The 132,894-nt window shown below is 34.7% G+C and overlaps 1 protein-coding gene across 13 annotated transcripts; it reads right to left on the bottom strand.

The window, feature by feature from the left end:
* Window positions 1-11,529: 11,529 nt before the first annotated feature.
* On the bottom strand, window positions 11,530-111,177 carry Picalm (phosphatidylinositol binding clathrin assembly protein). Of its 13 annotated transcripts, none has more exons than XM_058577360.1 (22): window positions 110,725-111,175; window positions 79,035-79,177; window positions 75,166-75,241; window positions 72,184-72,286; window positions 62,838-62,931; window positions 57,732-57,843; window positions 56,064-56,170; window positions 53,929-53,970; window positions 48,900-48,985; window positions 47,071-47,194; window positions 46,662-46,798; window positions 46,022-46,125; window positions 39,607-39,756; window positions 33,221-33,328; window positions 31,044-31,175; window positions 30,918-30,948; window positions 30,640-30,739; window positions 27,992-28,015; window positions 26,504-26,563; window positions 24,195-24,299; window positions 14,099-14,201; window positions 11,530-12,868 (listed from the first exon to the last, which is right to left on the bottom strand). In XM_058577360.1, exons 1-21 carry the CDS (start codon window positions 110,852-110,854, stop codon window positions 14,109-14,111), a joined length of 2,061 nt encoding a protein of 686 aa, XP_058433343.1. In that variant the 5' UTR covers window positions 110,855-111,175; the 3' UTR covers window positions 11,530-12,868; window positions 14,099-14,108. The 13 variants fall into 13 exon arrangements, with proteins under 13 accessions (XP_058433343.1, XP_058433344.1, XP_058433345.1 ...); XM_058577361.1 differs by having other exon boundaries at window positions 31,044-31,160; XM_058577362.1 differs by having other exon boundaries at window positions 39,607-39,735.
* Window positions 111,178-132,894: the final 21,717 nt, after the last annotated feature.

The following is a 132,894-nucleotide window of genomic DNA, read 5'->3' as shown; positions in this document are numbered from 1 at the left end:
GATCAAGAGGTAGAGAAGAGGGACAGGAAAGCAGAGGAAATGTGGAATGAATTTAACAAAACCATGTTATATGCATATGTAAATATACCACAGGAAATTTCACCTGTGTGTTTGTGTGTGTGTAAAGCACCAATTAAGGATGGATAAATGGATGATCAAGGGGAGAATCAGTGGACTGGGCGTGGGTAAGAAGAAACATGGACTGAAATGGAGTGAGTCACATTCCAAGCAGGTATGATTTTGTCCAGATGAATCCAGCTACTATGTATAATTATAATGCCATAATAAAAAAAAATGGCACAAGGAAAATTTCAAACCCAGATGACTACACTTTTGATTTTTCTAACGTTCCAGAAAGAAATTAACACCAAACATATATAAACTTTTAGAGAACAAGGAAAAGTAAACAAATAATTTTATAAGGTCAAATTAATTATAATAACAAAACTGGGCAAAGGCATTACAAGAAAATAAAATTAATTACAGGTCAGTATCTCATGAACATAGATGCAAAATACTAATATATAATGACAGAAGTATAGTGGTCAGTTTTGTGGTGGGTAATAAATAGAATCAGACATAAATAAACTTCCTATAATCATGATCTGAGTGGCAGTTAACATGGGTGTGTTCTTTGTTTAACAGTCATTAAACAGGACAAGATTTGTGTACCCAGTGGATATATATTTTATACTTCAAAACAATCTCAAAAAATGGTCCCTTAAATACCCATATTCTAACCCATGCCATAAAGTGACAATATGCAAAGTCCATGTTTATGTCCTGCAGTATGAAGAGCAGCAAGGATATTTCCTTAGAAGAGGGCAAAATGTCTTATTAGGGCAAGATTTCAAAGATCAATAGAAAGGGTGATATGGAATATATTTGTCAATTTTAAGAAAGGTAAACACTTTTTTTTTTGGTACCAGGTATGGAACTCAGGGGCACTTTAACCAGCCCTTTAATTATTATTATTATTATTATTATTTTTTAATTTTTGAGACAAAAGTCTTACTAAATTGCTTAGGACCTCACTAGATTGCTGAGGTTGGCTTTGAACTTGTGATCCTCTTGCTTCAGCCTCCTGAGTTGCTGAGATTACAAGTGTGTACCACCACGCCCAGCAGGTAAATACTTTTTATAGTTAAGGTTTATCTGTATTTTCTTCAGATGGAAAACAATATAGGGCTAGGGATGTAGTTCAGTAGTAGCGAACTTGTCTAGCATAAGTGAGGCCCTCAGACCTCAGGTTGGATTCCCCAGCATTGTAAAAACAAAAAGCAAATGAAAAAACCTTATTCTTCCCACTGGTACAAACCAAAGAGCATCTAATACTAACAGAAAGCAAAGTCCACATGATAGCCCATTGATTTCAGTAGCTCAGCAGAAATTGACTTTTTTTTTTTTTCTCTCCCACTTGGAAAGTTTGGTCCATGAGATTGTTAAAACAAACCAGGCACATGTTAGTATTCTGGCATAATTTGTTAGTTGTAGTAGTTTGTTCTTTACAATGTGAATTTGCAGCAGAAGAAAATATCAAATGACTATAAAAGTCTTGCTTGCTGCCAAGATTTCATAGTTGAAAAAGTATCATTTGGAAAAGGGAGTGCCGTACCTCTAGAATAAATCTGCAGGGTTTTCTTAACCAATCTCTTTTTAGCTAGCTCTTTCATTGCTGTGACCAAAGAACCTAACAAGAACAACAGAGAAGAGAAAGAGTTTATTTTGGCTCACGTTTCAGGCCAAGGTTGGCTGGCTCCATAGTTCTGAGATCAAGATGGAAGTACATGGTTGGGGAAGGTAGCTCGGGATATGGCAACCAGGAAGCAGAGAGACCGGAGCTCTGTTCACCAGGGACGAAATATATACCCCCAAAACACACCCCTACTGCTTGAGATGGTGGCAGACCCTGCATAAACCACATGGTGCTGGTTCTGCAGGAATGCAGGATTCTGGAGTTATGTAGGCTTTCTACTGAGATTTTAAAGGAAGGCGTGGGAGGGCAGGCAAAGTGTAGCAAGGTTGGAGTTCCTGTGGGGTGCCTGGGGATGATGCATGAAGGAAGCCGGAGATCCCCAAGATTAAGAAATGCCAGTAACTAAGGAATTTGTGAAGGAAAGCTGCAAGAATAGAGCAGATAAGCCAAGAGAGAGGCTATGTGGGCTGCTACCAGTGAAACTGTAGGAGTATAGCTACATAGCTCTTTGGAGAAACCATCACCATAACATATGCCCTAAATGCTGGATGTGGAGCTACAGGACTCATTTACCCAGCTGAATTTTGATCTTGCTTTAGTCCATCCCTTCATTCTATGCCCCTATATCTTTCTTTTGGAATGGAAACATTTATTCTGTGCCATTACATATTGGATATATGTAACTTGCTTTTTATCTTTACTCTCACAGCTGTGTTTGCCTTGGATCTCAGATGAGATTTTAGACTCAGACTGTTGAGTAATGCTGAAATTAAAGACTATGGAGACTCTTGAAAATGGACTAAATGTATTTTGCATTGTGTGACAGGCATGAGCTTTTGGGGATCAGGGATGGGATACTATGGTTTAGATGAGGTGTTCCCCAAAAAACTATGTATAAGATAATGCAAAAATTTTCAGAGATGAAATGATTAGATGGAGAGTTGTGGTCTCCTCAGTGGATTAATCCACTAATTGTAACTGTATGACACTGGGGACATGACTTTAAGTTATTCTTTTCATCACAGAAAAGCAAAAACTGACCAGAACACAACCCAAACTCTAAAGAGCTCAACAGTTATAGCTTTGCTAGATGTCTACATTGCAAAGCATATCTCAATAAACTCATTCAACAAAGCATTTATGGAACAAGTCTTTCCAGCCTGGTACTGTGTGAGGCTTTAGGGATAAACTTTGCCCTTTTCCTCAAGGAGCTCATATCCCTGTAATAGAGCCTGAGCCACCATTGTTGCTTTTTGATCTTCAGCAATAGCAAGCAGAGGAAAGAGAGGACCACAGGACAAGCTGTTTCAGGTATGTTGGGTGAGGGATCTCATGTGGTTAACTCCAATTATTCTACTTTAAACACCTTTAGTAATTGGTCTGGAAATTTTTTATATAAAAATGAGTTTAGGTAGATTTTATGTGAGTTTCAGTTCTCAGAATAATAACCAAGCATGTGAGCTTTGGGGGAGCAGGGACTAGGTAGGAGTATAGCTACACAGCTATTTGGAGAAACCATCACCATAACATATGCCCTAAATGCTGGAAATTAGATAGGTTTTAAAAAATTAAAAAGATGTAGAGGCATAATATGGAAAACACATACCTTGGATTCAGGCTAGTTGTCTCTGAATCTTGGGCAGTCACTTAACCTCTTTAAAACTGTTTTCCTCATCTGTACTTTCTGGGACTAATTTCTTTTATTATTATTATTTTGTATTCTAATTTGTTATATATAATAGCAGAATGCATTACATTCATATTATTCATATTATACATATAGAGCACAATTTTTCATATCTCTAGTTGTACACAAAGTAGAGTCACACCATTCGTATCTTCATACATGTACTTGGGTAATGATGTCCACATCTTTCCTACCCTCATGTCCCCTCCCTTCCCTTTGCTCTATCTAGTTTGTCTAATCCTCCCATGCTCCCCTGCCAACCTCATTATGAATCAGCATCCTTATGTCAGAGATTTGGTTTTTGGGGACTGGCTAACTTCATTTAGCATTATTTTCTTCAACTCCATCCATTTACCTGCAAATGAATGGGCCTAATTTCTGTATTGCAGGATTATTTTTTAGATTAGAGTGTTTATAATCTGAACACAGCAGACATGCATTATATGGCTGCTGAAATAACTACTGACATTTAACAATAATCTCAAGACTTTGGGAACAAAGCCAAAGATATTTGGTTGCCTGCAGTGTGTTCCTGTGAAGGTGCACAGGGCAGTAACTGTGATCAAAGTATGCTAGGTGCTACCCAGTCTCTGGTGACAGATGAACTCTTTACACTCTTACTGAGGGGCCTGCCCCATGTACACCTTCTCAGCTGTCCCTTGGTTGAGGACCTGTGGGCCCTAAGAGGAGCCGTCAAAATAGCTCTAAAATGCTTGTATATAAGACAGGGAACCACATGGAGCATTTGTTTCTTTTTGAGCCCTGTAGTCAGGCACTGGGATGATTCAGGGAATCAGGAGGCTAGGGCATTTTTTGTGTGGCAATAAAGGGCTGTTTGTTAAAGGCCTGCTTGGTCTCACTAGATGTCAACACAACACTTCTCTTTCTTGGAAATCAACAGGCTTTTAAGCCAGGAAACATGCCCTCAGGCAACTTTGGCTTTCTAAATATTAGTGATTCTGATTGAATTAAGTTATTTCCATTTCCCATTCCTATGACTTTGAGGCTCAAATTCCCAGAAAGGCTGCTTATTTAGACCATGACTCTTTAGACTGGTTATGTTGTAGGCCATTCCATTCTTCAAATCTCAGTGATACTTTTAAAGATTCTTTAAATAGAAACATTTCAGATTTCCAGCATAGCAAATGAATTCTACAGTAACGGCAGACACAAATAGATTCTCTGGACAAGGTTTTGTCAATATTTCTTTCCTCAAGTCCTCAAGTTGACCTCTTGCCTGCTTGGGTTAGTGCCATCATCTCAGCTATAAAAAATATGCTAGCCCTAGCAATAATTTCCTCTTAAGAGGGATGAAAATTAGGGCTGGGGATGTGGCTCAAGCGGTAGCGTGATCGCCTGGCTTGCGTGCAGCCTGGGTTCGATCCTCAGCACCACATACCACCACATACCACCACATTGTGTCCGCCAAAAACTAAAAAATAAATATTAAAATTCTCTCTTTAAAAAAAAAAAAAGAGGGATAAAAATTAACTATGTTGGATTCTCTTCTGTAAGAACGCTCCAAATAAAGCCAGTGAGATATTTTTACCTTAAAGCCCTCAGACACCAAACCGAGAGATGGCATATTCCATCTCATTTGAGATTCTTGTGCAAATGGATAATTAACCTTGGATCTATGATGCTCTCTTTGGCTGTTTCACTTTATTACATTTATCCAGCAATAGCAATTTGGTTTGCTCACTTTTCATTTTTTAAGTTTTTGACATCTTGTTTTCACTGAAATATTTAAATTTTAAAACTGTAATTCTTTTTTTTCAGGACTTCCCAATCTCAACTTACAGTACCTGACATGGCAGGGCTTTGAAGTCATTAATGTGAAAAAAGTGTCATAAAATTGACAATTCTTTTAATAAAAATTATAAGGCTAATGGTAATGGTGGCTAATCTATTTTGCCCTTCTGTAAGAATGTTTTCATATAGTTGTTTTCAATGAATACATGGCCATCCAAACTAAAGATTCAATTTCCAGTTGTTTTTCTTCCATGTACAGTATATGAACACAAAATTGGAGTCATCTCTTCCCCTCCCCACTTTCTTCCATCCTGCTGTTGGGAATGTGGTTATGCTGCTCAGCCACACTGGAGTGTGCAAATGAGAGTAACACCTTTAAGGATAAGAAACTTAACACATAAATATGGTCACCCGGAAAATCTTACGAGTTGCCAGCTGACTTACATATGAAAGAAAATAAACATCTATTTTGTCTGAATCATTGTTAGTGTAGGTTTTCTGTTATATACAACCATAACAAACCCCAATAGAGTTAAAATCTTAAATGCAGGCAAAAATCCTGATGCAGAAGCAACTTAGCAAGAGAGACCCTGTCTCAAAATATAAAAGGGCTGGGGATATGGCTCAGCGGTAAAGTGCCGCTGGGTTCAATCCTCAGTACCCAAACAAAACAAAGTAAAAAAAAAAAACTCTTCAGTAATACTAACAACAAACACTTAAATGTATTCATTATATGTACTATCCATATATCATCCTGTCCTAATACTATGAGGTAGGGTCTACAGTTATCACCATTTTACAGATGAAGAAACAGGCAGAAAGTAAACTTAGTATTTTACCACAATTGCCCACCTAGTTAGGAACATAGCTGTTTGAACACATATGGTTTGCCTTCAGAATCCAGGCTCTTGACCATAAGCTATTCTGTATCCCATTTAAAAAAAAAAAAAAAAAAAAATTGTGGTTGAGCACTTGCTTAACATGTGTGGAGGTCCCAGGTTTAATCCCAAGCACTGCTCCCTCCCCACCAAAACCTCCAGTAATTATGTTAAACCTTTGCCAGTTGATTCTAAGTGGTTCCATTTATCAAGTAAATACAACCCTCCTACTGACTAGGCACTACTATCATACACATTGTATACAAGAAATTAAGGCACAGGAAAATTAATTAACCTTCCCAAACTGGCATTTAAACTCACAGCATGGCTACAAAGTCTGTACTTATCCTTCTGTGCTGTCTCACCAAGTAGGAACTGTTTCCCTCAGTAGAAAGACTCTCTGTGGGGAAAGAGATTGCACTTCAAGAGACAAGAATATCTGCAAATCGTCCTTCGTGTCCATATTTAGGCCCACCATTTGCTTCTTTTAATCTCCTGCTTTGTTTCTAGTCCTCAGCATTCCCATCTCTGTTGATTCTGCAGCCTGTCTTGACCATCTACCTTTGGCCAGCTCCTTTAGCTATGGCTCTCAGAGTCTTGATTTGTTCATGCCTAGGACTTTTATAATAGTCTCCTGATTCGCTTGCCTGTTTGTTCTTTCTCCCTATTGTCCATTTCTGGTATAGCAGTCAGTCTTTTAACTTAGTTTTTAAAACAATACTCTGCTCAACATATCTAGTGTCTTTCCAGTTCAGGAAGAAATCCAAGCCTCAGTATGACCTAGAAAGCCCTGGACCCCTGCCATCCAAACCTCAGCTTCCACCAAGCTTCCTCTGTATCACATCACTTAGGTCTCATTGGCAACCTTGAGGCTGCTCAATCACAATCCCCTTTAGACCTTTGCCCATTGTTCTGCTTGTGTCTGCAGGAGCCACTCTCCACATCTTACCACATTGCTTCCTCATTTCATTCAGGCTTCTATTCAAAGGTCTTCCTTTCATACCCTATTCAAACCATACCGTGCTCACAACTCTCTCTAACCTGTTTTTCGTATAGTACTATCATCACTTGTCATAAAGTATTTGTACATTGCCTACTTTCCCCCCAAAAAATAAGCTCCATGAAAAGAAAAATTATGTTTTGTTTCTTGATTCTCACACCCAGAACTGCTGGGCATCTAGTTTGAGTGGGTGAGCAAAGAAAATCCACTTTCATTTTCAACTCTTCTTGTTCCAGCCCATATGACCTTTGAAGATTGTCCTTTACCTCTTCTAGTTCACAACCAAGCTTCTTTCATCTGCGTTTTCTCATCTTTTCTTGCCCTTGTAACCTTCTGCCCTTATCTATCCTGCAGTTTAGCTAAAGTTAAGGTTCAAGTTGAAAACCAATGGATCCAATGAAATTTTTCATATTTATTTCACTTGTGCCAATCATTCTCTACTTTCAATTATATCTTTGAAATCCCTTCTCTGGTTCTCCTCTTCCAGCTCTCATTGTTCTTTTCTGGTCTCCACCAATCCTTTAAAATCTTTTAATAATGGAGGTGTTCTTTGACACTCATCTTTGGCCTTATCTAGCAGTTGTTCCTTTAGAAATCTCAATCACTTGTGATGGGTATTATTCTGCATTGTCTTTTCCATACTTTAGATTTCCAGAGACAGATTTACAAGGCATAAGATCCAACATTTTAAATGGCTTTCCGAAAAGACTGTCCAGTTTACCGTGCTGCTAAAAATGATCAAAGCTACCGTATTTCTCTCACTGGAAAGACAGGAGTTGAACAAGCAAATTAGAGAGGTGCAAACAAAGGGGCAGAAAATCCCAGAATTCTATTAATAGATAGTGAAAGGTTGGCCTGAGTAGAAGAATCAAGAATGGAAGTCTGAGAATGATTTGAACTGTTGAGGCTTTTGATAATATCAAATATTTGATAAGCAATGAGGTACAGATACACTTAAGTATTCCAGCATTTAAGGCCCAGGAAAGGCTTGGAAACAAGAAGACAATTCATCATGCAATAGATTATTCCTTCCCTTCTCAGAAAGTTATATTTGGGCAGAAACTTATCAAGTAAGGAAACTTTGTGAAACATGTATACAAATCTTGCAACCAAGAAACTATGCCTGAAAAGTTCATTGATGAAGTTTAAACATGCTTTTTTTTTTATTTTCCCACATCAGTCAAGAGACCTGGAAAGTTCCACTTAGCTCTTGAGTCTTCTCTAAGACAGTAAAATAATGCTGGTGAGTAGAAGACCCTTTTCTGTTGGGTGACTAATAGCCTTCCTCAGAGAGATAAACCCATTCTCCCTTTGGTTGGCCTGGGAATAAAAAGAACCTGGTAGAACATACTGCTTCTGATCGCAAACTGTAGCAAATAAAGACCTAAAATAAAGCCTGTCTGTTGATGCAAACAGACCCAAGACCAAGGCTATTTTGTACTGCAGGAGTGTTCTTGAGGGGTGGCCTTAGGCAGCATGATTTATCCCATGAATTTGATTTCCTATCCCTTAACATAAATTCTTTTAACTTTTCTTCCATGCAACACAAATTCTCATCCCTAGATTATTTATCTAAGTAAATTCTCTGAAAGTGAAAATTACTGGATTAAGGGCACGAACTCTCATACCCTACATATACCAGTATGCAGAGTAGTTATGAAGAAGGCCAGATACAAGCCATACAGATTCAGCCACTGAGTTGTTAAAGATGACACAGTAAGTGACTCTCTTTCTAGGCCTCAATTTCCTTAACCATAAACAGATACATACTAAAACACTCAGACCAGCTTTACACTTGGAAAATGCCACTTTGTTCTCAGTTGAATTTTTAATTACTATTAAAGATGAACTTTTTTCATTGTTACTGTTTCTTGGTAAACTGTCATATTCTCTTCCTTTTCCTATTTGACTACAGATAAACTACCTTTATTTTCTTAATCTTAATAATCCTTACATTTTCACTGTGTGGAATTTATTTTATGTATACTGGAAGGAATTCACCCTTCCCCACAACAGGTATTTGGTACTGGTAAAACTATCTTGTTCAATAGGCTTACTTTACATATATTTTAGTGCAGGACCTGTTCATCATTGAACTATACTCCCAGTTTATTTGTTTGTTTATTTGCACTGGGGATTGAACTCAGGGGCACATGGCCACTGAGTCACATCGCCAACCCTATTTTGTATTTTTTTAGAAAGGGTCTCACTAAGTTGCTTAGCATTTCACTTCTGCTGAGGTTGGCTTTGAACTCTTGATCTTCCTGCCTAACTCCCCAGATGCTGGGATTACAGGTGTCAGCCATAGCGCCTGGCTATTTTGCTCTTTTGAAATGCTACTCTTATGGCATATTTTAGCACCCATTATTAGTCTTCCTTTCCTAGTCCTGTTTCTTTTAGGCCAGTATCACAATCGTTTAATTTACTTTATCGTTATATGACCAAGTGAACCCTCAGTTCCTCATTTTTTTTTTTAAACTAACACATGGTATCCCATGATGAACTGTAAGTTCCTTAAAATATTAGCTTCTGGTGATAATTGTTATGAGTACCAAGCAATGAGTGAAACAATCCTTGTACCCACCTTAGACCAAATTGCTGGGTTTCTTGGGATCTCCCAGCGAGTCTTTTCCTTTCAACTGCAGTGCTTCTTCCTCTGTTCAGACCTTCAAGCTGCCCTTCAATAAATAATAAGGAAGTGAAATGCTTTTAACTTCCTACCTTACTTCGAGGCAAAAATGACCAGAGATGCAGACTTTATTTTGTGCTTTCTAGGATAGCAACTATGCTAGCTGGCAGTACTAGTGTGGTGTGCTTGATACTTCCAGATAAACGGTTCTTCAAATAAGGAAACCAACTTCCTAAACAGCTTGGAGTCCAGATGAATGGTGGGGAGTAGGCAGCTATTTACTTCTTATATTTCTTTCTCTTTGCTTCTAGGTAAGTGTATGATAATTCAGTGCTTGTTTATCAGGAGCACAGGAAGACAACAAGCATCCCAGGTTCAGAGGCAGTATGTAGGGTGCCTGACTGGGAAAGGCTCAAAAGGACCATTGCTTTGTTCCCAAGGTAAGTCTCACAAAATTTTTACTTCAAAACCGTCTTTAAAATTAGCTTTTGTAGGCTGGGGTTAAAGCTCAGTGTTAATATCCTTAGCATGCACAAGGCCCTGAGTTAGATCCCCAGCACAAAAAAAAAAAAGAAGGGGGGAGGGGAATTTCCTTTTCTAGCAGGTAGAAGAAAAGCTTATTAAGCATAAGTTCCCATAAAACTTTTTCTACCCTCACTTTTCTCTGTCTGCCTATAATTGGTATGTCATACTCTGCCTCAAGAAAGTCACATCTGTTTCAAAAGAAATATTCTAGAAAAAAAATTTACACAACTTTTGACAATGTGGGCAGTTCCATACAACATAAAAAACTACAGGGCTGAGGTTGTGGCTCGCCTAGCACGTGCAAGGACCTGAGTTTGATCCTTAGCACCACATAAAAATAAATAAATAAAATAAAGGTATTGTATCCAACTACTACTAAAAAATAAATATATATAAAAAAAAACTACATCTGCATACTACGTTGACAATTAATGGACATTTACTAAGTGGTTTTGCTAACAGTAGGCTAGAAATTCCAGCTAGAGGGACTTAGAAAACATTTCTCATTTCCAAAAAGAACATCATTTCTTAATACTACCATAGAATGACTTTAAGGCTTTCTGAGAGAAGCTGCAGGGAGGAAAATACAGAAGTCTTTATTCTCAGAGGTTACTCAGAGCAGTTTTACAAAAGGACGAGTGTGGCAAAACAAAGATCTAGACTGGTTGTAGAGACTGCTGAGGTGGCTTCTTTCTTGGAAGGCAAGAGGAAGCTATCTGGCTGAGTGCTTTGGCAGGTCCACATATTCTGTGACTCAGTCATTACTAGCATACAGGAGCCACATTTTTTCTGAATGAATAAATTTTGTTTTATAGAAGTTTGAGCAGTAATTTGCGAATATGTTTGTGGATAATGACAAACAAGAGAAGAACCTTGATATTATCTTAAATTTTCAGCTGAAGCAGAAATGCCAGTAAAATTAACAAAGCACACTGGCTAAAGCTATATTTTTCCAACCATGGCAAATACTATGTAGCCATTATCAATGCTTTTAATCCATCATATACTCTGAATTCTATTTACTATTCCATATGCAACATGATACAAAGGTTTCTTTGGAAGACATAATCATATACACCAATATGTAACTCAAAAGCATTTCTCCCTTAAACTTACCTGATTACAGGCAAAAATGAATAATTTTAATAAATATTTGTTTATATTGGAAAGAGCCTAGAAGTTACAAAACTGCAAAGATTAATCTTTTTAGAAATTGAAATAGAACAAATTCTATATTTTATTAAATCGGCAAATATAATCACCTGGTACACATTTATTAGCAAACAAATGATGATACTGATGATAAAAGAAAATAGAAGAAAAAAAGAAAATGCACTTCAGATCAGAATATCATAAACCAAGTTTTGTGGAAGCTGCATTTTTTTATTTGAAAATCCACCCATTTTGCTAACATACATTTTAATATTGTAAACAAAAATAGAATCTGCAGAGACAATGCAACAAGTATGCTTAAACTCATGTACAGAATTGCTTTCCTACAACAAACTGTCCTTCTTAAGGCCCCTCTCAACCCAAGCGTTAAGATGTATTTACACAAAGCACCGATCAACAGTGCAGTTTAATTCTTCATTAACTAAACTCTTGGCTAGACATTAACTTTAAAGATACTATTTCCCCTTATTTAAAAGGTACATGATCATAACATGGCACAAGCCAAATAAAAAGTTCAAGGATTTTCCCCCCTCCCCTCCCCCAATAACACCTCCTAGAGTTTTACTGAAAAGAAGGAAAGTCTTGAAGTGAAAGCAATTCCTCACATTCATTTTGGAAAGGCCCTAATGTCAAATGGAAAATAATGACATGCCAAGCACAAAGCAGTGAAGATCCTTCCCAATGCACTAATGCTGAATTTAAAATGTAGTGCTTTTCCTAGTCAGTGAACTGTTCCCTTGCAAAATCCTAGGCACAGAATTGACTATAAGGATTAATGCATTTGTAATGCTTCCCTAAAACCCACAGAGACTGAGATTCAGACCTGCGGGCTTGCCTTAATATATTTAGTGCTCTTTATGTCAGCTGAAAAGCATTCTGAATCAGATTCATTCTTGTGGATAAAAATCAAACATACTGTGTACATTCATACTCATTTTCATAAGGAGGTTTGATATAATATTAATGTTATGTAAAATTGATAATCATAAATAAATACAAATACTTAAGGAATGTCTACTGCAAACTGAATATAAATTTTTTAAAAAAGAAAAATTAATTTCAATTAAGGTTCTGTAACTTTGAGGACTGGAGAAAAGAAAAATAATGCATAATTAAGAACTGTGATTTTGATCCCCCAATGAGTCCTGTTGAATTACAATAAAGGACACAGCTCTTCTTTCCAGGCAGCATTTCCAAATACAAATTTCACACTTTCCAAATAAGGGCTTTTCTTGGTAGGTTATTGATTATGGGTATTAATAAGAATTGAAAGAACTGAAGGGTTAGTCACCAAAAAGAGCTTAGTCTTAAATCATGGCAATTCTTGGCTTTATAAAGTGTATTGGTATGTTCTATAAACTAGTCCCAATTTCCTTCGTGGGCCTTCACTGGGTTACCGTAGCATTCTAATGGAAGAAGAGTTTAAGAGACAGCAGTTTGGATTTTGCTGGAAGTAAGGATTCGCCACTTGAGCACTTGTCTTTTTGGAATAATTCCATTCTCTCTTATCTAGTTACATAAACTGTATCTGGAAAAGAAAAAGAAAAAGACATGTGTAAGTTAATTCATTGCATTATGAAATGTCTTGTCACAAATAAAAATTCTTTGTGGACTTTGTTATTAAACGGGCCAGAAGAGTTTACAACATACTTATCACAAAACGTAATTATAAAACAAAGTCAGTCTTACTGACTTTTGTGCCTGAACTCAATATTTGAAGTATAATTACAGGAACAGACTTCCAAATATCTAAGTACTAAAACTAAGGTACGCTTGGGGGAAAGAAAAGAAAGAAGACCAATGAGCTATTTTTCTATGACAGATTCAAACCATCTACATAAGCACAAATATTCCATGTAAAATATCATTTGGGAAATCAAAATGTAATTTCCAAATGATATAAAATTATAGACAATAAAAGGAAGAATGCTATGCTGACTAAACCATATCTTTACTAATATAAATAAAGATCTGTAAGATCTATAAAGAAATACTTTTCAATAGGGAATCAATCAATGTTCACTCAAAGGTAACTTCCCTCATGATTTCTCTAAAACTGCCTATCCAAAGATATTAATAAGGTAGATGTTTATTAACTTGCCAAATAAGAAGAGTACAAACTCATAAAGATCTAGCAGGTAAATGTAAACTGAGGGCCAGAGCACCAAGAAGATCAAAATATACTGTCTTCCAGGAAACAAAGGCACTGTAAATCATATGCAGAATCCTTCTAGTTGAAAGGGCCTAAATATTCCTTTGCTCTTAATTTAAAACCAAGCTGTTTACAAAATAAATAAGTACATGACTGTTTTTAAATGAAAAGGCACACATAAAAAAAATCACTGAAATGAATCCTTCACAATTAATCCTGGTTAAAACTAAAGATGCTCCCAGTTAATCTCTAATACAATGTTTAAAATTATGGTGTTCTCTACAAGTCTTTGAAGATTTGCTAAAATATCTAATTTTTAAGGGTGATATTTGATCGTATCCATTTGCTGTGAGCAGTGGATGCTTCAATATGTAAGATGGTCCTTTGATTTCATAACTTCTAATTATGTTGAAGATATTTTTTCAAGTTGTTTCTCTTTATGTCCTATTTTGACCTATTTTTATTCTTCATCTAAAGAATAGAGGAGTTGGCAGAGAAGAAAAGTCCTTTAAAGAAACAGAGGAGGAGAAGAGCGAATTGTTGTAAATGTTTGGTAAATTTTTAAAAAGTATTTAAGTCCCCATCTCCCCCAACAAGCAGCAATACCTAAAGTGATTTATAAGAAATCCTCCAAAGAGAGCTCTGCAAAAGGGTCCTTTCCTGAAGCTCTGTGAGGACTGTGACTGGAGGGGCTGGATGCTGCCGACAGCTGGGGGAAAGAAGACAGAGAGAGGGAAAGAAAAAAAGATCTCAGAATGACAGAACATGAAAGCAGAAAATGTAATGAAAGAAGAAGTGGTTTTTGTTTTGTCACCTTTAATAAATATAAAGGTAGCCTTTGTAGAAAATGGAATTAAAACAAAAGTTTTAGTCACATGTCAAGTTAAAGGGTATCCAATGGCATGTGTTTTCCAGAAAACAAATTCATGTTTCTGAAACTTCAAAGAAATAGTCTTTTACTCAAAAAGGTCAATATAAGCTGACCTGTGATTAAGACTTTAGTGTGTGGGAGGGTGGGGAGGTACAGGAGACAGGATACATAAACGCATGCATATGCATGTGTTTAAACTGAGTAAAGATAGCTTCCTTTGCCCAGGCTATCTATCCAATGTTGTATGAACTCTGACTTTAGTTCAGACCCAACATATCTAACAATACCCTCTCCTTCCTTTCTTATAAAGGGTAGAAGTTAACATGGAGTTGTCTTCTGCCTATTTATCTAGACAATCTGCAGCTGACATGCACTCTGTCGGAGGTGAAAGAGATCTTGGAGTTCACCTAGTCTGAAAGTCCAGATACTGCACCTGAATAAGGGGAACACTTCAGATTATTGATTCTTAGAATCTAACCATCCTTTAATATATTACAAGGTAGTGAAACCAATGAATTTAGTAACATATCTTTAGTGATCTCCCAAAGAAAAGATACTTCTGAAGAACCAAGATGTTAATTTTCATATATGTATCTCTTTCACCAAATTGACTTATGAGTATTTTAAAGCCAACATGAGGAACTTTAGTTTGGAGCAAATTGTTCATTCTTTTTCTCCCTTTATACAGGATTGCACAGGATGCAAGCATAGGACTCTTCTGAAATGAGCTATTTCAACTAAGCATTAAATCAAAGTTCACAATGGAAACAGTTTCACTTCATACTTCCAACATTCAAATCCTATAAAGAATTTAAAGCCATAAAAAACCTCTTTGGTGGTCTAAAATTATCTCCTTTCTACATTTTTACTTAAAAAATAAACAAAAGCAAAAGAAAAGCACTATAAAGAATGAGTAGATAATGAGTTTTCACAAATATTACATCACCAGTATAAGCAATCTTTGTTTCAGAAATAAATGTTCAAAGACAATAAAGAAGATGACAGAATCATGCAGGGAGCTACAGATGGGAGACAGGGCAGCATATGGGCTTGAAGTTTCAAACATCATCCATGTAGGGACAGACTAAAGTATAACTTTATTGGAGAGATATCCCGATCTTCCCTCTGCAGCCTACATATGAAAGCCCATTCAGAAGTGGGATAACTCCAAGTAGTCATTAATTATTCAACTAGAAGACAACATTCACACGTATCTCCATTATTAACTGGGTTTCTCTCCAAAATAAATTTTCTTTCATTTAAAGTTAAAACAATAAACCCTGCTCATTATAGACTGCGCCCCAAATCACAAATTTCCTATGAGAGCTTCACACTAAAACGTCTTCTTAAATCACTCATTTCCTTAGGGCAGCAATCTGAAGACCTGACAGCCCCACAAGCAGATGCCCCTGAAGAATGCAGACCAAACAGACAAGATTATTCTTTGATATATTTTACATGAGCGAGCTGCTAGAGAGAAGTCCAAGAAGAACAAGATCAAATTTCCTTGGGAAAAAGTACTGGTTTTTAATTTCTACTAAACTCTAAATAGTCTCTTAAATTGGTAAGACAGACCGACCAACACACACACACACACACACACACACACACACATACACACTATAAGCATTCAGCAAATTAAAACAAGATTGATGCCGCCAATGAGAAAACTACACTTAATATACCTGCAATAAGTTTCTTTTCATAAATATCCATCTGAAACAGATAAATCCGTAGACCAGACTGCTGTGGCTACTGTACAGTTCTAAGGACAGGGACATGAGATACTACCTGGTCTTATCCTGCTTTTCCAGCACTAATACCAAAGCACAGACTACATGCACTGGTGAGAAAGTAGTCAGCAAGAAAATAAAAGAGAAGGAAAGGAAGAGGCTGCTTATATTACTCATCAAGTAAAATAAAAGACCCTAAAGGGACAGTGGGATTCCAATGGGTCAGAAACAGCAGGAGTTTAAAAGTTTGATTGAAAGTCACCTGAAACTTTGAAAGCTAAACTTCTTTTACTTAAAAATCTTCTTTTTCCTTTCTAAGACAGGGTCTCATGAAGTCGCTGAGGCTGGCCTCAAATTTACAATCCTCCTGCCTCAGCCGCCCAATCACTGGCATTACAGGAGGGTGCCACCATATAGGGCAACTGACATTCCTTTATTTATCATTCTTTTGAATAAATTAAAGAACATGATTATAAGGTTGCTAAGGAACATAAAAATGGCATAAACAAACCCCAAACACCACCTGTTACACATTAATTTCAAATAATATTCTCTATCCCCAAATTCACAGATTAAAAAATTAGTACAACTATCAATCTGTTCAAATCAAAGTGGTTTATATCACAACTAACGATATTCAAATAAAAGCTGTTAAATCTTACTGCTCCTATATTGTTCAAATCAAAGTGGTTTATATCACAACTAACGATATTCAAACAAAAGCTGTTAAATCTTACTGCTCCTATATTGAGAAACAAGAGCAGAATACAAATAAAGATACAAAAATTGACACTGAAGATGGAAACTTTTGAAATTTCTCCACCACACTAATCAGTCTTTTAAAATTATATACATACTATATATGTTTATATATTTATACATGAAAAAATATATATATTGTTACCCAAAATCTTTGATTTTACCTTCAGAGTAAAGATTTTTATTTAATATAGTAAAAATAGTACAGAAATCACATATTAATAAAGATAAACATACTTAAGGAAATTTTAAAAATATATAATTCTATTTACAGACTATACCACATAAATAGAAATATTGTTTTATGAGGTTTAATTTCATTATAGTTCTACTTCACACACACACACACACACACACACACACATATCTAAGAATGAAGGGGGAAGAGAAAATTTCAGGTTAAAACAAGAAAATAACAGTAGTCTCATAAAGCAAGACTGGTACAATCAAAGGCTTGGGAGAGGATAAAAAAGACTATATTTAGGACAAATTTTTAGAGAAGCCACTTTGCTACATCTTTACATTTAAATTCTTCAGTCACCCAAAAGCCTAAGTAGAAAATCCAGTGCTGTAGAGACTCATTTTATGTCTTCATTGAAGAAACAAAAACATCATCTCAAGAGAAAAATGGATACAGTTCATTTGCCTGGCATGACTGAAGAGCATGTTGCAAAAAGACAGAACTAAATTTTTAAATCTCCCTTTATGGCTGTTTTGAGTATTAAATGGTAAATACTCAGCATACTGCCTGGCATAAATTAGTAATTCAAATATTAATTCAATCATCCCTAGCATTTACCATCAAATCTATGAACATAAGAGGTCCAGCTCAAATGTTATTGAGTCTGCATTGCTCTTGCTCTTCCTCGGTGTTCTCAACACTTGTGGTTTCTCTTAAGGGGCCTTTATCCAACAGTTTCTTGTGTTTCCAAATTACACTCACCTTTAGACTCCTTAGGTACAGGCAACATCTCTTACCTGTTTCATATAAGTATTCTAAAATTTGTTAAAATTATTGGGGGTGGGCTAGTGCTAGGGATTGAACCCAGACTTAACTACTGAACCACATCCTCAGTCCTTTTTATATTTTTTAATTTGGGACAGGATCTCATTAAGTTGCTTAGAGACTCACTAAGCTGCTACAGCTGGCTTTATAACTTGCAATCCTCCTGCTTCAGCCTCCCCAACCCACTGGGATTTATAGGTATACACCTCTGTGCCCAGCTAAAAAGAGTTAAATTTTGAAAATGACCTCCAAAGCGGAATATGAGAAGAAATTAGAACTTTTCTGTTTTAAAACGTAACCATTGGGCTGGGGATATGGCTCAAGTGGTACCGCGCTCGCCTGGCATGCGCAGGGCGCTGGGTTCGATCCTCACCACCACATAAAAATAAAATAAAGATGTTGTGTCCACCAAAAAATAATAATAAAAAAAATATTTAAAAAAATTCTCTCGGGGCTGGGGATGTGGCTCAAGCAGTAGCGCGCTTGCCTGGCATGCGTGCGGCATGGGTTCGATCCTCAGCACCACATACAGACAAAGATGTGTCCGCCAAATACTAAAAAATAAATATTAAAATTAAAAAAAAAATTCTCTCTCTCTCTTTAAAAAAACAAAAGTAACCATTTAAAAACAGGGCCTGGGCCACACAGCAAGACCTTGTCTCAAAAGAAAAACTAAAAACAGCTGGGGAGGGAGCTTAGTGGTATAGTGCCCCTGGGTTCAATCTCCAGTACCTCCCCAAGTAACAAATAAATAAAAATATGTAGCTCAGTAGTAGAGTACCCCTGGGTTCAACACCTGGTATCACAAAAAAGTTCATATTTAACATGTTTTTTAATGTATGTAAATATACAATTGCCATAGAAATATATTAATCTATAAATACACATATACTGAGGGTACAGAGTTGCTGTAGGTTGAATGCCTGTCCCCTTTAAATTCATGTTGAAATTTAATTGCCATGGTAACAGTATTAAGAGGTAGAATCTTTAAGAGGTGTTTAGGTCAGCACTGGCTAAATGCTGTTATGTGGGGGTGGGGAGAGAATTAAATTTTCTTTTCTGTTTTTTAAGATTTTAACCTTTTTACTGATTGATTTTTTTTTCAATTTTTACCACTGAGTCACAACCCTAACCCCCAGAATTTATATTTTTAATAGTTAATTTTTAGAGTAATGCAGGGAATTAAACCAAGAGCCTCAGGAGAACTAGGCAAGTGCTCTACCACTAAGCTACATTTCCAGCCCCCAAACAATATTTTTAAAAGAAATTTTTCTGGTAAATGTTAGATGGTCAGTCCATTTCCATGCTTTCTATATACACAATGCTATATATACACGGTCACTGGTGTTCATCATGAAGATTTTGTAGAACTTCAGTCACTGAAGATTTTAAGATGATAAGAAATTAAATTTTTGCCTTTAAAACAATGTCCTGAGCAAAAATGTAATAAATACATTTGTCTTATTAATAATAGAGATCAGCAGATGGGACTCCTAACATTTTAGTTATGACTCATTCAGGTATACACTGGGGGCTACTGAATCAGTTTTTCATCAATGGTACTAAATTTTAATTTCCAACATAAATTCTCTCATGTTATGGGAAAGTATAAATAAGCACAATATATAGCTGACAAGGCAAAAAAACCTTTATAATCTGGACAGATCAGCTGATAGCAGAGGTACTACCAATATCCACAATTAACTTATCAAGAAAGTTAAACACCACCACTACCACCCTCAAACAAATCCTAAAATGCCCTATTTTGCAAGACTTGAATTATTCCAATATCTAAAGCCAACAGTGTCCGTATTTATACGGGTAAAAAAGACTCACAATAAGCCATAGTTTCCTTTCAGACACTTAACTGAAGTAAGACTTACTTAAAGTTAGCCACTGCAAACAAAGACATTTTGCATCTTCAGCCCTATGTTCCCTGAACAAGATTGGTAGTCCTCCATACAAAATGCCTAATACCAAGAAACCAACAAAACTTTTAATACTAGTTTAAAATTAAATAAATGCCTGCCAGGTATGGGGGACATATACCTCTCAGTGTCTTGGCAGGCTAAGGCAGGAGAATCTCAAATTTGAGGCCAGCCTCAGCAACTCAATGAGACTCTGCTTCAAAATAAACAATAAAAAATGGACGGAGGACATAGCTCAGTGGTTAAGCACACCTGGGATTAATCCTCAGTCCAAAATAAATAAATTTAACACTCTATACTTTGGAGAAATAAAAAGATTGTAACTAGTTAACTGCCTTCATTTAATAGCATAACAGGTACACACTGCAAATGTGGAGTTTACAAACTACTGGTCAGCAATGAACATCCCAATTTATATAAAACACCAGTAAAAATTATATAAAGCATTATGTAAAGCACCAATAAGAGAAGGCATAAGAATCTCCATTCTTTCCAACTTAACAAAGAAAAAGTAAAAACTACGGGGATCTGGGGCTGGTAGAGTGCTTGCCTAGCATGTGTGAGGCACTAGGTTCAATTCTCAGCACCACATACAAATAAACTAAAGGTTCATTGGACAACTAAAAAATATTGGGGGCAGAGGGGAGAAGAAGAAGCTACAGGGACCTTTAACACTCTATGCTTTTGGAGAAATAAAAATATTGATATGGGATCGTTGAGTTTTCCATGCAGTAAAACATCTAGGAAGATGCACTTAAAGCATATTTTTAAAAACAGCTATAATGTTAGGACATAGGAGAGAGGGGTACTTGATACTGAACCCCATGGTGCTCTACCACTTAACTACATCCCAACTTTTATACTGAGACAGGGTCTTCCTAAATTGCCAAAGGCTGGCCTTGAATCTGTGATCCTTCTGACTCTGCCCCTGGTCTCTGGGATTACTGTAGCCATGTGCCACCACACCCAGCTGTAAAGAAGGATATTTGGCAATAGTATAGAACTGGGATTTGATAGACTTCATTTTTCATTTAAACTACCATTTATTTTACAATGTACAAAAAGCAATTGTGTTTTCCCTCAAAGACTTTGAGTCCAACTGAAAGGAAAACAAAAAAATGAAAGAACAATTAAAAGGTACTTTGTTTAAAAAATTATTTTGGTTACAGCTAGTACTGAATAGATAACATCAATCCAAGGGATTACCTAAGAATCATTAAACACAAAATTGTAAAGAAAAATAATGTAGAATAAGGAAAAAGAATTCCAAATCTCATAAGGACACTAAAGGAACAAGAAATGACTAAAGAACAGCTAAAGGGCAAACCTGCTTTATTGCAGATGAAGACTTTTTGGAAAAGACAAATAGCAATAGAACAATAGATACTTACTGAAAACTGTAAAGGAATGGGAATGAAGCAGCTGAATATTCTATTCACTCAACATTACTCTTAAAAATAGGAAGATCTCATAAGGTAGTTTTAAGATGAAAGAAAAGTTTAGGGATGTTTTAAACATTCAATTATATTTAGACTCACCTCTTTAGATTTTAAGTATAGAGATAAGATGCTACAAAATACTGCCTATAGAAAATTATATCTGTAGCTATATAAAAGATTAAATCAGACATGAAAGGAACATAGGAGAGTGTTGTAAAACAAGCATGAACTGGTTAAGGCTGTAGAATGCAAGAAGGGTGGATCCATAATAACAGAGGAATAACTGGTGGGGACTTTGAGATTAAATACACAGAAAACAATGAGGGGGAAGGAATTAAGAATAACATGAAAAAATTTAAGATTCTGACTTTCAAATGATGCAAATGATCTCTGTGAGACCAAAGTTTCTATGAGCCACTTCATTGCTGCCTGATTTTCTTTTTTTCTAGTTTTCAATTTGCTTTCTTAGTGTGTTTTTCAATCAACAATATTTAGGGTTAAGCACTAACTTCTGAACTAGAAACATATTACCCTAATGCTCTCATTCACTTCTGACATAAAGTTATTAGGAAAAAGCATTTTATTTACTGTTTCTTTTCATGTACATGAAAACTGGTATTTCAGTGAAAAGATTATATGGGTTTTAGAAGGCAACAGGATATAAAACCTGTTTTTTTTTTTTTTTAAAGATATAGCTTTACTATTTCTTTAACATTCTTAAGCAAAATCCATAAACAATGTTTTTAAGGTTGAAGGTATGACTCATTATCCTTCTTCTCTCTCCCTCTTCCACCTGATTCTTTTCTCTAAGTCTCCTTGCTACTTTCATTTTGTCACTTTCCTCCCCAACTAGACTCCACACGAGGGAAATACATGATATTTGTCTTTCTGAGTCTGGCTTATTTTACTTAACATTAGAATTTCCAGTTCCATCTATTTTCCTGAAAATAACATGATTTTACTTTTCTCTATAATATTCTGCAGTGGACATTGTTGGCAAGTGTAGTAGATATATCCTGAATGTATTCACAATATATATTATTGTAAAACTGTATTTTATAACCCAATATTTCTTATTGGGTTATAAAACACAGTTTATAAACCAATAAGACCAACCCAAGGAATTTACAGAGTGGTTTACTGCTGACAAAGAAGATGGGGCTACTGTAGTGGCCATAAGGGCTCTGTCCTACAAATGTAGAGGTGGTGTAGTAAAAATGAGTACTGTACGAAGAACCAGGATACCTGGGAGTAAGTTGCATTGCACCATGTACTTAGCTGAAGAGCCTTTCTAAGTCTCAGTCTCCTTCACTTGTGAAAGAGTGAAGATGACAGTAGACCTATCTACTTTAAAGATTACTTTGAGTAGTGCGTAAAAGGCAACTGAAGTTTAAGTTAGCATTATTCTGATATATAGCCTGAAAGACAAGATGTAGACTGGGTGCAGGAATTAACTAGACATCAGAGAAACACTTCTATAATCAAGGTTCTTAGTCTGTATTTCTAGACTAAAGATTTTCCTTAAAAAAAAAAAAAAAATTTACATAAATATATTTAGGCTCTTACCAGTTTTTTAAAGCGGACAAATTAATTTTTGAAAATAAATGACAATATACTTTATGCTGTAAGTACAATTAACAAAAGAAAAAAGAAAAGAAAACCCTAAGAGGCAGGCAGAAGCTTCTATTGTATAAGAAGAAGATATCTTCATTAAGAATCATCAGTATACTTCTTAAAGGGTTATCAAAATCCAGTTATGTTTCTTTAGCAAGTCAAAAGGGTAATGAGGACTACTGTGTTAGAAACAGGAAGAAAAAGTCACTGTAATATGGACAAGGGCAGGGGAAAGAGGCATGTGGACAAATATATGAAGTATAACCAACTAGGACTTTATTTCTTAGAACTAAATTCACAATCCACTTCCAGTCAACAGAGATGCCAGTTTATTAAATGACTTACTACTCAAAAAGGCTGAAAAATGAAAGAGCTTCCTATGTTTCAGTCTATGAAAAACAGAGACTAGATTTAAATAGCTCAACATCAATTAATCTTAGTAATGTTACACTATATGCCTTGACAAATCTAATGTATATGTATACTGAGAGTAAAAGGAATACCAAAATTTTCATTATTAAATGCTCACTCAAATATTTTCAAATAAGCATTAGACAAATATAGTCACCAGTGCCCTGGTGCTGGAAACCATTTAAGAAATGGAGTGAGTGCTTTAATAATTGTAAGTAATGAATTATTTCTTAACTATAAAAGTATGTGAATAGAGCCATAGACACAGAAAAGCCAGTCTAACACTTCACAAGGTACCAGATAATAACAAAGATTTTTCTCTTATCAGAGTAACAGGTACAAGCTTAAAGAACAACAACAAAAAAAAAAAACCTTATGTCTAATTCCTCTAGTGTCAATAATAATGGGTTAAAAAACAAAGACTGAATATTTTTAGGGTAAATTTTCAGAACGGGAGACAGAGCCCTAAAAACATGAGAAAAGTCTCTCATTAGATCAGCATGACATTTCATGTTTTTCTGCCTTCTTTTGGTTTGTTTTGAATACAATCCGCAATGGCAGAAAGTTATCTAATGAAAAAAATGACATACAAAACTTTCTGGAGACTTGTCAAGAGTTACAAAGATCTCAAGGACAGTACTCTTGTTATAGCACCATTTAGGCAATCAAGAAAAATGATGCTCTATTTTTCCACAGCTAAGGATAGCATGCCAGACTCATGAAGACAAAGCAGACTCCTCAACTTCAAAAAACAATTCTCTGGATCCAACAAGTATTAAGTTGCCAAGAATTTTCCATCTTTAAATTTGTAACCTACTGTCCTTTCCCTCCAAATAATCAACATTTGTAAAAGTTATTATATGCGAAAACAGATGAAGCAAGTAATATCCACCATGAGATCCAAATCAAGTACATTGCAAGTTACATGTAAAATATAATACCTGTGCTCCTGATACAGGGCCAAAGGGGTTTGGTGGTCTCATGACAGGCTGGCTGTATATTAAGGTTGGTTGTGTCATTACAGGTACACTTCCCATTTGAGGCGGCTAAAACCAGAAGAATATCAAGTTAAGGGATATGGACTTACATTTTCCTTACTATCAAGAAGTAAGCAAAGACAACAGTAATAAGAGGTACTGGTACCTATGATTTGACTAGACAGAAAAGAATGCAAATAAAATCAACAGTGAAAAATTTTTAAGAGAAGCTTTTTGGGGGGAATGGAAAGACTTTAGCATGTTCATTTTTAAAAATTTATTTATTTATTTATTGGTACTAATGATCAAACCCAGGGGCGCTCAACCACTAAGCCATATCTCCATTTTATTTTATTTAAATTTTGAGACAGGGTCTTGCTAAGTTGCTTAGGGTCTCACTAAGTTGTTGAGGCTGGCTGGCTTTGAAATTGTGATCCTTTTACCTCAGCATCCTGAGTTTTTGTGAGTATGTGTGTGCACAACTGCAACCAGCAGGCAGTATACTCACTTTTAAAAGACAAGAAAGTCTAGCTTTTTCTATTCAAAGAGTTGCAAACTTTAAACTTTACTATAGTACAATGGACAAAATGAGTTAGATCAAAATTCCTCCTCAATTTCTAGATTTGCCAGGTTTATAAATCGAGAAAACTAGACTCAATGTCTCAACAGCTAACACATTTCAAAGTAAACCAATTGGCCCTTGTATATCAAATCAATTTTTATGCCACTATGTAAATTATCACAAGTGAAGACAATGATTTTTTAAAATAATTGCATGTAATGAATTATTTCTAACTGGGGGTCTCAAGCCAGAGGCACTTTACCATTAATCTACATCCCCAGTCCTTTTTCATTTTTTTTGAGACGGGGTCTCACTAAGTTACCAAGGTTGGCCTGGAACTTTTGATTCTCCTGCCACAAGCCTTCGAGAGGGCCTAGGATTACAGGTATGTGACACCATGTCTGGCTGACCATTTTTAAAAGAAGTTTATTTTCTATACTTCTTTTATTTTATTTTAGATATTTTTAGAATGAAATCAAGAAGGGACTTAAATTCACACAAACACACACAAAAAGTTAATTCATTCTAGAGTAACCTAAAATTGAATCTCAACCAAACCTTTCTTTAAAAAAATAAGATGTATAAAACCCTGCTATTATTACTTTGGTTAAAAATGCAACACACTAAAATCTTATATTTCAAAAAAAAAAAAAAGGTATATTTAACCTTTCAAAGAGAGGTTTGGTTTTGTTTTGTTTTGCTTGGTGGTAGTGATGCTGGGGACTGAACCTACAGCCTTGTGCATGAAAGGCGAGCACTCTAGCAGCTGAGCTATATCCCCATCCCCAAATACAGGATTATTTGTATCAAGAGCTTTGCTTTATGTTTATGGCCATGACCACCAGTCCAAAGGTTATGAACTTTGTTCACATGTATGAAAGGAGCTACTTGCATACTGTGTATGTACAGCAGACACAGTAAAAATATCAAGGGACATGATGCTGTTTTCCTTAAGCATTAGTTCCTCAAATATATACTAGTGGGACGAAGCCACCTCCAATTTTTATCTATATATTTTATCTATATATTGAAAGGGTTAGTAAAGCAAGGACAGTGTAGTATGTTGATTTTAGGAACCTTAAAGGTTAAAAGACTGTGTAGGTACTGTAACAATCATTATAGGAAAATCTCCCTGGCCTATACCAGACTAAAATTTGTGCTTACAATTCAAGAAAAACGTGAATCCCTCTCTTCTTTGACAGTAGTAAGGTAAGAAGACAAAAGGTATTTAATGTAAAGTTGCAACAACAAAAACTTGGCATTAACATTAACATTTAAATGAGGTTGTAATGGAAAACAACATGCCTCATGATGTCATGAGGGGAAAAATAAGACAAATAATTAATAGTGAACATAAATAATATTTATTATACAATGATTATTCTAGACATACCAAAGAAACCAAAGCATTCATATTGCTGAAGAATGTCTGGGCTGAACCCAGAGCGCTGCCCTCTGTGCCCGGCCCCCCAGCTCTCATTGCCCTCTCTGCCCCTGGCTTGCTCTCCTCCCCTCCCCCCCGCCCCGTAAGGAGAAGGCACCCTGGAAATCTTGTGCCCCCCATTCATCTCACATTAGTAGGAGAGATGAGGCTCCAGGAAGTGGCCTGATCACCAGGATGACTGTCTCCAGTCCTGATAATCACACCTGGACCGCAGTGGTCCTAGGTTTAAATGTCTTTACCAAAAATTATATCTGGAAAAATACTTACAATGCCATATCCTAGCATGCCTGTTGGTGTAGTAGCAGGATAGGCCATTACAGGAGGTGCCTAATAGGGTAAAAGAAAAAATAAACAAGAGCATATAACTCAAATATATCAACTGAGTTCAAGGAATTAACAGCTATATTTCCACTAAAAACCACAAATATTTGCTAAGACAGCTGTGATTAAGTGATAATTAATAACTGTGTCCATTAATGCTCAATAAAAAGTGTCTTGAAATTAGCAGAAAAGCAGAATTATTTAAAAAGAAAAAGATAACACTTAAACTTAGATACAATTAGTGAACTAAGGTTTCAATGTACAGCTTTAAAATTTTTTGAGTGCTTGCCTAGCATCTATGAAACCATGGGTTTGATACCCAGCATGGCCAAAAGAAAAATCTCTGGATTTTTATAATAATCAAAGTTCTAAGATTTTAAAGTCTATCAACTATCCTAAAAAAATGTTGAACAAGAAAAAGCAATAGGACTAAATGGTTTCCTAGGTAGTTCACTTTTTTAGCACTCAAAGAACAAAAGTATTAAAGATCCCAAAGCAAGTGACCTGATCCTCTAAAACATTTAGTTTTAAGGACCTCAATGATTTCTAACTACTACTGAGTATGACTATTTTGATGAATCATAGTTCTAAAGAGAGTTTGAATGTATGTTAACTTTCTAATTTCCTCCAAAAATTACTTCAGATACAATGAATTTTTAAGGCAGTGTATATTTTAATGATTAAAAGAACCAGCTACCACTAAGATTTTTAAGTTACCCTCCCCTTCCTACTTTAACAGATGATTTGTAAATACATAATCTGTGTGACCAGAGTTATTTTAGATATAGTTGCTGTCTTAACAACATTCCCTCTGTGTGTTTCTTGTAATGAAGACTGGAACTAAATACAGGTGAAAGACCAATAATACTGCTGAAACATAAAAATAAAAATAAACTGAAATTATATGACAATTTGAATATACGCATGGAGAAGTTAAATAAAGCATAACATTTAAAAAATAACACTAAAGTGAATAGTTAAAAGTTTAGTAATTCAGTGAGCATGTAGGGCTTATTGGTCTCTCCCTACTTAAAAATCAAGATCTGCAAGAGCAGCAGACAAACTGCCAAGTATAGCAGAAGCCTGTAAGATTTCATGCAGTTGTTATTTTTAAACATTACCACAATCAACATTTCCCTTCATTCAGAAGTCATCAAGTGCATAGTGGCAGCACAGATACACACACAGACACCCAGCCATCTGGCAGCAAATGGCGGAATATTAAGCAAGAAAAAAAATTGGTATTTCCCATGCCACCATCAGAATCAATTCTGCAAGATGCCCATGAAACCAGGAGATGCTAGGAAGAATTTTTGACACACTGAAAATCTGAATGTGAAAACAAGTAATAGCCGGAAGGTTATGAGATTCTGCTGCAGCAGTGGTTAATAGCATGCCAATTTATTGCAAAAAGGCTAGTTTTTGGTCACTTACGTATTGTGGAAAATGCATGCCATTCTGTTTTTTCCAGGGAGAACAATTACATAATGCAATAACACTGGATTAGAACAAGTACTTACACAACAGAAAATACACAGAGAGCATTTTAGTTCACATGTACATTCACCAACTACCTAAAATCCCTTGTACACCCAATATCTAATGAAAGAACATCTATACAAAAACACTATCAAGGTTGACAAGAGAAACTGCGACTTTAGCCTCATCTCTATATATACAGTAGTTCTATATATGCAGTGCATCCTGAAACAGGGTCACATCAGATAATCTCTAGTACAAAACAGGGAAGTACTAATGAAAGATTTTGAAATAAAACTCTAATAAATTTGTCTTAAAACACTTAAAAACCTTGACAGTGTTTAAGAATTAATAATAAAAAGGTTAGAAATGTAAAGAAATGTCATAAGCGGCAGTTTATCTTATGTAGTAAATCATATTACTGGCCCCACACATTAGTCAATAAGAAAAAACGCGTTAAAATACATGTAAATATTTTAATAAAATCTCATATTAAGAGATGATACACACTACCATTTACAAGACAGGACCATGAGTATTGTTATCAACTGTGTATAAATTCTAAATGGTCAAATGCCTATTACATTCTAGTGGTCAATCTTAAAAGTGCTATTTTAAAAATCTGTAATGTTTCATATAGATTAATATCAACTTAATATAAAATAAGCAAATACTAAATGCTAATACACTTTGTATTTATGTCACTCCTCACAAATTATTTATGTATAATTCACACAGGAGACCATAAAATCCACTAACCTCCTACTATCCCCAGTGGTACAGTGGGGAAAACATTGGATTCATGGTGAAGAGATTGATTTTAATTTAAATCTGCTTTTCAACAGTTTAGCACTTGGAAAAACAATTTTATACTTAAAATTGGGATGATATACTTTCAGTCTTCCCAAATAGCACCACTTATAAACTTAAAATAGAGTATGTATATATGCTTTGGTATATGTATATAAAAACAAACTAGTTAAATGCCAGGTATTTTTAATGATGGTAGTGACAACTATCTGTGAAAAATTAGTGCCATAAAAAGGGAGCTAAATTTCAGTATATTCTCCTTTTATGAAGCCTGAAGCTAATAAGACTCTAAGTAATGTCACACCAAAGTTTATCAACACATTATATTTTTAATTTATCCCTACTAATTTTAATAGTAGACCCAAGACAATTTCAGTAATCCAAGGCAAACAGGGTGACGTCCTAGAAGGGATTTAAAAACAAGAAATATGCTATAACAAGGACAATGGAGATCTCTAATAACAAAAGGAAGGCTATGATGTGTAGCCTGTTTTATCAAAACACTGCTACTACATCACTTTAGAAAAATGCATGCTTCAAAGGTTTCCATAAGAAAGAGAAGGAGTATGCTCTTCTCTGATTGAGGGAGACCTGTGGATTATAAGATAACAGCTGGCCAAGGATAAGGAAATAGCCACAAGCTATTCTAGGCACACCATGCCTTACAGCAGTTTAAAACCATTATTAGAATCTCTTCAGTACTAGGTACTGAGTATATAATCAGCAAATACCATTAAACCTCATTACTTATGTATTTAGCATTTGCAAATTTGCCAACTGATAAAATATAAAATGCCCAAATCAAAATTCATTGGGCTTTCAAAGTCATTCTTAGCCATACAAGTGCAAAGGGGCATAAAAATTGAGTATCCTGTTGCACCTCTTCCAGCTGAGAGGAGCAAAGGGGAAGAATGCTCTGTAATGTTTCAGTTCTCATGAAGTTAACAGAGGATGGAGAAGGTAGAGAACAGTCCAGTACAGTGCAAGAAGCTCTAGTTCTGGGGTCAGATGGATAGGGCTAGAATTCAAAGTTAATGATGTTGTGAACTCATACTTTAGGACTTCATATTCTTTTTGTAAAGAAAGGAAAACAGAATTGACTAGATTTAGGCTTTTTTTTTTTCTTTTTTTTAGGATTTACAATTAAAATCTGTATGATAAATGTAGATATGTATAAACTTCCCCTAGCAATGGTTCAGTATTCAGGGTGACAGTAAATATTTAACTGCTATCAACAATGAGAATCAACTCTATAAATTATGACATTATTAAAAAAAAAAAAAGAAAGAAAGAAAAAACAAACCAAACAAGTCATTCCTTTACCAAAAGTGAGATCTGAAGAAAAATAAAGATTTTATATTCAGACAAATAAGTAATAAATTAGAGACCAGCAGTATCTCAAATGCAAATGTTCTGCAACTCCCAGGCTTCTTGGGTTCTAAAAATGCACTCTATCATTTAAGAACTCTTTGACCCTGAGCATATTTCTTAGTAACTCTGTGCCTCTGTTTCTTCATCTATAAAATGGGGGAAATAATAATTCCTACTATAGAGGGTTCATATAAACACTAAGCAAAAATCACACATTACTTATTAGAATGAGACCTAACACAAAGTGACCCTTAAATACATGTTTAAATATGTACATGACAAACATAGTCAAACAGCTTCCAAGGAAATACAAATTATCTATTTAAAACTCAATAACTACCAATTTATGCCTATCACTTTAAAAACATTTTCAAGTTGCACATTTAAATTAAACATTCATACCAGGAGCTTTTCCAACTCACCATTGTTGCAGCATTCCAAGCAGTTGTTGGTGCAACCTTCGGTTGCCAGTTAGATCCTCCAGTCAATTTCTTTTCACCTGGCTGACTCCAATTTACATCACTTTAAATAAATAAATGTAAATGAGAATATTAAATGTATAATTTTAAAGGTTCTATACTAAACAGACTGAACAGAGCATTTACAATGCAGACTTGACATCTCTATACATACTTTTGAGATGAAAGCCAAATCAACTTCTAAATGACACATGGGGAAAGAATACACATAAAACACTTACTTCTTAGTGGTTCCATTTCCAATGCCAAGATCTAGAAATGGAGAAAAATAAAGCATTTTAAAACCAGACTCATTTTAATAAAATAACTTATTTTAAAAGATGACTGAAGAATCCAAGATTACTTACTACCCACAAGGTTGGCTAAAGATGAATCCAAGTCATCAGACACCAACTTGTTAGGTGGGAGCTTGGCAACAGGAAGACTCTGGTTCTGAGAGGCCACTGTTGGTTTGAGAAGTCCACCTAGTTCATCAAAGCCTTAAAGTTACAAACAAATGAAATAGGATTTGTAAGGAACTTTATGGTGCTACATCTTTCTGAAGGAGGTCTTTGCCTTTTCTACTTCTTTGATCACTGGAAATGTTCTCCCCCAAAAATGGGCATGAGTAAATGCCCTCAAAAGGAAAAAAGAGACGTTTACTATTTCAAAGTGAACTGGCTGAGAAGGCTGCTCTTGCTTTGACAGAAGTCATTTAATGTGTTATGACAAAATTGCATTATGTGGCCCAGTGATAGAGCACTTGCCTCACGTGTGAGGCACTGAGTTCAATTCTCAGCACTACATATAAATAAATGAATAAAATATAGGTCGATCAACAACTAAAAAAAAAAAGATGAATAAAGGGGATAAAAAAAGGGTAAGAAATGAAATATAATTCTGCCCCTTCTCCTGGCAAAATTTTCTGAACCCTCAATTATATAACAATATAAGTAGAAAATATATCTTAGCTGGCATGATGGCTCTCTCCTGGAATCCCACTAAGGAGGCTGAGGCAGGAGAATTCCAAGTTTAAGGCCAGACTCAGCAATTTATAGTGAGATCCTATCTCAAATTTTAAAATATTAAAAAAGAACAGGGGATGTAGTTCAGTGGTAAAGTACCTTTGAGTCCAGTCCCCACTAGGACAAAAAAAAAAAAAAAAAGAAAGAAAGAAAAACGTAAGAGAAAAAAGTTCTTTTTAAGAAACAATATCTTAGAGAAAAGTTTTCATATTCTTTTCATATTCTTCAAAGTAGAGAAAAGCTAAATTAAACCTAAATATTAATAAACTACTTTAATTATTCTTCTAGTAAAGTAGGATTATTTTTTGAAAATGAAAATAAAACTCAATGTTTCCCACCAAACGGTGAAGGAAAAGCAAATTTGACCAAACCAAACCACTCAAGAGACTCAATAGCATGATCTAGGAATGCTAGAGATTTCTTAAAGTCACTAAAGGATGGTGGTTTACCAAACATAAACAACTAATCTACACTTTCTTTCTCCTAGGCAAAAAAAAAAAAAAAAATCATAAAGGCTGGAGTTGTAGCCCAGTGGAAGAGTGCTCGTCTATCATGTGTGAGGCACTGTGTTCAATCCTCAGCACCACATAAAAATTAATTAATAAAAATATTTTTAAAATCATAAGGAAAAAGTATAATATACAAAAAATAAATCCTTAATCCATACATACAAACTTGCTTCTTATTTTATGGATAATAACAAATTGAACATTACGTAACTAGGAATACATCAATTATATTCTCTTTAAATGGATAAATTTTAACAACTAATCATAATCAAAGGCCATCTCATGCTAAGAATAATATCGGGAACTCTTTTTTTCTTCCAGTACCAGGGATAGAACCCATAGTGTAGTAAGCACTCTACTACTAAACCAATCCTTTCATAGGAACTTTATAAACTCCAGATTAACAATGTATCAATAAGCACAAGTGCAAACTTTGTCCTATAGATTTATAAATTCTTTTAACACAAATGAGTGAGTACACTATAATAAAAAAATCACCCTTTAAATAAAAAAAAATGTTCCTACACTCTACAGGCCTAATATTTAATGTGTTCTATATATAGACTATTTACAACAAGTTAAGGTATTATACAAGTTGTATTTTCCATTTCTAAAACAACCAATTTCATACACTGCAATACAAAAAAGTTATTATTCATTTCAATAAAGTATAAATTATAATAAAGTATAAATTATACTATAAATTATAATAACTAAAAATGCACAGCACTCTATACATAATCATTAGCAACTTGGCTTTTTACTGAGAAATATTTTTTTCTAATTTTGCTGTGACAAAATTTCCAGGGTCTAAATTACCACCAATAAAAAGGTATCAAATAACAGTTTCTTGAAATTCTTACCTAGTGGCTGAAGGAAGGTGGGGCAATTTCATAGGCTTCTCCAATGTAATCTACTTATAAATGCTTAAAAGCAGCATTATCTTTATCTTTCCTTGCACAAAATCTAAATTAGGACATTATAATACTTTTAATAAAAATATTTTCTTACCCCCGGAATCTACAATAACATTTGTAGATTTATTTCCAAACACAGATTCAAAGTCAACATTAAGGCCAGCTGAAGGATGTGACTGTGCAACTGGAGAAGGAGTGAATCCTGAGAAAAACCAAAATGGAAAACAAAAATAAAAACACTTCAATTCTTGAATTTAAATCCACATTTAAAGGTCTTTAATACTGATAACAGAATGGAAAAAGCAATAAATTCCCCAAACAAAAAACAAAGCTAACTCCTCAAGCAAAATGTATTCTATACAACTACAGTTTTTGCGGGGGTGATGATTACATTGTCCCTACCAAAAACCATCCACTCACACAGTAAACTAAAACAGGGCTGGGGATATAACTCAGTGGTAGAGCACTTGCCTAGCTCACGTGAGGCCCTGTGTTTAATCCCCAGCACTGAAAGAAAAAAAAAACTAATCAATGAGCAACTGATGTTGAACTAGTTTCATTAGAGAAATAAAATCTTTGCTTATCATTCACCTTAATTTTGTATGCTTATAAAATACTAAGGATTCTAAAATTCCAAGATTTTACAAGAGAATATATAAGCAATGTAAGAGACCATATTCTGTTGTGTTTTTTTTTCAAAAATATGAATGTCCCCCAAGATAAAGTCTTTCTCCACCTACCTACCTTTCATCTCTCTTTCACCTTTTCTTCTTTCTTTCCCCAACATTTAATCAAAAGCTAAATATTTGTTTAAATTCATCTGAGAAGTCAAATTCTGAAAGTTGCAACCCACTAATCCACATGTTCACCTGTGTTTAATGTTTTTGTAATATTATAGAAAAAAGATAAATTACTTTCAATCGTCCAACCACAGTCTAACTTCAACTTTACTACTTTCCAAAGTAGGGTTGATAAGTATAGAACTCTAGCCTAAAACACCAATCCATAATCAGAATAACTTGTTCTTCTTGCCTGTTACACTGATGCTAGTAGAAATAAGCAAATAAATGCCATTTTTAAGGCCAGCTCATAATGAAATAACAAATCTAAGATTTTTGACTGTGAGACTGTATTTTTTTCTGAAATGAGATTTTTTTCTGAATTGAGATTCTGAATTTCTAGAAGCTGAAAATAATAATTAAAATTATGTCAAGGTACCTGGACTGTCACATGACTTGAGAAAGTGAATCACTGAGTATATCCAAATAAACAGCAGTCTAGCAAGGATCCCAAAACATAAATTCTTTTGCCCCATAGGATATAGTAATAAATGGCTCCTAAGATCCCTTCTCTATCTCTAAACTCTCTGAAATTAGAAAGTAAACAAAAACCACCTAATATTAGAAGTTTAGCATTTACATCATTAAGGAGAAATTAAACTTTTGCGAGTTCTAAACACAAGTTCTTTCTTCTTCCATATTTCTGAAAAGGGACTTTTAGTTTAAATCTTACTTCAAATTCTCAATGTATACCACCAAAATGTAAAAAACTAAAATGATGTTATGTCATACTCGAAAGACTCATCTTAAAGAAAAATGTAAAATATAGGAAGAGATTTGGATTAAGAAGTTCAAGAGTCCTCAAACATATAGAAAACCATAATTAATTATTAACAATAATACCACCAATTCGGGCTAGGGATGTGACTCAGAGGTAAAACGTTTGCCTAGCACATGCAAGGTACTGGGTTCTATCCTCAGCACCACATAAAAATAAATAATAAAATAAAGGTATTGTGTCCAACTACAACTAAAAAATATATATTAAAACAAATAATGCCACTGATTCAAGGTGGTACATCCACATCAATGACACTATTTTAAGTGTAGCATATTAGATCATATAATAAATCTTATGTAGGACACAATTTTTTTTGAGACTGGACAGTTTTGCTCTTATTTCAACCCTTAAGCTATTCTTTATTCAAAAAACTATCAAATACAAAATAATATGTAAACCTTCTAACAATTCATTAAAATGATCTTAGAATCCAAGATTAACTGATTTAACAACATATTAAAATGGGTAACCTGTAACTATACCATGGGCTTACTGGATTTTACATAAAGAATCAATACATATACTCAAGAAAGACAAAAATCTATCATGCTTACTTTCATACTCATGTGATAAGCATCACACTGCAAGAATTATCATACTGTTTTTTTAAAGCACTCCAATAATCTTGCTTATATTATCACTTATCTTTAGATCATACAAGCAACAAAAATTTAAAACTAGGCCAATATATGAAACTTCTATTTTCTCCTGCTATAATGTTCCAGTTTTCTGGAATGTGACTGATGTAACAAAAACGAGCCTATCCTTTCAAGAAATATGGAAATAACTTAATTACTTCCTACACAGAGAGGAACCATTTCCTGAAGTCCCTAGGAGCATCAGTCTGTGAAAGTACAGTATTATTACCTAAAAAGACAAATGGTTAGAAGAATATAAAGTAATCCAGAGTATATATCTCAAGTTTAAAAATGTCTCTATGTAGACAGAGGAAAAGCGTAAAAATAAAAATTTTAAGTAATCATAATAGCTGATTAGCAACCAGGGAAGCAAGCAATTATTTCCAAGGTAACGATCTTCCAAATAATTAATGAATACATGTAGCACACACCTTCAAGATAAGAGTTTTGCACTGTCACTTCAATGAACATCATCAATTTAAAGGTCTCTGTTACTTAAAAAAAAAAAAAAAAATTGGGTGGTACTGGGTCTTGTGCATAGTTGGTAAGTGCTCTAGCACTGAGCTACACTCCCAGCACATCTTTGTCACTCTGCCATCTTTTAAATTTTTAAAGCTACTTAAAATAAAGACCAAAAAAGGAAAGTCACTATTGCAAAAGCAAAATTTAGAGAAGGGATGGAGTTCTGAATTAAGGTTAACTTTATAAAATAATAACTGCACTGTCATGCTCATCTTTTGTTTCACAAAGCCCAGTGAAAATTGTCAATGATCAGCAACCAAATAGTAATATTTGGAAACCACCACCCTGAAGAGTATATCTCAAGAGGATAATAATAAATTAACAAAAAAGCACACAAACGACAAGCTTTGGGGCAGAAAGGCATTTCAAACACCTTTAAGAAAATTTGGCTAGGCTATTAATAAATTTTGGTGGCAGTTTCTTAATAAATTAGGCTTTATATTTGTTTGTGAAAGTAACTGCTACCACTTATTAAACACTATTAAGCATTATGCAAAAGCTTTATAAACGGGACATTATTAAAACCCTACAACAACTCTGAGATAATTATTATTATTATCCCCATTTTATACATGAGGAAATTAGGAGATTAAACAATTTATCCAAGGTCAAAGATATAATAACTGGTAGAATCAAGCCTTGAAATCCCATTTGTTTGATTGTAGGACCTACCTGGAGTTTCAGTTTAACTTAGGGATTCACCTTATATTAACTACTAAGTAGAAAAGCAAAATTTACTATAGCTGTAACAATTCTTTTAAAAATGACAAGTTTTTTGGGCTGGGGTTGTGGCTCAGTGGTAGAGCACTTGCCTAGCATGTTAAAAGCACTGGGTTCGATTCTTAGCACTGCATATAAATAAATGAATAAAATAATAGTCCTTAACATCTTTAAAAAAAAATTTTAAATGACAAGTTTTATGAATTTTGAGCTTTTCTTTGTTAATGCTGAACCAAAAAAGCAAATAACCCTGGGTAATTTTAAAATGTAAAAGCAATGCAAAAATAATCACTGTTTAAGATTATATCTGATGAATAATTTAAAATGTACATTCAAAAAATAAAGCAGTCCACACATACAAGATGATTTTAGTAGTATTGGTTTTATGATAATATTGCAATATGCCAGGCATAGTGCTAGATGTTCAACTGTTATGTATGTAAACCTTCTGACAATACTGTAAAACCCTATTATACCAACTTTCACAGGCTTATAAAGGTTAAATACTTGCTTAAATTCAAGTCAAGTTAATGAAGTAGAACTGGAATTCAAACTCAAGTTTGCTAGACCCCAAGTATACTTCTTCCATCAAATGTCCTTATGAATTCTGTTTTTAAATATATTCAACTATGTCCAATTCTTAATACCAAGAACTCTAATTTTTTACTTGGGCTGTTTATACTTTTAACACCAGCTTAAATAAAGATACACACACACACACACACACACACACACGCAGAATTTTGAAGTTTGATAACTACTGCAGTGCTCTACCATTGGCCAATAATGTATCTGGAAAACTGATGAATATACAAAGAGCCTTTAATTCCACAGCTTCTAATATTAAAATGTTTTATACTCTTCAGAAAATTTACAAGTCTTCAGTCTGAATTAAAGCAGAGGCATCTATTAACACCACCATAATGTGTTTAATTAAGGAAAACAAAATTAGCCAAAAATGCGTTATTGAAAAGTAAATATTTTTTCTTGAGAAATTTCTAAAAAACTCATTTTGGTGGGGTGGGGGAGTATCTCCTGCATAAATAAATTGATAAATTTTCAAGATACCATTACCTACCTCCAAATAAGCCAGCCTACAATAGAAGTCTCGTGACATAAAGCTAGTGTTAGGATAAGCTTAAATGCCAGAAAAAATTCTGACAGGGTATATAAGGCAGAAAGGGATAATTAGGGCGGGCCAGGTGGGGGCAGGAAGCGAGGGAGTGATTGAGGGAGGAAAGAAAAAGAAAGAGAAGGAACAGTTAAAAAAGGGATGGAATAAGTAAAGAAAGAAAATAAAAAATAAAACAAAAAAGGGCGAGACCAAGCATCTAGGGTTCTTTAAATTAGAACATACTAAAAAAAAGAACCTAAACTCCATACTATAGATGAAGAAGAGGAGGAGAGAGGACCAAACTACTGTTTGCATCAAATTAAAAAACATAAAAAACAAAAACTCACACACCAATCCTAGCTTATTAAAAAAAGAAATACATAAAGGCCAAGTGCAGTGTTTCATGCCCATCATCCCAGCTAGCTGAACTAGGAGGATCTCAAGTTTGAGGTCAGCCTCAGTGAGACCATATCTCACTAAACTGGAAGTGTATATCTGTGTGTGATGCTCTGGGAGAGAGAGAATTTACTTTTTAGCTAATACTAATCTATCTTCATTAGTCTAGTTTTACAGTTCAGGAAGGAAGCCTAGACAAGGTCACACTCACATATATGGCATACTTAGGACTAAAACCCACTCTTTGACTTACAATTAATTCATATTCTTACAGCTTCCACGAGGACAAGCTACCTATTACACTGAGCACCATATGATCAGATACATGTCTTCCTCTAGCGGGGGTGGAGGATATTGAGATATACAGCTATTCCCTGATTTTTCTGGGTTGTTAATAATCCTATAAACAGGGCTTAACAGTTTTGTATTACAATAACAAGAAGGAATTACTCCAATTGATTATTATTCTTTATATATAAATATATATAATATATTCTTTATATATATTATACATATATTATATATATATATATGATTGAGCTTTAGACTAGCTATATATATATATATATAGTTAGACCTAACTTGAAACTTTCTGTGGACTCCCCTATTAACGTTCTACTTAATTCCTCCCTCTCTCTCATACATATCCAACAGAATATTTTGAATGTACCCACATGATCTGTTTAGGGAACAAAATGACTTTCCACATGTTATTTTATCAAATATTCAAATTCATATCACCTTAAACTGTTTTTTTCTGAACTGAATAACTAGAGTTTCACTATCTTGAAGAGAGCAGCTAGCCTTTTCTTTTTTTAAACAGAATTAATTCTGCTTTAGTATATACTTAGAAATTCACTTTTCCCTATATAACTCAAGTATGAAACTGCCATTTTATGGATTTTTATACTGCAATCACAGGTTATTCAAGTCAAATCACTTTTCTACTTTATTAGTTAAAACACACCACATAGTTTCTACTTTTCACTTGTCTCCAGGCAAACAATAATGTGAAACCCTAAGATTGGGATGAAGGGGTATATATGGATTAGACAATATAAAATTGTAATATGAAACAGTTTTAAAAAAATGGTTAAGATCACTACTAAGAGTATTTCCAACATCCTCCCAAGCACAAAGGTTTTACTTTATAATCGGCTCCTAATAAAGAAGATGTTCCCTGTGATGCTAGACAGCTGGAGTATTTCACAGAGAATAAAACACTTTAAAAGGGTTCAACATCAAAGGAATTTTTTTAAAAAAAACCTATATTAAATAAAATTAGGGACACTAGTGTTTATTTAAAAACCCCACTACATTATTACATTATTATTGCTTTTTTGTTTATTTTACAACTTGATGTTAAAATCCAAAGTGATTTTGCAGTGCTTTAAAAGTATTAATGGATACATTAAAAATACTTAGGCAGTATAAACATGAATTGGAAAAAAATGTTAAATGGTACTTTACCAACAAACATTTCATGAGTAGGTGTCCTAGTAGTAAAAGTGGATACATCTGAAGAAATGGGAAGGTGAACATCACCACTACTTTTTGTGAGGAAAGGATTTAAGCTTGGAATGGCATCATCAACAGCATCTAAAGTAGCAGAGAAAGGATCTGTGCAGTCCAAATGTATTACGGCAAAATGAAGAAAGGAAGTAAATAAATTAGTATTGCAATTAGTCAAAAGATGCAAAGTGAAAAGTAGTAGCTATATTACTGTTTATTAATTTAAATGCAAACACATCTAATGGAAGAATTGCATTTAACATATTTTAAAAGGAATCTTTAGGGAAAGGAAAAAAAAAAACCATTTATGTGTCCATTAACAACAGCAGCAGGTTAAGGATTTGTTCTCCCAACATTAGAAAGCCAACAGTTAAACGAGAATAATCAAGATGTTTCCATAAAAGAGCCACTCACCTTGACCCACCTTCCCTGTCCTAGGTGACAATGAATTGGCTTTGGTTGCACAGCTGTGTTTACTCAAATAATTGACACAAACAATTGGTATATGTGTGGTATAAGTAAACTTTCAAAAGAAGGGTGATAATTTCAAATTAGGGATAAGAGGCTATTTATAGTATGTGCAGTATTTCCTGTACCAGCTGAGAAGTAGGAAATAAAATATTAAAATGAAGAAAAAAATTTAAGGATGGAGAAAGAGATTTTTGACATTTAGGAACAAAGATGAAAGACTGCCCATTTAGTAGAGGGCAATAGCTTTGAAGGTCTAGCTAAGAGCTTCAGAGTCTTTCAAATGATTTTTTGATGGAAGATCAAAAGCAATGTTCTCATCATAGGACTAATATACTAATTACTGTAATCAAATCCTACATCTAAAGTTATTCTAGAATCAGATTTCCTGTACCTATACTTCATTCATCATAATCATTCTAACAACTAAAATTCATTTACCTATATTCTTAAGCTTTGAAGAGTGAACTAAAGAGAGAAGAAAAAGAGTAGCAAAAAAGTTTAAAAAGACTTTTCTATTTTATAAATTAAAAACAAGAATTCTACACTTTTAACCAGTAGAAGCTTCTTGTCTATTTTTGTCAAGTTCTTCACCTTCACTGAAGAATACAGCGGTACTTCCAGTAGTAGGCATTGTATTTCACTTTTTTAAGACTGAATAACTGACAAGAGGGCAGCAATGACCTAAGGATCAGCTCACTGACTACAATATGTCAGACACTTCCTTTAAAGTCAAAAAGTTAGAGTTATTCAGTCAAGTAAATTCAATGTTCCAAAACCCTAAACATGACTATTTGAAAGAGGAAAATACTAAGAAAACACTGAGGTCATGGGTTTGCATAACACATATTTTTTAATAAAACTGTAATATTTATATATTATGAAGTCCTATAAACTTCTCAAAAGTATGCAGATTATGCTATTCAAACTCAAATGATGTTTTAACATTGTCTTCCTTCCTATCTACTCCCCAGTAAATGAAACAACAGGATAAAGAATCAGAAAAAATAACTCAGAAATAAACAATAAGCAGATATAAAAAACTGGGTTTTTTATACTAACATAAAAAGGCAATAGATACTGCTCCTTGCATAAGAAAGGAGTTGCGTTAAGTTTAGACTTGACCAGTTGGACGGTAAGTACTATTTTAAACTTAATAATGGCACGGAGTTTTAAAGGACAAAATACTATAAAACATCTCTTTAATCTTCCAAGCCAAAAAAAACCCAAACAACAACAAAACAAACAAACAATGAGAGGAGTCATTAAAATAAAAAGAACAGGGCAGGGGATGTAGCTTGGTGACATTCTAGGCATTTGCCTAGAATGTGCAATGTCCTGGGTCTGAGCCCCAGTACAAATGTGCATGCATACATAAATAAATAAATGAATAAATTGCATTTCTATAGCAGATCCATTGATTCATGAGAAAAGACATGTTTAGTAATGGTTACCAGTTATCTGCTGTTTAATTGGTTAATACCATTTTATCTAAGCACCTAATTTTAATCATTTTCTATTATGTGAAACAGATATCTGAGATGAATATGCAGAAACACGTACAAATGCATTATACTGTAGATCAATCAGACAATAAGAAAAACCAGCTTCTAATCTACTTGATAAAATATTATATAGGAACTTTATATCATTGTAATCTATTATTAATACTTAATTAATAATTATTTATAAATTTATATTTTATTTTTTATTGTTCAAGATGATGATAATAATGTTCTAGTTATTCCAACTTATTTACTTACTAGACTGGCAACTCTAAATCTCCTAAACTTTAAAAAAATAATTTTGTCCATTTTTTGAATCATTATTCACATGAAAGTTTAATTTTATGGCTACTAGAGTCATGGAAAAATAATTTTAAAAAGCTAAAACAAGGACTGAAATAACACCATGGTCATATTATATATAGCCTTGGGGTCTTAAACTCTTGATAATCTATATTTACAAATGAAACTGAATTTTTTAATGAAGTATTGTGTGCTTCATGCCAGTTAAAAATAAAGCAAATGAAACTTCAGAATGGATAATTCTTTCACACTTAAATTTTGAAATCCTAGGGCTGGGACTGTGGCTCAGTAGTAGAGTGCTCGCCTAGGTTTGAACCTAGGCCTTGGGTTCAATCCTCAGCACCACATATAAATAAATAAAATAAAGGTATTGTGTCCACCTACAACTATATATATATATATACATACAATATATATAAAATATATATAAAAATTATATATATATATATATATATAAATTTTAAATCTTGCTTCAAATACTCAAAAGTGCACTGAGCTGATAATATTGTATATTTTTAGATGCACTGTAACTCAAAGTTTTCTGAGTAATAAAAACCTAAATCTTTTTGGAATATCAGTATTCAACATCAAGTGCTTGTTTAGACTCCTGACCATTTCTTGAAAATCAAAGCCTCCCTAACAATGCAAACAAGGGAACAGGGGAGCTTGTGTTTCTCTTTCATTTTCAGGTGGAAGCTTAATTTATCTTCTCATATAAATATACAAAGTCTTGGGCTGGGGTTGTGGCTCAGCGGTAGAGTGCTCGCCTAACCCGTGCAAGGCCCTGGGTTCAATCCTCAGCACCACATAAAAATAAATAAATAAAGGTATTGTGTCCAACCACAAGTAAAAAATAAATAAATATTTTTTAAAAACATACAAAGTCTAGGAATACAAATGCTTATGATAAAATAGTTATGATAAGAAATTAATTAAATACTTGTTCTATTATTAACATGCATATTTAACTAATAAAAGCAAAGTAAGCACAGAACAAGATTTGGGGATTATTTAAAAAATCATACTTTTGTCACATGCTGCAAAAAGCATGATATAAACTTTTATATATTAAAGTGTTCAGATAAATGGCTAATTTCAAAATACTTTAAATGATGAAATCTTTTCATATGTTAAATTTATTTATGATAATCTGAAAGTTCTTGGCTTCAAACAATCTTCAGTTATTTAGTCATGTAGAAGTCAAAACCCTAAAATTATGACCAACTTAGAAGTCAAGTATCTTTATGTGTAAGTCAAGACAGGGTTTAGTTCTGCTTAAATTGAAGGGCTCATTCCTTGTATGTTAACAAAAAGGTTTTAGAAAAATAATAGTACAATTTCTATTGCCTCTGTTCCCACTGTTCTTGATTTTGACTTTTGATGGGCTCACTACTCATGCATAGCGAACTGAATGTTAAAATATGAGGGGAAATTTTATGAAAATAACAAAGCAAAATAACAGAAAACAAAAATAGACATGATTAAATATATTTCACATACTGTGTTTATGCATAGATTATTATGAAATAATTTGTTTATAGGACACCAAGTAATTCTTAAAGCTGAAAGTACTTAATTATTCTCCCACAATATAGTCTGTTTACTTTCATGAGTTAAATCACTCCAAAAACTTTCTCATTGAAATTAACTAAGTATGTCCAGATAAAAACCACTAAGAATTTCACAGTTAAGTTTCTTTGAAGTACTAAATATACTAATTTCATTAAGCCTTCTGTTAAAATTTTAGTCTACTCAAAAAAATAACTTTTCAGTCTTAGTTTATTAGAAATAGAAAAAAGTCAAAACTACTTAAATGGTCATGTTAATTCTAAAGCAATTAACACAAGTAAAGAAAACAAGCATATAAATTTGTCAGATTGACAATCCTAAAATCAGGATATAATCAAGGAACAAATATACCTCTTATGGTAACTTTGAAGTTATTATTTAATTATTATGTTTTCAGAAGTTTACTCTTTTGATAAAAGTAAATAGGTATGGGGCTGGAGTTGTAACTCAGAGATAGAGCACTTGCCTTGTACGTGTGAGGCATTGGGTTCAATTCCCAGCACCACATATAAATAAGCAAATAAATAAAGGTCCATCAACAACTAAAAAATATTAAAAAAAAAAAATGGTAAATCATTAGAGCATTTGGAAAATAAACATATGTGGATATATATATTTACACATATACATGCCAGGAGCGGTGACACATGCTTGTAATCCCAGGGACTTAAGAGGCTGAGGCAGAAAAACCACAAATTCAAGGCCAGCCTCAGCAACTTAGGAAGGCCTCAAGCAATTCAGTGAGACCTCATCTCAAAATAAAAAATAAAAATGGTTGGGATATAGCTCAGTGGTTAAGTACCACTGTGTTCAATCCCTAGTACTAAAACAAACAAATAAAGAGATGTATAAACTCTAGATTTTGATTTCCAACCTATTAAAATCACAATTTTTGCTGAAATGTTGACAGAATTGAAACCTTAGGACTTAGTGGGTTAAGAAACTCCTTTCTTAACCTTAATTTGTTGCCTATGGTTCATTCTTCAGTATTTTTGAAATACTAAATTTAAGCTATCTTATCATTTTTAGAAATTACTCCAAGATCTTAAGATTTTGCTAAATTAATTCAGCATTAATTTTTTTAATTCATTAAGACTCACAAAACTAGTCTAAAAATCTACTGTTTTAGTGTTTTACTGTTTCTTGCCACACCATAAAATAGAAATAATCTGCCCAGAACAGGAGAAAATATCCACTTAGTCAACTAATTACCTGTTAAATGAATTTATTTAAGTACCTGCTATATATCAAGAAGTGCTCTAGGACTGGGGCTGGGGCTCAGTGGTAGTGCACTTGCCTGGTATGTGTTAGGCACTGGGTTCAATTCTCAGCACCACATGTAAAAAAATAAAGGTCTATCAACAACTTAAAAAATACTTAAATTTAAAAAAAAAAAGTGCTCTACACACTGGGAATATAGCAATAAACAAATTATTTTTAAAACTCCTGACTTCACATGGCTTACATAATAGTACACAAAAACAGTACTTTTAAGAAATAAGTACTCGGGCTGGGGTGGTGGCTCAATGGTAAAGCAAGTGCCTGGCATGTGTAAGGCACTGGGTTTGATCCTCAGCACCACATATAAATAAAAAAATAAAGGAATAAAAAGAAAGAAAGAAGTACTAAAAAATTTTTCTTGAAATGCAAATCATTAAAATAAAGAAAAGAACAACCTAGTTCAAATGCTGTAAAAACTTTGCTATGAGTGATAAGTCTATCAATTTAGATTTTAAAATGTAAGCCAATATAAAATTTAACTTGAGACATTTTCTACTTAGCATCCTTCCCTCTTAGAATACTTCCTTTTCCTTCATAGTAATTTTTAAATAACTATTTATAAAATAATACTTATATATACAAACAAAAGCACCAAAAACAACCCAAAGAAGCAATTTGAAAACCAGATATCTAAGCAAAACTGTGTAGAAACTGACATGGACGAGGCACTTTCCTTCAAAGATGATAGGCTATGGTCACCTCATAATCAAAGAACTCTTCAAGGGTAGAAAATATTCTTGCTGGTGCTAGGGAGAAATTTTATAAGTACCAAAATCTTACAGGTCTGAATAAATCAACATTAAAGTTTGTCATGAGATACCTGGTCACAACATACCTGACTACCTGATAATACCATCTAAGTTTTTCTAGAACATTGTCATACACTGACACAGAAGAGGGTTTTCCCTGAAAAGTAAATTTTTTCCTGTATCAAAAGCAAATTTCTGATTATGGAATCAAATTCACATTGAAAGAATGATTTCATACTTAGAAAGGTGGCCTTGCCTCTTATATTTAATTTCATCTTCATTAAACATCATTTCATAATTTAATTAATGTAAATTCCAAAATTCCATTCATGAAATGAAAATGTCTTCAAGCCATAAAATTAGTTCAGTGCCACTTTAATATTTCTCAAGTTCTCATGTATCAAATGTAACCAAAAACTATACAAATGAATAAAACATCACACAATGGAGAGGGAAGAAACTTATACAACATATAAAATAGAAATCATTAATGCTTACCTCCCCATGTACTTGCTACCTGAGAAGTACTTGACATAGGATGTACAGATGGATGAAAAGTTGGCTGCTGCAAATCAAGCAAGTCATTTGGCAGCTTTGATGTGCTAGGAAAATATTTTGGAAAGATATGTTATTTCCTAGCTAAACTTTGCTAATGAGCCACCGCCCACACACAAATTAAAACATTAAAAAGTAAAGGGGAAAAAAGGAGCCCCATGATGTAACCCTCAAAAAGAGGAATAGTTTCTGTAGGATAACAATTGTATGTCCTTCATTTAACAACATATTTCTAAAGAGGCCTGGAAAAGTATTCCAATACGGTGTATTAAATTTACATAGAATTCAAGTAATTATAGCTTTTCTGGAAAGAGTCAATGACTTCCCCAGAAAATACTGATTTTCTTTTGTTATATTCCAATTAGTAAAAATGGTAATTTTGTCATGTTCCATTTCCTAAATATGAAATATCATTTTATATTCTACCAATCACACCATTTAGCATCATCCCTTTTGTGTGAACTTAGGGATAATCAAAGTAATTTACTTCATAAATCAAAGTAAACCTGAAAAAATCTGCAACACTTTTATTAGAATTTTTTGTACCTGAATAACCAAAGATAACCTTAATCTCTCCCCATACCTGTTAGAAGAACTAGGAGTAGAAAATATGTCAATGGCTGGTGCAGTCATTATTCCCCCTGCTGAGGTGGACACAGGAGAGGCTGCAGTTGTTAAAGAGGTATGAGGTTTCTTTGCAAGTTCTTTTAGGCGCTGCTCCTGTTGAGAAAGGAAACTATCATAAGGAATTCAGAAACCAGATTTATTTTTACAGGCATCAAAAAAAAAAAAAAGTGCTTTCTAATTTTGTTTAGAAAGACAGCAGAAGAGTATTTCCAGTTAACACCCATTATTCTGTCCAGATAAAAAATTAGACTGTTTCAACCCATGTGATAACCACAAATTAAAAACTATTAAATTTGTGTAGCATCTCAATTACTTTATGAATACCCATATTTGCTTTTCTAAATAAATAAAATGTACTCACTTACCTTTAAAGCTTTTAAACGTGCCTGTTCTTCCTCTAATGCTGCTTGCTTTTCCCTTTCATCCACTTTGGTCAGAGATAGGCCAGTGCTTGCCAGAGAAGAGACTGCATTGGAAAGTGTTGTGGCCCTAGGATAATTGGACAAAGGTCATTTGATTTTTCTGTCAAACAATTTACATTAGATCCAGGTCATATATGCTCTTGGCAACTCTGTCATGAGTAAGTTCTAATTGCTAACTTAACTTACAAACCCAAAGCTGTACTTCAAATGAAATATTTTAACTAGTGGCCTACAAGATTAGAGCAAACTAGAACATCGTTGACTTAGAATTAAGTGTTAGACTTTGGAAAAGATTCACAAGAGTAGAACCTGCCTCTTCTAAACCCCAAGGAGAGGGAACCAATGCAATTGGGAAAGAGCCCTCATATTCCCAGGAAAGTCCTGATAGAAAAAAGCATTACATTTCTCATAGGGAAATATCCTTCGCCAATTTAAACCTGGTTTTGGGCAGTGCTTCCATAAGAACACCAAACCGTGAGCATCACTAAGTAATGTTATGGCTAGGTATGTTTCCCTGTAACGACATTTGAAGATGTCATTCCCCCGAGGACTTCAGATTCCTTGAAAAGAAGATCAATTTCAACCCAGCCACTAGGTTATATGGTATCTCTTCTGCCAAACTAGAATTGCCTTTTCAAATGGATTATGTGTGCACAATGCATCATTTCTTATTAGCAGGTTCGCAGCAAGACACCCCCTTTCCCTTTTATCAAAGATTTATCCAAACCATAAACTCAACATTAAATTCCAAGATAAATAAAAATATGTGTTAAAAGAATTCTAGCCAGAAAAACTATCCTGACTTTACCACAAACTAAACATCATTAATTTTTACTTTTAAGTACATAAAGTAACAATAATATTTAACCTAAAAGATACAACTCAGAAGAGAAAGGAACAGTAATATAGTTGTGATAAAAATCCAAGAAACATGATAGCTTTTATAATAAATACTTCAAGTAAAGTGGTACATGTGAACATTACTTTCTCAAACAATCAAACCTTCACATTTAGACTCTCATGGCACTTCAAAAGCCCACTAGAAAATTCGAAGTGCAAATCCAGGGTTTAAAAAAAGTATTAAAATTCATTAATGACTTTTCCTCTTGGAAACTATTTAAATTTTATTACTAGGAAAAAAGAACAAAAGGAAGATTCTCATTACACTTTAAATTCTTTACTGTGGAAAGGAAATTTTCATAAGAAAACATGAGATTTACTCAAGTAATTACTCAACATAAAAATCATGTCACAACACTGATTTGAGACGATTTGTGTTATTTTCAATTTGCTAGATTAACTGGGAAATTAGTGCAAAATTTGAACTGATTAAAATATGACGTGTGAGAAACCAATCCCGTGAACTGGCATTAGAAAAAGATAATGAAATTTCATGTCAGGCATTCTTGGTTTAAGTTCCAGCTTTCCTATTATAAATTAATATAAAGTATATTATAATTATAAGGAACAATATAAATCAATGCATTATCTTTATGAGGAATGCTGACATAAAAACACTTCTGAACCAAGGCATTATTGTCATCATCTAAAAAGACACTGACATTTATTGAAGGTCAGGAAGTATTCCAAGAATTAACATGTATTAATACATTTAATCCTGTTACCAATTCTTTAAGGTTGACAGTATAATTAAGCCCATAATATAGATAATTAAATCAAGATAGGGAAAAAAAAGTGACTTGAAACTTGATTTGGATCATCTACCCCTCAGAAAAATCACTCCCACTCTTTGCCTACAAACAATAATGTACCTGCTTGCAGCTGTAGAATCTTTGATTTTCTTTCCTTCCAAGGAAGCTAAATGTTGTTCCAAAGCATCAAGAAGACTACTGGGAGCCTAGAATTGTACAAATATTAAGACTTTCATAATAATCAGGTCATTGGCCAAAATAAATCAAGTGTTATCTAACATGAGAGCAACAAAAATAGGTATGTTCCTCTGGCACTAATGAACACTGAGGAAGAAGTTTTAGGTACCTAATGATAATGACTACTAACGTATTATATAAACATGACCTAGCTGGAGGTACTAATAAAAATACAACAAAAATATAAAAACTGAAGACTATGTAAACATGAAACATTAAAAAGATCTTGTAAGGACTTTAATTTTTTATACTTAACTTATTTGAATTTTAAGTAAAAACATACTCCTAAAATCTAGACATATTATTGAGCATGCGGCAGATACTTAATTATTTGCTGAGTAATTAAATGCATCCAAACATTACTTTAGGGTAGTTACTGATAAGTGACATGGAAGATTAGCATCAAGGAGATGCAAATTAAAATTACAATGAAATACACCTTTTCATCTATGAGAATGGCTAAGATTAAATAGATGAGCTACATCAATTGTTAGTGAGAATACGAAACTGGAACTCTTATACACCACTGGTGAGAACGCATCACCTGTAAAAGGATCAGGTCTTTTATAGTTAAATACACATTTACCTAATGACTCAATTTCACTCCTAATTATTTACCCAACTACGTAATCACTCAGTTTCACTAATTATTAACTCAAAAGAGTTGAAAAGTAATCAACGTAAGAAAAGACTCATTTAACAATGTTTTAAGTAGCTTTATTTAAAATAGTCAAGAATCTGAGCAATCCCCTAATCCATTTGGAAAACTGTAAGTTCACATAAAATGAAATACTACTTAAAAATAATGAAGAATGAATTAATTAATGGTATATTTAAAAACATGGAAAGATCTGGAAACATGTTTATCAGCCAGATATAAAAGTAAATACTTATATGATATTACAATACACAAACACATACACACACCCCTCTTATTTTTGTCTACTGTTCCTAACATACAGCTCCGACAGCCTTTGTAACTTCCTAAAAGTGAGCTGGGGATATAGCTCAGAGGTAGAACACTTGCCTAACATGCACAAGGCCCTGGACTCAATCCTCTACACAGGTTGGTGGGATTCCTAAGAGTGCTTCAGAGCTCAGGAAGCAAAGTCTGTCTTTCTCACTTCCTGCCTTTCACCTGCTCCTTTTTCTCCCCAAGGCAGGATATACAAACTAGGATTTCTCTCCCCAAGGACCATTACAGAAACTAAAAACATGCTCTAATCTTCTCTTCTGTCTTGAAGCTGGCCATAAAGTAATTTTCTGATCTACCTTTTGTGATAATAGATCATTAGACCCAACATTTCAAAAGGGACCCTGTCCCACACCTGGGAGAAAGGCAGACGGAATAGAGAGGCCTAGAAGAATCTGAACAGACAGATCTGAGTTTTTCCAGTCAGTTTGTTAGCATTAATCATACCCTTTTGTCTAATCATATTTCTGAGGGTTGTGCATGTTACCCTAAAGGTCAGTTCAAAAAGTTTCTTTGGACCAAATAATTAGATGTTTGGGGGAAATGACATGCCCAGAGAGGGCATGCAAGCTCCACATCCCTTCCTACATGCTTCATCCTATAAAACTCTTTATCCTTTATAATAAACCAGCAAACCTGTTTCCCTGAATTCTCTGAATCACTCTAGCAATTAACCAAACCTGAAGAGAAGGGTTATTGGAACACTAATTTATAGGCAGGCAGTCATAAATACTGGTAAAACAGCCTCCTATTGATTCACATCTCAAGTGGGAGGGAGGTAGCACATTTGGGGACTCTGGGATCTGGAATTCTCTTCAGGTAGAGTGTGTCGGAATTAAATTGAACTGAAGTGAATTAGGAGACACCCAACTGGTGTTTACAGGATTGCTTGCTTGGTGTGTGTGGGAAAAAATCTCATACATCTGGTATCTCAAATGATCTGTGTTGTGAGAGTATAGTAGGATACCCAAAGTTTAAATCTGTATTGCCATTGAATGTCTACAACTAATATAACTTATTGATTCTATTCATATTAAGTTCAAGAACTGATAAAATTATGCTACAAACCAAGTATTTCTTATCTGAAATGCTTAGGATCAGAAGTCTTCTGAATTTCTTAATTTTGAATATTTGTGTATATATATATAATGAGATATCTTGGGAAGGGGTCCCAAGTCTAAATATGAATTTATAGGTTTCACAGTATATCAGAAACATAGCCTAAGAGTAATTTCAGAAATACTTTTTGTGTGGCCACATTTTGACTATGGCCTGTCACATGAGGCCAGGGGCCACATACAGAATCTCCCACTTTTTGGAGCATTTTGAAGCATCTCTAAAGCCTATATCAGAATTCAAACTTGTAAATGTACATGAAGGGGGACACAAAAGATTGGGGTGATGAAAATGATCTGTCTTGAATAGTATATTGGTTAAACAAATGTCTATATCTAAGAAATTTCACTGAAATGGATACTTTATACAATATTTTTTAAAAACTGAAGACGAGTTTAAAACTCTTGGACTATTGGTCAAATATCAAACTAGTATTCGGTTAAGAGTCAAATTTCTTTCAAGAGGAAATCTTTCAGTACGCAGGGCAAGAATGGTTCACTATTTAAGCAAAGCAAATGCATCAATGACATGGGGGGTAAGTACAAGGGACTGTACCCATGGGCACTTAACCACTGAGTCCCTTTTGTATTTTATTTTGAGTTAGGTTCTCACTAAGGTGCTTAGGGCATTGCTAAGTTGCTAAGGCTGGTTTTGAACTTGCAATCCTCCTGCCTCAGCCGCCAAGCTGCTGGAATTATAGGCATGTGTCACAGTTCCCAGCTCAATGACATTTCTTTACCCCAAATATTCTATGGGATTTGAGAAGTTTCTGGTTACACAATCCAAAAACAAAAGAGGCAGCACCTAGCTAATTCCTCTTCAAATTATAACTTTAATCATTTCTTTCAATATTTTCTCTAAACAGTATATACCAAGACCTTAGCGCAAGGGAGATCTAGGAGAAAACTATTTTTAAAACAAAAAACTAGACTGCAAGATTGATTTTTATAATGAAAAGAGAATATTGTACATGTACATCCTCTCCCCCCAGCAACGAGTCTGTTAATCAGCATTTTACAGATGATAATAGTTAAAGTATAACAAGAGCTTTTAGTGCAGATGATCATGGGGGTGTTGAGGATTGTGATTAGCATTTAAAAAGCTCTTCTAACACAACAGCAGCATGTTAGCTATCTTGCAGAAGATCACTGAATTCATAAAGTAGACAACACTAGCAAATCCACTGCACAGATAAATCGCAGGTTAAAACTGCCCATTCAAACTGTACTTCCAATTTTTTCTGAAGGGTTTAAGAGGTGGCTTACAAATATCAAAGTTACAAGTCATGACAAAACATTTCTAAAATTCCTAAGCATATATAACTTTTTGAAAACACAAATATTTCAGTTAAGAGTTAAAAAATGTGATGCTTCACATCTTAGAGGAATTTCTAAAAAAATAATAATAATAAGTAATCGCTAATTTCTACTCTTCTACATTACCATCATCTTACCTAATGTGTAGGCAACTTTTGGTTCACTCCTGAAAAACTTCTGACTCACCAAAAGAATGCCTGGCTTGTTCTTTTTTCTTAACAATCACCAATAAAGAGAGAGGGAAGGAGGAAGGGATAAAGGCTGGCCAACCTTACCCAATTATAATGCTATGAATATTCAAGTACAAATGACGACAACAGGTAATTTCTATGTATTATTTAATATTTACTATTTTAAAACAAAATATAGAGGAACCTGGCATGACAAATTAGGTGGATAATGGAGCAATCTGAAGCTGCCGAATCATTTTGTACTGTACATTCTTCAAACAATACCTGTGTCTCATACTCAGCCCAGAATAACATGCTCAGTCTTAATGAAGCCAATTCATCTCATGTGGACATATGCATGAGTGCTTTACTTACATATAACCCATAACTAGATCTACTGCATACTTAGTCTTGAGATCAGAGGAATAAATCAGAATGAATGCAAAGAAAAACAATGAGAAACAGTGACAACAAAGTGTTTGAAAGATGTCACTGAATAGTTCAAAACAAGGTAAAAGAGATGTCACCTATTAAGGACAAAACTGACATAAGTGATTTAACAAAGACAGTTTATACCAGACACTTTCTAAATACTCAGTAAATGAAACACGGAGAATAAGCCAGAAGAAACTGCAGGTATGTTTCTTTCCCACAATTTTTTTAAAGATGATGATAAACAACAGTTAGCATTAACTAAATATTTTTTACTCTTCATATGTTTTAGGTATTAGCTCATTTAATCCACAATCTACTGTGTGAGGTAGGTAGTATAATATTCCCATTTTACAGATGATGAAAGTTAAAGTACACTTCCCCAAAATCACCAGGCCAGCTAACTGCAATCAGGACTTAAGCTCTGGTAGTTTAACCACAAAGCCCACTCTCTTAATTCTGTATTATACTTTGATGTTTATTCCTATTTAATACTCCCACCTAAGTCAAAGCAAAACTTTTTACTTTTTTTAAAAAAACAAAAATCTTATGTAAAATAATTCTCTACCACTAATATAATGAAAATTTTGTATAATACTATTCTAAGTTCAGTTCCCAGGTTTTGTTTTTACTTTTTCTTCCTTTTTTGATAATGACTGGGTGAGGAGAACTAAAGGAAATAAATAAAGGATTGGTATACAATAGTAGCAGGAAGAATAATCATTTATGTGATCATTATATGTGGTTATAATGTTAGAACAATCTTCAGGAATATATCAAAATGATAAAATCTGTGTAGAAAAATTTACACTGATCTCTTTGACAGTAGGGGTTATAAACTATCCATCATCTTAGCATTACAGTATACAACAGAAAGTGAACTGATATTTTAATAATATACTTACCTGTGAAAGGTCTGGTATATCACCTCTGTCAATTCCAACTTGCTGTAAGAAAAAGCATTATATTTAGCAGATAAAATTATAATAAAGATTTTTATGAATAAGTTGTGGGAAAATGACATATTATAGATTGACTTCTTAAAAACAGAAAAATATTTAACTTTCAAAGACATCACTAAATGTTTCCAATGGCATATATATTATTTGATGGCTCTAGGAATCTTAAACAGTATAGGAACTAAAGCCAGAAATTTAAGTGAAGCCTATATTAAGGTAAAATTCCAGTGTCTTCTGAAGACCTATATAAGCAACCTTGCTAAATCTGAAAAATTCTGTCATATAATAAAAATACTATGGCAAGAATGAAGGAGACTAACCATGAACAAGTTCCTTGGAACACAGAAACTTAAACAAATCTGATGATACTGACTTTTGTCTTTCTCCATAAAATTAGCTTTCCCTGATAATTACCAAATGTATGGTCAGTTGGGTAGTTTAGGCTTTATACATATGTCAAGGAATATCTAAACAGGATATATCTGTGTCCATAAAACCCCCAACACACTTCCACAAAGTTCAGGAAGAAGGTAGTTTTCAGGGGGAAAAAAAAAAGTTCCTACATATTCTAGCACATAACTTAAGAAAACTGCATCCCATCCTGTGGCCATGTTTCATTTGCTAGTCATTCTTCTTTTTCTCAACTTCTGAGGATCCCAGAATGATGTTAATAGCTCATTACTGCCTGAGACATGTGTCCCCTTGAAACATATTTCAAAAGGTTACTCTTGCCTTTACCCCAAGAACTAAGATCTCTTAATCAAAGTGCAAGCCCACATACAATATCATGACAGAATATTTTAAGGCAAGGGAGTCCTTGTATCTCTTAGATCATATGGAGCAGATGGTTCTGGAGATGGAAGTGCTTAAAAACTTATGCCAGTAACTATAACTACCAAATGCAAAGAAGGACAAAGAGAAAAATCAACAAATTAACACTTATTTTAAAAATTTTCCTGCAATCTGAACATAAATTCTACCTTCATATGTTTTTAGCATATGACTGATTCTAAAGAAATATTTTTAAAAAATATATTTTTTTAAAAAAAAAGAATTGTAATACAAAAAAAATAAACATCTCTAAACCAAAAAAAAAAAAAAAAAAAAAAAAAAAAATCACTAATTTATCCTTGAAAGATCTTTAAATCCAAAATAAATTCCAGTAAGGACCTAAAATAGCAGAAAAACAACAATGACAGGGCTGAAGATATAGCTGAATAGTAGAAAGCTTAACTAACATGCACAAGGACCTGGGTTTGATCCCTAGTACCACAAAACAAAAACAAAAAGACTACAAGGCTATTTTCTTTAAAGGTCTCATCATCCTGTTCTATACTATTCCATCAGCTAAAGAATAAAATACCACTATAGCTTTATAGCCTAGAATCACTATCCTGCTAGTTTCAGGGTACTATCTTTGATGTGATTGATCAAATTATTTTACGGAGATATCTGTAGCAATAACAGGTAGACAGCGGAGAAAAGAAAAACCCTTGAGAGCTGCCCCTGGGTTGAGAAGATAATGCCCCCAAGCATTACCACAACTGTCTTCTGTGATAATTTCAGAAAAGTAATTTTTAAAGATTCGCAAAATTAGATTATCCTATAACCTACTTTTATGATAGATAAATAAATATACAAATGCACTTCTATATGCAAACAAAGACATTTTCAAATATGAATCTCCTCCTGCAGGAGAAAGGGAGTGTGTACTGACATAGAATATTCTCTACCACAGTTAACAGAATAATCCTTTTGAAATACATGGTTCTAAACAAAAATCACAGCCTACCTGGTATATCATTTACCTTATTTTATAGAAAACAATTTTAAAATAGATGATTTAATATGCCCTATTGAATTAAATATGTAGCATATGTTTTATTAAATATTATATCACATCTATACCTACTACAGAATTCATTTTGGCATATTAACATGACCATATATATACATATATATATTCTTACTATACTGAAGACCTATCTTTCATTTGGATAATGAATGAGTGATTTCCTCAATACCCATACTTTTAGATAAAAAAGCAAGTGAGGAAGCACAGGCCCTGAAAGACACTTTACCTCTGCAACTTTGAGAAACTCTGAGATTCTTGTCATCCTAGTTAAGAACTTCTTATAGATGTCAAGACCTTCTTTGCACTGGTTCTTTTTCATATCAAAATATTTTTCTGCCAAAAGTAAATATAAAAATACTTTTACTCACATCAAAATATAACACTTAAAAGGAAAAAAAATTCAGTAACAGCTCCAAAAATATCATATAGGTCTCAAAGGATATACCTACCCTACAACAAAAACATCAGTGTTAAATTAATTTAGCTATTTAAAGCAAATTAGCCAAGAGATGCTATTATATTAAAAAGAGAAAAATTACTTGATTTTACTCATATTAATAGTTTGTTCAACAATACTGCTACTCTCAAAATTTCCTGGGTATATAGTTCCATGTATACGTATCATACTTTACTCCACATTAAAAAGCACTAATATTTATACAATTATTTTTACTAACAGTGCATTTGTATTAACATACTAAATGGCAACTTCACCATGTTCAAAGTCACTTGGTAAGTTCATTTAACTTTAATGTGAACAGCGCTAACAATCTTAATTTATACTAATCAGAGGGTAGAAGACTATATTTTTCAGAACTTTATAGAAAAGAGCAACTTACATTTCTCCTTATGAAAAAATAGGCCCAATTTTCCTAGCCTTGCAGATTAAAGCATCTCTGAATAAACTTGTTTTAGTGTAGTTTATCAAAATTATATTTAAATAAATACTTCTAAAGAGTGGATGGAGAAAGAATGAGCACACTGGAATAAAAATATTTGACATCTGACACCTAATATTTTGGTATTCTTTACTGTTATTTTATTATTTCATCCAAATCACACCAAAATAAATGAGCATTTCTAAGCAAAAAGTACCTGCATTCCACTGAATACACAAAAAAGCACTACAAATTCCTACCATACCTCAAAGTAAAAGGCACCCATAAAAATAAATGTTTAATGCATTAAAAATAATTATTCGTTTTAAAATTAAGTATATGGACCAAAGTATAGCTCAGTGGTAGACAATGTATAGTATTCAAGATGCCCCAAGTTCAATCCTCACACACCCCTGCCCAAAATTAAATTTAAGTGGTGGGGGGGGAGTCCATTTTACAAAGCTGATTATGGAATAAAATATGAGGAAATAAGATTAAAATATATGCCATAAAATTTACTATCTTAAAGTCATTTAATTTTTAATGGATTTCTTTTTTATATTTCTGAAATACATAAAAATACATAAAGAAATACAAAGTTCAATTGGCATAGCTTGTAATTCCAGTTAATCCAGACGCTGAGGCAAAAGGATCACAAGTTCAAGACCAGCCTCAGCAATTCAGCAAGGCCCCAAGCAAAAAGAAAAAAAAAGGGGGGGTGGGGGGGCGTGCAAGGGGTTGGTAGGAATATAGTTCAATGACAGAGAGCCCCCTGGGTTTAAACACAGTACTACAATATATAAATATATACAATCTAAGGTCTTCTAGCTGAACATTCTGGTTATAAAAATATGAATTTAATAACTTGCACATATAATCAGGCAGACTTTTCTACAAATAAATTATAATGAATAAACATATTGCAATGAATTTTTAGGCAGCTTTAAGTAACAACTCAGTAAATATTATTTATTCATATAACAAACAAAATGTTATTAGACTACAACAGTATTTACCCAACAGATTAATAATTCCTTCATTGTATGCTGCAAATAGTCTAATGGCATCTTTGAACAGGAGCATGAAGGCAGCATTTATTACCCCATTTGTAAGTTCATTGCTATTAACCTGGAGGAGAAAATGAAAAATGGTATTAGCTAATTTTATGTTTTAAATGATAATAACAAATAGACTCCCTTCAAATTAAAACAACAAATTCAAACATTTAGGCATATTAGAGAAAAAGTGTATATTTGCTTTCTATAATACATACATTACATATGAATTTGCTAACATGTGAACTTTCTGGATTTCTTAGAGTTACAAGCCAAATATTACAAAAATCTTAGATAAGGATTCAGATTTACATAAAAAACACAAGCAAACAAAACTGAAATTTTTGAACATTCATTTTTAGTTCAGAAATGTGTCATGTGGGAAAGAGTAATGTCATTTACCCTTTAACTTTTGAAATTCCTAGATTATATTTCAAAAAAGTCTTAAGTAAAAATTTATTACATGATATACTTCTAAGAGCAACATGGAGCCCATTTCTAGATTGAAGCTCATAAAAGACTTACTGAATTATTTTAAATAAGTATTAAATGGCTACTATAATCACCACAACACTGAGTAAACGTAGACAGAAGATATGTATTTTCTTTTTAAGTGTATCGTTTCCCAGTATTACAAACTAACTTCATGTGGTCACTGGGAGAATTAAGTGATATCATGATTAAGAAGAATCTACCACAGGAGTTGACAAAAACAATTATAACGTAACAAAAAAAAATAGCACTAATTTATCTATCAAGAATACTGTAAATACCTTTATTTTTTATTCAAGGAATTGATCAAATGGATAAACCAGGTAAATTGCTACATACAATACAAATATTGAAATGTAATTTTATATAGATATCCAATAATATAGTAAGTGAAAAAAACATTTATGGTTGTCCCCTTTAAGTCTCTCTATATAAACCAAAATATTGTTTTGTAATTATGTCAATCTTCTTTGTCTTCTAGAACAGAAGTCAGCAAGTTGGGGGTAGGGTCAGACCGTGAATGTTTTAGACTTTGTGAGTCATCCAGTCTTTGCTATTAACTATTCAACTCTGTTGTTAAAATACAAAAGCAACCATGAACAATATGTAAACCAATAAGTCTGACTATGATCCAGTAACACTATGAACACTGAAATCTGAAATTTCATATACTTTTCACCTACCACACTCTTCAAAACTTTTCAACCATTTAAGTATAGAAAAACAATTTTTACCTCATGTGCCATATAAAAACAGGCAGCAGGCTATAGTTTGATAATCCTGTTCTAATTTTGAAACAAAGAATTCATTTTGTGAACAATTAACTATGTGCCACACATTCTTAGGCAATTGGGATACAGCAGAGAACAACACAGTCCTGCTTCCTGCCTAAAGAAGCTTGAAGACTAGCAACTAATAATATAAAGGAAAAAACAATTTCATCATGAAATCATCACAATCCCATTCAAGGACTTGCCTTTAAGCAAGTCTTAAGTATGTCTTAAGTCAGAGGCCAAAAAGAGAGAAGGGATGGGGGATGTATCAAGGAAAGAAAACTACAGACCAATATCCTTGATGAACATAGATCCAAAAATTCCTAATAAAACTTATTAAATCAAAGAAGGTGGTGTATAAGGGCTGGGGCTATAACTCAGTGGCAGAGTGCTTGCCAGCACATGTGAGGCACTGGGTTCAATCCTTAGTCGCATAAAAATAAATAAAATAAAGGCATGCTATCTATCTACAACTACAGAAAAAAATTTTTAAAGAAATTTTTGAACATTCATTTTTAGTTCAGAAATGTGTCATGTGGGAAAAACGTGTGGGGGTCAACATCATAAAGATACAGGAAAAATCAGTGCAGCAGAAAGAGGAAAACAAGGTAGAGAGTATGGATGGAAAGGGGAGGAAATATGGAATGAATTTAACAAAATCATGTTATATGCATATATAAGTATACCAAAGGAAATTTCTTTATGTATCTGTAGAAAGTAATAAACAAGCAGAAAAAAATCAGTAAAACAGGGGTAAAAAGAATAAGGGGAGGGAGGAGGAGAGAGAAGGGACATAAATGGGGACTGAAAATCAAATTCTTTGCACATATGATTTTGTCAAAATGCACGCAACTACTATGTATAACTATAATGCTGTAATTTTTTTTAAAAACTTAGCAAGTCATATTTAACAACACATAAAGATTGTACATTATGACCAAAGTGGTTTCATTCCAGGGATGCAAAGATAGTTCAAAAGATGCAAATCAATAAATGGAATTCACTACATAAATAGAATTAAAGACCAAAACCACATAATTATCTCAACAGATGCAGAAAAAGCTTTCAACAAAATTCAGCACCTATTTGTGATGATGATGATAATGATAATAATACTGAAGAAACTGAGACAAAAGGAAGTTACCACAACATTATAAAGGCTATATGGGACAAACCCAAAGCCAGCATTATAGTGAACGGAGAAAAACTGAAAGTATTTCTCTAAATCAGAAACAAGACACTCTCAACACTCCTATTCAATATAATTACTTGAAATTTTAGCCTGAGCAATTAGGCAAAAAAAAAAGGAAATAAAAGGGATACAAATAGGTAGGGATAAAGTCAAATTACCACTGTTTGCAGATGTTAGGATCCTGTATTTAGAAGATCCAAAAATCTCCAGTAGAAGACTTCTAGAGCTAATTAAAAAATTCAGTGAAGTACAGGATACAAAAATCAGTAATCTTCATATATACCACTAATGAATCCACTAAAAAAGAAATCAGGAAAATAACTCCATTCATAATAGTCTCATGAATGATTGAATACATATAGACATACATACATAACCTAGGAAATCTAACCAGTGAGGTGAAAGACTTCTACAATGATAATTATAGATCACTGAAGAAGGTGAAGAAGACCATGAAAGATGGACAGGTAAGAAGAACTGATATTGTTAAAATGACTATATTACCAAAAGTGATCTACACATTCAATGTCACCTGCATTAAAATACCCATTAGTCTTCACAGAAAAACAGTACTAAAATTCATATGGAAGAATAAAAGATCCAGAATAGCCAAAATAACTTGAAGCAAAAAGAGCAATGCTAGAGGCATCACAATGTCCAATTTTATTTTATACTAGAAAGGTATAATAATAAAAACTGCATGGTACTGGTTTAAAAACAGACATATAAATAAATTGAATAGAAGACAGAAAAACCCCACCCACCCAGATACTATCACCTAATCCTTGACAAAGGTGCCAAAAACACTGGAAAAAGTCTTAACAAATGGTCGTGGAAGAAGTGAAAATCCAGAGGGAGAAGATGAAACTAGATTTCTATCTGTCACTTGATATAAAAGTCAACTGAAAATAGATCCAAGACCTAGAAATTAGACCAGTAACCTTGAAGAGGAGCAGAAAACATAAGGTTCAGTATTCCAACATATTGGTGCAGGCAACAACTTCCTCAATAGCATTCCTAAAGCTCAGAAAATAATGGATGGCATCAAATTAAAAAGTTTCTGCACAGCAAAGGAAACCATTAAAAGTGTGAAAATGGAGCCTACAGAATGGAAGAAAAATCTTTGCCAGCAGTTCTTCCAACAGAGGATTAATATACAAAATATATATTAAAAAACTTAAAATCAACACCCAAAACCCCCAAATAATCCAGTCAATAAATGGGCAAATAAACTGAATGGATACTTCTCAAAACAAGAAATACAAATGGCCAACACATGTATGAAAAGATGTTCAACATTTTTAGCAAACAAGGGAATGCAAATCAAAACTTCACTGAGATTTTATCTCACTCTAGTTAGAATGGCAATCATCAAAAATATAAGTGATAATCAATGTTGACAAGGATGAAAGGGAAAAGTAACGCTAATATACTGTTGGTGAGCCCAAATCAATACAAGCACTAAAAATCAATGTGGAGGTTCCTCAAAAGACTAGGAATGGAACCACCATATGACACAGCTATACCATTCCTCAGTATTTACCCTGAAGAACTAAAGTCATCATGCTAAATAATACACGCATATTCATGTTTATAGTGACACCACTGACAACAGCCAAACTATGGGATCAGTCAAGGTATCCATCAATGGGTGAATGGATATAGAAAATATGGCACATATATACACAATGGAATTTTATTCAGCCAAGAAGAAAAATAAAATTATGTCATTTGCAAGAAAATGGATGGAACTTGAGAATATTATGTTAAGCAAAATAAGCCAAAGTCAGAAGATGAAGGTTCATGTTTTCTTTCATCTATGGAAGCTAGAGAAGAAAAAGGAAAAGAAAAAGGGGAGGGGGATCCTCATGAAAATATAAGGTAGACCAGCAGAGGAAGGGGACCAAGGAAAAAACAAGGGGAGGGAAACGGGAGGGAAGTACTTGGGAATGAAGATGACCTAATTATGTTACATGCATGTACAAATATGGAACAACAAATCCCACTATTATATGTTATTATAATGTACCAATAAAAATTAGAGGGGATAGGGAGAGGAAGAGGTAAGGAGAGAGAAGAGTTGAAAATGCTAACTTCTAACATAGTAAAAACAAATGACAATGCTGGCAACTTGGTTCAGATAATGGTTATTTAAATAAAAATTCCAGGGAATACAATGCCCTTTTGGGGTAATACATAATGAACTATTACACTATTTGAACTTTATTTCTGACAATTGTCAACTTACAAAACAGAAGTAAAACAATAAGGTGGCTATTCATAAAGAAAATCATTATGCATTTTTCAAATCCAAAGCCATTACCAAAACAAAGTACATTTTCAGATCAATCCCTTTGTCTTCTCCATCACTTTATTTAGCTTATACATCCTAAATTCCAGAGCTAGAGAAGAAGCACCTAAGAAATTAGAGTAAATCTAAAACATAAAAATGAATAGGAATTTATCTAGGGACATTTATAGAAAATCTTTAGCCAAATAGTGTATTATACTGTGAAAAAGTAAAGTCCATAAAAACTTGAGAATAAAAATTGATCAGTTACAATGATGTAATATTTTAAATCTTAAATTACAAATGTATAATCAACTTACATTAAAATCAAGGAGTGCATCCATTTGATTTTGAATAATTGGTACAGTTTTTAAGAGTTTTTCTGTGTTCATTGTTCTCATAACTCCATCAGCCCTATATGAAAGAAAAGAAAAAAAAAGAAATCAATTTCATATTAAATCAGATTTTAAACTCCCATCTGGGTCTATACCTAGAGAACAAAGTTGCTACGAAATGTGTCACATTTTTAAGTCACTGTACTTGAAACTTCAAGCAAGGATCATACAGAAAAAAAAAACACACACACACAAAGTAACACTATATATCTCCAATATTACTGTGTTCATTTAAAAGCAAAAAGAAAGCTGTAAACCATGAGACTTAAGAACTAAAGTTTATATTCCATACCAGGCCAATAGTGTACTTTTCATAGAAGGAAACCATATGCTCTTCACAACCACTTGTGTGTGAAAGATAGACTTAACCAATTTAAAAAAAAAAATCATTTGCCTCATTATGGAGCTGTTAGTTTGGATGTGAGATGTCCCTCAAAGGCTCAGGTGTGATAAAATACAAGGTTTAGAAGTGAAATGAATTGGTTATGAGAGCTTTAACCCCATCAGTAAATTAATACACTGATGGGATTAACAGAGTGGTACCCAAAGGCAGATTGTGGTTGGAAGAAGTAGGTTACTGGGGGCGTGTCTTTGGGGTATGTATTTTGTATCTGGTGAGTAGAGTCTTTCCCTCTGCTTTCTGATCATCATGTGAGTCACTTGTCATTCTGCCAAACTATTCCACCATAATGTTCTGCCTCATCTAAAGCCCCAAGGAATGAAGCTATCTATGAACTGAGAACTCTATGAGCCCCCAAATAAACTTTTCCTCCTCTAAAATTGTTCTTGTCAGGTCTTTCAGTCACAGCAGTGAAAAAGCTGACTAAAACAGGATTTAAGAGTTGAACTCAAGTCTTTGAATACTGCTATATTCAAAGTATTTTATTCAGGACTCAAATAGCTTATAATACAGATTATAACTAAAACCCAATCAACTACAATCCAGATACCAGAAAAAAACAAACAAACAATTAAGCTATGAAAAGCAACAATAGTGCTTCATAAGAAACAACAGTTTAATAAACACTGGACTGCTTTAGTTAGGCTGCTACTAACCAGTTTTATCCTGAATAGCCTTACTAATACAATGCACTAACCCATCCATCAATGGTTTGAAACTATTTCCTCTCAAGTGGTATACTACCTAGGTTGGTACCAGATGCTAGAGTTTGGGCTGAGAATACCAATCTCTCTTTGCAAGCCGTTATTTTCATAAATATCACACTCTCATTAGTTACCATCAGTTCCCTTTTAATTCTCCCTGTCTTCTTGCTGAAGTCATTTTTTTTAACCTTTTGATCTTTCTCTAGTACAAAAAACTTGTACATTGGTTCAGTATTTTTGGTTAACTTCAACATCTGCACAAACAACCAATTCAACATCTTGATCTCAAAGTTCCTCTATAGCATTCCCTATTCCTATAGATCCTTTCTATCCCCAGATAAACTACTCTACTCCTCAGCTCCCAAATTTTAAAAAGACAAAACTCAGACACCTTATTCTACAACAATAACCTTTTAACCTTACAGCTGCTTTGGTCAAGTATCCCCAAACCAAAAACTATTTGATCTCATCAAAAACCCCAATTTATTAACTCTACTACTATCCACATTGATCCCTTCTCATTTTTACTTTCTTCATGTAACTTATTATTCCACAGATCATTGTTGTAAACACTTCCTTACAAATATTCCTAATTTTCTTCCACCTGTCTTCTTCACTGCAGTCATCTGGCAAATTGACAATCCTGGCTGAGCAAACATTTAACTTATCCATGCCTATACACACACAATTGGGTGCTAGTAAAGAAAACCACCCAACTGTGAAAACTGGCAAAAATGAATTCATGACCATCAACCTCTAATAGGTATTCAACATTGCAAGCAATCCTCTTAGCCTGCTTTAGTGAACTCCTGTTCTCATAGCTACTTCTCCTACTTCTATATCACTGCCTACTCACACAAACTCTTGAATCATAACTCCCAAAATACTTCATTCAGAAACAAACAACAAAAAGATACTGTCAGGTCTTCTTGAAACCCAAACTATACCTATTTGGTCTCCTCCTGTTGTAATGGAGGAGGTCTTCATCTATCAAACAGAAATACCACTTATGCAGGTCTTTAACATCCCATTCTGTCCATTGGTTGTCCTTTCTTTAACACAGCACCATTCAACAGAACTAGCTGTGATGATGAAATTGTTCTATATCTGCATAATTTAATACGATCAACTGACTAGTTAAATGTGGCTACTAAATATCTGAAATTTGGTTGATTCAAGTGAAGAGATGCATTTTTATTGCATTTTTAGCAATTTAATTTTAATTGGCTTATATACCAAACAGCCAGTGCAGCTCATTAATCCTTTTTTAAATACTAGATCGTCCCTGTGGTCACACAAACAAAAATTCTAGGACCACTAATCACCATTCCTTAAACACACATACACACTCTCTTTCTCTCTCCCTCTTCCCCCACTAATCCCTATTCCCATCTATTTGCTACTCTCCTAGAGTCAAGCATGCTTATCAAAAGAGTTCACACTTCACCTTACATTTATTTTCCAGTTCATTCCAATATGAGCCTCCACTATGTAACTTCAGTTAAATCTCTAGGGCAGAAACTCTGTTGCCTCTCCTCATTTCTTTATGTACTTACTTACTTTTTGGTGGAACTGGTGATTTAATTGGGGGCTTCTCACATGCTAGACAAGAGGTCTATCACTGTGCTATATCCCCAGTTCCTCCAATAGGTATTTATTATCTCATCTAACCAGACTTCTCAGTATCATTCAAATGCCTCCCCACCCCCACCCCAGGCTCTTTCTTTCCTTCTTATACAACCCAGGGCCTCATGATACTAGGTAGACACTCTACCTACCCCTGAGCCATCCCCAGCTAAAGTTTGCCTCATTCATGAAATATTCCTTTAACCATCCACTACATCTCTCTCTCCTTGCTTTCTTCTCATTTCACTATCATTTAGTTCAATGTTGTTTTCTGGCTCCCCATCCTCTACCCACCCTCTAAAAGAGATGACGGTGTACCTAAAAAAGTCATTCTGGGCCCTCTCTTCTCATTCCATATTTACTTTCCAGGTTATATGTCATTCCTAAGGTTGAAATTACCGAAATGCCATTAACACACTCATATTTCCAGAATGCCTTAGTTTTAAGTTAGTTATATCCAACGGCCTACTTGATATTTAAATCACATGCATCTCAAAGATAGTATTTCCAAACTGTCCTTAATTTTTCTTCTTCTTCTTTTTTTTTGCTGTTGTAGATGAACACAATACCTTATTTTATTTCATTTTTTTAATTTTTATATGGTGCTGAGAATTGAACCCAGGGCCTCATATCTGCTAGGCAAGTGCTCCACCAATGAGCTACACCCCTAGCCCCAGGTCCTTAATTTTCTTTTATCACCAGATTCTATACTACTCTCCAAAACCTTCCCAGTAAAAGGTGTCATCTTCTCAGTGTCTTATTCCAGAAACCAGGAAATGTTTTTGACTACCAAAACTTTCCCAGTAAAAGGTGTCATCTTTCCAGTGTCTTATTCCAGAAACGTAGGGAATGTTTTTGACTCCTTCCTTTCTCATTAGCCTCTGCATTTCTTCCCAGAAAACTTTAAAATTCTTCAAGTAAGAAAAATCTTAAAGCTATATATCATATGCTCATATCAGATTTCAGAGAAACTCAAATACTTAACAAATCTAAATATTTGGATATGATTCAGACCAAATCCATGATTTCATATTTCATGTATATTATAAATTTTTAATTTCATTAACAGATTGTAATTAAATTTGGATACTTGATTACCAAATTTAAGAAAGCAGTATACTATAAGTTTGCTTTCTATGTCCTATTAAAGACAACACCAGAATTACTCTTTCTTTTGCTTATACAACAAAGTCTTGTCACTTGGGACACTACCAATTTAGACTACAAGGTAATTCAGTATAGGGATTTAATACTACCAAAAAATAGAATGTAAAAAAAAAAAAAAAGAAAAGAAAGAAAGAAACAAATATTTAACAAACAATTGAAAAACTAAATCCACAGGCAATTTATTGGGTACCATTTCATGTACTGTTTATAAACACATTTGCTCATCTTTGTGAAAACTATTAATATCTACTTTGACAAGTCCTGAAGCTATAAATATAAAACTACGTTTTCTCATGAAGGTGACAGTGTCATATACTAACAACCAAAAAAGGCTTTCTCAAAAAAGTGATATTTGAATAAATATTTGCCAGAAAAACAAAAGGTGACTTACAGGAAAAACAAAATATACATGAGTCAAAAGCCATTTAACCATTTATATTGGTAATTCATTTTGGTTTTTCAATACCCTATTATTTCCATTTAAAAGACTACTGCTGGTTTCTGTCTCATTTTAAAAAAATGAATCAATGTTTACATATAAAATACTCAATCTATAAATATATCTGACAAAAAAACATGCATAGGTCATTGATCATTTTGGGGTAGAAAAGCTTGCCCTGAGCTAGCTTGAAAAATAAGAGCCATAAAAATAAGTTAAATTTGATTACATTTTAAAAAATTTGCTATAATTAGTTATACATGGCAATAGAATGCACTATGATACATCATACATAAATGGAGTATAATTTCTCATTCTTCTGGTTATATATGATGTAGAATCCCACTGATCACATAGTTATATATGTATGTAATAATGTCTGATTCACTCTAGTATCTACCTCATCTTTTTTTTTTTTTTTTTTTTTTTTTTGTAGTGCTGGAGATCAAACCCAGGGCTTTGTGCATGCTAGGCAAATGATCTACCACTAAGCAAGACACTCCAACCCAAGATTTTTAAACTTAATAATGTTAAACAAAAAGAGGAAGAAATATTTGTAACCTGGCAATTTATTTTCCTGATACACCAAAAGCTCGTTTGGTGAATGTTTATAATGTGCTGAGTAGCATATATACTATCTCATCTAATTCTCACATAGATGAAATGACTCAAGTTTAGATGAAGGCTTCACAATCATGGAATCACATACTACTATGGCAGAAAAGTGTTGTGTGCTAAGAAATTGATCCTTTAACCCTTCAGGCTCAAGCAATCCTCTCTATTTATCTGAGTATCCTATATAACCAATATCAGTTTGTGTGTCGCTATGTGAAAAAAAAAAAATCACACAAGCTCATGGATATATTAACAAAAGATCATTGATTTTAGGAAACATGCATCAAAATATTAAGAGCTATAAACTATAAAAGGGCCTGAGATGTATAACCCAATCTCAAAAGGTTCATTAAAAGAAGTACATAAACATAGAGAATATAATTAGGGCAAATGCTGGCAAATGCTGGTGATTCTGAGTAAAACACAGAAGTTCTCTGTTATATTCTTGTAACATTTCCCAAGCAAAATTATTTTAAAACAAAGATTTTTTTTTTTAAGTCGGCAAGCTAGCTTAACTACTTTACCAAGTTCCTCATCCAAATGCAGTAAAGCTAGTTTTCAAACATACATTTGTCTGCCAATGAAAGGCTTACCACTATTCAACACAATGGAAAAGAATGAAAAACCTAATAGAGAAATGGCAATGGACATCAATTAACAAAGCATAAATTGTGAAGCTGGGGTCATGGCTCAGCAGTAGAGTGCTCGCCTAGCACGTTTGAGGCCCTGGGTTCGATCCTCAGCACTACAAAAAAATAAATAAAAGAAAGGTATTGTATCCAACTACAACTAAAAAATAAATATTTTTTAAAAAGCATAAATGGTATTTTTAAAAAGAAAATATTATTTATTCAATTTACCAATATAAAATGTATACCTAATAAGATACATTTTCTATGAGGATGGTATTATAAAAATATTGGTATCTGTATTTAAGTCAATAATTGCTGGGCACTGTGTTGCATGCCTTTAACCTCAGAAACTTGGGAAGCTGAGGCACAAGGATCACAAGCTGAAGGTCAGTCTCAGCAACTTTGAGACCCTGTCTCAAAATAAAAAAGTGAAATGGCTGAAAGTATAGTTCAGTGGCAAAGCAACCTTGAGTTCCATTCCCAAGTACACCCCTTCACAAAAAAAAAACCACCCCTTCACAAAAAAAACCACAATAATTTCACCTAACTTTTATAAAGGGAAATGTCTATATTTTCTATTAAAATGTTAAATGTATATATCCTGTGACTCACTAACCCTAAAAATTTATTCTATAATAAAATTCACTTAAAAATACACCCAACATGTTAAAGGATGGTCAACTCATTGCTTTTATAAGACCAAAAAATGAATGATCAAATGTACATCTAGAATATAATTCTACAGCCATGCCAATGAATGAGATGAATCTGTGTGTACAGAGATTAAAAATGTCAAAAATACATAGGAGGGAGGAAGCAATATTCAAAAAATATGATCTAATTATTATATAGTTTTCTATGTGCTTCATATATTTATTTATTTCTATTTGCACAAGAAGATTAGATATGACAAAATGTTAGCATTTTCTGTAAGTTAAGTTGCTATCTGAATTTTTAAAGTTTACTATTTTTATAAATGTAAAAAATTATCTTAAGCTGACAATGGCACATGCCTGAACTTTCAGCTAACTGGGAGGCTGAGGAAGGAGGGTCCCTTCAGCCCAGGAGTTCTAGACCAGCCCAGATCCCGTCTCAGAAAAAGAAAGTTTGCTCTATTAGATATAAAAATTCTCAGTCTTTGAAATCTATAATTATCTTAACCTGTAAGTATCATAAAGATCAGCTTTACTGAAAACACTCTATAGTGAAGTATTAATGCATGGCCCAACTAGAAAATGGTTTAATGGATAGGATCCAGGGATGAAGAACCAGGCTTCTAATATGAACTTCTCCACTATAATCTAAAAAGTGCCTAAACAGATGAAGTAAAATCTGCAGAATTTTGGTAAGTTCCAAAACTAAATATCACTTCTTCATTAATTTGGGATTAATTACAGAATAACTTGAGTTCTGCTTTAAAATTCTTACATAACTAAGAATGTGCTAAAGATAGCAAATATACTACCTCATCTAATTCTCACAAAAATCCAAATAAATGAATACTATTCAAATCACCACTGTTTTACAGATGAAATGACTCAGTTTAGATCAAGACTTCACAATCATGGCATCACATACTAAAATATTTTTATTAAATTTTTCACTTCAGTTTAATAATTTAAAATTTCAAGAGAAAAATTTAAAGGAACTTAACAACTGCTTAGATCTTTGGATATCTGAGTTGTAGGTTTGCTCAGAAAGGCATTTACCAGAATATTTTTTGCAGATGCCAAAGTCCCCTCAGGACAGACCTTTGTAGCTAAAAGGCTCAACACTACCTCTCAAGAATACCTTTCGTGACTGGGGCTGTAGATCAATGGTACAGTGCTTGCCTATCATATCCTGGTTCAATCCAGGATAAACAGGGAGGGGAAAAAAAATCTATTTAGAAAAAAAAAAATGCCATCAGACATTAACAATATCTAGGAAAAATCTGTATATACCAGAGACATTGATTATCATCATTTTTATGACTAGTTCATGTACTAAGATTATTATTATTTAGGATGCAGCAAAAACTAAATTCATCTTCTGCATTCAAGATTAAAAGAATCAAAACAATATTGAAAAAAAGAACACAGTTGGAGGACTCACACTTTCTAATTTCAAAACTCGCTACCAAAAAAAATATAATCACATTAATATGATACTGGCATGAGGATAGACATATAGATCAACAACAGAATTACAAATTCAGAAATAAATCTTTACATTTATGGCAAATTCATTCTCAGCAATGGTGGTAATATGCCACCAGTACCGCCACACCATGAGAAAATAATCTTTTCATAAAATTGACCTTACACAATTTTGAACCCATGCCTCACACTATATATAAATATTATTTCAAAATAGGATTAAAAACTAAATGTAAAAGCTAAAATTATATCTTAGAATAAAACACAGAAGTAAATCTTTGTGACCTTGTATTAAATAATGTTTTATTTTACATGATGCCAAAAAGTCCAGCAACCAATGGAGAAAAAATTATAAACTGAACTTTATCATAATGAAAATCTTTTGTTCTTCAAAGGACACCATCAAATCAATGAAAAAAAAAAAAAAAACAAGATACAGAAGGGAAGAAAGTATTTGCAAATCATATGTGATCAAAGGACTGGTATCCAGATAGTCCCAGAATATACAGCAGTGTCCTCTTATCCATATACAATAAATCCCAAAATACCCAGTGGATATCTGAAACTGCACATAAACCCTATATATAACTATAGGTAACTATGCTCACTATTATTAGCCATCAAGGAAATGCAAACCCCAAATCATAAGACACAATTGCACATCCAGCAGGATGGCTACAATTAAACAAGAACAAAAATCAAAAGCCCAGAAAATAATGAGTTTTAGCAAGTGTATGGAGAAACTGGAAATCCTACTCTCTACTAGTGGGAATGTAAAATAGTTCAATTGTTTTGAAAAACAGTTTTTGGCAGTTGCTCAAAATGCTAAAACCAAGAGTTACCATATAGTCCCAGCAATTCACTCCTACATTTACACCCAAGAGAAGTCAAAAGATAATCCACACAAAATCTTGTACAATTATGCTCCCAGAAACATTATTCTTAATAACCAAAAAGCAGAAACTCCTTGAATGTCTATCTACCGATAAACAGAGAAAACATATGGTATTTATCAATGAATAAATACTACCTGGCTTCAAAAAGATATGAAGTTCTGATATATGCTACAATATTACACCTAAAATATATTATGCTAAACAAAAGAAGCCAGACATAAAAGACCACATATTGATTAGCTCAATTTATAAGACCCGTCCAAAACAGTAGATTCATGGTCACCAGGATCTGGGGGGAAAGCGGAATGGGAAACGGGAAATGACTGCTAATGGGGTGCTGAAAATGTTCTGAAATTAAATAATGGGGATAATGTCCAGAACTTTGTGAATACATTAAAAATCAATGAATCAGAGATTTTAAAAGGGTTATTTTTATATTATGTGAACTATATCTTAATAAAGCTACTATAAAATTTTTTAAAACTTGAAAAATCCTTCTACAAAAATTATTTGTCATCCTTCTTCAAAGAAAAATGAATTTCATCTTTCAAAACTAACTAAATTCCACATTCCATAATCTTTAAAAAACTCCCATGTTTTTTACATTAAATATTCAAATTAATCAATTAATTCAAAAAATAAAGCATAACTCACCCTCTCTTCACTTTTGTGAAATCAAATGCAACTTGTCTGTATGAAACTGCTTTTTCATTTAAATATCTACTATACCGCCTAATGAATGTAGACATGTCATATCCTGTAAGAAAAGGTTTTCATAAATGATTAAAATCTCAATTTGTCTATAAAACTCACTTATTCAAGTTATAATGTCTTGATAATACAAATCAATTTAGTAATGTAAATTAAGTAACTAATGAATAACATTTTCACATTAAATTCTGTAAGAATTCACTATTTTTTTTTTTTTTTAAATTCAGTATCGCTATTTTGTCCAGACAGGCAACAAACTCATGATCCTCCTATCTCAGCCTCCAGACTGCCTGGGATTAAAGGCGCACATTACCATGCCTGGCAAGAATTCATATTTTTAAAATCAGGTATGTAATATGCAACCTGAAAAGCCCTTTTCACTAAATTTCACTAAAATAAGAAGTCTGTTTCACTTTTGATCCACATTCCTATTCCTTATTCAACAGAAAGTGGAAGAATATGTTTCTCTTATACAACTCAATAACCTCACAATTCAAATTTAACATCCTTTGGAACTGTAATCCCAAATTATCTAACAAATTTTATAATTTTTATACTTGAAGACAATTTCAATCCAAGATTTAAATCTTGAAAAATATTATCCTTACAGAAAACTTGAACATGAAGTTTTTAACCTTATAAATTTCCGTGGAAAACCTTTATTTTCTCTATAGATACCGTTCCTGCTCCCCTATACGAATATTTTCAATGAAACCTTCTAAATGAACACAAATCTTTCTAATATTTTTGCTTCATCAAAATCACATCATTTGAAAACTTTAGCATCATAAAATGTCATGTTATAAAAAATCCTTTTGTTAGTTATTGCATGACTTGAGAAGTCCATTTTAACTCAACTAACAAATTTAACTGTATTTGATCACTTCTGCTACTTTAAAAAGGCAATACCTGAAAACAACTGAAAAATGAGACTAGATTTAGCAATGGTCACCACTTTGTTCAACAAAAATTTACTGAGTGCCCCCCCACCATCCTGCAGGCAAATTCAGTGACCTGATGATCCACTGGAGAAAAATTAGTGAACAAAAATTTTTAAAAGTACACTTTCCCCATCTGGCCACATTAATGTTAAATACTCATGTTCCTCAGCTCTTTGGTTCATATTATTTCCTCTAATCTATTCTACTCCATCCTCTCTGGTAGGGGAAACATCTTTCATCATTCAATGATCAGCTTCTTTGGAACATTGCTTAACTGTTCTATAAAAACTCATTCAAGTTATAATGTCTTGATAATACAAATCAATTTAGTAATGTAAATTAAGTAACTAATGAACTGCCTCGACAGTATTCTTCCAAACACAACTGGTAGCTATCAGTAGAACAACATGTCTATTCTACTTACTAGAATAGAATTTTATTTTTATTTGCCCAGTGAATATTTAATATAGCAGAAAATACATCAGCAATCAAAATTACTTTTCAAAAACACCACTAAATTACATGTTTTTAAATATTATTGTTTTGTCTTAACAATCTATTTAAGAATGAGATAAAATGGTTTAATACACATGTCCAAGTAAGGTTCTTGTGTATTATTAGCTACTAGTTTCCCATTTCCTTAGTGATAAGGTTTTAAGAATTTTATTCCTTTTACATAAAGGACAGTTTTAAAGGCCTTTTCTAGAGCAGTGGTTTGCACACTGTTTTCCACACTTTTAAAGTTCTAAAATAAGGAAAGTAGCAGCAGAAATAAAAGAATAAGTAGGAAAAGGAAGAGTTTCTTCCATTTTCCCCAAATCAGAGAAGCCCCATATTTATTTGTTATAGATTCCTGTTTTCTGGGTAAGATTTCATTTCAAAAAAGGGATCTATTGCTTAATTTTCCCCCCTTTTATACCCTCTTATTAAAATAAAATGAATTGTGTACCATGACACATTTACCAGTCTTCCAGAATCCAAGTAGTATTTCCATTTAACTATGAAAATACTATGAACTATGTGGCCCCTAACATAAAACACTAAATCCCAATGATTTTATTTCTACAAGACAACTAGTGCAATCACTAGAATAGTCTCAATGTCTTAAGACTTGGTTTATTCTGATCCAACTTGACCAAGTTGTACTTTCTTTATATCATACATTTCCCCTGCTTAAGCCAATTCACTTCCTCATCCATTCTCAAAGACTAACACAAGTCTCACCTTCCCTAAAAACATTTCCCCAATTAAGTCTCACTTTAATATTCCCAAATCATTTGGTACATCATTTATACAGTTCATCCTAGAGCTGACATTCTATAATGCTAATAGCCTAGTTTGGGAGATAAGTATAATAGATTCCATTAAGACAGAATGGGCATGGATGGCAATAACAGAATATGGCAATTTCAAAATTACTAAATTAAAAGTAAAATAATAGCTGTGTGTACCAATGAGCAATTCATCTAATACCATATTCACCTAAGCTACTAAAACATAATATTTCAGTTACATTTCTTAGAATTAAACATAAAACAATGAAAAATAACAAAAATAGATACATGGTATCTCCCATGTTCCATGCATTGTTCTAAGCACTTTACAATTAGTTATTAACTGCATCTTTAAGACTATTGAATAGGAACTATTATCATTCCTGACTTTACAGATGCAAAGAGGTAAAATGGCCTGCTGAAGTTCACAAAGCTGGTAAGCAACAAAGATGAGATTCAAATCCAAGCAATCCAGCTCCAGAATCCATGCTCTCAATTAACTACCCTATACTGCCTCTCAGCGTTTTGGGGGTGTTAGGTAGTGAAATCAATCTTCATTTTCAAATTGAAAGCTCCTCCCCACCTACCCCTGCAAACTTCACTAAAATGTAATGCTTAAAACAGTACATGTTCTAAAATACAAGGTTCAATTCTGTGGTAATCATATATGATTACTCTCAATATTCTAAAATGAATTAAGTTGTCTTTACCTTGCAATCCACTTTTATCCAAAAAATTGCTTAAGTTAAACAATGTGTTCCTGGATGCCAAATACTGAATAAAACGCTGGAAAACAAACAAATAATTATATCAAATTAAGGTGCTGCCATCTCACAAACTCTAATCTGAAAATCAGGAGGAGAAATTATGGTTAACACATTCCATTGAGTTTACAAAGTTTAAATTTCTATTTTTTAATTTAAGTTTAAATTTCTCATTCTCACTTATCCCATCAAATAGTTACCAAGACCTAACTAGGAATGTATAAGCCTAATGCCCACAGCTATAGTATTAAAGTCAAAATAATAAAAGGAAATAGGTACTTTTAATTAGGAGCCAGTGATTCTCAATTTACTGAAGTGTATTAGGATCATAGCTAATCTCATATGTAGATCTCATCTGTGTTTTATTTATTTACTTGTTTAGTTTTTGTGAGAGGGTTTTGTTACATCGGCTACTCAGTCTAGCCTCAAGCAATCCTCCCACCTTAGCCTCTCAAGTAGTTGGGACTAAAGGTGTGTACCACAGTGCTCAGCTCACATCTGTATTTCAGTTACCTGTGTCCCAAAATTTTATGGCTTTAAAGAAACAAAAAAAATTCCTAATCATACAGAAGAACAATATTACAGAGAGCCTTTTACACACAGCCCAGGCTAAACACATTAACATATTCACTCCAGATCTTGTCCTAGGATACTTTAAGTTCTTTTGTTTTAAGATTTTTTTCAGTAACAAAACATTATCCATTTCATTAAAGACATATACCTTCAATCTCATTCCTCTCAAGCCCTCTTCAAAAATTGTTTTTGAAGCAAGTATATATCAAATACTTTTTTTAAGCAAGTATACATCATTTCACATTCTTTTCCACAATTTTTACTACATGTGTAAGTATCTATAAATGTAATCTTGTTTTCTATTTTAAATTTATGGAAACGTTATACTTATTCTTTTGTCATGAATTTTTTAAAAATATTTTTTAGTTATTAATGGACCTTTATTTTATTTATTTATATGTGGTGCTGAGAATGGAACCCAGTGCTTCACACATGGCTAGGCAAGCACTCTACCACTGAGCCACAACCCCAGCCCTTTGTCATGTATTTTTTTTAAAACATATTTTTTTAGTTGTAGATGGACACAATACATTTACTTTATTTGTTTTTATTTTTAATGTGGTGCCAGATGGTCGAACCCAGTGCCTTACACATACTAGGCAAGCGCTCTACCACTGAGCTACAACCCCGGCCCTTTTGTCATATTTTTAACTCAAATTTTATTCATTTAATCTATGTGGATCTAGTGTACTCATTCAAATGATGTAGTCCTCCAACAAACTAGTGTCTCATTATGTATTCATTTCTTAATTTACAGATAATTAAGTTCTTTCCAACTTCCACTTTTATTATTAATGGTGCACTAACATCTTTGAACTTGGTCTCATGTGTAACTACTTAAGCAATCTCAGGATATATACTTAGGGTTGAAAGTTCATCTTTCCAAAATATTGTCAAAATGTTCTCCACAGTTAGTTTACCACCTTAATTTCCTTTACACACAACTTCTGAAACAGCTAAAGAAATGCATTTCAGCTTCACGTTCTCCCAAGGATTCCTTTTTTATATTTATTTTTAAAACTTTTTAAATACATGCTGAGGCTTATAATAAACTCGGATGTACACAATCACCCCCGACTCAATTATGTTTGCCTGAGATTATCCCAAATTAACATACCAGGACTCTGAAAACCAATTTGTGAATTGAAGATTCATGTTTCATCATCATCCCAAAATAATCTGTTTCAAAAAGAACTTAAAATATCCTAGGACAATTATCAGTATTTTTTTTAGGCTTTGATAATATTCTTCTTAACCACTACATTCTAGAAATGAATGTAAATATTTTAGTTTATCAACCTATTTCATCCATGTCTTTGGGGATAATAATCTAAATTTTCTTAGTCCTTTCTAAATTCATCATTAACATTTAAATACAAAGACATGGCTTTAGTCAAGTTTTGATCATATATCCAACATTATCCTAATAATACTGAAACAAAGTACCACTTCATCTATCTAGCAAATAAAAAGGCTACACAGATTCTCTCATAGTCTAATAACATCTGCCAACAAGAAAACCTCAAAGTTGTACAAGCTAGCATAAAATAGAGCACACTATGAATTTACCTTGCTGCTTAAAGGAAACTAAGAACATAAATTTATCTAAAAACAAAAACAATAAACCACCCTGAAATGCTCTTTCCCCTGTCAGTCAACTGTATAGAATGGCAGTCCACTTTCTGTTTTTTCATTATCATCACTGTGCCTCCATACTTAAAACTTGTGAAAGCCATGACCAATTCTGTGTCTCTTTATATGGCACTGTTGTTGGTTATATATGTGGCTTTTTTTTTTAAAGAATAAACTACATTTATTTGTACACACCCACACCCACCCCCCCACCCACACACACAGTAAAAAAATAAGCCTGAAATTCTTCAGAATAATCGCAATCTATGTAAACATACTCTAAATAAAATTGAAACTATTAACCCTAGTTAAGACCAAAATGTTTTAAGTTTACATTTAAGTTAGCATACTCAAACATTTTTACTGGCTCTGAAAACTGGTTATAATAAACTGGAAAGCAATCGAGCAACATATGTCCTAAAAATGGTTGTAAATGTTGAATTACTAATCAAATTTCAAGTAACAAGTAACGCTTCTAGAAACAATTTTTTTTAATTTAAACTACAAATAAAATTACTCAATGAAGCAATGAATAATCAGAAAATGAAATTTCCAACAAGGGGTATAATCAAGAAAATTGTGAAATAAATTTGAAAAGATACAACAAAAGACAGACAATAATACTTAGATTGTAACATTATATAAATAAGCTAACTATAGCCATTAAAAATACAAACACCTTTAGACAAGGAGCAGAAGGAAATACCAAAATGAGGAAATAGTAAGATTTGTTGGAATGATCAAGTTTTGGGTAAATTGCTGCTTTAATTTTCTGAACTTCAATAATGCTGCATTGGTATCTGTCAGAGAATAGAGTTCATGAGAAACGCTCAAAGTTTTAACAAGTGATGCATGTCACAAAGTTATGCTCAGAAATCTAATACCAACAACTAAAGTCCCTCTTAATCTCTATGAGAGCTTTCTTAGGCTGCATTTTAAAAATTCTAATAGCAATATATGCTTATCTCCTTTCATTCAACTGTTCTTAGCTCCTTTTGACACAACTTGACAAATAAAGTACAGTAGGCTGAGAAGACTACTGAAGGCTAAAACCCAAAAATTGGCTATTATCCTATCACAGAAAATAAGACAACTCTCCAAACAGAAAATTGCAAAAACTTTTATGTCTTGTTACCCTTCTAAGCAACAAAGTCTTCAGGGACACCTTTCTGTTAAGAAAGGTATCTCCAATCAGTACCTCTCAGCAAAATGCCAACTTAATCCTCAATATCATATTGAAATATATAAAGTACTTCCACAACCATATGAGATCAAACAGAAATCTGACTGGGCTATAATAAAACATCAAGTGGACATAGATGAATCTCCAATCTGTAAATGAGGATTACAGATATCAGTGCTGCTCCTGAAACTTATCTCTTAAAATTATCTTTTCTTCTTGATCGCATTATTTAATCATCTATACTCTGATCCATATTCTGCTTTCTACACCATCTTTCCTTGAACTGCAGGGTCTACAAGTATATTCCTGGCTGTACATATTGCCCTTTTTATATATATTTCAGTTGCTGAAGTTATTGTTGAAGTTTCAGTGTGAAATAAGCTAAATTATCATCACATCAATACACTTGTTAACCAAAAATTCTTACCTCATTTCCATACACCATCAGATGGTGAGTTGTAATGAGAGATTTGAAGACCACCACCCAACTACTGTTAGTAGTTCTTTCAAATAAACTGTCTGCCAACTGTGGGATGTTCACATTCATCTCATTTGTGCACTGAATTAAGTCTGCAATTAAAAAAAAATAGAAGATTAATTTACTCTCTGGTTTTAATTTACTGTTAATGCCAGGCTGGCATATAAACGTGAAAAATTCAACAAGGTGGAACAACAGACAGATTGGAGAATTTAAAACTCTTTCAGGAGAGTAACTGAGACACCATAAAGAAGCAGGTACTGATTAGAATTATTTAAGTGATCAATAATATGAGAAAGTGAATCAAACGTTTTTAGGGAATAATTCATCCTCAAGTGCTTTATTTACCTCAGAAGGACCTGTTTCAAGAAGGCCTTGAGGGATTTTTAGTTCTCTTACTATTACAAACTGTTAAAGTTTGTAATAATACTGGTATTATTCATTCTTTTAATATTAAGTTGTTAAGTAAAAATTTATCTTTAAAAATATTTTTAAAGAAAGCATATATAAAAAAATCTGAACAAACTGAAGGTCAGCTACCTTTACTAATACCTGCCCTAGAGCACTGTGTGCACTAAGAGGAAGATAACAGAGCAGACTTTTGTTCTGTGATTGGGTAGGAACTCTGAGTTTGTTTATGTAAAATATTTCTCATTATTCTTTCCCCTCAATTTTCCTGAGTTAGCTCAGGTATCAGTTGATACCAACTATTTAATGCTAATAATTGGAACTGACAATGAAAAATTTCTTACTGCATGAATTTGGCAATCAGAAATGAGTCAGACTTATACAGCATTACTTTGAAAACTGTTGAACCAATAAAAGTTCCAATTTCACATTTCAAATTCAAAAGCATGACTATAAAATAGGCAAACAACTGTTTTCAGCACCAAAACTGGGTGGGGCGGGGAGATTCTCAATGAACCTACAGTCTACTTAAAGGCAAAGAGTGGAAGACCAAAAAATGAGTATAAAATATGATGTATAACTATCTCGGCTCTAACTACCATTAAAGGAAAAAAATTAAGTTATATGTGAGTCATTAGTAATGTGTCCACTCTTAAAATCTTCAGTCCATAATGATTAACAATGAATTCAAAGGACCTAACTTGATTGCTAGAAGTGACAATATAAGTAAGAACATTTATATCTTATAATCTTTCAAAATGTTTGCTCTGGTAGGTCCAATTAATATACAGAGTAACAAATGCTAAACAATTGCATTTCGCAGCTACCCTGGCCAACACTGCTTAAAGAACAAAGCACAAAGCAGTCAAACAGAGTGCCCATGGATCAGCAGAATGACAAAAGGTTTTCACAATTCAGACTATTTGCAACAAAAATTAAATAGCACATTCAACTTAAGCATGTATGCTTCTGAGAATTAAAAAATAAAATTTTATCTGCCTTCCCTTAATCTTCATGGTACTTCATACCAACAATTCTATGACACGGAACATATTTGCACTCGTCTCGTTCCAAATACACTCTACTAAGGGCAAAGCCTACCTTTGCTCATTTTAATCTTTTAACATTTCAAATACATCATCAAAATTCTGATGTTCCTTGCTTCTTCATTATAAAAAGCTATATTCCTGGCTTCTCTTTTCCCCTTTACAAATGTAAAGGCCTTGAAAGTTCCATATTCTTCCAGAAACCATCCTGATAAAATATTTAATTCTTAAATGTAGTAGCTACTTCCTTGCAATGGCATCAATAGTGATTTTACTCCTCAAGAATATTTTTTCTTTCAAAATTTAACCTGTCACAAAATTTGTCATAATAATTCCAAAAGTGCTCCTACCTCTGTATGTGTGTATGCCCAAGATCACATTAGTAACCAAATCATTTCAATTCAACCTCCTAAACTTCTTAGAACACCCATTTTCTTCTTTTCATTCCAGTGCCAAAGCCAAAACTGAGATCTTATTTACTTAACAAGAGAATATGTGCTACCCACCTTGAAGGCATTGAGAAATTGGGGAATGAGAATTATCACGATGGAATTTTACTGGCATTAATATTAAAGAGGGAGATTAACTATCCTGCAATACACCAGAAGTACTCCACAATTAAAGACGGCCCCCGAGCTGACTGGTCTCCTTTGGATTATACCTGATTTGGGGTCTTGCCAATTCCACATCTCCAACCATTCTCCTAAACTGGAACTGGCCACAGAATGACCTATAATACAACACTGTCACAGTCTAATCTAAATGATATCCCTAATGCCTAACCGATGGGGAAAATACCTCCTGCCCTCCATATCCTCCTTGAATCTTAGCCTCTAACACAGAACCACTTTCCAGTTTTCTGTGATATGCCTTCTACTTCATACCTGAATCTGATCATTCCTGCAAAAGACTTCCTGAAGTTTAGTGAAGCCTTTCCCTCCATAGACCCTCCAATGTCACTAAAATTGACATATTAGTTCACACTATAAAATCATTTTTCCACACTACAGTTATTTACTTCTAAATAATTCTCTTCTACTAGAGACCTTAAAAGTCTATAAATGTTTTATTCTTCACCAGAGGTAAATTGATTGCTAAGATTAGTCTGAGCCTTACAAGGATACAGATATGTTTCAACTACAGTATTATTTACCTATATAAACAACATGATCTACAATGTATGTATATATACTGTACTATATCAGGTATCAAATGTGTGTATATATACACATATATTTATACAAATTTCCCTTTGTGATCTGTTCTCCCCTCTGCAGGCCTTTGCTTCAGCTATACCAATACCTTCCTTCACAATGCTGCACAGATGCTAAGCACTGTTACCTTGGATACTTGGCACTGTTGTTTCTTCTGCATAGAATCCTCTTTTCCCAAGTATTTGCTTGCTCCTTCATTTTATTCCTATAGATCTATGCTGATATGTCACCTTATCAGATAAACTTCCTTGAATATTTATACAAAATAACAAAGCCTTAAAGACTACCTCCAAATGCTCAATATTACCCTTAGTCTACTTCATTTTGCCCCAAAGCATGTACTTCTACCTAACTCATCTTAATTTAATGTATGTATTTCTCTACTAAAATGTTTTTAAGTCCCATGTGGGCAGGATTGTTTTGTTTTCTACCTCATATAAAGTGGTCATTCTTTGTTTTTGTTCTAAATAAATACATTTGTTTTAGTATGCATATGGACACTTACTGTGATATTTTAAGAAAGTATCCAAAACAGTATTTCTTACATAGACTAAACCAACAATCTACAACTATTAGTACAACTTGTTATTCCCCCAAAATTCTAAAACAAACCTAAGGCCAATACATGTTCAAATTTTCAAATTTCAAGTTAAAGAAGATATAACAAATAGAAGTTTTCATTGTAATACTTTTTATATAAACTGCATTGTGGCCACCTGTAATCCCAGCTGCTTAGGAGGTTGAGGCAGGAGAATTACAAGTTTAAAGCCAGCCTCAGCAACTTAGCAAGACCCTATCTCAAAACTTAAAAGGCCAGAACATGATTCGATAATTAAGAAAGAGCCTCTGGGTTCAATCCCTGGTACCATAAATAAATTAAAAAATAAGCTACAGTAGGCTTACGTATGACCATATTAAATCTGAAGGATAACTCTGCAGGCTAAAAAACACTTTTACAGGGCTGGGGTTGTGGCTCAGTGGTAGAGTACTTGCCTTGCATGTGGAAGGTACTGGGTTCAATCCTCAGCACCACATAAAAATAAAGGTATTATGTCCATCTACAACTAGAAACACATTAAAAAAAAAAACTTCACATATTATAGAACAGGAAAAATAAGAATTCATGCCGAGATTATGAGTCAAAATAGATCAAATACAAAACCAAAGTTGTACAAATGTTACTGCGGGTAAGGACATTACTAAATAAAGTTACATAAACTCTGCAGTATATACTTTCCCATAGTATTTTAACTCAACCAGTAATTTTCTCCATGCAGTTATTTCTCCTCTGCCCAATATTCCTACCACAGTGGTAACCTGAAAATTCTTCCAAGTTTGATCTCCAACAACTCAGGAGGAAAATGTTTTCCCCACCTCTGACTAACCAAAAGCAAATTGCTCTAAACAAAGATCATAAAATAAATACCATGAGAATATCAGTAGTTACTGCTTGTCCTACTCTCTTTTTTTGGTGCTGGGGATTGAACCCAGGGCCTTGTGCATGCAAGGCAAGCACCCTACCAACTGAGCTATATCCCCAACTTGTCCTACTCTTACTTCAGGAGAAAATATTTCTTAAAAGGCAAAAACTCGGCAACAATTTCCCTTACTAATCAAAAAGGTTTCAGAATGATACCCTATATCTTCCTTTATTTACCTTGAGAATATAAAAACTGAAGTATCTTTTTGAATATTCCATGAACAATCCCAAATCTCACACTCAAAAAAATAAGTAACACATGGCATGTATGTTCAAACAATGAGAATATCTAGCATGAAGAAAGAGCACGAAGAAACTAGGCCAACCACTACAACAAAACAGACAGAGAAGCCAGGCACGGTGGCGCTCACCTGTGATCTCAGCACCTGGAGAGGCTGAGACAGGAGGATCATGAGTCCAAAGCCAGTCTCAGCAAAAGTGAGGGGCTAAGTAACTCAGTGGGACCCTGTCTCTAAATTAAAATAAAAAACAGCGCTGAGAATGTAGCTCAGTGGCCAAGTGACTTTGAGTTTGATCCCCAGTACCAAAAAAAAAAAAAAAAAGAGAACCAACTCCTACCATACAAACAAAACACTCTCATTTTTAATACTTACTGTCCCCCCAACAATGTCTGAGTTAGAGAAAGCAGATGTTAATTAACTAAGTTTACGTAGGAAATGTTCTTATCCAGTTAAGGTCACAGGAACTCACTAAAAAGTGACAGATTTATGACTAGAATTAATTTTTGTAACTACTTTAAAACATGCAAAGTGAAAGTTCAATTTGCTACCCAATTTAAAGCAACTCTTAAATTTTTTACTTAAAAACAAAACCAAAAGAAAAACAATGGAAGCACAAAACAGTATATTCATATTTAAGGGAAAATTTTCAGCAAAGTACAAAAAATTCAGACCAGTTACCAGATAGTTAAATTAAGCTCATAACCACATTCTAAGTACTGATCACCAGTTTATATTGACCTCCTCAGGCAGAGTTCACAAACTTTTTAGAAACTTAAGTTAGGGCAGAGTTCACTTCTACAGAAAGCAAGGCAACCCGGACAGTGGCATGCACCACTGGAATACAGTGTTATTGAATTCCCTGGTAAAGAGGCACTTGATCATTAGGTTCTAAAAAACAACTATGCTGGGGCTGGAGTTGTGGCTCAGTGGCAAAGTGCTCACTAGCACGTGTGAGGCACCGGGTTCAATCCTCGGCATCACATAAAAATAAATAAAATAAAGTTATTGTATCTATCTACAACTACAAAATATTTAAAAAAAACAAAAAGAAACTACAGGAACCAGGGTTGTGGCTCAGTGGTAGACTGCTCACCTAGCACACATGAGGCACTGGGTTCAAACCTCAGCACCACATAAATAGGAAATAAAGATATTATGTCCACCAAAACTAAAAAATAAATATTAAAAAAAAAGAAACTATCCTAATACCCAAGTCAGATTTTCTGAAACATTAGCCTGGCTAAAAACAGTATGAACCAACACTTCATAATCATTTAACCAAATGCTAGTATTCCTTTCAAAGGGGTTATTTTGAAGGATAACCTTTTGTTCTGGGTTTTTTGGGGGGGCTGGGGATTAAATATACACCCCCAAGCATTATACCAATAATCTGTATCTATGTATAGGTACTACCACAATGAGGTCTACTATGAAGCTAAAGGCTTTTGGGCTATAAAGATAATAGCCCAAAAGATAGTCATAGCCCAAAAGAATCTTTTTGTAATTGCCCCCACAGGGCAATTACCAGGCAAGATGGTGAATGCTTATAATCCTAGTGGCTCAGGAAGCTGAGGCAAGGGAATCACAAGTTCAAAGTCAGCCTCAACAACTTAGCAACCCTAACCATGTATCAAAATAAAAAATAAGGGGTGGGGGGACCGTGGCTAGGGATGCAGCTCAGTGGTTTAAGCACCTCTAGGTTCAATCCTTGGTACCAAAACAAAAAACAAAACAAAACAAAAACCCAATTGACTTTAGTAATTGGAGATATACCCTATATGGAAGGCCAATTACACAGTTAATCAAATATCACTTCACTGATCACATCTCTGAAATATTTCCTGAATGTGAATATAAATAAAAAGAACAAATACCAAAAAATAGAAAATGGGCAATAAGAAAATGGTTTCTAAGATTTTGACATAAAGTGTCAATGTTTTTTCATATAGCAAAAATTTTAAATTATTTAACATTAGAAAATGTTCAAGTTGAAATCAGACTTAAACTAATGAAAAATAGACACATTTTTCTCTACATAAATGTCAAAATGTCTACGAAATTAAATAAACAGTTTTATTTCTTACTCTATCAATTTTTTTTCTGTAATAAATCAGAAAAAAAATTATGGTCCAAATTAAGAACTCCTAAAATTTTATCTTTAAATTTCGTGGGGTTACTGGCAAGAACACAGTACTATATGTTTATTTTTATATAATTTCATTAGAATTAACTTAAAAATATGCTCATTACAAACTGACCTCTACCTTAAGAAATTTATCTAACCAACATATTAACTGGGTAATGACAAAGTATATTGAATGCTGAATACAAGTGTCAGGAATTGTGTTACTATGAAAAGAAGAAAGAGGTTATTTTTTATTGTCTCAAAAGACAAGCCAGACAAGATGGTACATGCTATCCTAGCTCAGGAAAGGATGGGGAAGTTCATGCAGGGTGATTACAAATTCCAGGTCAGCCTGGGCAACTTAATAAGACCCTGTCTCAAAAATTTAAAAAGGAGCTAGGAACATAGCTCAGTGGTTGAGTGCCCCTGGGTTCAATCCCCACTTCTGCAAATTAAAAAAAAAAAAAAATTAATGAAATGTAACAAACAAGACATGTGCATGTATAAAAAGTAGTAATATTCTATTTAGTCTAACTTTTGGTGTGGAAATAATTTGGAAGAACTGTTAGCAACCTACAGATAGCAATTGCTTTTTCAGGTTTTTGCTAACCCACATTTCTGTCTGGCCACTACAGTGACAATATAAACTGCTTTAATAGAAAGACTACTTCAAGGAGAGGACATAAAGTTTCTTAAAAAAGGCATATTTCTTAAAAAAGGCTGGCAAAGGACCAACATTCTTTTAATCTGTAGCAAAGGAAAGGAGAAAAAGGAACATACAGAGAAAAAAAAAAAGAATTCAGTTGGAACTCAGATATACAAAGCCAGTCCTTTTTAGTATCTGGTTGGAATTGCACCTCTTAAGTCATGGCTGAACATAAGCCAAATTTACTGAACTGTTTATACATCAACTTTAAAAGTACAAAAGAAATTCTTTTAGTTAATGGAGTCATTATGTAACTGCCCTAAAATTTTAATCAACACACAAAGCATCATTTTCAAATCATCCCAACCTACTATCTTAAAATGTTATCTTTATTTCTTCATTGGTCTCTTCACCCACTACTATGACATACATATTAAAAAAAAAAAAAAAAAAAAAACTACAACAAAAGCAAAATCTGTAAGTTGTGAAAATGCTCTATAGAAAAATATACTTTTAGAATACTCTCAGGATTCACTGCCACTGACTGACATGTTCTAGTCAAAGAATTGCCTCCCTCCTTCATTATCAAAATGTTTTCACCTACCATGTAAGCCTTCCTAATATAAGATCTGAAAGCTTACCTAGGACTGCTTCTTGGCATTCTGGTGTGCTCTGCATTCCTAACACTAGGTGGCAGACTGAACAGAGAAACCACAAAAGCTGGCAGGAAAAGAGTTGGATTCAGGCTCATCTATGAAAACTTCCCTAATGTTGAGATTGTTTAGGATTCAATTCTACTGCTCTGAAATGGTGATTTCCAAACCCAGACACCCTCATTTCACCCCAGATTCCAAATAAGGATCTCAGAGATGAGGAAAAATTATACTTTTTAAGCACTCCCTCAAAGATTTATGGTTTCTATGTTGATTTTTATCAGAATATATGACAATAAAAACTTCATAGAATAAAAACTCATCACTTAATAAAAAATTAAAGTATTTATTTAAATGGATTAGAAAAACAAAATAAAAGCATTACAGTGTTCTAACAAAAAAAAATAAAGTGGCTTTCTCTTCTTTGAAGATTTGAAGTTTCGGAATTAATAATCACACCTACAGGAAAGAAAACATAGTAAGTATCAAGTAATTTAAAAGCAAATTTTGTATGTCAATATACAGACTATTTCTTTCTATTCTAAGAACTCACTAGTAATTCATTAGCTTAATTACCAGGATTCTCAAAAACAATCTAGAACTAGATCAGAAACACAAAACCTGCTTCCCTAAGCAAAATGAAAGATCAACTAATAATACACTATGAGCACTGTACTTACCTCCTCCAAAGGTGTAAACTAGAATATTCCAGAGAACGAAGAGCACAAAAAAAGGACTGAAAGAATTCTCCTTAATTCCAACAAGACCAGGAAAAAGGAACCAAAGCTCGAGAGGCTCTGTAAATGCAGATTAGAGTACTACAGAGAAAAAAAAAATTATCTGGAGAAGAGTGTTATTAGTTGGGAATAACCAAGTGTCCAGGGTTTATTTATTTAATTTTTTGGGGAGGAACAGTTCTGGTTCATACATATTGTCCCAGTGTCACATTTACCCTTATAAGTGACATAGTTTAGACAACAAATTATATACCACTTTAGTTATAAGTGGCCTAATAAAAGTTTAGATGTAGCTAAGGAATTAATATACAACCACTATCTATTCATTTTTCTAAGAGATCTATATTCTGGTTTATCTCCAGCTTCCCTAAAACACAAACATGCCTCTGTTCTATCCACTTTGTCATCTCATGAACATCATTTAACCTTAACTGCTGGTCCTATTTTTTTCACATTTGGAAAATCATCTAATCTCTAATGTCAAAGAAAACTTCTATAGAAATAATGTACACATTTCTTCTCAGAAAATCAAATAAGGCCTTCTGGGAAGTTTGAGACGTTAGAATGTTTCACATCTATGCTCAAAAATACCTCACACTTAAAAAACATGAAAATGGTCCCAACTAACCAAATCATCCCATTTTTGTTTTAATCAATAAGACAATTCATTACTTTGTTAAAATAAATTCTCAAGAAATGTTTGTCTCCTTGTATCCTCCACAATGAGGATACAAGTGCCTTGTACATGTGTTCATATGATGCTATAAATATTTTTGAATTCCATGGCTGAAACAAAAGTCCAATTTTTCACTCATAAGACCGGAGTGGGGGTGGGGGAGTAACAACAGGCAAAAACTCTTCCCTGCAGACAAGGTAATATTATTCTCCAACAGCCAAGCCCAATGTCTATAAGTCATGTCCTCTCTTAACAATTTAAATTCTGCCTAGTCAGAGGGAATAATGGATTGTAGTTAGCTTCTCTGCCAGTCTCCCACACCCAGAAAACACAAGCTCTATTCCATATCCCCAATGCAATTAGAACAAGGAAAATCTTTATACTCAACCTTCTTAAGAGAAATCCCAGTTATTCTAAAAATATTCATTACATAGTGTAATATGACAAATAGTATATTAAGAGTTAGAACTATACAAAACAGTGGTTGAATAAAACTCCTGTTATCACAGGGCTTACATACTAAAGGGAAGACAATCAGTGAACAAATATATGCTAGTAACTGCTAAGGATTTCTTAGCACTTGGGAGATGATGGTATGTGTTTGGGGGAGGCCGCTATTTACACATGATAATCAGAGAAGGAGTCCCAGATTTAAAAAGAGACTTTAACAAATTAAGACAACAGTAGTAGTGTCACTAGTGGCCTAGAGGCCTGTGGAACTAACCACCAAAATGAATTACAACCTTTCAAATAGCAGGGAAATGTGGTAGCACCCCCAATCATTCTATACCTCACATCTCTGCTTCACCCTTGACAAACCAAAGACAGTGAATAGGATCTTCATCTCTAATTTTGCAAAGTCTCTAGTTTTATGTAGATGGTAAGTAGAGACAGAGGAAATCTCAACTGTTTATTATACATTTTGAAATTAAAACAATGTGCTTACTTTAAATGAGTCAAAATTTCCATCAGTCATTTATTACACTTTACTAAGTGCAATACCTATAGCAAGTAGGCATCAAGTTCACTAAGTAACAAGCAAAAGCCCTTTCTAAAAACATCACTTTCAAATTGCTAGAAACAGTAATGATGCAGTTGGAAACAGTAAGCAGCACCTCTCTACATGGCTTTAAGTTGGGAAATAATGCTCTGTAAGTGGAAAAGATGAGCAATTCTATACTTACTGGTAAATTACTATAAAATAAAGCCAAAGTAGTTTTCCTATTAAGTTTAAACTTAAGTTTTTAAATTTCTAAAAGAAATAATCACTAGCAGACACACACAAAAAACTACCATCCTCATAAACTTATTACCATACAACTCTTCCTATAAAATTCCATGACCCAGGGCTGGGGTTGTGGCTCAGCAGTAGAGCGCTCACCTAGCATGTACGAGGCTCTGGGTTTAATCCTCGGCAACACATGATTAAATAAATAAAATAAAAGGTATTGTGTCCAACTAAAACTAAAAAAAAAAAATACTAAAAAAAATTCTATGGCCCACATTCCCTTGCTTCTAGTATAAAAATTAGTCTCTTCATTTCCTAATAAATGACTTTCTTAAAAGACATTATAAAATACCTTCTGAGATAAAGATCTTAAAAGCTACCAAAATTAAAATGAACATGTTACTGTTTTAAACTTAAAAATCCCATGTAAATTATACCTTGATAACAATTTAAGGAAAAGAATATATCCATTCAAATCTAAAAATCCAAGTTTTGGTCATCAAAAAGTCTTTGTTGCTATAGGGCAACAAAGTTATTCCAGACTATACACCAATAAAGAATTTGGTACATTTTATTTAAATTTAAACGTTGAAAATAAAGTGTTATTTGATTCCCTATATGTTTAAAAGCCATCAACTACCGGTTATGGTGGCACACGCCTGTAATAGCAGAGACTCAGGAGGCTGAGGAATAAAGTTTGCAAGTTAAAAGCCAGTCTGGACAACCTACCATGAGACCCTATCTCAAAATGAAAAATTTAAAAAGCATGGGGTGGGGGGCTTTGGGATGGGGATGTAGCTCACCCCTGGGTTCAATCCCTAGTACTGCAAAAATAAATAAATAAAAGTAAAGCCATCAGTCTAGTATGAGACAGCAAAAACTTAAACTCAAAATATGTCTGAAAATGAGTTACTCATCTATTAAAAGTTAGAAACAATCACAACTTATTATGCATACTGCAGTGTTAATTATGAACTTGTTTTCCCCTTTAAAATAATTTATTTATTTTAAAATAAAATAAAATTATTATCTTAATAAACAGCATTTTGAGAAACAGATCTACACTGCTAAAAAATTTAGAAACAACAACAACAAATATCTAGAAACAAATGTAACATCACTTACTATATGGTACCTAATACCTTCAGTGGGTTTTTCTTTTCTTTAGTTCTGCTACTATGTCTCCTACCACAGTAATGATGCAGAGATGCTAACAATAAAAACACCTTAAGATTAAAACTGTTGATTCTTTCATGCCAGTATCTATACATAAATAAATAATATTACATACATATTTTCAAACACCAAATTCTATCTGTGGGTATACATGTGAAGAGTCCCTTAAATTAGTGAAAGGGTGTATATTTTTCTTGGTTTGCTATGGGAAAGAAAGCAATATAAATCTTCAGTGGTCTACACAATACCAAGAAAAATTTAACTACCTTTCTACCATCATTCTACAATACCAAGCTTTTAACCACCTCCTTTTCTGCCAGATTTTCCCCCAAAATAATTCTTTTCAACTAAAATTCTTATACTATGAATATTTCAAGTTAATCCTTTCCTAAACTTGGTGAAAACTGGAGAACATTAACTAGCTTTTTCTTTTGCTGCTGTTATTAGATACCTTTCAGAATGACTGAGATTGGCAGGTGAGGAAAAGGGATTTCCATTTTTAGCCATTTCTATGAGATATTCCTTTAAATTTCATCTCTCCCTATCAGAAATTTTCTAACTCACACTTCTTGGCAGTCTATCCTAAGTGCTATTCATTTCTAATCTCTGCCTCAACAACAATAAGGATGCTAATTTCACCATTACTAATGTTCTGCTCTAGGATGTCCTTCTACTTCCATGCAAGGTCCCATTCATTTCCATGTGCAGGATGATAACAGGACCAAGAGACATATCAGAATAAGCAAAAGATCTAGAATCAAATTCCATATTCACTACTAACCATTATAGCATTATGACTTGAGTAATGTTAGTCACTGAGTTTCAAACTCCACATATTAAAAATGGAACACTAATACTTAATTTGAACAATATCCTTTTTATTTTTTTGATACCAGGGATTGAATTCAGGAACACTCAAATCACTGAACCACATCCCCATCCCTTTTTGTATTGTATTTAAAGATAGGGTCTCAATGAGTTGCTTAGTGCTTCACTTTTGCTGGGGCTGGCTTTGAACTGCCATCCTCCTGCCTCAGCCTCCTGAGCTGCTGGGATTACAGGCATGTGCCACCACACCCAGCCTGAATAACATCTTTGACTAAAATATCTTTAGGTACTTTATAAGCTTTAAAGCACCTTTACTAATATAAGATACTGTTGTTTTTATTTAGCATCTTATTTTATTGATGTTTTCCCTCATTTTGGTAGACTATTCCTCCCCATGATTTTCCCCATATGATATTATAAAACCACATCACACTCAATGACTCCTGGAAAACCTCTAAAGTCCAACTTCTTCTTCAACTGTTATGTTTCAGATGAGGTGTCCCTCCAAAAGTTCACATGTGAGATGATGCAAAAAGGTTCAGAGGAGGTTGTGAGAGTCTTGACACAATCAGTAGATAAAAAGCCCAGATCATGCTGGCATCCTGACCCTGATAGGGATTAACTGGTAACTGAAGTGGTAGGGTTTGGCTGGCAAAAGTGGGAATTGGGCATGGCTTTGGGGTATACATTTGATTCTGGACAAGTGAAGTATCTCTCTGCTTCCTGATAATGTGAGCTACTTCCCTCTGCCACTCTCTTCCGCAATGATCTTCTGCCTCACCAAAATCCCCTAGGAAAGCAGCCATCCTTCTATGGACTAAGACCTCTGAAACCATGAGCCCTCAAATAAACTTCCTCTTCTACAATTGTTCTGATCAGGTCCTTTACTCTCAGCAGCTTCAACTGAGAAGTGTTACAGTAGGTACCTGGCACTCAAAACTAGCAAAATAGACTAGGGGCACTGGCATATGCGTATAACCCAGCTATTCAGGAGGTTAACTTTGTAGAAGGATCCCAAACTCAAGGCCAGCCAGGGCAACAGAGCAAAACCTGGTCTCAAAAACAATAAAAAGATCTTGAGGGGGGCTGGGGATGTGGCTCAAGCAGTAACGCGCTCATCTGGCATGCGCGGGGCGCTAGGTTTGATCCTCAGCACCACATAAAAATAAAAAAATAAAGATGTTGTGTCCACCGAAAACTGAAAAATAAATATTAAACAAATTCTCTATCTCTCTTAAAAAAAAAAAAAATGGTCTTGAGGATACAGCTCAGTGGCAGAGCACCCCTTGGGTTCAATCCCCAGTACTACAAAGAAGAAAAAAAAGATTGAAGGAAAATTGAAAGTAGCAAAATATTAACACAAACTAGTGGCTGTGCTGAAACGATAGGTTCTTCAAGCAGTAATCTTTCCATTAAATGAATGGGTGAAGATACCCATTCATCATATTTATTCCTTCTCTTCCCCATTTCAAATGGTGTGAGTGTAGTCATCACCTTCTCTAATTATCCTAAAATCACACATTCTCTGTGTTTAGCTGACAGCAAAACTAACTCCTAATACAGACAGTAACCACTTCTTATTTGCCTCACTTTATCATATTCATTGGCGGCATCATTTTTATTCTGGCTATAGTGAACTGAAGTTGACAAATTATAAGGAAAGCAGCACACAATTCAACCCAAGTTGAAAAGGAACTTGTTTCAAAAGTTTTGGGCATTGTCCATCTCCAGATAATTTAGAAATTACAAGCCTTCATCTATATGCAAGTTTAAGGAAGCCAAGAGTGTCACAGAAGAAAATACCTCAACTCACTAGATATTAGCTGAACAGGCCTTATGTGATTTAGTTACATAAGAAGAACATACAAAGGAGTTTTCCAGTCATCTTTTTTGCCCCAGAGATACAATCATTCCCAATATTTCGCAAGAGCAGAAAGAGTAACTATGTTAAATGGAGCCTCAAAAGCTACAACACATTCTTGGTTGGTCACAAGTTAGGAAAACATAACTGATAAAGAAAGTCAAGGAAAAGGTTATTCTAGGTTAAATCTCTAAGCCAAGGATAGAACATGGCCTAAGTGTTTTTCCTTAAAGTTTCTAATCTCCTGTGGGGCTGGAGATGCGGCTCAAGCGGTAGCAAGCTCGCCTGGCATGCGTGCGGCCCGGGTTCGATCCTCAGCACCACATACAAAAACAAAGATGTTGTGTCCGCGGAAAAAAACTAAAAAATAATAAATATTAAGTCTCTCTCTCTCTCTCAAAAAAAAAAAAAAAAAAAGTTTCTAATCTCCTGATAGGAAGAAATGATTCTCTCCCTGTACAGTACCTTCAGGAGGTCAGTAAAGGAGTATCTCAGCCTCCTGAGCTATTCTATAAATAGCTTTTTCTAACTTAGCTGCCAACTCCATAACTAATTTTTTAAAAACAGTACTTACCTTTTATTGCCACTCAGCTGTGATATGCAATGTTTCTGGGATAGGCTACAGAAAACTACCCAAAAATAATGCCCTGGGCTTTACTACAGCCAAAACAATACTGTGCAGAATTAGAACAACAAAAATGAGGGACTACACAAAATCTAAACTTTGTATTGAATTAATACCCAACACAAATTCCAAAAACAGTAACTAACAGACAAATACATAATTCTGTGAAGAAAAGTTACAAAAGTTAATGTTGAAAAAAGAAAAAGAAACTCTGCTAAATTTGAACCTCTCAATCATTAAGCAACTAACTTTACTTCTAAAAGGAAAATGTCACAAATGAGGATAAGGATAATGTTGGTATATCTTCCAATTCTGAAAACAAAAGGCAAACTTACATGTAAAGAACAAACCAAGGGCTGGGGCTGTAGCTCAGTGGCAGAGCGCTTGTCTAGCACATATGAGGCACTGGGTTTGATCCTCAGCACCACACACAAAAATAAACAAATAAAATAAAGACATGCTATCCATCTACAAGTACAAAAAAAAATTTAAAAAAACAAAAAAGAACAAACCAAGAAGGAACTGGGGCAATAAGGTTGACCAAATTGTTATGTGCATATGCAAATATGGCATAATGAATTCCACTATTATATATAATTATAATGCACCAAAAAAATTATTAAGAAAGGAAACCAAAGCATTCCTTCAGTTCCTTACCAAAAGATCAAAAGCATCTCTCCTATAACTTATTTCCTCTTGTATACAGTTTTAAAAAACAATTCAACATAGGTTCACACTTTTAAAAAGGCCAGAGAGAAAGATAACTTACACTTTGACAAGTCAACTAAAATTAGCTGTGCATATACTTCAAAGTAAAAGCAAACTTTTTCTTCTCCTCCTAGTGGTTATTATAGGTACACAAAAGGTTATAGTCCAAAAATATACAAGCAATTATAGCAAGAAAAAAAACTGAAGCCATGATTATATGATTCCAGTTATTAATAAGGATATACATAGAATTCCCAAGTCCATAATACATACACATAGAGTTCATACAGTTCAAGAAACATAGTTCTCCCAAAAAGCAAACTAAATTAAGGATCCATGAAACACATTATTATTAATAATGCTTATATTCCTATGGTTCTAGGAAATAAAAATAAGAGATAAAAATAAGACTGGAATAATAGTCCATAAATTCATGATTTAACCAAATCATTCAAAGATGATTTGTTACTGTGGCAGAGCATATGGTGATGGATTAGTGATACTTCTTATATATCTTTCATTTTGACAACAAATCAGGACAATTTGCCACTGTACAGCACAATTTGGCAATAGTTAAAGCAAGTACTAGTACCATCCTTTTTGAGTTATCAAATTCATAACGCTGGTATGAACACTCTGAACTGATCGAATGAACCAAGTTGTTAAAGACCAATATACTTGAATACTTTTAAAAATGAAACAACAAAAAGCTGTTCATGAAATAGTTTACTAGCCCAGTACTCTGAGCCCATTATTTCCACCAAAGATTTATTAAATAATTACTAAGACACTTTTATGCAACAGGCATGATATTCTGAATACCAGTGATACCAAAATGAATAAAATGGAGTCTAGTTTTTAGAAAAGATAAACATGCACAGGCTGCTTTGTGGGGTGAAAAAGAAAATACCCTGCAGAGGGACGGGGAAGCAATCCGATTACAAGCTTGAAGGAGAAAAATCTCATCCTAGGCTTCAAGATCAGCAAAACTCCTTGCCTTTCCTATTTTCACATTGTCAGCAGAAAATAAAGATATAGTGTAATTCTCAAAAATGGACTCTAAGTATGGTCCAACTTTACCTACAGTAGCCAAAAGCTACCAGACAATAACTTATATCTAAAGTATGACTAAAATGTATACTCCCTCCACAATCTGATCTCAGACAATCATTTCAGCTGTATTTCTCATTATACTCTGCTTAGTTCTCTCACTGGCCCAAAGAGCCCCATTTGCAGATTCATTTGTTTCCCAAACACAACTCCAGCCTTCCCCACCTACAAAAGTCTGTGCACACTTTTTCCTCCATATGTCTATTGCTCCTCACTGCTTATCATTTAAAGTTCAGTTCTGTTCCTTAGCAGCTCTGGAGACTAGAACAGGAGGATCATGAGTTCAAGGCCAGCTTCAGCAAAAGCGAGGCACTAAGCAACTGAGTGAGACCCTGTCTCTAAATAAAATACAAAATAGGGCTGGGGATGTGGCTCAGTGGCTGAGTGCCCCTGAGTTCAATCCCCGGTACCCCCCCCCCAAAAAAGGTATTATGTCTTCCTCTGATCCTCCCCCCACCCCTGCTTGATACTGGGAATTGATCCCTGGACCTTGTAAATACTAGACAAGCACTTTACCACTAAGCTACAACACCCAGGCCTTTTTAAATTTTATTTTGAGACAAGGTATCACTAAACTGCCAAGCCTGGCACTAGGACTTGTGATCCTTTTGCCTCAGAGTAAAGAGTTGCTGGGATTATAAGTATGCAACTATACCCAACTCATACACCTTTTAATGTAGAGATCAAGTGTCATTCATTTTTGTATTCTTTTCTAGACCCTGATCACTTTCCTTCAGCATCTCACTTATTGTTTCTAATCAGGATTTGTACAGGTCCTGCTCAACATTAAACAGAATTCAATCTCTGAATGTTTGGCCTTCATTCTTACTCATACACCAAGCAAAAGATTTTAAATATTTCCTATGAAATTTTATGAAAATACCATGAAATATAAAAAGAATTCTCACTTTCTCTACTTAGCCCAAGAAAAAGCTAAAGTCTCACAAAATGATAATCTTAAGAGTCTTAGTAGGTCTTTAAAAAACAGCATGGAGGCCAGGCACAGCAGCGCATGCCTGTAATCCCAGCAACTCAGGAGGCTGAGGCAGGAGGACTGTGAGTTCAAAGCCAGCCTCAGCAAAAACAGGTGGGAGCTACTCAGTGAGACCGTCTGTAACTAAAATACAAAATAGGACTTGGGATGTGACTCAGTGGTTGAGTGCCCCTTAGTTGAATCCTTGGTACCCCTCCCCAAAAAACAAACAAACAAACAAAAAACCAACCAGCAATGGAGACCAGGAGGGAAAGGGCACAGATAAAGTAGTTAGTAGGAAGAAGACCATCCTCCACTCATTACAACTTACTGAAGGCATATACTTCACTTCTTACTGTCTTTATTTACAGCTTTTTTTACAGTGTCCTATATAAAAACACACAAGCCCTTAGCAAATAAAGCCTTATAACATCCTGCTATAAGATGTGGACTACTGCAGATAACGAAAAAGAAACCTAAAACCAAGGACTATCCAAAATCCATTTCTGACAATCACACATAACAATAATAGTATTAAATAAAAGTAATAAAATAATAGTACCAAAAAACAGAATAGGAGAAGAAGGAACTGCCAATATTTAACAAGCTATGTTTGAAATCAAACATACCAACAAAGAGGGGAGGAGTGAGGAGAGTGGAGCGGGTATGGGGATGGGAAGGAAAAGTGGAATGTAAAGGACATTATTACCCTATATACATGTAAGATTACACTATTGGTGTGACTCTGCACCATGTTCAGCCAGAGGAAGGAGAAGTTGTGCTCCATCTGTGTTCAATGTGTCCAAATGCATTCTACTGTCATGTATAACTAATAGAACAAATTAAAAAATAAAAATGATTTTTAAAATAAATAAAATAAAAATTTAAAAAATATATATAAATATATGTGTGTGCACACACATACCAACAATAGGTATATCCCAGGATAAATTTTTAGTGTGTTAAACTGACCTGATTTTATATAACCTAACTCTGAAAAGTTGATTCCAACTCCATCATTCCTCACATTTTCAATCAATATGGAATAAAATGTACTCTTGGTTATGGGGGGGAAAAAACATTTAAACAAGCCACTATTATAGCAGAGACTATTACTCATGCAGCAATTTTCTACTTTCTTTAAATGATCCCAAACTACTATTTCATAACACACAGAAACCCAATAAGAAATTCATTCTCCTTGATTCTTTCATATACATGCTATATGCTGTATTTAGCATAATGAAAAAGACATACAGGAGCCATATCTATAAACAATTATAATTATAAGCACTATGAAGAATTCCAATATATAAAAAGTGTCATTATGGCAAAATACAAAATCCTATAGAACCATGGGATAACACTTTTCCGTGTGGACAAAAGCATACTTATTCAATTATTATGCTATCTCTTCAATCACTTGAAAAACTACATACGTTGAGAACCTAAAAAACACACAGTGAATCAGGCTAAGTGTTCCATCCAGCTGAGAGGATATTCAACCTAAAAAAAAAAAAATCCCATTTATCCACAACAAACTATGCCCAGTACTGGGGATTAACATCAAGAAAATACTTTTCTCCTCCACAATTTTCTATATCTACATTGCAAAAGAAGATAGTAATTTAGATTCCATGTTAACTTAAAAAAAAAAAAAGGGGGGGGGGGGGAAACGCAAATATTTTTAGTTTCCTTTTACATAGCCTTGTTTCCTGCTATGGTCTAAATGACCCCTTCAAAACTTACGTTGAAATTTAACTGCCACTGCAACAGTATTAGGATGTGGAACTCTAAGAAGATGGTCCTGAGGACTCCACCCAAAGCATTAATGCCATTAATGGAGAAATGAGCGATCTATAAAAATGACCCCTTTCAAGTGCTCTCTTGCTATATGATATCCTCCTTCATGTTATGACACAATAAGAAGGCCTTCACCAAATGGTGAAGCATTGTTATTGGACTTCCCAGCCTCCACAACTGAAGTTTATTGTCTTTATAAACTGGTCAGTCTGATCCCAGTACAGTGGCACATGCCTTTAATCCCAGCAATTCGGGAAACTGAGGCAGTAGAATCCCAAGTTTGAGGTCAGTCTGGGCAACTTAGAGAGACCCTGTCCCAAAATAGAAATTTTTTAAAAGGCTGAGAATTAGCTGAATGGCAAAGTATTCCTGGGTTCAATCCCCAGTATCACAAATAAATATATATCAAAATTTTCAAAAAGGACTGGGGAATGTGACTCAGTGGTTAAGCACCCCTAAATTCAATCCCTTGTACAAAAAAATAAAAGTGGAAAGACAATAGTCACAGAATGGAAAAAATGTAGCAAATTTTATAAGAATCTAGTATCCAAAATATGTAAAATATAGTACTTTCCTAGAATCCCAAATAAATAAAGAACCAAATTTAAGCAAAAGGAATGAATAGACATTTTTCCAAATAAGATATACAAGTGCTCAATAAACACATAAAGAGATACTAAATATCATTACTCATTCCCTAGTGCCAGACTAGGGATATAGCTCAGCCTAACATACATGAGGCCTTGAGTTCAATGGCAGTACTACGAAAAATAAATAAGTAAATAAAATAAAAATAAATAAAACATTAGGGAACTAAAACAAAACCACAATAAGATACCACTTCATACCTTCTATGATGACTACTTAAAAAGTAAAAAACAAAAATCTAGTGTTAATAAGAATATGGAAAAACTGAACCCTTCATTCATTGCCAAATAGTGCAGCTACTATGGAAGTCTGGTAGTCTGTCAAAAAGTCAAACATATGATCTAGCAATGTTAATCTTAGATATAAACCCAAAAGAATTGAACGTGTTCACACAAAAACTTGTAAACAAATGTTCACAGCCATATTTTCCTTTTTTGGTGCCAGAGATTGAACTCAGGGACACTCAACCACTGAGCCACACCTCTAGCCCTGTTTTGTATTTTATTTAGAGACAGGGTCTCAGAGTTGCTTAGCACCTCACTTTTGCAGAGCCTGGCTTTCAATTTATGATCCTCTTGCCTCAGCCTCCCAAGCTGCTGGGATTGCTGGTGTCACTGCACCCGGCCACAGCCATATTATTCTTGATAGCAAAAAGAGTAAACAACCCAAATGTTCACCAAGTGATGAACGTATAAACAAATGTGATATATCCATACAAGGGAATGCTATTCAACTATAAAAAGGAATAAAGTACTATTACATGTTATAAGAATGAACCTTAAGGGCTGGGATTGTGGCTCAGCAGTAGAGCAATAGCCTACCATGTGTAAGGCACTGGGTTTGATGCTCAGCCTGACATAAAGTAAAATAAAGACATTGTGTCCACCTATAACTTTATATAAGTATATATATAGAGAGAATGAACCTTGAAAACATCAGCATGCTAAGAAGTCAGATACAAGACCATACATTATCCATTTATATGAAATGTCCAGTAAAGAAAAATTCATACACAGAAAGCAGATTAATTGTGGTAAGGGGTAGAGAGGTAACTGAGAATAATTGTTAATAGATACAGAATTTCTTCTTTAAGGAATGGAAAATGTTCTAGAATTAGATAATGGCCATGGTTACAAATAATGTTATGACTATATTAAATACTACTGAACAATACACTTTGAAACAGTTTTCACATTATGTTTATTATGTCTCAATTTTAAAATTATTAAAAAACCACACACAATTCTCTGTCATAATTATCTCTGAATTAGTTAACTGCTAATATTTCAAGTTATTCCATTTAATGCATGAATCAAATTTCTGCAAACACTTTTTTAAGAGACAATCAAAAAGGTCTTGCAGCCAGACATGGTAGTGTGTGCCTAAAACATCAGCTACTTGGGAAGCTGAGGTCAACATGGACAATCTAGCAAGACCCTGTCTCCTAAAATATATATATAAAAAAAGGGTGGAGATGTAGCTCAGTGCTTGCTTAGCATGTGTGAGGCCCTGGGTTCAATACACAGTACCACAAATTAGGAGGACTAAGGGTGGGGGCAGGGAGGGTTTGCCAATCCTCTCCAGGAAAATACCATCCATTATTGATTGTTCACTGTATACTTAAATTTCATTAATCTTTTTGCATATTAGATGTATTTAAAACGATACATTTGTTCTTCTAAAGCACCCACAAGATAGCTAATTATTTTATTAGCACATTCAAGATGAAACACAAATACCCCTTGTTCTCAGAGTTTATAGTCACAAGAGACCTATAATTAGCAGAAACAAGGACATTAAAATATAGAACATTCTGAAGTCACCTGTACAGTATATCTGCAATCTTTATGGAGTGAAGTGGTTTGGAGAGAATGCCTAGCTTCCTCAGTCACTACTTGGAATAACTGCCCTAGAGTAAAATTTGGGCTCCTAGGATTCTTTTAAGTAATAAACTAATGCTGTAAATACCAGCACATTCCTGAAATCACTGCTGGAATTCCAAGTGTTCAAAAGAAAACTTTAAACAATTTCCATTAGCCCCTGGGGTATCAACTTCTAGTCTAGATTTAGTGACCTTACTTTTACTATCATTACTACTAGCATACCAATCTTTACTTCACACTTATATAAGGGTTACTTCTAAATCAGTCATTTCTTTTCTTTCACATTTTTACGTTATCTGCTAAGTGTACTTCATCTTTGCTTAATCAAAAATGAACCTGCCACAGTCACACTCAAGGAGGCACCCTTCACACAAGAGGCCAATATGACTGGCACTACCTTGGAGTGGTACAAGGAAAGAGCTCTGACAAACACTGCAGATCTATTTCTGGTCCTCTGCTTAATTCTTAAAATTACATTCTACTTTCAAGAACATGCCCTCAAAATATGCACTTTAATATATAGTTCAAATTGAGCAGCTATAACAAAAACCTTTGCTCTAACAATGTTTTAGAAAACACTACCCAGTATCTAAACAAAACTAAACCTCTTAAGGTCTCAAGTTCTAGGAAACACACAGATCATTGTTATAATGTGTTACCAAAACATTACTAACTTTATATATAAATTTTTACCAGCCAAATACAATTCATTACAACTAAGATAATTACCATAAAGAATATTCATAAATGTCTGCTGGAATAGATCTTATTCTATTGCCATAAGTTGTTCATGGCATAGTCTGAGATATGCAAGCAGACTAAGCACCCAGAGGGTTGCTGACTAGGTATACTTTGGGAAATACAGAAAAGTACAGGGGAAAAAAGTTCCTATTGTACAAATAAAATACACATAAACCACACACACACACACACACACACACACATGGTTTACACATATAACTACTGTTTATTATCAAAATTATAAACTTTATTAATGGTGATAATGTTGGACTAACAGGACCATGAAAATTATTCAAGGAATGTTTTTCGGAAACAGGTTATCTAGTGAAAACAATGGGGGCTGCTTTCCCCAGGGCTTGCCTAGCATGCCTGAGGCCCTGGGACTCAATCCTCAGTATGGTAAAACATAAACAAAAAAAAATGAAAGCAAATAATTTAAAGAAATTTTAAAAGAGTGGAGATGAGGGTACAGCTCAATGGTAGAGAGCACTTGCCTGGTACATGTAAAGTCCTGGGTTTGATCTCCCAGCCTCACTAAAATAAAAAGATAAAAAAAAAATCACAGGATGTATCTATCTTAACAAAGGAATGAGGAAAATATTTTGTGTCCAAGGAATGTTGTGTGCAAAAGCAAATAGGTTCTGGTGGCATTTGCCTGTGATCTCAGGGACCACAGAGGTGAGACAGGAAGATCACAGTTCAAGGCCAGCCCAGGAATTTAGAAGATCCTATTTAAAAATAAAAAACAAAAAAGGCTGGGGATATAGTTCAGGTAAAGTGCTCCTGGCTTCAGTTCCAGTACCAAAAGGAGAAGAAAGAAAGGCAAATAGTTTGGATGTCAAGAAACTCCTTGTGGCTTAATTGATATTAACCTGCCTGTTCTTCATGAAAAAAAGATTGCTCTGGGAGGAAAGGAGGAGTAGAGGAAAAACAAATAGATCAAGAGCTCCAAGAGTTCCAATTTAATGACAGACTTTATTAAGATCTTGAGGGGAGGGGGGTTTTTAGATATCATTGCTAGACTCTTTTTTCCCCCAGTGGTCACCTTTCTAAGTAACACTGCACATTCCTTCTAATCTGCCTAAACAGTGTGAAATAATCAAAGGACAAAGTCACAAGTCTTCCAGTGGTTGGGTTGCTATTAACTACCAAATCAAATCCAAAATTACTTGGAGGATATCTGAAATCAAGTTCCTCTCTGAGAACAGTTTTCTCCCCTATAAGATATACCTTTCCCTAGAGGTATATTATTTAGGATCAGAACCTTGACACTTTTAATAGGTTAGAACCGCAAAGAATTTTTAATCTGAGTTCTATTGATATTATTGTTAGAAATTAAAGCCATTTAAAAATGTAAATTTTCATTTAAAAATAATAAAATCTATTATATGTTTGACAAAATTTCATGAAAAATAACTATGTTTTCCAAAGCAAAATTTTACAAGAGTGGAATTATTTTAAATTTTTGTAACACTTTAGTATCTGGCTTAATAGAAAACAGTTGGAATGATTCTTATGTGCTAATACATTCAATCTATTAGAATATCACACACATAGCCTCTGAAAACCTTCACTGTACACTAGTGAAGGAATGAAAATTGAAAAGGCAAATACTATCTTAGTAATGAACACAGTTTTTTAACCTCACAAACTTGCTGAAAGGGTTTGGGGGACTATACTTGAAGAATCACTACCAACAAAAGAGCAGAGGCAACACAATGGAGCAATGATAGTCCTTTATCTTTGAAAGTGGAACAACTGGACATTCACACACACACAAAAAAAAAAAATTGTATAGACACAGACTTCACACCTTTCACAAAAATTAACTCAAAGAAAATAGAGAACTAAATGTTAATAAATAAATAAATAAATAAAGCTCCTAGAAGACAACATAAGAGAAAAATCTCAATGGCCCTGGGTTTGGTGATGACTTTTTAAAGATACAACACTGATAGAATGATCCATTAAAGAAAGAATAGCCAGGTATGGTGGTGCATGCCTGAAACTCCAGCTACTTAGGAGGCTGAGAAAGGAGGAGTGCAAATTTAAGGCCAGCCTGAGCAACTTAGTGAGACTGTCTCAGGTAAAAAAAAAAAAAATAGAAAGGGCTGGGAGATGTATCTTAGTGGTAGATATGCCCTGGGTTCAATTCTCAGTACCACCAAAAAAGAAAAGAAAAGCTGGATTTCACTGAAATGAAGTTTCTGCTCTGCAAATGATATTCATAAGAATAAAAAGGAAAGCCACAGACTGGGAGGAAAATATTTGCAAAAGATACATGTGACAAGGGACTATAACCTAAAGTTTACAAGAACTCTTAAAATTCAATAAGAAAACAATTTACCTTTCAGAAAGGGCCAAAGAACTTAACAGAAAGAAACTTCACCAAAAAAGATACACAGGCTAGCTGGGCACAATGGTACATGCCTGTAATCCCAGCAACTGCAGAGGGTAAGGCAGGAGGATCACCAGTTCAAGGCAACCTCAGCAATTTAGAGAGGTTCTAAGCAACTCAGCAACCCAGTTTCTAAATAAAATAGAAAAAAGGGCTGGGAATGTGGCGCAGTTGTAAAGTACCCCTGAGTTAAATCCCCAGCATAAAAATTAAAAAACAAAACAACAACAACAAAAAAAAAAAAAAACAGAAACCCTCAACAACTGAGAAAGACTGTTTCAAAGTAAAAAAGAAATCTGTTAAAAATGTATACACATAAAAAGATGCTCCAGATCTTTTCATTCCATCATCAAGGAAATGAGGCCAATTAAAACAACAATGAGCTACACACCTGTGAGAATGCTCAAATTCTAGAACAGTGAGAAAGTTAAATACTGGTAAGGATGTAAACTACAAAAACTCTCAATCATTACTGATGGAAATGAGAAATGACTCTGGAAGTGACTTTGGAAGACAGTTTTGGCAATTTCTTACAAAATTAAACATACTCTTTTTTTTTTTTCCTAAGAATTCAACGTTTATTTTATTTATTTGTTTTTATGTGGTGCTGAGGATCGAACCCAGTGCCTCACACATGCTAGGCAAGCATTCTACCACTAAGGTACAACCCCAGCACCAAACTGAACACATTCTTAATATAACATACACACAAATGTTGACAGCAGCTTAATTTATAATTGTGAAAATTTGGAAATAACCAAGCTACCCTTCAACAAGTGAATGGACAAATAAACTCTGATACATCCAGATGATGGAATATTATTCATTCCCAAAAATAAATTTTAAGCCATGAAAAGACATGAAGGAATCTTAAATGCATATTACCAAGTAAAACAAGTCAATCTGAAAAGACTATATATGTTTCCAACTACGTGGCATTCTGGAAAAGGCAAAACCATGAAGATAGTTTAAAAAAAAAAAAAAAAAAAGCAATGGTTTCAAGGAGTCTGAGGTGGTTAAACTACTTTGTAAGACCCTAAAATGGTGGATACATGCCATAGGCTTTTCCAAAACCAAGGAATGCATCATAACACCAAGAATGAATACTAATGTACATTATGGAGTTTGGGTATAATGTCAACATAGGTACATCAATTACGACCAGCTGTACCACTTTAGTGAGGGATATTGATTATGGAGAGGATATTCGTGTGGGAATAGAGTAAATATGAGAAACAAGCAGCTCAATTTTGCTGTGAACCTAAACTGCTCTAAAACAATATTCATTTTCTGGGATAGAAAAATAATTATGTAAAAAGTCACACTGAGATGACAGTACAGACTCCAAGTGCTACACTACTTGGGATCAAATCCCAGTTCACCTCTTCTAGCTATATGACCTTGTGGGGAAAACAGAGGCTCTCTCACAAAGCTGTTAAACGAAAATGAACTAGTTATCAAATACAAAGTGTTCTGTAAGGCATCTGGCACACATTAAACACAAATAAATATTTGTTAAAAATAAAATCAAACTAGGTATAAGCACAAAGAACATGGCCATTGCTATATTTCTATTAAAACAACTTGAGAAACCCTTAATGCTTTGAAAATCTGGCAAATCACAACTAAACATAATTGTTAATACAAAGGTTTACGTTAATCAAGATTCCTTTTAAATGAATATCACTAGCCAAATATAACTGCCCAAAATAATTCTCCATGAAAAGAACAATATACACAATGAACACAAAAAATTCTAAAAGGTCAAATCCAAAATTTTGATTCTCTAGAGAAATGCATAAAGCAGTTCAACTGGGAACATACTGAGACAGAACACAAAGTAACGGAAATGCCACTTTAGCCACCAAAAGAACAGGAAGAGCAAATATTAAGCCTTTACTCTGCAAATACCTCTTCTTGTTAGGGTTCTAACCTTGTGCCAAAAAACCTTTAAATTTATTTTTCTTACTTCTTTGATTTTGGAACTGAAGAAAATAAACAGAGGTAACTTTCTACACATTAGAATCAACTTTTGTATTAAATATTCTACCATACAATTTTATTTAAATTAAAGAAATTCTGATAAAATAAATTTAGGGGCTGGGCCTGTAGCTGGGGAGGGGGGCAGAGCACTTGCCTACCATATGTGAGACACAATGGGTTCGATCCTTAGCACCACATAAAAATAAACAAATAAAATAAAGACAAACTATCCACCTACAACTACAAAATTTTTTTTAAATAAATAAATCTGGGGTGTGGGATTGTGGCTTAGTGATAGAGATCTCATCTCACATGTGTGAGGCACTGGGTCCCATCCTCAGCACAACATAAAAATAAATAAAATAAAGATATTGTTTCCATCTACAATTTTAAAAAATTTAAACAAATAATTTAAACAAGTGTATTTTAAAGATATCAAAGGATGTGTCTCATACAAATGCTTTACAAATAATATGAAAAAAATAGCCAGGTCATTATAAAGTGTTTCACTTCTCACCCACCACTATAATTTTAAATCCAAACACAAACACACTTAAAAAAAAATTATCCAAACCTGGTGCTGTGGCACATGCCTATTAATCCCACTAGTCCAGAAGCTGAGGCAGGATTGCAAATTTGGCCAATCTCCAGCAATTCAGTGAGACCCAGTCTCAAAATAAAAAGGACTGGGGATGTAGCTCAGTGGTAGTGTTTGTCTAGCATGCACAAAACCCTGAGTTCCATCGCCAGTAAGGGGGGAGGGTGGAGATTCAGATATATAAAATATACAGTAAGCATAAAATGCATAGATGTTCAAAGTCCAGTATTAAGCATATCTTAAAGTAAGCCCATTAGTGAGGCACAATCACTTTAAAGAAATGTTTTAGAATTCATTTACTAATTACAAATAGGACAAGAACAAAAATGGGTGAATGTCAGTCTTTTAGAATACAAACTTTGGTTGACCCTCTTTCTATGGGTTCTAATCCTCGAAATCAACTAACTTCAGATCAAAACATTTGCAGGGAAGGGGAACTGCACAAGTACTTAACTTGTACAGACTTTTCTTTTGTCATTATTCCTTAAATATAAAATATAATGACTATTTACAAAGCATTTACATTGTATACATATAAGTAATTACAGATGATTTAAAGTGTAGTATATAAGTAATCTAGAGATCCTTTAAAGTATAAAGGGATGTGTGCAGATTATATGCAAATATTATGTCATTTTACATAAGGGACTTAAGCATCCACAAATTTTGGCATATGATGGGGAGATACTTGTGCCTGGGAAACTGAAGTCCTTCAAATATAAGGGCTGCCATTCCTCTACCTTGATTTTGGATAGCCATAAGAGGCCTGATATTACATAGAAATCATTTATTTTTACATATGTTTCAAGTTTAACAACTCTTCACATTAGGGATATTAGTTAACTTTTATCCATTAGTGCCTATAAGCAAAGAAAAAAGATCCTTTCTTCAAGAAGTATACAATGTAGTATGAATTAAGCTATAACTCACGGATCATAATAATCACTTCCTAATATGGAAAGATCCTAGAAAGGAAGTGTACAGAAACCACGGCCACATTCTATGGCTTATAGGGAAACAACAGTCCTAAGCATATTATGTTTTTGTCAAATGCTGCCATTTTAAATTGTTTCCTTTTGGTTCAAATAAGTAGGCATCAGTTGTTAGAGACATTAAAAAGTACAAAGATGTGGTGCTGAAAATCTGTAATCCCAAAGACTCTTGGGACGCCGAGGCAGGAGGATCATAAATTCAAGTCCAGCCTCAGCAACTTAGTTTGACCCTGTCATAAAATAAAAAGGGCTGGGGATGTCACTTAGCAGTGAAGTGCCAGAGTTCAATCCCCAGACCAAAACAAACAAACAAAAAAAAATCAGGAGTACAAGAGAACTAAACTTTCATTTAAGAAAAAGTTTTTAAACTTCTAAGAAATAAGTCATTTGTGATGATATATTTCTGCATAAAGCCTAAACTTCATAATGTTTACACTAAGAATTTTCAATTTTCTCAAAGCATGTTGAAGTGTGGGAGGAGCAAGGTATTTAGTAAACCACTGGTTGGTGAGACTTTAAATTTCATCAATGAGAACTAGTTTCAAGGACATTTAAATTGCATTAAAGGCCAAACAATATCACTGTGTTTTAACTCCTCACTGAAAATAAATGGATGCACTTTATGTATGTAGTTTTTTCAGTCAAACATTATCAAGTATACTCAAGTTCTAAAAATACGGGAGTTTGAAAACATAGCAAAAGAGAAAAAAGAACTAAAAATGTCAGATTTTCCTCAAAATCTAATCCAAGTTAACACTTGCAGTAGCAGCCATTACAAGAAACAAGGCCATTAACATTTATAAAACTACAAACAACTCTTCAACCATAATCAACCTATTGTCTCTCCCTTCAAGCAACTTTTCAAAAAGAATCACTTCTCCATTTGAAATGACACACCCTTACAAAAACTTTTAAAGGCAGTATCTATTGTTATAACTTATTTTGAATGAGGGAAAACAATTCACATAGTCAAGTACTTTCTTCTTACACACACACACACACACACACACACACACCAGAATTAAGAGTGTTAAGGTAAAATAAGTTTTGGTGGAGCAAACTCCCGTCTTTGGAAGGGACATAAGCAGTAGACATGTCTACTCCAAATATAAAACACTATGGCTCCACAATGCACTGTAAGGAATTTTCTATTTATACAAGTGTCATCATTTAAGTATATTCTCCATTCTCTAAACTGGCTGAGACTGAGAAGTAACAAGCACTCTGCATGAGTGTCACAGAGAACCAAACTAATGATTTTTACAAAACTTTTCCACAAATCACAATGAATAATGGTTTTGTCTGTAGCAATTACTTGTTCTAACAGCACTTCATGAGCAAAGTATCTTGGAAGAATTCACATTTTGTTGGAAAAAAAAAAAAAAAAAGCTGTTTAAGTGCAATGCAAGTATTACAAGCCAAAGTCCAAATGAAAAACCAAAACAGGGCTCCTGACAGTGAATTCCTTTCAGAACATGCTCACTCTTGTTTCACATGGTAAAAGCAAAGTAACTTTCATGTATGATGAAAGTTATTCAGTCTAATGTATCCAACAGTTATTTTAAAAGGGAATTTGTGACTATTTCCTTACTCTCTCCTGAAAAGTTTCAGGTCAAAGCTCCGGTGGACTTAAGGATTGAGAGATCCAATGAGCTTTGTACCCTGAGGTAAAGGAGGTGGCTTATGGGTGGCTTCTGGGTTTAAAAAAAAAAAATGGGAGGAGTTAGTTCTACTAATTGAATCTAAGTTACTGAATGAAGCAATACTATGCTGTATTAGAAAAGTTCGTGGCCCAAAAGATAATCAGCGTGAATTAAAAAGTATCCAAGATGAAGCTCCAAACATCTTTTTACCATTGTTTTTAACCAGATGTATATTATTTGTAGATAATTTTATTAATTCATTTTGAACAACAGTCTGCATACTTAAGCTTCTAAAGTTTCACACTTAAGCTTCTAAATTCAAACCGCCAGGGTTAACAGTTCCAGGAACTGACATCAGTATCAGCAAAGCCTTTTTCCATATCCCCATTCGATATTTTTTAAAAATGTGGGGGACTGACATTCTCAGCTCACCCTCACCCGGGTCAAAAGCACAGACAATACAATGATTAAATTCCACCAGAGGCGACTAAAAATACCAGCTTTCCGCAAAGCTTTCCCTAAACCAAAGTGAATCCCTTTACTTTTACTCCTCAAGAAGAAGGTAATATGGGATGAACGTCGGGTAACTGGTATGATACTGGAAAGAAAATCAGTCGAAGGAGTTGTAGTTCTGAAGCTATAGAGGCAAAGAAAGGTAACCCAAAAGGAGGAGGAGGAAAAGTGGAAGAGAAAACCGGGAAGGGTGAAGAAAGGAAGTGGGAACCACTTCGAAGGCTGCGGAGTAACAGGGTCCAAGGAACCCGAAGTCCATGGAAACCCGAAAAAGGCTAATAGGGAAACAATGGGGAGGTGAGTCCCGAACAAGCGTGGCGACGCTCGGGCGAGGGCGATGAGGCGGCACGGGACGGGTGAGATGGAAGGGCGAAAGGCTGCAGTAGACAGGAGAAGCAAGGCGGGGAGGCAAGTTGGGGTGTACTGGGGCACGGAGGTGCGTCGAGCGCGGAGGCCAGGATCCCCTAGGATCTGGGAGGGGAGTGGCTTGCCAAGAGATTTTTGGACAGGGGACGTAGGGAACGGAGGCCGTGAAGGCAGGTGTGATGGAAGCAAAAAGAACACAGCTCGACGAGCAGAGGACCCGCGGCGCCAGATAAGACGTAGGGAGGAAGAGGCAACTGGAGGAGAAAAGAAAAGAGATGGAGAAAAGGACGAGGACTGCGCGGGCGTGAAAGGGGTCCGCGGTGGGCTTCACTCACAGTCCAGGTGCTTTTTCTTGGGGCCCATGATCTCGTGGGTCGTGGCCTTGCATACTGTCTTGGACACCGCGGAGCCGGTGACACTGTGCTGGGCGGCTGTGATTCGGTCCGTCAGGCTCTGGCCAGACATCTCTGCGGCTCCTCCGCCACCCCTTCTGCTCGCCAGCCGGCGGGGACCGGGACCCCCAAGTGCTGGAGGGCCCCCACCCCCCACCGCACCCCCTACCCCCACCGGCTCCTAGCCCGCCTGCCGGCCTGGGGCGGGGCTCAGGGCCGCGCGCTGCCACTCAGCCTGCAGAGAGCCGGCTCGTGTTCCCCGCGGGGTCCGACACGATGTCGAGCAGTTCCTTGCCCCCGCCTCAGATCTGCCCACCCCTTCCCTGGTCAGCTGGAGCCGGGCTGGGTAAGAGGGACAGGCAGCTGCAGGAAAATGGCGGCGCCAGGCTCCTCCTCGGAGCTTTCCGGGCTGCCCGGGTCACGTGACTAGGGCACCGCCCCTCCTCCCTTCTCCCGCCCCTTTTTCCTTCCCTTTTCTCCTCCACGCCAGCCCTCCCTCGCTCAGCGAGGGAAGAGCGGGGCGGCGCCCGCGCGTTACGTGATGGAACCCGCCCGGCGGGCGCAACAGGAGGCCGGCCCGGGGGGAGTGCGCGGCCCGCCGCGTCACGTGGCCCTCTCTGCCAACAGGTCGCCTAAGGCTGGGCCCCGGGGGGGGGGGGGTCACAGAGGGGGGGGCGGGGCGGGGGAGGGGCCGTGAGGTCGGCGCGCTGCGGGGTGGGAGGACCTAGGGCCTGAGGTTGAAACCCACGGCTTGACAAAGAGGAGGTGCAGCTGCTTGCACAGCTTCTTCTAAGGAAGAGGGTGTCAGGGCTCTGACTCCCGGGGCTTTCCTAGCCGAGTCAAGACTGTGTTTGGTGACGCTCCCAAAGCCGTCCTCCTGGCTTAAAGAAAAAGGTTCCAGCCAATCTTCAGAACCTGCCAGCAGGCCTCTCTTCAAGGTGGAACTGTTGAAGCTTCCTGTTTGTTTACCCCAGAAAGGTTTTTTTTTTTTTCTCCCTTGTTCCTTGAGAGACTTTGAAATGTCACTTGGTTTTGTTTATCTTTACTCTGAAAACTGGACATGTAGCTTCGAGTCTAAATTTAGATACTAACCGGCCAGTATTCATCCCCTAGGGTGTCAAATAGGACAGGAAACACATAGCTTCCCTGGAATTCGAAAAGGGAAGTAGTAGGATGATGTCAACAGGGATTAGCTTGACCCTACAAGGCTGACTGCTGTGGTGATTAAAGGTCCAGACCATAGAAGGAAGTGAGAGGGGTAGTAAATGGAAAAGTTCCATTCAAAGGGTCAGAAATAAGTACCTGCCATCTCTCCGGGTTTATTATTTCTTCCCTTGGACCTATTTTCTCTTTGGGTGATCCAGATTTCCATGGAAAGATATTGACACTGCCTTGCCTTGCAGACATTTTAGAGCTGAGTTGTTATATCTCAAAAATCTCTTTTGTAAGACCCAGAAGATCTATTAACAAAGCCTTTTAAAATGCTATTACTGGCCTACATTTAACTCATAGTTAGGGATAAATTTTAAAATCTATGAATGTTAAGTTACCATCATAGTCATATGTAATCTTGCTACTTTCAAATGAAATGCTAACATACTCAGAAAATCTGTGTACACCATCTGCCAACCAAATCCAAAATACTGTGCTCCAATCTGGTGACTCTCAAATGAGGCAAAACTAATAGATATTTGTATTTTATGTATCATATGAAGAATTGTGTGGTATCCTCCCATTGCCTTTCTCTCACAAACCCCACATACACACCCTGCTTTCTTTCTGTTTGTCTCGCTGCCCACCCCCACTATGGCTGGTGAAATTATGCAGCCCCATGCTTTTACAAAAAACTTACAGTTCTAAACCAACAGGCTTCATCCTTATCAAACCAGCTTCAAATTTCATAAAACTGTAATGACTTCCTTCAGTACATCTGCAGTCCATCAGTGATTTTGGTGTCCAGTTTTCTACCCCATGTGTATCAAGGAGTGGAATTACCCAATTCTCAAGAAATGTCAACCATCATTGCTACTCTTCTGTGGGTTTCATTGTTTAAGTTACTGATTGGCCTGAATCTCTGCTTGATAAACCCCAATAGAGGTGATCTAGCTATCAACTGGAAATATTTTATCCTTGGAGACAATGTAAAAGTTATTCCTGAGCACCCAGCAGGAAACACATTTTTATGCACTCCTGTAAAAGATAATCCAGGAAAGTTTTTCAAATGATCTTTGTGCAAATAATCAAGTTCCATTTCTTGCTCTCTCTCTCACCCTCCTTTGGCTTCTGCTCTAGAAACACAGCAAGAAGACTCTCGCTAGATACCAGATCCTCAATCTTGGACTTCCCAGCTTCCAAAAATGTGAGCCAGTACATTTATGTGTATTTTAAATGCCCCAGCTTGTGTTATTCTGTTACAGCATGTTATCCATGTTACATGGACTAAGACAAGCTACGCTATCACTACCCTAGAGGATAAAATTAAGAATTCAGCCTGGGATACACATCTCTTCATGATCTAATCCTTACCTAACTACTTACTGAACTTTAACTCTTCTTGTTCCCCTACATGCACTCAAACCATGCCACCAGGTAAGATCCAGGGAGGTCCCCAGAAGGGAAAAGTGAACCTCAACTCAGCCCTGGCAAGTTCTCGACTTACACCATAGAAAGCAATTTCAGCATAAATTAAAAGTAATATAAAACTAGAGTCCTGTTTCCTTCCTTGCTTGTTTCCTTTCTACCTATCCTATTTCTTCTCTCCTATCCCAATACTACTTACCATACTGTCTTTCATACCCCAATAGGTAGGCAGTTGTCTCCTTGTGTAATATTTTGTACATACTTCTGTGATTGATTTTATTGCTCAATGTAGGGGGTGAGGAGATATCCTTATGCTAGTATTGTGGCTAATGTATGGTAGACACACAGTAGAATGATGGTTGAATGAATAAAGAAAACATTTAAATCACTCATTTACATATATCACTCCAAATCTTTCATTTGATAAAATTTACCCACTTTTTCACAAATGTATCATGACCATCCCATAATTAATCTGTCTGGCGCATCATCTTTACTTAGTACTTTGCTAATAATTCACTCTTCCCAAAATATATATCAAATACCTACTGTATGAGAGACACCATTGTAGTTGCTGAATACTGTTCTAACAGTGAACCCATCAGTCCTTCCGGAAATAATAAGTTCCTTACTTTGATTACCAATTCAAAGGCCTATTTGCTTTACAAATGAACAGTCCAAAATAGAAGGAAACAACTTGAATAGTATGTTATTTCCTACACTCTTCCAACTAAAAGTTTTGTTGTAGAGAGGCATAGATGTACAGGGAAGAAGCAACTGCTTTTTTTTATGCCTCCTATGTACTACATAATTTTTTTTTCATTTAATTCCTATCACAATAACTGCAGAAAAGTGTTATGCACATCTAATTCAGGAAAACAAACAATGCTTATAAGTAATGTAACTTCCTCAAAGTCCACAGATTCCAGACCCTTTGTCCATTCTTTTTTGTTGTTGTTTTTTTGTGTTTTTTGGTTTGTTTTTTTTTTTGAATGTTTATTTTGTTTTGTTTTGCTCTTTTTTTTTTTTTTTTTTTGGTACCAGAGATTAAAACCAGGGTGCTACCACTGAGCAACATCCCTAGCCCTTTTCATTCTTTATTTTGAGACAGGATCTGGCTAAATTGCTGAGGCTGGCCTTGAACTTGTGACACTCCTGCCTCAGCCTCTGAACTGCTAGGATTACAGGTGGTAGTCGCTTCAAACCTTGGGCCAATTTTTTTTTTTTTTTTTTTTTTTGGGTATCAGGGATTGAAATGGTATACTGTACCTGAGGAAACTTGATGATATCTATGACTTAAAAGTAGGAAAATGTCAGCTTTTGGTGCAGTGGCACATGCCTATAATCCCAGCAGTTTAGGAGGCTGAGACAGGAAGATCGAAAGTTTAAAGCCAGCCTCAGCAAAAAGCAAGGCACTAAGCAACTCAGTGAGATCCTGTCTCTAAATAATATACAAAAAAGGGCTGGGAATGTGGTTGAGTGCTCCTGAGTTCAATCCCCAGTATCCCTCACCCCTGCAAAAGTAGAAAAGTGAGGGAGAAAAAGAATATAGAAGAGAAAATGAACCAGAATTTTTACACTTTTATACTTAAACCCATTTCCAAATCCAGAAACAATCTACTAGTTCCTTATTGTTACTGTTAGAAATGCAGTTATACTTTTTTAGCATTCTGTTCATGAAGTTGATAGGAACACCTGGCAACTCCTTCCTCCCTGAGCTTACTATGTTCACACTTCCTGGTGTAGCCAAATCAGTAAAACATTACCTTATATACCTTACAAAAAATAAGGACTTTTCTTTGTAGCTGAATTCTCTTGCTAGAACTCAAGCAATTACTACATTTCAATGTAGGAAACTTATTCTAGCACTCAGCATACATATTTATGATAATAGCAATAGCATATAACTTTGTTCATTATGTACCCTGTGATAACCATGTTACATAAAGTATATCTTTGACCCTAAAACAGCTTGTGGATCACCAAAATATTTCCTTTTCCTCCAGAACACAGTTGAACTATGTTTCCCAGCTCCCACTATGATTAGTTGAGGTCATGTAACTGATTTCTATCCAAGAGAATGTGAACAGAAATGACAAAAATCATTGGCCTTGAAAACCTCCCATACTTGGTCTATATTCTCTTTCTCTTCCTAACTACCACCTGAATAAAAACTTCAAAGAATTAATTATGGTTTTGATATAAGGTGTTCCCCCAAAGCTCTTGTGTTTCTGCAGGAATATTCAAAGGTAAGATGATTGGATTATGAGAGCTATAACATAATCAGTCAATCCTAGTTTGAATTACTGAGTAGGAACTATAGGAAGGTGGAAAGTGCCTGAAGGAGGTATGTCACTAGGGCCTTACACTAGAAGGATGCACCTTCCCTCAGGGGGACCCCACACACACACACACACACACACTGCTTTCTGACCCTGCCAGGAGCTGAGCAGCTTTATTCCAATGGGCCCTTCCTCATGTTGTGCTCCCCAGAGCAATGTAATTAGCTATCACCAATGGACTGAGACATTTGGAACCATGAACCCCAAATAAACGTTTTCTCCTCTAAGTGGTTGCTGTCATATATTTTGGTCGTAGTGACAAAAAAAAAGAAAGAAAAGAAACAATAAGATATCCAGTATTCATTTTTGTCTATAACCTAACAGACTGAATCAAGTAAAAATGAACCAAAACATTCAACATTGAACCAAAATGAGATCAGATTCTAATGTTGAAATTAGGTCATTAAATTATAACCAATAGGTTATATAAATAAAATGGAGGAGATTCGTGATTTTAGGCATTGGGAGAAGCACTGGATTTTAGAGTCAGACACACTTAGGTCTGAACTCAGGTTTATAACTAGGAAAATTATTCAGTTTCCTCATACATAATACAGGGTTAATGGTACATATTTTGCAGACTTCCTGTCAGGATTAAAATAATGTACACTAAAACTAGTATAAGCCGGGTGTGATGGCTCACACCTGTAATCCCAGCAGCTCAGAAAACTAAGCCAAGAAGATCACGAGTTCAAAGCCAGCCTCAGCAAAAGCGAGGTGCTAAGCAATTCAATGAGACCCTGTCTCCAAATAAAATAACCAAATAGGGCTGGGGATGTGGCTTAGTGGTTAAGTGCCCCTGAGCATAATCCCTGGTACTGCCCCCCTCCAAAAAAAAACAAAAAACTAGTATAATGCTTGGCACACTAAAATTAGTCAATTTTATTATAAATAAAGCACTCCAATACATTCTTAGGACACCAGGGTAAATTAGTCAAAATATTAACTAAAAAATCGTATTTATTTATTTATTTATGATACCAGGGATTGAAGCCAGGGGCACTTAATCACTGAACCACATCCCCAGCTCTTTTCATTTACTTATTTTTTATTTTGAGATAGGGTCTCACTAAGTTGCTGAAGCAGGCCTTGAATTTGCAGTCCTCCTGCCTCAGCCTCACAAGCTGCTGGGATTATAGGCATGTACTACTGCACTCAGCTAACAAAACGTATTTATTACTCTGATAGAGATTGCACGGAATATATAGTAATTGTAAAATTAACATATCTCTGTACAGATGGATCAATGAAATTTCCCTAGGGGGATAGACCTTAAGTGAGTCTTGAAGGATGATCAGGAGTTATGAAGGAATCAGGAAATTATTCCAAACAGAAAAACCCACACATTCAAAAGAATAAGCTGCTTGAAGGCTGAAAATAGTGGTATATGGCTGAAGCATAGTGTGTGTGGGATTCTTATTCATTCACTCAGCAAGAATTGTAGTTATTGAGCCCCTCGAAATGGTAAATAGTGTTCTGTGTCCTGAAAGCATATCAGTGAACAAACTAGGAATTTCCTGACTTCCTGGTGTTTATTTTCAAGTAAAATATATAACAAAGAAGAAATAAATATGAAATAAATACAGAAGATGAAGAATGCTATGAAGAAAAATGAAGCATGAATCAAGAATGATAGGGGAGCTGGGCACAGTGATATAACCCTGTAATCCCAGCAACTTGGGAGACTGAAGCAAGAGAATCACAAATTCAAAGCCAGCCTCAGCAACTTAGCAAGACCATGGTTCAAAAAGTAAAAAAGAGTGGGGATATAGCTCAGTGATAAAGCACCCCTGGGTTCAACCCCCTAGTACCAAAAAGCAAATAATGGTATGTAAGAAGACTTTAAACCCAGTAGTAAGGTAAAATCTAGGGAGGTGACATAGTGGATAGTGGGAGTCAGCAATGCAAATATTGGAGGGAAGATCATTTCACAAAAGGAAAACAATGAGTACAATGACTCTTATGCAGGAATAAGATTAACTTGTTTGCAGAAGAGCAAGGCTGTCTAGTAGAGAAAGGGTGAAGCAGAGTTCTAGGAGGTGACCTCAAAGATAGTCAGACCATGAAGAGTTTTGTAAGGCATGTTGAAAACTCCATTATAATATTTAGAGATAGATGTCGTATGAAAATAGCCAGCTAGCCCATTGGAACAAACTGATAACTGCATGAAATAAGGCCGTTTCCATCCAAGATCATTGAACAAGGCCCCATTCATTATCATGTTCTTTGTATCCTATTCTCTTGGCTGTTTTATCCCCTTCCTTTGAAGTAATGTTCTTGATTGCTAATGGACACCTTAGTCCTTGACTCCTGGTATTCCCAAGACCCAAATTTTGACAATTAGCAGATATGGGAACTAATTCAACAAACCCTGGTAAGGTTGAACAGACCCTACCCAAATTAATTTAAAAAGACACTTAAGGAAAGCCCAAATAGATTATGGCACATGTTTTTATTCTCTGGTTTGAAAATATAGGAATACAGCTTTAAAATGCCTTGCAAACTTCAATAATTTTTGTCTTAGTGTCTGTTGCATTGCTGTTACCAGATATATAATCTTCAGTTTTAAATATTCCTGCCTACCATTGTTAAACTGGATGATTTACAAATGATATCCAACAAAAAGATCAAGATACTTTAGAGGTCAAAATGACTACCATGAAAAACTCACTATACAATTGTGACATTAAATAGTAATCCAGATATAGATTGATCTTGTCTCAGAAGAATAATAGTATTTCTTCCAAGTTGGCCTGAAGATTGACAGAAAGGAGGGGAAATGAGAATTGAAGCAAAAACTAATAATTTGCGAAATGGATCAACTATTATTCTATCATGTGCAACATAAACTACTGAAGCTCTATTTTAACACCAACTTGTTTAGACCCATAGACTACAAAATAAACCACAGATAGAGTAATTTAGTTGTATTTACACAGACATATATGTTTTAGGTTACAAATTTGAATCAATACCTTCCAGGACTACTAACATCCACCAGCTACTCTGTTATTAACACCATCCCCTTCCTAAATCTTATAAGTATCTCTTCCTAACTTGTTCCTTTTGAGACATTTAAAACTCAGTTACAGTAAAGCTTCCCCAAATCAGAACTTTAATGAATCCAGATTTTTAAGGTTTTTTCATGATTTTTGTATGAAATATGGAAGGCTAAATCATATCTCTTCTCTGCCTCAAATATATCCATGGCCACAGAGACAAACCCACACATGTTCAGTCATCTGATTCTTGACAAAGGTGCCAAAAACATATTGTAGAAAAGATAACCATCTGTTAAAAAGGCTATCTACATGTACGAGAATGAAACAGCTGGGCACAGTGGTATACACCTGTAATCCCAAGGACTAGGGAGGCTGAGACAGGAGGATTTTGAGTTCTAAGCTGGCCTCAACAAGTTAGTAAGGCCCTAAGCAACTCAGCAAGACCCTATCTCTAAATAAAACACAAAAAAGGGATAGGGATGTGGCTCAGATTAAGTGTCTCTGGGTTCAATCCCCAGCACCAAAAAAATGAAAAGAAACTAGACTTTATCTCTCACCCTACACAAAAATCAACTCAAAATGGATCAAAGGCTGGGCATGGTGGCACAACTTGCAATCCCAGCAGCTTGGGAGGCTGAAACAAGAGGATCACAAGTTTTAAGCCAGTCTCAGCAACTGTTAGAGTCTGTAAACAAGTCAAAATAACACCTGGCATTTTACCAGGGGAATGTTAGAGTTCATAAACAAGTCTGGATGGTGCCTGGCAAAATGCCAGAGGGAGTGGTTTGAGAAGAAACAAAAGCGAGCTATTAAGTGTGGAGATTCCTTATTGGTTGACTGCTGTATCTAGTTTATGCTAATTAGATAAGCTGTGTGGAATGTATAGATACTGCTCCTGTCCTGCAATAAATGGCTCCTACTCCTGCTGTATCAACGTTCACAAGTTGTTCATCACCCCCCTGATTATTCTGCTGCAGCCGGACTGCGGCAGATGGTGGCCCGTTACGGGGAGCCCCGGGACACTCGGGGGTAAGTGACGAAAAATGCTGCCCGTCCATAGATAGGACTGGAGCAAATCTGCTCGTCCCTAGGCAGATAGGGCGAGAGGAAAAATGACAATTTCGAGAAAATGGAGAAGATTGATACAGTATGTTTGTGTCTTGTTTTGTCTCAGTGTATTGTATTGTCTTTGTGATGAAAATATGGAAGGGGTGAGAAGTAAATTACTAAGGGAAGAAGGCACCCCAGTGGAACCAAGAATAGTTAGGGCATGTGTTGATGGAAGCCCAGGAACTCTAGTCAGAAAGAAAAAGAAAGTTAAGAAGAAGAAGGATTATCAGGAAAAAAGTTGCAGCAAAAGGCTATTACTGAATACTTTTCGTTACCGGAGGGTGCGTGAATCGGCGCCACGGCTGCTTCATGCCCAAGCCGGTCATGGCGCAGCGAGGGCTTTCCAAGCAGCGGCAGCCAGCAATTTCCCGCCCCCAGCCCGGGGAGCGGGACTCCACTGCGAGACCCCAAATCCAAACCTGACCTGGAGGCACAGTCTTGCAGGCTCTTGCTCCCTGTGCCCAGTAGCAGTTTGAGTCCGGGACTCTCCCCAGGGCCATCTGGGGCTACCCGGACGCTACAGCCGCAGAAGACACTACTGGTGTCCCTGATGTTTGGTCATTTTCAATGCCAATAACTAAACTACAATGGTTCGCCCACACCTGGAAGCTAATGAGTAATGAGCACTATTAAGGCTTATTTCAAATGTAAAAACCTTGAGATAATGTACTAAATTGTTCAGAAGGTTGTTTTCTTAGTAGAATACTATAGGATTTTCTTTAGCCATCCGGAGTTCCTGCCTTCGTCCCAGTGCCAGTAAAGACGAAGGTGGAAGAATTTCCAGTGTTGCTGAGAACCGGACAAGACTTCGGCTGAGAAACGGACCGGACTTCGGATCAAGCTAGCTGCCTGCAGAACTTACCTGGACTGTGATTTAAGCTAGCTGCCTGCAGAACTTACCTGGACTGTGATTTACCTGGACTGTGAGTTAATCTATTTGAGACACTACTTTACCTGGACTGAGACAACAAACTGTAATCTACAACAAATTGTAACTCGGTATCTTTGCAAATGGTGTCATTGCTGGTATAATTTTTCCAAGGGCTTCTTGCATGGAGCCATCAATTGGCTTGGTATTGTGGCATTTTGTATCCTCCCTTTCTGTTTGTAGCAGGTTATTTATGGTGTTTCTGTAAAAACCACTATGGTCGTTATTTAAATTAAACAAAAGGGGGAAATGTTAGAGTCTGTAAACAAGTCAAAATAACACCTGGCATTTTACCAGGGGAATGTTAGAGTTCATAAACAAGTCTGGATGGTGCCTGGCAAAATGCCAGAGGGAGTGGTTTGAGAAGAAACAAAAGCGAGCTATTAAGTGTGGAGATTCCTTATTGGTTGACTGCTGTATCTAGTTTATGCTAATTAGATAAGCTGTGTGGAATGTATAGATACTGCTCCTGTCCTGCAATAAATGGCTCCTACTCCTGCTGTATCAACGTTCACAAGTTGTTCGTCACCCCCCCGGTTATTTTGCTGCAGCCGGACTGCGGCAAGCAACATAAACAAACCCTAAGCAACTTAGCAAGACCTGTCTCAAAACAAAAAAAAAAAAAGAATTGAGGATGTGGCTCAGTTGTTAAGTGCCCCTGGGTTCAATCCCCACTACCACCACCATCAACAAAAAAGGATTGAAGACCTAGAATAATTTCTTTTTTCTTTTTTTTTTTTTGTGTGTGTGTGTATGTGGCTGAGGACTGAACCCAGGGCCTTGCACATGTGAGGCAAGCACTCTACCAATTGAGCTATATCTCCGGTCCTAGAATAATTTCTCATTATTCAAAGACCAGAAACTATGTAACTTCTAGAAGAAAATGTAGGGTCAGCACTCAGTTTTTAGGCACCAATCATGACTTTCTCAATAGGACCCCAAAAGCTCAGGAAATAATGCCAATAGTTAATAAATGGGATGGCATCAAATCAAAACATTCCACACAGCACAGGAAACAATTAGGAATACAAAGAGAGAACTTACAGGATTTTAGGAGAAAAATTTTGGTAGCTACTCTTCTAATAGAGGGTAAATCCAGAATTCCTAAAGAATTCAAAAAACTTGGGGGCTGGGGTTGTAGCTCAGTAGTAGAGCACTTGCCTCACATGTGTGAGGCACTGAGTTCATTTCTCAGCACCATATATAAGTAACAGCTAAAAAAATATTTAAAAAGTTAACACTAAAAAAATCCAAATAACCCAATTAATAAGTGAAAACATGAACTAAACACACATTTCTCAAAGAAACACAAATGGAAACAAAAATATGAAAAAATATTCAACGTCTTTAGCAATTAAGGAAATGCAAATCAAAATTACACTGAGATTTCATCTCATGCCAGTCAGAATGCCAGTCACTAAGAATATAAATAATAATAAATGCTGAAAGAATACGGATAAAAAGGAACACCTTTATACTGTTGGTAGGATTGTAAATTAGTACAATTACTGTAGAAATCAGTATGGAGATTCCTCAAAAGAGTAGGTATGGAACCACTGTGTGACTCAGCCATGCTACTCCTTGGTATTTATCCTAAAGAGTTAAAGTCATCACACTACAGTGATATATGCATACCCATTTTTATAGCAGCACAATTCACAGTAGACATACTATGAAACCAGCTTTGTGTTCATCCATTGGATGAATTGGATAAAGAAAATGTGATATATATACAATGGAGATTTATTTAATAATAAAGAATAATGAAATTATGTCATTTGTAGGAAAATGGATGGAACTTGAGAACATTATGTTAAGTTAAATAAGCCAAAATCAGAAGGCCAAAGATCATATGTTTTCTCTTATATGTGGAAGCTAGAGAGGAAAGAGGAAAAGAAAGGTGTAGGGAGCGGCTCAGGGATTTCATGAAAGTCAAAGATCATTAAAGGAAAGGAACTGGGGAGTAGCAGGAGAAGAGGGAGGGGGAAGTATTGGGAAGTGATATTGGCCAAATTATATTATTATATTGTACAAATATGTAACAACAAATCCCATCATTATGTACAACTAGAATGCACCAATAAAAAATATGTTCATAGTCTAATCCCCAGAATTTGCAAATTTATCTTACATGGTAAATAGAATGTTGCAGGTGTGATTAAGTTAAGAATAGGAGCTTGTCCTGGATTATCTGATTGAAGCTGATGTAATATGGTCCTTATAAGAAGTAGACAGTCAGAAGGAGGAGAAGGATATGTGATAACAAAAACAGAGATAGGAGTGATGTGGTCATAAGCCAAGAAAAGTCACCTTTAGAAGCTGAAAGAAACAAGGAACGGATTCTCTTCTTAAATGTCCAGAAAGAACCAGTTCTGTCAATGCCTTGTTTTTAGCCTCATCAGACTGATTTTAGACTTCTAACTTAAAGTAATTTGTCAGGGTTAGAAGTCTAAAATCAGATAACAGATTAAATTTCTGCTGTTAAGTCACTATGTTTGTGGAATTTTGTTACTGCAGAAATAGGAAAGTAATATAGAAAGCTTTGGCAGGAATTTGAATTTTATTCTGTGTGAGATGAGAATTCATTAGATTTTTAAACAGGGATGACATGATCTCAAGATATTTTAAAAAGTATTATTGCTGGGTATAGAATGGAATGTAAAAGCAAGTGTAGAAGAAAGGAAACTAGGTAAGAAGGAATTTCTATAGACTAGAAGAGCAGTGATAGTGACTTGAATTAGAAGAGATGACATGGAAATCAAAAGAAGCACATAGATTTAGATATATTTTGAATAAACAATATACAGAATTTGCTGATGGAATGAATAGTGGGGAGAAGAATCTGGAGACAGAGGCTCAAGTAAAGAGACTATACAAGGATAATGCCTAGGATTTTGGACTGAACAACTGAGTGAATGAAGAATGAGGGCAGATGAACTGGGAAGAAAGATGGCTGCCAGGTCGTATAGGACCTCATGTCACACTAAAGAGTACAGACATTGTCTTGAGGAGTGAGGAAGCACTGAAAGATTATAAGCATAGAAATGGCATGAGGGATTAATGGATCTTTTTGGTAACTTACATTTTTAAAATTAATTTAATCGATTAAATGATACACAGAGCCAGAAACTGTTATTCCATCTCTTTCCTTAGTTTGCTACCCATGTCATGCTTTGGCTTTTAGTTTAATTAGAGCAACATTATAAGATTAGATATCAAGAAATTTCTGCACAGCTGAAGTTTACATCTCTGGTCTTCATCAGGCCTAATTCACAGAAGGCTGATAGAAGATTAGAAAACAAAAATCTCATAAAAATAATTGTACTTATTCGTAACAGCCCAAGGGCAAGATCAAAAGAAAATTAGCTAATAGGTAAAGGACATTTTAATAGTGACATTAGAGATGAGAAGAAGGATATAAATTCTAGATATAGAAAGTAATATGCATAATACTTAGAAATATAATGGGTAGGGTAGCATAATGCAAAGTTTAAGTTGATTCCTTGGTTTCTGACCTGGGCTACCTGAATGTCTCATGATGCTATTCACTGAAAAAGAAACCTAAAAGGAGAGGATTTGGGGGAAATGTCAGGGAGAAAATTTATTCAGTTTGGAGTTTAGACATCTCAATTTTTTGAAGTTAAAAACACTATAGCAGATTTAGGTTCACAGAAAAAATTAGTGTAAAATACAAACAATTCCCATATAGCTCCTGTCTGCACACATGCACAAACTTCCCAACTATGATCATCATGTGCTACAATGGTGTATTTGTTACAATCAGTAGTACATCATTCTCACCAAAAATCCATATTTACATTAGGGCACAATCTTGGTATTGTACATTCTGTGAATTTTGACAAACATATGATGACGTGCACCTACAATTATCATATACAATATATATATATGTGTATATATATATATATATATATATATATATATATATTGCCCTAAAAATTCTCTATGCTCTACCTAATCATTCCTTCCTTTCCCTAACCCCTGACAGCTGATGATTTTTAGCATCTCCATAGTTTTTGCCCTTTCCAGAATATCATATTTGTGGAATCATACAGTATGTAGCCTTTTCAGACTGGCTTCTTTCACTTAGTAATATGCATTTAAGATTCCTCCGTGTCTTTTCATGACTTCATAACTTATTTGTTTTTAGCACTGAATAATACTATCTCTTGTCTAGATGTATCACAGTTTTTTTGTCCATCCATTTACTGAAGGACATCTTGGTTGCTCCCAGATTTGGGCAATTATGAATAAAGTTGCTAAACATTCATGTGTTTTTATGAGAGTGGACATAAGTTTTCAATTCAGCTGGTAAATACCAAAGAATTCAATTGGTAGATAGTATAATATGTTTAGTTTTGTGAGAAATTGCCAAAATCTTCCAAAGGGGCTGTGTCATTTTGCATTCTCACCAGCAATGAATGACTTTTCTGTTGTACCACATCCTTGCCAGCCTTTGTTATCATCGTTATGAATATTGGCTGTTTAAATAGGTATACACTTCTCATTGTTGTTTTAATTTGCAGTGACCCAATGGTATATATAATACTAAACTTCTTTTCATACACTTACTTTCCATCTGTATATCTTGTTTGGTGAAGTGTCTTATTATGGTGTAGATATATTAGTTTCTGACTTGGGCTATCTGAATGTCTCATGATGCTATTCACTGAAAAAGAAACCTAGAAGGAGAGGAATTCGGAGAGAAGTCAGGGAGAAAATGTAATTAGTTTAGAGTTCAGCATCTTAATTTTTTAAAGTAAAAAACAAAATTATAGCAGATTTAGGTTCACAGCAAAATTTAGTATAAAATACAAACAATAGCAGGCTGTTTTTTTATTGTTGAATTTTGAAAACTCTTTATGTATTTTGGGTAATAGTCCTTTCTCAGATATATTTTACAAATATCTTTTATTTTTTCAAGCATAGAAACTAGCAAGTTTTATTTAAAGAATGGAAACAGACTTCTCCCAGGAGGAAGAAGAGGGCCATAGCTGGTATCCTGGTATCCCAAGAAATGGGAGCATCCTGTCCTTTTATGCATCTTGGGTTTCTTTGTTCTCCTGCCCTTTTCCCTCCTTATCTCTCTCCTTTCTTTCCCCATCCTGTATATGTGACTAGGCCCAAGAGATGCCAGTGGGATGGCCAAAAGGTGAGAAGCAGATGGACTGGGAGGATTTTTTTTTTTTTGAACCCACATCTATAGTAGTTTGTTATAGCAGCCTAAATGGATTAGGACACATTTTAATGTTCCATTTTGATTTAATTATTGTGAAGATTATAAAATCTATGTCTGAATTCACTTCTTCTGCATGTAGATGTACAGTTGTTCCAGCTCTGTTTGTTGAAAAGACAATCTTTACTTCATTGTGTTGCCTTTGCTCCTATGTCTAAGAACAGTTGATAAACACCTGTAATCCTAGTAGTCAGGAAGCAGGTGCAGGATCATTTGAGCTCAGGAGTTTGAGACCCTGTGTAAAAAAAAAAGAAAGAAAGAAAAGAAAAGAAAAAGAAAGCTGATTATCTCACTTATTTCACATGGGTCTACTTCTAGGCAATTTTGTTTCATTGATCTCTTTGCCTTAGCTTCACAGGGAGTCTTGAATTCTGGTGTCAATCTTCTAATATTGTTCTTTTCCTTTGGTATTGAGTTGGCTATTCTGGATCTCTTACCTCTCAATATGAACTTTACAATCAGCTCTCAGTTTCCACAAATAGCATGCTAGGGTTTTGATTGGGATGACATTGAATTTATTGGTAAAGTTGGGAATACTTCATGTTATGGTTTGGATGTGAGGTGTTCCCCAAAAGCTCATGTGAAACAGTGCAAGAAGCTTCAGAGGATAAATGATTGGGTTGTGATAGTATTAACCCAATCAGTGAATTAACCCCTTGATAGGGATTAAGTGAATGCTGGGTAACTGAAGGCTGGTAGGTGTGGCTGGAGGAGGTGGGCATGGGGGTGTGGTTTTGAGGTATCTGGCAACTGGAGTCTCTCTGCTTTCTGATCACCATGTGAACTGCTTACCTCTGCTACACTCTTCTACCATGTTCAGCCTCATCTTGAGCCCCAAGGAATGGAGCTGACTGTCTGTGGACTGAGACCTCTGAAACTGTGAGCCTCGAATAAACTTTTCCTACTCTACAATTGTTCAGTTCAGATCTTTTAGTTGTAGAGGTGAAAAAATTGCTAGATAGTAACAATTGGCATCTTGGGTCTTTTGTTTGTTTGTTACTGGGAATCAAACCCAGGGGCCCTTAACCACTGAGCTACATCCCCAGCCCTTTTTATTTTTTATTTTGAGACAGGGTCTCACTAAGTTGCTAAGGCTGGCTTTGAACTTGTAATCCTCCTGTCTCGGTCTCCTGAGTTGCTGGGATTAGAGGCATGTGCCACCATAACAGGCAGCTTTCTGTTTTAGAAGTTATTAATTATTGATGTAATTTCTTTAGTACGTATAGGTCTACTCAGATTATGTATTAATTCTTGTGTGAGCTTTGGCAAGCTGTGACTTTGAAGGAATTAGTTCATTTCATCAAGGTTATAAAATATGTGAGCATACAATTGTTCATATGTTTCTTTATTATACTTTTAATGTCCATGAATATCAATAGTGTTATCCCTTCTTTAATTTCTTGATATTAGTCATTCGCTTGTGTCTTTTTCCCTTTTTACTGAGTTAGTTTGGCTAAATGTTTATTGATTTTTTTTTTCAAAGAACCAGTCATCAATTTTCTTTTTTTAAAAAAATTTTAATTTGGGCTGGGATTGTGGCTCAGCGATAGAGTGCTCATCTAGGACATGCGAGGCCCTGGGTTTGATCCTCAGCACCACACAAAAATAAAATAAAAGATATTGTGTCCAACTACAACTAAAAAAAAATAAATATTTTTTAAAAATTCAATTAATAAATCTATTTATTCTACTTAGGTATATATGACAGCAGGATGCATTTTGATTCATTGTACACAATTGCAACACAACTTTTTATTTTCTCTGGTTGTACACGATGTTGCACCATACGTGTAGTCATAATGTACCTAGAGTAATGATGTCCATTTCACTCCACCGTCTTTCCTGCCCCCATTCCCCCTCCCTCCCCTTTGCTCAATCACAGTTCCTCCATTCTCCGCCCCCATTGGGGATCAGCATCTACTTATCAGAGAGAACATTCAGTCTTTGGATTTTTTAGGGATTGGTTTACTTTGCTTAGCATGATATTCTCCAGCTCCATACATTTACCTGAAAATGCCATAATTGTATTCTCTTTTAATTCGGAGTAATGTTCCATTGTGTATACCACAGTTCTTTATCCATTCATCTATTGAAGGGCATCTAAGTTGGTTCTAGAGCTGTGTCCCTGTAGTATGCTGATTTTAAGTCCTTTGGGTATAGACCAAGGAGTGGGATAGCTGGGACAAATGGTGGTTCCATTCCAAGTTTTCTAAGGGATCTCCATACTACTTTCCAGATTGGTTGCACCAATTTGCAGTCCCACCAGCAATGTGCCTTTCCCCCCACATCCTTGCCAAAACTTATTGTTGTTTGTATTCTTGATAACTGCCATTCTGACTGTCGAGAGATGAAATCTTAGAGTAGTTTTGATTTGCATTTCTCTAATTACTAGAGATGTTGAACATTTTTTTTGTAGATTTGTTGATCAATTGTATACCTTCTTCTGAGAAGTGTCTGTTCAGCTCCTTAGTCCATTTATTTATTTTTTTAAGCATCCTTTTTTTTTTAACCTTTATTTTATTTATTTATTTTTATGTGGTTCTGAGAATTGAATCCAGTGCCTCACACATGCTAGGCAAGCGTTCTACCACTGAGCCACAGCCCCAGCCCTAGCCCATTTATTGATTGGGTTGTTTTTGTTTTGTTTTTGGTGTTAAGTTTTTTGAGTTCTTTATATATCCTAGAGATTAGTTCTCTATCTGATGTGCATGTGGTAAAAATTTGCTCCCAACATGTAGGGTTTCTCTTTACCTCCTTGATTGTTTCTTTTGCTGAGAGAAACTTTTTAGTTGAGTCTATCCCATTTATTGATTATTGATTTTATTTCTTGCACTTTAGGAGTCTTATAAAGGAAGTTGGGGCCTATTCCAACATGATGAAGATTTGGGCCTACTTTTTCTTCTATTAGGCGCAGTGTCTCTGATTCCTAGGTGATCTGATTCCTAGGTCCTTGATCCACTTTGAGTTGAGTTTTGTGCATGGTAAGAGATAGGGGTTAGTTTCATTTTTCTTCATATGGATTTCCAGTTTTCCCAGCACTGTCTGTTGAAAAGGCTATCTTTTCTCCAGTGTATGTTTTTGGCACCTTTGTCTAGTATGAGATAACTGTATTTATATGGGTTTGTCTATGGGCCTTCTTCTATTCTGTACCATTGGTCTACGTGTCCAGCCATCGATTTTCTTAATTTTTCTCTATTCATTTCCTGTTTTCAATTTCATTATTAATTAATTTCATTAATTATTATTTCTCCTCTTCTGATTAGTTTGCATTTCATTTGCTGTATTTTTTTGGGGGGGTTCCCTAATGTGGAAGCTTAGATAATTGATTTTAGATATTTCTTCTTTATAATGTGTATATTCAATGCCATAAATTTTCCTCTAAGCACTGCTTTTGCTTTATCCCACAAATTTTGGTAAGTTGTATTTTCATTTTCATTTAGTTTGAAATAGTTTTACATTTCTCTGATCTATGTAGTGTTTTAGAAATATATGTTTAATATCCATGTATTTTGGTGTTATCTATATATCACGTCTGTTATTTATTTCTAGTTTTTTTTTTCCTAGTTCCCGTGTGGTCTGTTAGCAGACATTGTACAATTTCTATTCTTTTAAGCTTTTTAAAAGTGTATTTTATGGCAAGGAGTATGATCTGTTTTGGTAAATGTTTCATATGATATTGAAAAGATATGTAATATCTGTTGTTGGATAAAGTGGCTATAGATGTCAATTGTATCTAGTTGATGGGTAGTACTTTTCGATTTAACTATATCCTTACTGATTTTCTGCTTGCTGACTCTTCCCCCTCCTTTTTTTTTTTTTTTGGTACCAGGGATTGAATCCGGGGGAACTTAACTATGAAGCCACATCCCAGCCCCTTTTATTTTTTAATTTGAGAGATAGCCTTTCTAAGTTGCTTAGAGCCTTGCTAAGTTGCTGAGGCTGGCCTTAAACTTGCAATCCTTCTGCCTCAGCTTTCTGAGCCACTGGGATGACAGGTATGCATTATCACACCCAGCCTCTTCCCCTTCTTTTAGTTGTATCAGTTTTTTACTTCACATAATTTGATGCTCTATTGTTAGGTATGTAACATAAGGAATGTTATATTTTCTTGAAGTATTGATCCCTTTATCATTTTGTGATATATTGATCCCTAATACTTTCCTTGGTCTGAATTCTGCTCTGACTGAATTTAACATAGCTAATTTGGCTTTCTTTTGATTAGTATTGGAATGATACATCTTTATCTCCTTACTTGTTTTATTTATTTATTTGGTTGTGGGGATTGAACCCAGGGGCCCATAACCACTTGGCTATATCCCGGGTCCTTTTTATTTTTTGTTTTGAGGCAGGGTCTCCCTGAGTTGCTTAAGGCCTTATTAAGTTGCTTAGGCTGGCTTCAAAGTCAAGATCCTCCTGCCTCAGTCTCCCAAATCACTGGGAATACAGGCATACTCTACCATGCCAGGCTATTTCTTTCATTTGTATTTAAAATGTGTCTTGTAGACAACATATAGTCAGATCTTACTTTGTGATCAAGCCTGATAAAAAATTTTATTTGGTGTATTTAGATCATTAATGTTTAAAGTGATTATTTATATATAATCACTTAGATTCTATACCTACCATATATAATGGCATTAATATCTGCCACATTTGTTTCTATGTTCCACTGTTGCTCTCATTCTTTGTTCCTACTTTTATACACTTTTTATACTTTTATGATTTTTTTGTTTTGGTTTCTGTTTTTTTTTTTTCAGTACTGGGATTGAACCCAGGGACACTTTACCACTGATCCACATCCCCATCCCTTTTCAATTTTTTCTTTTGAAACACAGTTTCCCTAAATTGCCAAGGCTATCTATGAACTCACAATTCTCCTGAATCAACCTCCTGAGTCAGTGGGATTTTAGGTTGCATCACTGGGTACCCATTTTTTTCCATATATATATATATATATATATATATATATATATATATATATATTTTTTTTTAGAGAGAGAGAGAATTTTAATATTTTTTTTTCAGCGGACACAGCATCTTTGTTTGGATGTGGTGCTGAGGATTGAACCCGGGCCACATGCATGCCAGGGGAGCGCGCTACCGCTTGAGCCACATCCCCAGCCCCCCATATTTTTTTATTGGTACATTATACTTCTATGTACTGGTGTGATTTGTTGTCATACATACACACAGTACATAGTATAATGGGTGCCCATTTTTAATTGAGAGTTTTATATGATTCCATTTTCTTTCCTATCTTAGAATATCAGTTATACTCATTTTGTTTTACATATTTTGGTGGTTGTGCTAGAGTTTATAATATACGTAACAAAATACTTATAATAACAAAATACTTCTAATTCATCCATCCTGCCACTGTATCATTACTATCATTCATTTCACTCACACAAAATCCTATGTAAGCATATATGTGCATATGTATATATTCAATATATATACATATATTCAATATATATATATATATATATATATATTCAAATACATTATTGAGTTCTTATTTAGAACAAAATGTTATGTAAGATAAGAATAAGATAATAAAAGTTTTTATTTAACCTTAACTTATTTATTCTCCAAACTTCATTCTTTCTTTATGAGGATCCAAGTTTCTGACATATATCATTTTCCTATCTCTGAAAAAATTGTTTTGGCATTTCTTGCAAAGCAGATCTCCTAGCAACAAAATCTTTTTAATTTTTTGTTTGAGTAAGATTGAACCCAGTGTTGATTTACCACTGAACTACATCCCCAGTTCTTTTTATCGTTTATTTTGAGACAGGGTCTCACTAAGTTGCTGAGGGTTCTACATTGGTGAGGCTGGCCTCAAATTTGCGATCCTGCTGCCTCAGGCTCCTCAGTTACTAGAATTACAGGCGTGTACTACCTTGCCTGGCTTCTACTTCAATTTTGAAGGATACTTTTTTAGGGTATAGAATTCCAGTTTTATGTCTTTGTTTTGTTCTTTTTTTTCCTTTTTGCTCTTTAAATATTTCACTCCATTCTCTTCTTACTAATAATATAATTCCTATAGAATATAATTACTACATAATTTCTAAGGTAAAGTCAGGTTTAATCCTTACCTATATTTCTCTATAGTAAAATGTTTTTTTCCTCTGACTTCTTTCAAGATTTTTTCTTTATTTTTGTCACTTTGAATATGATATGGCTATATGCAGTTTTGTCCTGTGTGGTATTCTCTGAGCCACCTGGTTTTTGAATGATATTAAGGAGTAATTCTGTCATTATTGCTCCAAATATTGCTTCAGTTCCTTTCTTTCTCCTATTACATTCCCATTACATGTATGCTATATTTTTGCAGTTGTTTCGTTATTTGGGGATATTCTGATGGTTTTTTGGTCCTCTACATCAGAGATTCCTCAATGTAGTCAAGTCTATTAATGAGCCCATTCTTCATTTTTGTTTTTTGCAGTGTTTTTATCTCTAGTAGAATTTCCATCTCTTTGCTTACATTTTAAATTTCTTCTTCTTCTTCTCCTCCTCCTCCTCCTCCTCCTCCTCCTCCTCCTCCTTCTTCTTCTTCTTCTTCTTTTTGGTATCAGGGATTGAATTCAGGGGCACTTGACCACTGAGTCATATCCCCTGCCCTTTTATGTATTTTATTTAGAGACCCTGTCTCACTGAGTTGCTTAGTGCCTTGCTTTTGGCCAAGGCTGGCTTTGAACTCATGATCATCCTGCCTCAGCCTCCTGAGCCTGTGGGATTACAGGCATGTGCTACCATGCCTGGCTAATTTGTACTTGAATGATGTCTTTTTCACATTAGAGCCCTTGGCACATTAATTATAGTTGTTTTAATTCTCAATCTGATAATTCCACAATCCCTACCATACCTCACCCTGATTCTGATGCTTTTTTT

This window comes from Marmota monax, unplaced genomic scaffold (assembly GCF_021218885.2).
Source record: "Marmota monax isolate L192 unplaced genomic scaffold, Marmota_monax_Labrador192_F-V1.1 WCK01_AAM20220418_F8-fsc00096, whole genome shotgun sequence".
In the NCBI taxonomy this organism is placed as follows: Eukaryota; Metazoa; Chordata; class Mammalia; order Rodentia; family Sciuridae; genus Marmota; species Marmota monax.
This window is presented reverse-complemented; position numbering and strand designations above follow the sequence as displayed.

What these genes read in the sequence shown, in the direction of transcription:
- Picalm (XM_058577360.1), bottom strand. Translation starts at nt 110,854, where the DNA reads ATGTCTGGCCAGAGCCTGACGGACCGAATCACAGCCGCCCAGCACAGT. An exon ending in GGTAGCAAGTACATGGGGAG is followed by an intron (nt 39,757 to 46,021) that starts GTAAGCATTAAT and finishes TGGACTGCACAG; the next exon opens with ATCCTTTCTCTGCTACTTTA. An exon ending in CTTGGAATGCTGCAACAATG is followed by an intron (nt 28,016 to 30,639) that starts GTGAGTTGGAAA and finishes TGGAAAAAACAG; the next exon opens with AATGGCATGCATTTTCCACA.